General features: G+C 42.2%; 1 protein-coding gene across 1 annotated transcript; it reads left to right on the top strand.

Annotated features, from left to right (window-relative positions):
* The first annotated feature begins 10,217 nt into the window (after window positions 1–10,217).
* Window positions 10,218–85,894, top strand: LOC124796029 (carboxypeptidase B-like). The gene is made up of 7 exons (XM_047260114.1): window positions 10,218–10,304; window positions 19,753–20,058; window positions 36,411–36,498; window positions 38,487–38,632; window positions 58,983–59,039; window positions 59,124–59,208; window positions 85,704–85,894. The coding sequence occupies exons 1-7, from the start codon at window positions 10,218–10,220 to the stop codon at window positions 85,892–85,894; spliced, it is 960 nt and encodes a 319-aa protein (XP_047116070.1).
* The last annotated feature ends 42,800 nt before the right edge of the window (window positions 85,895–128,694 follow it).

The following is a 128,694-nucleotide window of genomic DNA, read 5'->3' as shown; positions in this document are numbered from 1 at the left end:
CACGACTCTGGACTGATCATTATCAGAACGCAACAACAAAACACCACGTCGAACAAAAAGTCTCTCCTTGTGAGCAAAAAATCGGCGAACCAACGGATCCTCGATCCGAGACTTTGACAAAGGCCATTGCGTAGCAACAAAACGTAAAACAGTAGCAAGGACAGGGTCAGCAGCTGTGGCTGTAGCGACACGACGAAAATCAATCGGAAACGATTCGACCACTTCATCGGTTTCCGAATCAATGAACATGCAAGCAAGTTCGGAAGAATCGAATGCTTTATCCTCAGCAACAGGCAAACGGGACAACGCATCGGCGTTTCCGTGCTTAGCAGTGGACCGATACAAGATATCGTAGCGGTACTGCGAGAGGAAAATAGACCAGCGAATGAATTTCTGCGCTGTACGTGGAGGTACAGGCTTGTTCGGATGAAAAAACGACGTCAAAGGTTTGTGGTCTGTGATGACGGTAAAGTGACGACCATACAAGAAATCATGGAACTTAGTAACACCAAACACGAGAGCCAAAGCTTCTTTCTCTATCTGTGAATAATTTCTTTGCGCAGACGAGAGCAATTTGGACGCAAAGGCAATAGGGCGATCATGGGAGCCAACTTTGTGCGCAAGCACAGCACCGATCCCGAAATCCGATGCATCTACCATCAACAAAAGGGGTTTCTGGGGATCGAATGGCGTAAGGCAAGTATTAGAAAGCAACGCCGATTTCAACTGGCGAAAGGCGCGTTCACATTCCGGCGTCCAGACGAACGGAACACCTTTACGGCGTAAGCGATGAAGCGGAGCTGAAATGGAAGAGGCATTGCGCACATATTTATGATAATAGTTAATGTTACCCAACACACTCTGTAGCTGTTTCAGATTTTGAGGGGAAGGCAAGTCTTGTATGGCACGGAGGTGCTCTGGACTCGGATGTATGCCTTGGGCATTAATGACATGTCCCAGGTATGGTAAGTCACGAGCAAAAAACACACATTTGTCCTTCCTCAAGCGAAGACCATTTTGCCGCAAGACCTGAAATAATGTTCGTAAATTCGCAAGATGATCTTCTTCTGTCTGTCCGGAGATCACTATATCGTCCAGATAGTTTGCTGCAGTAGGGACCGACGCACAAATAGTTTGTAAATATTGCTGAAACAAGGCAGGGGCGGATGCACACCCGAAAGGCAGTCTTTTGAAGCGGTACAATCCAAGATGCGTGTTAACCACCAATACGCGCTGGGATTCGTCGTCCACCGGTATTTGCAAGTACGCATCGGCTAGGTCCAACTTTGAAAAATATTTTCCGGGGCACAGTTTAGCAAAAAAGATCTTCCGGGCGGGGCAAAGGAAAAGTAGCAGTCACTAGCTGTGGATTCACTGTGGCCTTGAAGTCCACGCAAAGTCTCAATTTTCCGGAAGGTTTTGGCAAAATGACTAAGGGTGAGGCCCAGAGAGAAGCTTGCACACGTTCAATTACACCCTGCGATTCGAGATCGTGTAACGTTCGTGCGACCTCATCACGCAATGCGTGGGGAACATTGCGCGCCCTGAAAAATTTCGGTTGCGCGTTTACCTTCAGTTCTAAATGTGCTTCATAGTTTTTAGCGCAACCTAAGCCCGGTGCAAAAATGTCTGCAAATTCGTCACACAGCCGAGAAACACTGTCTGGAGGCACAGTCTGATTCACAGATAGGACCTGATTTACAATAGACATGTTAAACAACTTAAATAAATCTAGACCAAATAAGTTCACTGCAGAAGAAGAACGAAGAACGTAAAATGACACAAGTTTTGTTTGTCCCTTGAATGTTGCAAGAAGGCTGCACTGTCCTAACACAGGAATTTTCTGTCCGGAATATGTAGTTAGCTTAACATTTGCGGCACGCAACGGAGGTGCGCCCAGTTGTTTGTACGTGTCGTGATTGAGCAATGAAACTGCAGCTCCGGTATCGAGCTGGAATGGTATCACTTTGCCTTCAAAGTCTAAGTCCACAAAAAGTTTATTGTCCTGCTGACGACAAGAGCGACTGTTTTGTGCAATTGGAACAGACACTGGTACAGAATCACTTGCTAATTGACGTGATTTCCGGCGACGTCGACGCACAGTTTTTGTGGGACGAACACAGTTACTGTCAGAGAAAGTGTCACTGGACGAAGTGGAATTAACGACATGAATGTCCATAGGCGAAGGTCCACGAGCCTGAGTGTCCTTGGTTCGATTCCGGCGCGAAGCAAAGGGCCTGGAATGATTGTGATTGTCTGATCTGAGCTTTTTCTGGCAAACACTTTGAACATGTCCTTTCTTATTGCAGAAAAAGCAAATAGCTTGGCGTGACGGGCAATGTTCACGCGAATGTCTAGTAGCACACCGCGGGCATGATTTCACTACATTTGTGGGCTGGCGCGGCACACCTGGCTTAGCACGCGGCGGTCGCTGTGCGTCCGTGCGCGAGGCCCAGTTACCGGGCCGCGCAGCGCGTCCAGCGGGCCGGTGAATGTTACACACGGCTGGCGAAGTTTCAAAAGATTCCTGAGCACAGTCCAGTGTGTCCTGTCTATCCAATATGTCCATCACTTGTTGAAGGGAGGGATTAACTAGTTTCAAAATTTGCTCCCGTATGCGAACATCAGAAACGTTCTGTGCAATTGCATCCCGCACCATTGTATCTGAATAAGAAAGACCACAGTCACATTCAAAGGCACAGTCCCTAGTAAGTCCTTGCAATGTTGCGACCCACTCCCTATTAGTTTGACCGGCCGTACGTTTTGTACGAAAAAACGTATACCGTTTTGCAACCACATTAACTGTGTCTTTGAAATAGGCATCTAATGCAGACAAAATTTCCTCGTATGACAAAGTTGCTACGTCGCGGCGGGGAAACAATTTCACTATCACACGGTATGTGGACACACCGACACAAGAAAGCAAAAACGGCTGCCGCTCATTACCTTGAATTCTGTAGGCAGCGAGGTGGAAGGCAAACTGGCGGGACCACTCTTGCCAGGTCTCTTGGTTCGGGTCGTAGTGCCTAAAAGGCGGTGCAACGGCAGGTTGTGGCTGCGGTAGCGGTGAAGCGGCGGCGGCCGCATCGGTGTGCAGCGCACGTTGACCCTGGACGAGCTGTCCAAGGGCATCCAGTAACGCCTGCGTCTGCTGATTCTGCAAGCGATAAAATTCGGACAGTACATCTGGAGAATGTGGCGAAGCCATGACACAATTAAATGTAAGCAATCAGAAATAAATGTAAGCAAGCAGAAAAAAGGTCACTTTTCCCTCGTCGCCAATAATTGTAGTGTCGGTAGCTGGACCGACACCGTGATGTTGATTGCTGAAAAGGAATGCTAAACTAACGCTGTGGCCGATAGTGCACGAACGGCAATAAGCAGACGGGCGTGAAGTCTGGAACATAAAAACTTATGAATGAATAAGAAGAAAAGTATGTAGATGCTTTTTACTTAACTTTTAATGATTCCTTGGAATACATCTCTCTTGATTACTCGTAAGCTATAGGCACTGATACAAATGGCTCCTTGCTAGTTCTTAGCCATTAACTTAGCTGATGGCTATTATGTCTCTCGGCTAATGAGAGAGAAAGGCTTCGTACAACTGGGCGATAGCTAGGTTCGCGTACAACTGGGCGGTAGCTTGGTTCTCGTACAACTGGGGTCGAGTCCACTCTCGTATCACGAGACCTGCCTTGGTGGTGGCGCTAGGTCTGCGATCACAGTGGCGACACGCGGGTCCGACATGTACTACATGGACCGCGGCCGATTTAAACTACCACCTAGCAAGTGTGGTGTCTGGCGGTGACACCACACATCTGACATCAATACTTATTGGCTAATGGCGAATTCATTTCGTAATATTTACAACAGCTGTGAACCGTCAAGAGAGTGTCTCTTTCTTCAGACGTTCATGCACATCTGAAGGACATAATAATGTAATACATTCTACAAACGCAGGCATTGTATAAATCAGTGGTATGTATTCCACTAAGGGCTAAAATGACCATAATAAAAATTGCCTCTCCCTGTGTGGGAAACAAGGACTTTGAGCCTAGGGGATATAGAGAACATGACATAAGGAAGTTTGGGTCGGCCCAGGAGGCGTTCACAGCTAGCCGCAGTTGTTAAGGCGACCACTCGCGATAAACAATAAATCCGGGTTCGAGTCGTGGTCTGGCACAGATTTTCATGTGACTTGTGCAGCTGACGCCACTACGTATTATCAAATTGCGAATCCATTTCGTAACAGCATCAAAAGCAGCAGTTTGGGTCGCCAAGCTGAGAGGAAAGCCAGAAGCGACCCTAGTGCAAAATTTACACACAGGATGTACGGTAGTAGTGAAAACAACCCATTTTCAAGATCACTACATTTAGATATATTTTTAAAAGTTTTACCAAGATGGCAAGGAACGACAACCAGCGTCTGAATGAGGGAGGGAAAAGGGGGTGGGCGCCAAATGATACCCCGCTTGTGTGAGAAAAATCGAGGTGGAGGGGTTGCCAAAAAATATGTCGCTTGTGCTGCTTCTGAGGCAAGCTCAGCAACAACTGTTGTAACTCGTCCTTGTTATCCTCGGAGATGCCGTGTCCTGTCGCTCGTGCGCCGACTATAACACGACGTTCAACTCACTTAGATCTTGATAACCTGCCATTGTAGCAGCAGTAACCGATCTAACAACTGCGCTAGACACTTGTTGTCTTATGTAGGCGTTGCCGACGGCAGCGTTGTATTCTGCCTTTTTACATATTTCTGTATTTGAATGGGCAGTCCTATACCAGTTTCTTTGCCCTACAGTGTAAATCTGTTAAGTATGTTACAACGTATAGAAACCTAGGTACCTTCATTTTTACATGCATGTACAATTTAATATTGTCGAAGCACGACGTGTCTTAGGCACTACTCTCTGGTAAAATTTAAATGGTTGCATATAAAACTGTAAAATAATACGTGATCATCGTCAGGTGCCAATAAGATTCTCTAGTATTTATATGCACTGATTGTATTGAAATTTATACATCGATAGAATTGAGGAACACCTTAAGATAGTTCTTGCTCTAGTGAATAACTCTTAACGACACCATCTTACATCCAGTCTGGTCGTCACAGTAGTTATATCCAACTTACTGAGTACCAGGTTCCACATATTTAAATACAATAGTAGTTTTTTCGCATGCATATAGATCCAAAAAATATCTCTCGTAGTTCACATTTTCGAAACTGCAAATACGTTTGCATTAAACAACCGTTAGGTACACAGGGCACTATTTCTAATAAATGGTGCTAAAGATGGACAACTTGTGACGGGAAACATCTGTTACAAATCACAAATTGACGATGCTGTTCTAACGCACGTGCACGATAAAAACATTAGGCGCTGCAGCTGATATATTCAAACAAGCGGCGCTCGATCAGAAACATCATATCAAAGTATAATTTCTACAAGTGACAACTCAGATAACAATTGTCATTACACTGTGATAAATGTACTGGTTTTAAGAAATATTTTCGTCCCAATGTGTCCTGTATCATAGTAGTTGTCTAAAAGTTCTCTACAAGTCTATGAAGATCTTTAAACCACCAGAATCGATTTCACCGGAATATTCTCTAAAGTAAATAAATAACTGAAAAAAGCTTTGAAACTATACCTCCCACACATTTCTGATGATTGTTTTATTAATGGGCCTGTTTTTACACTTACTTTTATCAAGGGAAGAAAGAGATGAACGCAAAATGTTGTATTTGTACGTTCATTTCTTCACGCTCCTGGAATATTTGTAATGACTGAGCTGATGCACCTCCGTTGTGTTACTAAACACCCATGCTTTTTAATAACAGCTCAGGCATATACTAGGGTGACAAAAGTCATGCAATACCTCCTAATAAAGTGTCGGACTTCCTTTTGCAAGGCTTAGTGCAGCAGTTCGACGAAGCATGGACTCAACCAGGCATTCAAAGCCCCTGCAGAAATATTGACCTATGCTGCCTCTGTAGCCGTCCATAATTGCCGGTGCAGACATTTTGCGCACTAACTGATCTCTCGATTATGGCACATAAATGTTTGATGGAATTCATGTCGGGCGATCTGGGTTGCCAAATCATACGCTCGAACGGTCCAGAATGTTCTTCAAACTAGTCGCGAACAATTGAAGCCCGATGACATGACGCATTGATATCTACCAAAATTCCACCGTTGTCTGGGAACATGAGGTCCATGAATGGCTGAAAATGGTCTGTAAGTAGCCGAACATGTTAATTTCCAGTCAGCGATCGGTTCATTTGGACCGGAGGAAGCAGTCCTTTACATCTAAACACAGCCAACACCATTACGAAGCCAACACCATCTTGCACAGTGCCTTGTTGACAGCCTGAGTCCATGGCTTCGTGGGGTCTGCGCCACACTCGAACCCTACCATCCGTTCTTAGCAACTGAAATTGGGACTCATCTGACGATGCCACGGTTTTCCAGCCGCATAGGGTCCAACCGATATGGTCTCCAGCCTAGAAGATTCGCTGCAGGTGATGTCACGCTGTTAGCAAAGAAACTCTCGTCGGATGTCTGCTGCCATAGCCCATTAGTGCCAAACTTCGCTTCACTGTCCTAACGTTTACGTTCGTCGTACATCCCACATTGATTTCTGGAGTGTTACTTGTCTGTTAGCACTGACAACTCTATGCAAATGCTACTGTCGATTGTTAAGTGAAGGCCGTCGCCATAGCGTTGATGGTGGTGAGAGGTAATACCTGAAATTTGGTATTCTCGGCACACTATTACACTGTGTATCTCGGAATATTGAATTTCCTAACGGTTTACGAAATGGAATGTTCCACTCCGCGTTCAGAGTCTATTAATTCCCGTCGTGCGACCACAATCACGTAGGAGACCTTTTCAAACGAATCACCTGATTACAATGCACTGCCCTTTTATAGCTTCTGTACGCGATACTACCTCCATCTGTATATGAGCATATCTCTATTCCATCACTTTTGTCACTTCAGTGTATATGGGAGTTGATATACTCCTTCATTGCGTTAACAATTCCTCAGGGGTGTCGAAGCCAACAATGCGGTTATTTACCGGTACGCAAGCAACAACATGCGCTACCTAATATGGTCCAAGACGACGCGCATAGAAACAGGATTCTTCCGCCGCTCATAAGTTGGATTGTATTGTTGGTAGAAATGTAGAGTCCAGGGCTGTGGATAGTCCTTGTATACCTAATACAATAGTCTCAATGTCATTCTGCTTTAGTGCAGGGTCAAAAGTGGGTACTATCCGTTTCTTAGTGCTTAGGCGAATGGAGCTAATCAGTAAGCTCAGTTTGTATTTGTGTGGTCTATGGTGAGCCTTAAGAGGGTTATGGGGACACCAAAACGGAGCCTCATATTGCAAGATGACTATGCACAGCAGCGGCTCAAATTTTTACGATATATTCTTAAGACGTCGGGGTGGAACAGCATTTAAAATTTTCTTGATATATTTATTCGTTTCCGATATGCAGAGTGCAAATTTACCCTACTTCTATACGTAAAAAAAAAAAAAAAAAAAAAAAAAAACCAGCACGTAAAATCCAGTGTGAGGCGGAAACGTAGTTTGTAAAGTAACGTAGCACGAAGAAATATGCAGTAAATTGTTTCCATTACCATCAGAAGGGTTCTGGGAACCCCATGTTGAAGAACTGAAGCACAAGCAAAATTTTTGCTCCCGTAAAATTCGGTCTGACGTGTATAATTAGTTTTGCGTTACTTCAGTTTCACGTAAGTAAATTAACAAAATTTCACTGACTCACAAAGTTCTTTTCATATGAGTGACATGCCCTGCTGTGGTAGGCAAGAGAAGGAACCCCGAAGAAAAATGCTCCTGTCGGAGCACAAAAAAGGCGAATATGTTCCTGTTTAAAAGACTCTGACTGGAAAATCATTCTACCTTTCTCAGCATCTTTAAATATTTTCCCAAATATTTTTACAAGCGGACATATTCGCGCTTTCTATGCTGAGGGCGAAGGAGACACTGGCAATGGGATAGAGACGGAAACGTGATAAATAGGGGAAGATAGTAGACGGTGGTTGTGGTATAGAAAGAGAGAAGGAGATAATGACATTGAGAGGCAAAAGAAGGGATACAGTGGCAGTGGAACATAGTTGACAGTGACAGAACAGTGCTAGGAAAAGAGTGAAGGACACAGTGCCAGTGGGAGAGGAATAAAGAGACAGAGAAAGTGGAAGTGGGTGTGAGCCAGTGATAATGAGAAACAGTCTATGACAATGACAACGAGGAAGAGAGAGATAATAACAGTGAGAAGAGACAGCAGCAGTGGGTAGGAATGAATGAGTTGTAGCAACAAAAGAGAGCAAGAGGGACAGAGCTACAGTGGAAGGAGACAACAATAGTAGGACGTAATGAAGGAGACGTGTATGTGAGACGGGAGACAGTGACAGAGAGACGCAAAGAAATAATGACAATGAATTGGGGTGAATTAGTGAGTGAGAATGGGCATTTGGGAGTGGATGTGTATGAGCGACTTATAGTCATGGACTAGTATGTATGTGTGTGTGTGTGTGTGTGTGTGTGTGTGTGTGTGTGAGCGGCTTACAATTAGAGGAGCTTTTGCGAGTGAGAGGTGCTTTACATGCTAAAAAAAAAAGCGCTAATATGTTCGCACGCCAAAATGCTTGGGTAAATTTGTAAAGGTGTTGAGGAAGGTAGAGCGAGGCAGTTGGACCCCGGCTTTTCAGTCCGAGCCTTTTAGACAGGAGCATATCCGCCTTTTTGTGCTCCGATAGGAGAATTTTACCGCTGGTACTCTTTGGATTGTAGAATCGTTGTTGTTGTCTTCTTTATAACGTTTAACCACGTTGTAAAAGATTCTGTTCCCCCCTTACCTGAACTGCTTGTCGTCCACGTTTCAGTTCCGTACAAGGTTGCACTTCAGACCAACACCTTCAAAAAAGACTACGAAACACTTAAATTTGCATTCGGTGTGAACATATGTCTCTTTTTCAGCTTTCAACTTTTCTCGTTCTTGTAATCCTAGTTTTACGTCCTCTCTACATCTGCTATCATCACTTATTTTGCTGCTCAAGTAGCGAAACTCATCTACTACTTCTAGTGTCAGAGATTCTAATCTAATTCCCTCAACATCTCTTGATTTTATTTGACTACATTCTATTGCCCTTGATTTAGATCTTCCTCTACATCCATTCTCTGCAGCCGCTGTCAACTGCAAGGCAGAGGGTACTCCCATAGTACCACATATCAGAGCTACCTCCCGCTTCATTTACTTGTAGCGTGCACAAATGAATCTAACATTGTCCTTCCGATCCATATGGGAGCAATAGATAGAATTCATTCCGTTCAACTGGAATTATAATATATGAGAAAGGGCGATGTGAGTGTTGTGGACATTACAGGAAATATACACAAGTTACTGTATTAGATGCTGTATTATATTATCATAGCCGTAACGTATTTAAAGCAACTCATACACATATTCCAAGTTTCAAAATTTTTGCTCTAATCTAGATAATGATTTGAGCGCAAAAATCATGTTGTATCTTTAAGTACAGTTTGCTTCTCACCTATACAAATACTGCTTTAAACATGATGATTGAGTGACGTAACAAATTAAATAATTTGACACGACTTATGGATTACTAAACTGACAGGATTGCAAGCCGTAATTCCACAAACATAGCTATGTTCATGATTCGAGGAAACAGTAGTGTCTTTGGTAATTAGATTTAGCCGCTTTTTAGCATCCCAGGCCTATTCTTTTTCTGGAGGCTCGTATCTCGGTTGTCGACGTATTTTCGCCAGAAAACGCAGTTGTGTCCCAGATGACCAGTACGCGCATCGATGACGATCATTAAACTGAAATTCTGTTTGTGGAGCCTTGTGGAGCGAGGCGGGGTAATGCCGTTCATGCCGACTCGTGTGTCAGGTGCCGACTTCCCTTCAGAAAAATGACTCCTCAAAGTGCCGAATGGAATTTCAAGACTGGCGAAGATTGGGCACAGGAGTTTTTACCTGAAATTTTTTGCTTCAACTTCGGACGTGTGTGACCAATGTGGCTCTATGTAAAAATCGTTAATTAAGGGCTATGGCGTTTCTGTATTTTTATCGTAGTTATTAAATTAAATTATTATCATTGTATTTGTATCAAACCATTTCTGCTCTTTGAAAAATCTCTCGATGTCGCTTTGCAGGGTCTTCGAAATGGAACGACAATGGGCGCAGACAAGAGCAGTCTCCAAAAACCCCGAGTCTCGCATATCGTTCACCGAGTACCTTCGGTACGATGAGGTACGTTGCCACAAGGCGAAAGCGCAAATTCACAACCATAACATTTCACAGAGGTTGGTCACTACATTATCTTACGCAAGCTAAATACAGCTAAATACACTCCACGGCAAAAAAGTAATACAGCCAGAAAGGGAGGAAGAAACGAAAAGAAACTTTCCGGGCTGATGTTATTCAGTGATTAAGAAATCAAGTCAAATTTACAAACAATTTGGCAGAAAGAAACAACTTGTCAGCATGACGTTGCACCCTCTCTGCATGTGTGACACCGATTTGATTGGGAAAGCTGTTCAAATATCAAATGTGTGTGAAATCTTACACACTACTTAACATAAATTATCCCGAGGGAGGACTCGAAGCTCCGCCGGGATCAGCCGCACAGTCCATGACAGCAGCACCATAGACCGCTCGGCTAATCCCGCGCGGCAGGGAAAGCTGTCATGAAGCCGTTGCATCCCCTCCTGAGACAAGATGCCCTACAACACCTGTAACTGGTCTTAAATATCCTAAATACTGGCACTGTGACGGGGTTGATGTCCAAGATGCTCCCACACGATATATTGGAGACAGATCTGGGGATCTAGCTGGCCACAGTAGTACCTCAACATCAGCGAGACCGTTTATAGAGACACGTGCCAAGTGTGTACGATCCTAATCCTGCTGAAAAATGGCACCTCGATTCTGTCGCATGGGATGTAACACAAGAGGACACGTGAAGAACGTGGCGTACCGTTGTGCCACCATGATTCCGTCAATCACAACCTGCCTTTGCCTGAAGGCATACCAAATGGTTCTCTCTAACATGTCGCCAGGAATAACACCACTATACCTCTCCAAAACACTGGAGCAATGGAACCTCTCCCAGGTCGCCGCCGTACGCATCGACGATTGTCATCCGGATAGCGCCGAACCGCAGTTCATCACTGAACTCAATACGTTGCTATTCATTAGATTCCATGCTTCTCAGTCACTTCACCTCTCCAAATGCAGCCGTATGTGTTGTGTTAACGGCAACTTGCGTGTGGAACTGTAACTCCCAAGTCCGGCTGCAGCCGGAACGCAGGGCATCCATTATTTGTTCTTGGTAGGCAGGAACAGACGTGAAGGGGTTACGAAGTGCTTGGCGAACAATACGGCGGTACCACACTGTGGTGGTCAAAAATGTACGACTGAGATGTTGACCAAGAGTGTGTTTGCCCTTACTTTCCCACGCAGTCAAGCACAGTGTCAACGTCACATCCGAATGTCCCATAAATCTGGATACTGCATGATTCGACTATCTGGCCAATTGGAGAACCACGATAAGGCGGCTTTCAAACTCTTTCAAGTGCTGATAACGCTATCTCACACGAGTCTTCAGCTTCTTCGTGTTATTCAAAGCGATCACTCAAAATTCAATGCTGTTCGTGCCCCTTTTGTACCCTACGAGGCCTGGTAACAACACTAAACACGAGCAATACTAATGCACTCTGGTGGCCATTCTACATGTCACAGCGAATCACAACTCTAATCATTTACACACTCACGAAGGTGGGTACGTGTATGAAGTTACAATTACATCCGAACATGTCTTCTGTGTGCTTAATTTTTTTGTCAGTACAGATGTGTGTGTGTGTGTGTGTGTGTGTGTGTGTGTGTGTGGTGTGGTGTGGTGCGAAGGGGGGGAGATGTGATACGGTCTAATTCTGTCAAAAGCTTGTAATTAGATTTTTGAGGTTGTTTTGTTTACCTTTACGCTCTAGTGAACAGTGAATGGATGTTGAGTGAAATATTGAGTTGCAATGGACGCTTAGTACGGCAAACATGTGGTTGTGCAGTACCCGTACAGTAGAGGAAGCGGCTATTTGAATTGCAAGCAAGATTTCGGTGTCTTTCATTGCTCTCATCGACGCAAGCTATTTGTGAGTGAAAGCGAATCTTAAAGGAACCATGACAGCTTTGGAACATCGAGGTCAGCATTATGACTACATTCGCTGGAAGTACGAATGAAGGATTCTCATTTTGAAATTTCAGTGAATTACAAACATCAGCTGTGTACGGAACGTGATAGAATCAACAGGCAGGGTTGAAAATGTGTGCCCGACTGGAATTCGAACTCGGGAGCTCTAGCTTACTAGGCAGGCATTCTAACCCCTAAGCCACCGAGGACACAGGACCTCAGATGTTAAGTCCCATAGAGCTTAGAGCCATTTGAACCATTTGAATTTTGATTCTTGTCAGTGTTGTCCTCTCGTTTGTTTGGAGCTACGTATTTGGTATTCCAGATTATCCATCAAATGTCCGTTTCTGAACTACGGCTCCAGTATCTGGGAATATAACCGCGGGACTGACATTTTCTAACTGATCTAATACAGCCTTTACTGATGTACTATCTTGATGCCCAACGTGCGGTCAATACATCCCACTACACTGCTGGAATGAAAACTGTAGCATCACGAAGACAACAAACGTAATGCCATCTACATTCTGTGCGTAAGTAGACAATACACAACCGGATTCTTATTCAGAAACGGCATTTGAACGTCATTTGTTTGTCAGAGGATCGTGTTACGCTTCGTGTATGAAGGAGAAATTTCTGTTTTTAAGTGCCGGAATCCAACAGTGGCAGCAACATGGTAAATCGAAACTGTGCTTTGTCGTTCCGCGATGCTGTTGCTCACATCGTTCGGGATCCCACGACTGTCAGGTGAATATTGAATCGATTGGTTCAGGAGGGCCTCAGTCGACGCAATGCAGGGCCTCAATGGCCCCACGCAACTAGTGCCTGAAAGACAAGACATAGCTTTTGCTCTGCCGTGCAGGATGTTACAGTCAAGTCCTGTACATGGAACCAGGAAATAGGCTGGTTTCCAACAAGGATTTCCTGATCTTGACTCGACCATAGGTGTATTAGTAGTAAAGAACAAATGTATTAAAACCTCATGCATGATGCGGTATTATTTCAGGTATCTGAGTGTTTATCAAATCTCCTAATATATGTGTGGTACCATGATGTAATTGTGTAGTTGTATTCAACGGCATATGTGGATACCATCTACGAAATTTATTGTGAACAGAGTTAATGACACAGAAGCAATAAATTTGAAAGCCATACAATATGCGGCAGTTTTTTACGCATCTCATTGTTAATGACGCCATAGCTCCTGAACTGTGATAAGTTTATGGGTCTTACCCCGGCAGCGATTACTGCCTGACACTGAGGGATATGTGTAGCAAGTTTGGTTGAAGTCGGTCCTATAGGTTAGGGGGAAATGTGGAACACACACACACACACACACACACACACACACACACACACACACACACACACATATATATATATATATATATATATATATATATATATTTTTATAATATGCATGAATTATAGCACTGATGATAGCTGCAAGGTTACCTGACATCTAGATCTGCAATAAAAAAGACAGATGACATTACGACCGATGCTATCTTCTTCCTGTCCTGGATTACATCACGGTCGTCGGACACAGTCATTCCCATGTAATCAAACATATTGAATATTCTGATCCTTACTGCCTCTCTAACATTTCCAGCGTTTCTTGTGCAAAAGAAGTGCAGCCAAGGCATATAAAAACTCTTTTTCAGGTTAACATTATTTGGGAGTCTAAGGACACCATTCCATGCACTGTGTCCATTTCTTTATGCTAGTCTTCGGAGAAACAACCACTGTAGAATGTGCATTCACTGTCTTCGTCTTCAGACTGCACACCCAAAGCATTATCTCCAGTTATATTTGAATTAGACTACGAATGACTGGAAAACTGTCTTCTGTATTTTCCTTTTCTCCTTATTGATTTCGCTACGGCTTTCATCTCTTTTAATTGTTTCAAACATTCCCTGTACGCATACGATGTTAGCTACTTAACCGATTCAGAACATGCTGATATTACTAGATCAGATGGCTCTAGATTTGGCTTGCCGATTTTAGGAGCTGGCCTGATGAAAATTGGAATCACATTTGCTCCGTTGTTTGCATCTTGTGTGTCAGACTCCTGGTGTATTGAAAAGTCATTGTCTCTAAGTATACGCCTGTTAATTGGAAAGAATCACGCTTTCCAGAGACCGTTTTGGAGTATTTTACATTTTTACGGCTCTCAAGTATGCTTCTTACTGCTCTCACGTATGCCGCTCCAAATAATCTCGTAATCAAAAGCGATGTTGCTACTTGACCTGGGTTATTTGCACACCAGATTTCTACTTCTTGAAGATAACACGTTTTAAACAGTCCCGTGAATTCTACACATGAGGCTGTATTTTATGCGTGGATTGGGGTGATAACCAGATGTAGTGGACACTGTTTTCTCTTGCTTTGTCTCTCACACAAATGTGATATGATACCCCTCAAGTATTAGCGCTACAGGATTATCGCTAGATTGATCCAAAACGTTCGCAAATTTTTCAGACCACTTAGTAAAAATAACACTCTGAATCCATCTACTATGGTCGAAAGATAAAGACATTCTAATATGAGATACCATATTCTAATACGCAATACTGTCGCGTATTAGGATATCCATGGTATCGCATGTTAGGAATAAGCCATCTAACGCTAGAAACCTAGCCCTATAGTTACGCTGCCTGGCTTGAACAGTTCACTATAGCGAACGAAAGAGTACTTTATGAAGAATATGTTTTTGTTTCGTTGTTGTGGTATTCAGTCCAAAGACTGGTTTGACGCAGCTCTCCATGCTACTCTACCCTATGCAAGCCTCTTCATCTCAGAGTAACTACTGCAACCTAAATCATTCTGAGACTGCGTACTGTATTCATCTCTTGGTCTCCCTTTACGATTTTCGGGTAAAAGTGCAAAAGGACTGCTATTGAACTTGGTTCTTACTTTCGACAGCATAATTTGAAAAGTAAATAATTACCGTTTTGATTCGCACCAATGAACTGAATAGTCACTCGATTGGTTACCCTCTCCTGCATTTTAAAAACGAATTTCGTGAAAAATAAAATTTTGCTAAAAATATAACTAATCAAGAATCAATTTCTCATCGAGATAATAACATTCTCTCAGTCCCATAAAACGAACGCCCGTAACGTAAGTTGGATGAATTTTGTATAAAATTTTGTCAGTTTTTTGACATAGCTTTTTAACTTGTACTATAATAGTTCTTATATTATGAATGAAAACACACACAACACTGGTGTAAAATTCTACAATATTTATTATTTATTTCACAAACCGGTTTTCGACTGTTACGACATCATCACGTACAAAGGTAAAAGAGTATCTCCATTTCCAGAGATGAAAATAATAAGATTCAGGAATAAAAGGAGAGCAGTTATTTCAGTGTCAGTGTGATTTAAGATTATTTAACTAAGATGAAATATGTGACAAATAACTAATGAACTATACACAAATTACAGATGGTGCAGATGGCTCTATGCACTATGGGACTTAACATCTGAGGTCATCAGTCCCCTAGACTTAGAACTACCTAAACCTAACTAACCTAAGGACATCAGATACATTCAAGCCCGAGGCAGGATTCGAAGCTGCGACCTTAGCAGGAGCACTAATTCCGAACTGAAGCGCCTAGAACCGCTAGGCCACACCAGCTCATCTTGTCTAGTAAAGCAGTGCGGGTCTCCCGCATCGTTCCCCTACGCTCTGTAAAGAAGCATGGGACTTCATTTCATTTCACAAATTGAACAATAAACTTTGGTGAGATGGTCGTCTTACAGGAGTGAGAGAATACTATTATGTCGATGAATAGCAAAATAATCATGTCTTTAATAGATCTTAAAATACAAACAAATAAAATATACTAGTGAGATTAAGCAGGTAACCGAAGCAGCAGTGGTTGTGCGAACAATTTTTTTCAGCACGACAAGGTAAATAAAGGTAACTATAATAAAGGAAAAATGCGGCGTGTGAGTAAGAGGAGTAATTTATAACACGACCTGGATGATATTATGAAAGGGTACCAGCAGCTAGAAGCGGTGAGTAAGGGAACTGTGTTTCGTCATTCAGTACTAAGCTGGGGTAGATGGACATATCTTTATTAATTTCCACAACTTCAAGACAGTTCATCTTCCTTCCTTTATGGATGTAATATAATACTTGAGGTTGCACCTCATAAATATGTCCTTTAAGCAGATGGTCTGCAAAAGTAGGGTTTCCTCTTCTAAGTGTCCAACTTCTGCGATGTCCTTTCAAGCGGGTGCTTATTGCCGTGATAGACTGACCTATACAGAATTTGCCACAATTAAAAGTAATTTTACATGTTTCATGCTTTTGCACAGCTGGGATTACTAGTAATTTTATACGTTGTACTCTTTGCCAAGGCTGCAAAAAAATGACCTTGTATAACCACAGCTGCTTCAATTATCTGATTAATGTCACTAGTATAATTTACCTGTTTGTGTTTAGGAACTATTGAAGATGTAACACCCCACCTGTCACATATCTGGTTTTGGTGTGTGTTCACCCCAGGTAATTGACTAACAGATCAACAGAGAGTGCAAAACTGCCGCAATGTCGGATTACGCAAAGAAAGTAATAAGACCCTGTGACTCCTGATTGAATCTTTTAATTAAAAAGGGGTGCACATTGATGTTGTATTCAGCTATTGAACACCAGATGCAAATGTTGAACATAAAATTAATTAAGAAAGTGACTTGGGATTTCAACTACTTGATTGAAAATAGATTGCAGTCGATTAGCACAGATTTATTTTAACTCACGACCTTCAATCATCACATTACATGACTCTCCTAACAGGCAGTGGTAATAAATTGCGTTTGCGTGGAGTAAAGCGCGATAAATCAAAAGTAATCCCTATTGACTGACCCAGGCGTAATGCGAAGTGCGAGAAGAATTCTACAATACACGGCCCATGAAACCCTCTTGGAAACTTTGCCGACGTGATCCAACAAATTAATGAGTGGCCGGAGCGGGCGCAATATTACCGAATTCAGCGTGGCAGCACGGCGTCGTTATACGGGCATCAGCCGACCTCGTGGTGCTGCAAGGCTGCGCTCGTCTATTCACTTCTAGCTATCTTGCTCAGTACATAGCTGAACCAAAACTTTCTATCTCCAAGCTCAATCGTTCCGTTTGCTAAGTCCTAAACTGCAGAGATGCTCACTCTCTCTCAGGCAAGCTGAGTAAAGAACGCCATGTCCGCGCTCTAGGCAAGCTGGGAACTGAAAACCACTACGGAGACTCCTCCCAGTCTGCTCTTCGCCTCGGTTTCCCTTCCAGCAAAATCACTTACGCCAATTGCAGCGCAACTTGCGTTAATTACGCATTGCTTCCAGGCGCCGACCAGTGCCTGCTCTCGGAAGTGAACAAATTCCCACAAAATTTCCCTTCCTCTCAACTACTGCTATTTAGCTCCTTCCAGGCCACCCATCAAGGTCAGCATCTGCACAAAACACCAATTTTTCCGGAATTCTGGCTCCCAGGAGAGTACTTCAAATTCCTTGGTCCTATGTTCCCGTTAGAGGCCGGCATATTTCATTCTGTCGCTCCTCACCTGATTTACTTCAGACTCTGTGGACCGTGAATTCAGCGTGAAGTTACTATAGTCACGAACACGCATATTTTGGCCTCTGTTGAGCGCTCCACCACAGCTTTGTGCGGCTTTCTCGCATGTTTCACTGAAAACGGGATAAAGGACATTTATCAACAGGCGTACAAGTTCTCCGTCTGCTTCCCGGTACACCAGCATGGGGTTAACCACCCCCCCCCCCCCTCACTGTCACTCATCTTAAGGCAGCTGGAGGCCTCGCCCCACTACTGCTTTCTCAAGAGTTTGAGCGCCAAAAGCTGCCTATTGTCACTTCCCTTCACTGCTCCCCAGCCGTGCACTGTGGATAACTCGAATACTTCCCTGGGATAAACTAGCCTCCAGTAAATCGATGCGTTTCCACAAAGTTTTCATGTCGTGTCAATTACTTTAAAACCATCGCCCAGCATTAATTATTCCAATACGTCCATACTATACCCTCTACAAGGTGTATTGTGCCTTGTCAGTCATTTTTGTTCAGCCCTACTGTTCACTTAGCGTGAGTTAGGTGATCTTTAATGACTTCATGTAAGGGGCATAGTTCTTGCCATCTTACAAAGACAAGATTAGTTTGTTCAGCCACACCCTTGGTATACGTCATTGAGGTTTATTGTTTAGTATACTTTCTTCTATGAACAATTTTTGTAATTTGTATACAGTTCATTTCTTAATTGTCACATATTTTATCTTAGTTAAATAAACTTACGTTGCAAGTACAATGAAGTAATTTCTCTCGTTTTATTCCTAAATATGGCATTATTATTTTGATTTTTAGAAATGGAGAAATTCTGTAGATGCACTAGTTTAAAATCTATTGTGATGGCTATAAAGTTTATATGCTGGAAGTCAATAAAATAAAAAAGGTTGAAGATCTTTGATCCTACAAAATTTCACTGCAGCACATGTTTATCTTTGTAACTGATGATGGTGTAACAGCTGAAAACTGGTTTGTGAAACAAATAATAAATATTGTAGAATATTAGACCAATATTGCGTGTGTTTTCATTCATAATGCATAAAATATTCTACCAAGGATTGATGGAACAATCAAGGCAGTATAATAGTTCTCTTAAAGAGTACAAATAATACTACCTGTGTTGTATTCATCAAGACAAGAGAAGCTACCAAAAAAGGCCACTGACACCTACCATGATGGAGGCATAAAAAGTATTGGCCAGATGACCAAACCAAAGTCTGATTCAATGAGTGACGTCCAGGCGCCTTGACGTGAAGCTGCTTGCACAGTGATGCTAACACCTCCTTCGGACCACATCTAGCGCTAGCACTACATATATGCTGAAGCTGTCAACATTCAATACTTCCGTGTATAATGTTTCACTAATATTAATTTCCTTTGTTGTAGTTAATGTCTCCCTGCCATGATAATATTTTTCAGCTGTAGCCCAACATTGGCATTAATAGGGCGAAAGTGTTGCACCTGTTTGCGACATGTCTGTTCATGCCAAGAATGCCCGATGTGAGAGCAGTTTTGTCGACTGCTTGTTTTCTACATGAAGAGGGGGAAGTTTTCGTTCCCCTGTTTTTTTCTTGAAATAAGCGATATTCTCACATTGAGTCATCCCCTCCACGTAGGGTTCTTTGAAAATAGAGAGCTGAGGACGGAGAACCAAGTTTCATAACATTCATACAATGAGTGCCTTGGCTTTGATCTCCCGCCAGCCGTTTGGTGATGATGGATGCACGCTGTGCTGATTTTGGGAAAATGTATGTTTCACAAACTGCACTAGTACCATCCGTACTCTGAGCTAATTGTCTACCGAGGCAGCACTGGGGATGATACAGGCATATCCTTATACTGTTCACTTACTTATTACTAAACAACATCCCTTTTATCATGACAGTATGCTCTGACCTAGTGTTATATGGTCTGTGTTCTCCACCATGGTTTATAGATTCTGCAGTACCTGTCGGATCTGGCTTCAAACTACTCTGACACAGTGACGGTAGAGTCCATCGGGAACAGCTACGCAGGCCGCGATCTGGATATCATCAAGATATCCTCCGGAGGTGACGACACCAGGCCTGTTATACTGATCGACGCGGGCATCCACGCCAGGGAGTGGATCGCGCCTGCTGCTGCCCTCTATGTCATCAACCAGCTAGTCGAGAACCCTGCAGAAAGTGCGCTGACAGACAACGTCGATTGGCACATCGTCCCCGTGCTCAACCCTGATGGTTACGAGTACACCTTCAAAGAGGTAATGACAACAGGAACTACAGGAGAACTTATATTTATACACTCTAAGAAAAAAAAAGACGCTCCATCAAGGAATTATCCCAATGGGACAGAAATGACAGATGTGACAGATGTGATGTCCATGCACAGACAAACAAATGATTACAGTTTAACGAAAATTAGATGATTTATTCAAGAGAAAGAGCTCCACAAATTGAGCACGTTAGTAACACTATAGTATACTTCTAGCCCTTATGAAAGCAGTTATTCGGCTTGGCATTCATTGATAGAGATGGTGGATGTCGTGCCAAGTTCTGTCCAATTGGCGCTTTAAATAATCAAAATCACGAGCTGGATAGAGGGTTCTGCCCATAATGCTTCAAAAGTTCTCAATTGGGGAGAGATCCGGTGACCTTGCTGGCCAAGGACAACAAAACGGGGCGTAGAATATCATCGATGTACCACTGTGCTGTAAGGGTGCTGCGGATGACAACCAAAGGGGTCCTGCTACGAAAATAAATGGCTCTCGAGACCATCAGTCCTGACTGTCGGGCGTGTGGTGGGCGACACTCAGCTTTGTATCCATCCCTGTTCAGGCTGTCTCCAGACACGTTTCGGGCCTGAAATCTCGTCTGTAATAGAACTGTCTTCAGTGATGAGTCCCACTGTTAATTGAGCTCCAATCACCAGAAAAGAAACGTCTGATGACGCCTTGGACAGCAGTGGCACACCAACCTGACTCTCGCCCGCCGTACTGCCCGGTAACCAGGAGTGAGGGCCTGGGCTGCCATTTGTTTTCATAGCAGGACGCCATTTGTTGTCATCCGTGGTGCCTTTACAGTACAGTGGTACTCGATGATATTCTACGAATCGTTTTATCTTCCTTCATGGCAAGTCATCCTAGACTTACATTTAAGCAAGATAATACCCGCCCTTACAAGGCGAGAGTTTCTACAGCTTGTCTTCGTGTGTCCCAAAGCCTACCTTGTTCAGCAAGATCGTCAGATCTTTCCATAATGGAGAACGTTTAGAGTATTATGGGTAGGACCCTCCAACCACCTCCCTCTGGAGAGCATCCAACAACTCTGTCAATCAGTATCAAGCCAAATAACCTCTTGCATAAGGGGCAGTGTGTTCCATTGTTGTGATATTTAAACTTTTCCCAATATAATGACTATTCCTAAAAGAGTATTTCTGTAGATGATTATTTCTCTAGGAGATTCCATAACAATTACATGGGAGGGGAGGAGATAAAAACCACCTGCCAGCTCCTAGGCAGTCAGTTCATCAGCCTACCTGATGATGGCAAGGGTGGATACTTGCCGAAATATCGTGGCCATCGAACACTGACATTTTGTCATTTACCACGAACTATTCCGTAATCTAACCCTGTCCCCTGTAGGAGTGAGACGTAGGTGCTGAAGAATATTTACAAATTCTTCACATTAAAAAATACTGGTTCTTGATATATAACGTTGTAAGTGGCCTTTCACGGTATAATAGGCGTCTATCTTCAAGAGTTTGCAATTCATGTTTTTCAACATTTTCGTGATGCACTCCCGTAAGTCATACAATACTGTGGCTATTCGTGGCATCGTTCTTTTTTATAAAATATATGATCAGGCGAACATCCGAAACTGAGAAAGTTATTAGTAGAGTAAAACTTCCGCTTCAGTTGCCATTAATTTTTTATTTATTGCACTACCGGTTTCGAATCCTAAAGCATCGTCTTCAGGCGTCACGAACAGCGAACGAGGGAAGCTACTAGCATACAGGAATTACGAGGTTAACATTAAAAAATAAAGGTAAAGCCATTAAAAGTGATGTTCTTTTGAAACCATAAATCTGTGGCAGTCAGGCCAATCGGTCACGGGGAGGGGAGGCGGGCATACCCACGTCAAACAAACGCATAGGACTAGGACGAATACGCTAACATAGAGGGAGGGATCAGGACAAAAAAGACATCTATAGCAAATAAATAAATAACTGCACTCACACGTAGGACCAGAAACCACGTTGACCGCATCGACAGTACTACACAAAAGTGTGTAAAGCAGAGACGGACCAGATGCCAGCTGACAGCGGCAGCAGAAGCGACTGACACACTAGCCAATGAGGTGGGAACCACAGTAGATAGCTGAGAAACTACGGGACACAGGGGCTGATTCGTCTGCTCGCTTACGTAATGGTGGATCACAAGATCGATACAAAATATAACTACAAATGCAAGAATAATTATAATAATGATGAACACGAGTGTTGCGCAAAAATGCTTAATATATACTTGACAGAGTGCCCCAGGATAAAAACGTGAAAGATAAAAATACAACTAAAATAGAGGGCACAGATAGGGGCAAAAATGTTTCTAAAACTGAGCTATAAGACGACAGGTGAAGTATGGTAGGAGAATAATGTCAACATCGGTAGTCAAGTATGGACTCGTCTTAAGGTGCCAAAACAAAGTCTACAAAAAGATTAGGCTGGTTTAAAGAGATACACGCAACAGAAATAGCAATGTAGACATATAAAACGGCACGGTGCATCCCCACACTACCAATACGTAATAAACGTAAGCGAGAAGAAAAGGACTAACGAAAGCGAGTAAAGAAATTAAGCCTACATGTAGTGTACGAGAGCACTCTAATTCGGGTACAATAGGATTACGTTAAAATGGAGTAATACTAACTATTTTAAATATATGGAAGTATCACCGGTGAGACACTAAATAGAATAACATATAAACATAAGTGTTCAGCAAGAATCCCTAAAAGTCAACGCGACAAAAAACGCAACAATATAAAGATAAAAATACCAGTAAAATAGGGCCTACTGATAGTATAAAGAAATATACTAAAAATTAAGCAGTAATATGACGAGTTCATTTTTGTCCAAATTCCTCCCTCTATATCAACGTCTTTGTTTTAGTCCCATGCGTTTACTCGATGTGGATGTGACCGCTCCATTACTGACTGTCCCGACCACCTCACATTTATGTTTCCATAACTACACCACTTTTCGTGGCTTCACTTTTCACTTTCATATGTCAACTCCACAGTCCTTGTACGTTAGTAGCTCCTATTGTTCGCAGTTGGTGGCACCTGAAGATGAAGCTTTAGGCTTTGAAACCGGTGGTGCAGTACATAAGAAACTTATCTCAAATGAAGCAGATTTCTTCTTGCAGCGGGCCTCACACGTTTGAGAAGTATTCGAAGATGGGACGCACAGAAGATTTATAAGCAATATTTTTTGTAGACTGACGGCATTTACCCAGTATACCGCCAATGAACTGAAGTCTATCATCCCCTTATCAAGGACTGAGCTTAGGTGATCATTCCATTTCATATCACTACAAATCTTTACTCAAATATTTGCACGAGTTGACTGACTGAAAAACTCACTGTTTTATAAGAGACTATTTTTTCTGCGTATTGTGCAGTGCACAATTACACATTTACGATCATTTAAAACAATGTGCCAGTCTTTGCATGTTGAAATCGTGTCGAGATATGACTGGATATTTGTGACTGGGGGAGTAGTCCCGCCAAAGGATGCATCCGTGGTGGGCGTGCCAGGCCTATCGTCAGCCGTGGTCGGAATCCGATTCCTCTAGGATGGTTAGAGGAACCGGATGTCGATGCCAGCGGCGTGGAAGTGTAGTCCCAACGTGGCGTAACCCATGGACAGTGTCCCGCAGGGAATCCACTTTCTCATAGAGCCGCCGCGCTTTGTTGCGTGTGGTCGTCTATTTGATTGCAGATAACTGCATCATCTGCAGAACGTCTGAGGTTATTGTTCATATTGTCTGCCAGGTCATTAAGATGACAATATGAACAACAAGGGTCCGTTCACACTTACCTGGCGCACACCCAAAGTTACTTTAACTTCTCCTTACGATTCTCTATTCAGAACAACATGCTACGTACCCCCCCCCCCCCCATTTCCGAAAAATCCTCAATCCAATCACAAATTTTGTTAGTTACAGCATATAATCGTAATGCGACTCAAATGTTTTTCTGGAGTGAAAATATACTGCATCCATATGATTGACTTGATCCATGAATCTCAAGATGTCTTGCGTGAAAACGGCAAGTTGAGTTTCGCACGATCTATGTTTTCGAAATCCATGCTGGTGCGGTCATTCTGCTCGAGATACCACTCTGAAATAAGTTGGCATCTGTTATACTGTATCCAGTCGCGATTTGGCACATACAATCAGACTAAAGGACCTTAAAAATTTCTGCCTCGAACATAAATGATACAATCATTTTAAACAGCTAAGCAAGTCTGTGAAGTCGCGCGATTGGAGCTCTGCCTAACTTCTGATCAAGCAGAGTATTACTCTAGCAGAAAGGTCTTAGGCACTTTCAGGCTATTGGGACTGTATGATGAACGATTCCATAGAAACGAAATTACTGTTTGGTCTCGTAACAAGGGCGGATGGTTCGGATTACATATTATGTGGGAACTACCCGTCTCTCTGTTAAAATATGGGAGTGGTCGAGTTGGCACCAATCATTCTTCTATGCGACATATTCTTACCATAAAAATATTGTGGGTGTTGTAATGTTTGCTTTTGGTCTCCAGAAAGCACGCATTTGCTAACTAGGTGCATTTTGTCTCCCCGAGTGTCCTCTTCTATGTTCAGCGACACCAGTGAATTGTAATAGAGGCGGCGAAAGATGATCCCTGACAGCTGGCAGCGCTGTTGCCAGCTTTCAATTGCGAAGCTCAAATGGCTGCAGGAGAAAACAATATAGTCGCCTATACAGCTTTGACAATACTGACGTGTTGCCGCAGAGACGTACCAAAACGCAGTATGTTATTGATTTAGGTGGATGCCGCATGGAGCAACCACATGAAACCCACTGCAACTGTCAGGGAACTTCTTTCGCTGGTTTTACTATAAAACGTGGTGAACGAGCAATTTCGCTTGGTATCCCACGTTACTCTCCACAGAGTAATACCGGCAACCTACTACTATTAATGTGAGGCAAAGCACCTTCCGTCAGACCTAAAGTAACCTCCTCATCTACATGTTCGACCCAAACTACTTCACACCCCTACAAGTCTCCCAACATTCTCTTCATCGAGTTATTTACTATTGCTCTGCAAACTACGTTTCTGGAGAACGAAACTCTCCTCTATAAGAATAAACCTGGTTTCCTTACGCAGAGATGTTGCAAAACACATCTTGCTCTACATGTCCATGTGTGGTGTGCGTACTGTAAGACCTTCGGTACACACACCATCAGATTATTTGACTTGTCGCTCTAACGAAGTAGGCGAGTGTCAGCAATATGTCTCGTGGTCTTATCGTGGCGTGTTCATCTTCTGCCGTTAGGTCAGACGATAGAAATGCCACTTGCACGCTTAGAGTAGCAGATTGACGGTGACCAACTTTAAACAGAACTTGATTAATTTTCACACACATTTATTAAAATAATAAAAATCATAGAAATTACTTAACTTGATTCTGGATGCTGTTTACAATTGACCATCTGAAGTTCCTTTGGTCTTGGTACGTTAATCGTATTCTCACATATCTCTGATACTTGACGAAGTGTATTCATTTATCTTCATGGCTATGTACAGGAATATGATAATCTTATTAGGCGCAGACTGAAACATCACTATAGACTTACGCAGACTAATGCAGACTGACTAATCGGAGGTCTGTACACTCGTTATAATACCTCGAGCGTTCAGGTATCACTGCGTGAGGGTGATCCGCGAGGAGAAAAGGTTCTACGTTAGCAGCAATCTCATTGGCTGCGTTACATACTAATACGCGGATCGGCGGAAGCAGAATTTGGTCCGTCTCTAAGACAGCTCCATCTCGTAGTGCGGAGACGGACGAGCGCTGCGCCTGCGCTGTTGTGCTTAGCGGGGCGCGCTCTAGTGGGAAAGTTGTGTATGCGCTGACTACGCGGAACTATGTACACAACACCATGGAATCCAGAGCGCCGTACACAGAAATTCCCAGGTTGATACCGTGTTCTTTGAGTTCTAGAAGACATCTGATACAGTTCCATAGCGTTGTTTAATTAAGAAAATGCGAGCTTACGAAGTATCAGACGACATTTGCAACTCGATTCACAACTTCTTAACAGTTATAACTCAGTACGTAGTTCATAATGGCACCAATCTGATAAATTTAGAGGTAACGTCGGGAATGTCGGAGGCCACTAATGGTTATAATTTAAATGAGTGATGCAGTGGATTCAGTCGGAAGCTCTATGAGGCTGTTCCTAGACTATGCTGTTACCTACAACGAGGTTGCAAGCTCAGATGAGTGTAAAGAAATGCAATAACATGTTGAGTATCGACGATTGGTGCAGTCACTACCAGCTGACCCTCAACGTATTGTATATAAAGATGCGAAGACGCCCATTACTGTTCGATTACGCGATTGTCGATGAATCTCTGAAAACAAGACACTTTGGAGCTACCTGAAATGGAATAACCATCAAAACTGACAGCAGGGAAAGCAGGTGGCAGGCTGAAATTGATTGGCAGAATCGTAAGGAAATGTCGTTCAACAGTGAAACAAGAGGCTTACAAAACGCATGAAAGACCATGTTGGTTGTTTTTCACTAGTGTGGGACCCTTATCATGTTGCATTGTTACATAATGTAAAGAACATCCAAGGAATGTCACGTTTCGTCAACACATCGATTAATAAGTGCGAGAAATTCTGCTGAGATGCTCAACAAACTCCGGTGATAGACACTGCAAAACAACAATTATACATTACAGAGAGGTTTACTGTCGTATCATGACTCGGACAACACATTAGTTGCTCCCACATGCGTCTCGAGAAATGGCCAAGACGAGAGAATCAGAAAAATCAGAGGCCATACGGACGTTTATCGACAGTCTTCCTTCCCACTCACCAGCCGCGAATGCAAGAGGGAAGGAAAGTATTGATAGTGGTGCCGGAAGCACTTTCCGCCACCCACGACAAGGTGGCTTAGGGAGTGTAAATATAGATACCCACCCCTTACCACGTCTTCACATTCTCTAACAAGTCACACAGTATTAAACCTAAATTTCACCACCGCTTACTCCCGAAACCTACCCCCATTTTATTCCGCACAGGAGACAGAATCCTTACACATCTTGAGCGATCCGCAAACTTGATGTGATCCCTTACGTTTACCCGAATCCCCATAAAGCTTTCTAACAAGCTCCATCCAATTTAATACTTCCATTTCTCACACAGTTTCAATCTCCTTTCTCACGATTCTATTTCGTCTCGATAATGGAAACTTAGGCTTGTCGCCAAGCCTCAAGAGATCATTCCCATTTGACGTACGTCAGCAACACAACTTCAACGCCAGTATCAACAGGAAAAGATAATCACTATGCAAATCGCCACCTAAGTCAATACCGTGATACGCAAGTATGGTGATGACGAAAACACGCTTCTAACGTGCGTTCACCGCGATGTCGTCATCGCAGATGCGACCATCATGATGCTGTAAACAGAACCTGGATTCATCCGAAAAAATGACTTTTGCCATTCGTGCACCCAGGTTCGTCGCAGAGTACACCATCGCAGGCGCTCCTGTCTGTGATGCAGCGTCAGGGGTAACCGCAGCCATGGTCTCCGAGCTGATAGTCCATGCTGCTGCAAATGTCGTCGAACTGTTCGTGCAGAGTCGAACTGTTCGTGCAGATGGTTGTTGTCTTGCAAACGTCCCCACTGTTGACTGAGGGATCGAGATGTGGTTCCACGATCCGTTACAGCCATGCGTATAAGATGCCTCTCATCTCGACTGCTAGTGATACGAGGCCGTTGGGATCCAGCACGGCGTTCCGTATTACCCTCCTGAACCCACCGATTCCATATTCTGCTAACAGTCATTGGATCTCGAACAACGCTAGCAGCAATGCCGCGATACGATAAACCGCAATCGCGATAGGCTACAATCCGACCTTTATCAGAGTCGGAAACGTGATGGTACGCATTTCTCCTCCTTACATGAGGCATCATAAAACGTTTCACCAGGCAACACCGGTCAACTGCTCTGTTAACCACTTAAGGTCAATACGGCGATTCTTTCTTCGAAAATGCGCCGGCTGGTTTGCGTCTCCGTCATTGTACCGTTGTCGGGTGGACGTTAAACTCTAACCTTGCTTTGTTCCACAAGCACCATACTCGGTGCAGTACTGGATTTTGTCCTGGCGGCGAACAGCGGTAAAACGCTACACACTGTTTTTAAGAGGATCTCTTGCCGCTCTGCAATCCCGCTGAAACAGCTGTGAAGGGCACAACTTTTCCTCCAGTAACAACACTTTTTTCAGTCGTAGGGTGACTTTATACACTCCTGGAAATTGAAATAAGAACACCGTGAATTCATTGTCCCAGGAAGGGGAAACTTTATTGACATATTCCTGGGGTCAGATATATCACATGATCACACTGACAGAACCACAGGCACATAGACACAGGCAACAGAGCATGCACAATGTCGGCACTAGTACAGTGTATATCCACCTTTCGCAGCAATGCAGGCTGCTATTCTCCCATGGAGACGATCGTAGAGATGCTGGATGTAGTCCTGTGGAACGGCTTGCCATGCCATTCCCACCTGGTGCCTCAGTTGGACCAGCGTTCGTGCTGGACGTGCAGACCGCGTGAGACGACGCTTCATCCAGTCCCAAACATGCTCAATGGGGGACAGATCCGGAGATCTTGCTGGCCAGGGTAGTTGATTTACACCTTATAGAGCACGTTGGGTGGCACGGGATACATGCGGACGTGCATTGTCCTGTTGGAACAGCAAGTTCCCTTGCCGGTCTAGGAATGGTAGAACGATGGGTTCGATGACGGTTTGGATGTACCGTGCACTATTCAGTGTCCCCTCGACGATCACCAGTGGTGTACGGCCAGTGAAGGAGATCGCTCCCCACACCATGATGCCGGGTGTTGGCCCTGTGTGCCTCGGTCGTATGCAGTCCTGATTGTAGCGCCCACCTGCACGGCGCCAAACACGCATACGACCATCATTGGCACCAAGGCAGAAGCGACTCTCATCGCTGAAGACGACAAGTCTCCATTCGTCCCTCCATTCACGCCTGTCGCGACACCACTGGAAGCGGGCTGCACGATGTTGGGGCGTGAGCGGAAGACGGCCTAACGGTGTGCGGGACCGTAGCCCAGCTTCATGGAGACGGTTGCAAATGGTCCTCGCCGATACCCCAGGAGCAACAGTGTCCCTAATTTGCTGGGAAGTGGCGGTGCGTCCCCTACGGCACTGCGTAGGATCCTACGGTCTTGGCGTGCATCCGTGCGTCGCTGCGGTCCGGTCCCAGATCGACGGGCACGTGCACCTTCCGCCGACCACTGGCGACAACATCGATGTACTGTGGAGACCTCACGCCCCACGTGTTGAGCAATTCGGCGGTACGTCCACCCGGCCTCCCGCATGCCCACTATACGCCCTCGCTCAAAGTCCGTCAACTGCACATACGGTTCACGTCCACGCTGTCGCGGCATGCTACCAGTGTTAAAGACTGCGATGGAGCTCCGTATGCCACGGCAAACTAGCTGACACTGACGGCGGCGGTGCACAAATGCTGCGCAGCTAGCGCCATTCGACGGCCAACACTGCGGTTCCTGGTGTGTCCGCTGTGCCGTGCGTGTGATCATTGCTTGTACAGCCCTCTCGCAGTGTCCGGAGCAAGTATGGTGGGTCTGACACGCCGGTGTCAATGTGTTCTTTTTTCCATTTCCAGGAGTGTATTTGGTATTTCGAGTGGCACATTTCTGTTCCACTACCCTTCAGCAATCATAATAACTGACTTGACGCCTTGTAGCTGTCCTCTAAAAGGATTAGACAGTGTAGGTGGCAGTTCTGCCACTGATTTATTCCAGCAATGACAATTCACAGAGAGAATTCGCGTTCCACGACTAATCATTATTAACAAAAGTACAGTTGGGGCATGAAACAAATTTTTTACTCGGCTGGGGACATACACGTATTCAGGAAGGACGCAGCATGTTATCCCGGATGGAAAGTCATCGACGGAAGGAAGTAACTTTGGGCGTGACACAGAGAAGCATGTTGGGATCCTTGTTCCTCATACTGTATTTGAGTGGCCTGGCATCCAATATTATTACTTACCTCATTTATTTCGAAGATTTTGCAGTGATCTACAATGAATATCTAAAAAAGGTCTCTCAAATATTCAGGCAGATCGTGCTAAGATTTCAGAGTGATACAAAGAATGACAAATAGTTTTAAACACTCATAAATGTAATATTGCGTATTTCACAAAACGCAGAATTACGGTATCCTACGACCAAAATATTGTAGAGGCCCCAGGTTGCTGGCCTGAACAGTAGGTGATGGAGCTGGGTTGTCAAAGGTCAGGAAGCCAGTAGTTCACCTGAATGGGATAACGGTGGAGTGGCGAGTGCCTGGTTGTGGTTCGATGTTAAGTCAAGAAAACAGCATCGTTAAAAGATTAATTTATTGCTCAGCAAACTACAATAGTCGTGACAAAGTTCGGAGAAGCCGATGCCCCCATAATATAAGCTGTACACACTGTCCTGCAGTTAGTGAGTGGGCTATTGTCCCTGGCAGCCTTCAGCATCACTCAGCCAGTGAAGTGATGGAAGCAGCGACTCAGTAAGGTTGCTGACTTTGGCAGTGGCCAGCAGCAGGCTAGCAGCAGCAGGCTAGAGGCAGCCACGCGACTCAAGGCAGGGCGCGCAAAACCACGTTATGGACCCGTCGTGGAGGGGGCGACTCTCAGCAACACTGCTTGCGTACACAAGTGGAAATGGACAGCATAGAGTTTGACCACGCAAGCAGTGATGGTTGAGTGGTTGCACGTCCCCTTGCTCGAACTGTAGACCACCAGGGTAGGAGGTCGGTAGTGGCTGCAGTAAGTCTGCTGGTGGCCTTCGGTTGCAGGGCGCTAAGTCGGCAACATCAGGGTCAGTAAGACAGGGCAACAGCTAGCAGCGCCACGGTCCAGTGGTAGCAGCTTGCAGATTCATGTCAACTCAAAGAACAGCGTGGACCTCCCGTCAAAAGTGGCCGCAGTCAGACTGCCTACTTCTGTCAAGAAATGAGTTGTATTCATACGGGATCAGCCCATCCTTCTTATGCCAGACACCGAATCCTATCAAGCAAGCCACAACAGAGCCACAGCTTGGACACGACGGGTCATCCATGCCACAGTGGCTTTGCCTTCTGCTGTGTCGGTGATATTACAACTCTTGCCCTGCTGCTGGCTGGGGTATGTTGTACCAGCAGGTCGCTTCTGATGTAAGCGCCAGGCCACTACCGGTCCGACCCACTTTCTTGAGGCTCTTACGTTACCCCTGGCGGCATCTTTATTTTACCTAGCCGCGCCGAGTACACTACTTGCAGCACAACTATATAATTCAGACAACTCATACCAATACCTCGATGTAACATTTTGTATAGGCTAAATCATAGGTGAAGGACCTGCCAGTTTTCGATTTATTGTCAGGATACCGAAAGAATGCGACCGTTCTACAGAGGTATCTGCTTGGATATATCTTCCATGACCAATCTAAGAATATTCAAGTATGTGGGACCCCATACCATATGCCACTAACGGGAGACATTTATCGCTTGCACCTTTGTCCCGCATTTTGCGCAGGGTTGGCGTGGTTAAATCAGATTTGGCATGTTAATTTGAAGGGGTGGCCGGATGACCTTCCTGCCGCCATCTCGTACCCCCTGGCACGGAATCAGAGTACCCCATCTATCTGCGTCTAGTGGAAATCATGAAAAAGTGTGGATGTGTTACAAATGTCTGTGAGTCTTGTAACTGAGGTGGGACGTGGGGACCAGCCCAGTATTCACCTAGAGGGATGTGGAAAACCGCCTAAAACCACGTCCAGGCTGCCCGGCACACCGGCTTTTGTCGTTAATCCGGCAGGCGGATTCGATCCAGGGCCGGTGCGCCTACCCGAGTCCAGGAAGCAGCGCATTAGCGCTCTCGGCTAACCTGGCGGGTCCACTAACGGGAGAGATTGAACGTATACAAAGAAGGGCGACACGAAAGACCACAGGTTGGTTTGAATATCAGGAGAGCGTCGCACAAACTCTGAAAATTTGAATTGGCACACTCTTGAAGATAGAAGCAAATTCGCCTGCGGGAGCCAGTTTAAAAGGTTTAAAAAACAAATACTAAATGAAAAGTTTAGGTGTTCTCTTTATCCTCTTCGTATCGTTTCCGTGAAGACAAGATTACACTATTTGCAGTACACTCAAAGCCATGTAAGCAGTCGCTCTCCCCACGCTCAGAAGCGCGACTAGAACGGGAAGGAATCCTAACAATGCTCAGTACTGTCTGTCATTGACTTCACAGAAGTTTTCACGGTGCACGGAGGTGACAAAAGGCTGGTATTGTGCTATGCACATATAGAGATAGCGGTAGTATCGCGTACACTAGGTATAAAAGGGCAGAACACTGGTGGAGCCGTCATTCGTGCTTGGATGATTCATGTGAGAAGGTGAACGACGTGATTATGGCCGCACGACTGGAATTAACAGACTTTGAACGCGGAATGGTAGATCGAGCTAGACGCATGGGACACTTCATTTCAGAAATCGTTAGGGAATTCCATATTCCGAGTTTCACAGTGTCAAGAATGTACCGAGGGTACCAAATTTCAAGCACTACCTCTCATCGAGGAAAACGCAGTGGCCGACGCCCTCCACTTAACAGCAGCGCTAGCATTGAGTAGTTTGTGCTAACAGACAACATCACTGCGTGAAATAACAGCAGAAATCAATGTGGGACGTACGATAAACGTATCCGATATGAAAGTGCAGCGAAATATGGCGTCAATGGGCTACGGCAGCAGACGACCGACGCTAGTGGTTTTGCTAACAGCACGGCATCTCCTGCAGCGCCTTTCCTGAGCTCGTAACCATACGGTTTGAATCCAGGATGCTTTTTCTTCGATGGCTCACCTGAGGATGGCTGGCAATTGTCCAGTTGAAATATCGTGGATGGAAGCTAACGATGACTGGCTGTAAGCCGGAAATCTTTTTGAATATTCAGTTCGCAGGGAAAATTTTAAATTTCACTCCTAGATGGCTGTTAAAACTTGGCCTGGTCAGATGAGTCTCGATTTCAGTTGGTATGAGTTGAGGGTAGGGTTCGAGGGTGGCGCAGACCCACGAAGCCATAGACCCAAGTTGTCAACAAGGCACTGTGCAAGCTGATGATGGCTCCATAATGGTATGGTCAGTGTTCACGTGGATTGGACGCGTCCTATGGTCCAACTGAAACGGTCATTGACTGGAAATGGTTATGTTCGTCTACTTGGGGACCATTTTCAGCCATTCTTGGACTTTATGTCCCCAAATAACGATGTAATGTCACCGAGCCACCATTATTCGCAACTGGTTTGAAGAAAATTCTGGACAATTCGAGCGAATGATTTGGCCATGACATCGCATCACACAAATCCTGTCGATAATTTATGGGGCATAAGCGACAGGTGACTTCGTATACAAAGTCCTGCACTGACAGCACTTTCACAATTTTGAACGGCTATAGAGGTTCAGTATTTCTGTAGGGGACTTCAACGACTTGTTTATACCACGTCGGGTTGTCGTACTACGCCGGGCAAAAGAGGCCCGTCACGGTATTAGGAGGTATCGCATGACTTTTGTCGCCGCAGTATATGTATGTAAATGTAGATGTGGATGTGGATGTGGATGTTTATGACAGGGTGTAATTGCTGCGCGACTAGCTCTCTGTAGGCTGCATTTTTCGAAGTGGAGAAAGGAAGGCTGATAAGAGTTTAACGCACCGTCGTTAGCGCCGTCGTTAGAGAAGGAGCACAAGCTCCGGTTACCAAAGGATGAGGAAGGAAACCTGCCGTGCCCCTTCCTAAGCAACCATCCCGGAATTTGACTGGAGCGATTTAGGGAAATCACGAAAAACCTAAACCTGGTTGGGCGGACGGAGGTATGAAGTGTCGTCCTCCCAAATGCGAGTCCGTTGGCTGACTACTGAGCCACATCGCTCGGCTGCATTTTTCGATACGTGCTGTTTATGACTCTCCTTGCACGCCATGCGACACCATCTTAAATTGCAATGTGCGGAAAATAATGTATCGACAACAGAAACTAGCTCACCACACCTTGTCTGTTTCCCATAGGTCTCTGTCCACGGTGAAAAATTCATTATAGTTAAGATAACAAGGTGCACCTTTCCGCTGTTTTCCTCGAGCTACATCCTTCTGCATCATACGTTAAATGCATGTTTACAAATTTCTGTGACAAATGATGCTTCATTTTTGACAGCCAATCGCAAATGTAAATCTCCATCCCAGATTTCTACTTACTGTTTTACTAAATAGGACTACCAACGTCGATGACACGTAGAGGTTTTTGTTGTAAAATCACTCATTTTACATACTCGTGTGTCACAGGCATCGCTCATTCAAGACCTCAGTCCAACAGCAATATTAATTTCAGACTGTTGACTCCTAGTCTGAAAATACTCAGTTTAAGATGCTCTAGCGGCTATATAGTTTTAATCCAAATGCTGAGACACTGTTCTTAGCAATACTAATACTACAATCGTGTTGCACAAGGACTGTTTGTGCGGTTATATATATACATATGACGAATCGAAATGGAAAACATTCTACGTGTCATTAATAAAAAGAAAAAAGAAAAAGAAAACAAAACGCGTTCTCGGAACTCTGTTGCGTATTCATAGCTTTGATAGAGGTGGTAAAGCACGTATAAAGTGAAACTTCCAGGCAGATGAAAGCTGTGTGCCGGACCGAGACTCGAACTTGGAGTAGAGTCTCGGTCCGGCTCACAGTTCTACTCTGCCAGGAAGTTTCGTATCTCAGCTGCACAGTGAAAAATTTCATTCACGTAGAAAGTGTTTAAAACCTGCCTTAGAAGATGGCTCATTGTCTTTGACCCGAGCTGTGCTTGCCTTTGGTGTTTCAAAATTTAAGGAATATTAACAGTGGTTCTTATTCACTACAGTTCTACTTCTTAAAAACGTAAAGTATTATTTCTGTGCTTGTATTATCACAAATAAAACTTAGTGCCACAGTATTAATGGTATTTGGAAGAAAAACTTTCTTTTTATTTTGTTGAAACCACGTCTTTCACACCACTGCTATGTACAAAACACAAGTTCATTCTCTAAAACAAAACAGTAACCAATGAAAGTTAATAATGATTTCTAACTACATAAATAGCGCCATTTACGGTTTAGAAACGACAGGCCCGTCTTCACACGACTGTTTACTCTTATAGTACATTTATTGTTGGTTACATTAGCTGTTGGCCAGTTTTCTTCCAACGGGTAATGTAAACAACAGGAAATGTAATATGAAGATGAACAGCCGTCTTGAGATGAACTTGTCGGTTAGAAACCGGTAACGGCACTATTTATATAAATAAATAGCATTATTATCACTGGTTGTTTGCTGTTTTCTTCTTTGCAAAAATCAGCCTGTAAATTCTTTCTTGTACAGCAGCAAGAAACAGCATGGAGAAAAGCACAGCTCAAAAAGAAATGATGCACGTAACCCAAAACGGAGTGGTTGATACCCTTTTCTTCTCCGCACGCACCTTGTTAGAAAAATCTATACCACTTTCACGGAGATGCTCCTTGAAATGAAGCTAAGTCTTGCGACCGCTACGATGAACACTTGTGGGCGTAACCTAACGTCATACCAACTACGCGTCGGTATTGTGACGTATACCTACATCTATAGCAACATCCATACTGTGAAAAGCCCTATGGAATGCATGGCATAGGTAGCGTCTCACTTTCTCAGTCATTACTGATCTTTCCCCCTCCATTTGTGTGTGGTAAGTGGAAAATTCTTTGTGCACGCCTTATTTATTAAAAAATCCTATTACTGCATAAGCCAATCATTTGCTGTGGAGCAACATTTGTAATTGTACCTTTCTGTTAGTAATGCGTATCAATCTTTTGTAGGAGACATACTTATTTAAGAATTTTAGCATATTGCCGCTGCCAACCGATCGCGTGGTGAAGAGATGCCGGGGCTGGACTTCAGTTAAGTAGTTTTAATTCGACATGGTACCACGGTACTATAGGTTTTAATTTTAATGTTAACTGTGCCTTACTCTGCCATGTTATAGTAATTTTATGCTTCTGAAGAAGGCTAGATTAATTTAGTCGAAACCTGGTAAAGACTAGAAAATTTGCGCAACTGAGGCTGATTCTTCAAAATATTAAATATTAGAAATACGAGCATATGCTTAATGTTAATTTAAAAATTAAAATTTCCCCATCAGTAAGTGATTCTGCTTGTACCCACGCCTCGAATACTTATACACTTCTACTTACTTGTGTTTTTATATGTCACAGGACCGAATGTGGAGGAAGACCCGATCCACTGAAATTACAGGATGCGTTGGAGTGGATGGTAACAGGAACTTTAATTTTCACTGGAATGGTAAGAGGAATTGCATATAGCATATGGAATTTTTATTTTATTGCCTAAGACTCAAACACACATAATACTTATTCCACAGAGCACAGGGGTATAACCTGTGTTAGTGTCACAAATGAAAATCATAAAATTGTAGGTGATTTACAGTATTAAGTAATTTGGTTAACCAGTTTTCCTGTTACAAGACAGTCATCAGACTATAACAGAAGATCGTCATCAAACAAGATGTAGCGCTGGTTAACAACACTCCAAAAGACATTACACGTGGGGAACGAGAGACAAATACAAAGTAAATCTCATCTTTGACAATGCAATAGTAACATAACTGAAAATATTAAAGCCGAATAGTTTGTAAATGTAAAGGGAACACAGCAGGAAAATACTAAGACAAAACATAAAGAAAACATGAGCAAAGCATTACACTCAAAAGAAGAGAAGATGTACATGTGGTGAAACAGCCCAATAAACCTATACAACAATTTAAATGAATTTAATATTTAAGTAACACAAAATATGATAATATGAATCAAGATCACTTAGGAACAACTTGAAAAAGTTTTACATGTCGAAGGTGATTTAGAAAAAGATTGAAAGATATAACTGGAAATTGTAACAGGAAATACAAAACTAAACTATGTGTCAGTGTTTTGAATAATTAATCTCACTGCATGGAAAATGTACTTATAATCAAACAACAGAATACATGAAGCAGACGCACAGTCACAGTTAAATAAATAAATGTAGGGAAAATGGAGAAATAGGAAGTAACAGACTGTGTAGAAAGAATTGGTCTCATAAGAGGCTCGAATGAAGTTTAGGAGAGGGGAAGCATTAAGCGGTGTCTGGTCATTTATCGTTAGATGAGGACTGTGTGACAGATGTTTATCGATTTCCAGGAGGTTCCAAAAGATTCAGTTTTTACCCTCTTTTAGCTAAGTGACGGCCATGGGACTGTGACTGGTAGCTGTACCTTTCGTATAAAATTATATACTTAATTAGGTATAAACCGTTCTGTGTTGTCACCACAGTGTTTTTGGGGAAACTAAAATATTCAATTTGCGACTTGTTTCCAAAAACTGAAACGAGAAGAAATATATCGCTGAATAACTAATTAGAGTGGATTAGATACATTTTTGGTTCTATAGATCTACTGTGATATAGAATGTGTCATAAAAAAAACATATAATACGTAAGTACAAAAAAGAAAGAGAAATGTTGATGTCCCTTCCTCGGGTCCTAAGTGAAATGCCCCTCTCGGGAATCGCATGAGGCAAAAGCATTGTATAAATATTTTCATTAAATAAGTAATAACAAATGTGTTCAAAACATATAATTGTGCAATAAATCAAGTTGTAGATGAATAATTTTTAGCCTATTGTAGTAACGCTTCTTGTAACGGAAACTCAGTTTACAACACTTATAACTCTGATTACACTACTGCACTCGATTTATGCCAAAGTAAGGTTTTATGTAACATCCACATCTTTGGGTGTTATTAATGATATACACATAGGCCGGTTCTATTAAGAAACTCTCCAAAGGAGCGGAAGAAATTAGACACCAATAAATCATTATCCTTTAGGCCTTAGGTTTTTAGCTCTCTGAGTTTGTCTGAAGGAGCTGACGCATTTCTGCTGCCGAGGACAATGAATTACCGCCCCATATTCCACTTTACCAACGGTCTGCACCATTTTGTTTTGTCATTATAACAGCATGCCACAGTGGTGTGGGACAGGACTTTGTTGTGTACCAGATGTAGACTAGTACTTGCACACACGCTCACTTACACACACGCATACACACACACACACACACACACACACACACACACACACACACACATACACTCTCACTCACTTTGGAACGATATGTTGCCCTGTGTAAGACACTATTTTCACCAAAATATGTTTTGCAACATTTTGTTCATTTAGGCCTTGAATGATACTTGTATTATGTATTAATCTGCAAGCTGTACATTTCTGCTTTTTCAGAGACGGGCTCCAGCAACGACCCCTGTTCTGACACTTATGCTGGACCTATGGATTTCTCCGAGGTGGAGACCAGTTATCTGAGGAACCACATCAACAGGAACATCGATCGTATCAAGCTCTACCTTACGTTCCACAGCTACGGCCCTGTGAGTACTTAATGCACTATTTTCCAAAGTTATATAAAGTGCTACTTGGTAAACAATATATTATAACCTAATATAGAACGAATATGAAGTTTTGGTGCTTCATAAGTAAATGAAAAACAATTGACATGGGGAAAATTAACGTTTTTCAAATGAACAGTAGCATTTTGTTTGTGAGGAAATAACTTTATTTATAGAAAATCCAAGATCTGTGTAATTTACATTGTCGCTTAAGAACAATTATTTCAATCAAGTAACGACCATTATCTTGTATACAATTATCAATTCTCTGTTAGAACGTTACTCATAACTCGAGCAAACAGGCGCTGATCAATCGTACACTCCACTTTCTTAGTACACCTTTCAGTTCTGGTCAACTTTGGATTTTCTTACATAGACACACCAGTTCAAATGCCCTCACAAAGAAAAGCCACAAGTGGACAACTCTGATGTTCTGAGTGGCACGGCAAGTCATCAAAATGAGAAATGAAGTCTCCAGTGAAAATGTTCGACACAATTGACATGGTTGCAGTTTAGATGCGTGATGTTGCATAATCCTTTTGAAAACAAAACTTTCTCACGTGCATCAGTCGTATTCACAATTCTAGAAAAAATAATGCGTTGATTATGCGTATGTAACGTACGGAGCCCATCGCCATTGTTGGACAGTCCTCCTGCAAAACGTGAGGTGCAATTACGTCAGCAATTGCTGCAGTACACCGCACAGTCTCACGTGGAGGTCTAAGAGGCCTATCATGAACTGCACAAGGCTTTTCAGGGAACTAAAGAACGATAATTCAAGTGAAAATGGGCGCATCACTCGTAAGCACAGCGGCATTTGAATCTTCCTCAAAGATCTTTCTCCCATACGCAGCGATGATTTCTCATTATTGGAAGTCCCTGAATCTGTTGGACGGATGGTAACATTTTCGTATCTTACTCACAGTTTCTCATCCAAGAACAGCGTACATACTGGTGTACGAATCGTCTTCTGCTAATTGCTGCTCTCGTAATGGCTATGCTTCCATTGTTCTCGCTTTTTTCCAACAGGTCTTGGCGGCTTTGTTAACTGTTGCTCCTAAAAGCTGTAACCCACCATATGATCGTACTACGACTGGAAGTTGTGTGATTAAAAAAGCGACGAAATATTCGACACGTTACTGCACAGACTCAGTATTTAGCAATACGGTATGGAAACCAGACACGCGATGCTCTATAGCCGATTTTTTCATTGCAACTGAAATGGCAATCAGTCCGGAAGTGAATGACAGTGAAGTATGTGCCATCTCAAAAAAATGGTTCAAATGGCTCTGACCACTATGGGACTTAACTGTTGAGGTCGTTAGTACCCTAGAACTTAGAACTACTTAAACCTAACTAACCTAAGGACATCACAGACATCCATGCCCGAGTCAGGATTCAAACCTGCGACCGTAGCGGTCGAGCGGTTCCACACTGTAGCGCCTAGAACCGCTCGGCCACTCTGGCCGGCTGTGCCGTCTCCCTCCCACCACTGACAACTGTGTAGTAGCCAGTAGCCAGTCCTTTTCCCATACGTCACCCTGCATTTACTCTAGTTTTGAGTCCTGTCAAACTGATAAATTTTTACAGTGATTCAGTCAAGTACTCTTCCGTTATCTCACTCAACCTCAAAACACTGAGTTGACATATTGTGTTGATTTAGCAACTTCATTAAACTTATTTTATTATACTGAGTATTGTTTCTATAATTCCACTGAAGTAGATATGATTTGCCTGTTCTGCGTCACACCCCTTTGATCACAATTTTTAGCTAAAATCATTTAGTCAGCACAAATTAATTAAAGTAACATGGGCAAGAATAATCACGCAACCTCATCAGCGCACTGCACCACATGAAAGATAATATAGAATAGTTCAGTCCTACATAAGCACATAACAAATCTAAATCAGAAAATCGAAATCAAATCGTAAGTAAATAATGTACCCATACGTTTAAGAATAAAAATACAGACAAATGATCACCACCAAAAAAACAGCCGCCGGTTTGTACGAACCCGCAATTATGTGATAAGTTACAAAGGCCTGAAACCAAATAGAAATCAATACCCATACAAACTAAGGCATTGAAAAGTTAAACCCCGCACAAATGGCGGGTTTGAAATAGAAATGAAGTAAGAACAAAAACGAAAATCGTAAGTAAATACAACCACACATCGATATGAAGACAAAAACAGGTCTCTCTTTCTATAGTTATCAAAATCGAAATAAAGAAATCGTAAGTAAATCGGTTTCATAGATACAAGTTAAATCTAAATATCATAACAACTAATCAAGCAATCTTTCTGCTCCACTGTTCCATGTATACAATTAATGGTGGAAAATGAAGAAAAAGAAGAACATTTTGAAAAATCCATGGGGTGCTCCCTTTGATCCTCAGAAATGGCCGAAAATGATTAATTTATTTTTGGTGAAGATAAAAATTGAAAGGCCATAAATAAGTTTTCTTATACAATAAATAAGATGTATAATAATATAAGTGAAGAAAGTAATAATGGTATGAGTGAGAGAATGAATGAGAGTGTGAATAGAACAGCCAATAATATTCGTGGCTATAGTACTCGCAACAGAAACAAACTAATTCAACAACTAACACAATATCACATTTATTAAGCCCACAGCACGAGATCGACTTAATGTAGCGATGAAAGATAAGGCATTCACTGAAAAAATTAAAAGCAGACTTGAAACATGGACGTTTGAACAACCGCACATCAAAACAAAAAAGGATCCAGTGGTTTCATTCATAAACAGAATAACTAAAGCTCTAACTAAGAAAATCGAAAGTGAACTACCTAAGCACAACGTTATAAAGTTAATGTACAACAAACATGTGATTACATTAAAGGCAGAGAGGTGCAAGAGTTCAATTTAAAAACCCCAAACGATAAGATTTTAGAATCAACCAACCTAAGAGCGTACATGCGCTCTATTAAAGACAAACTCTTAAGAGAAATGAGTGAATTTCAAGGTTGAGGATCAGGTTGGTCATTACACAAAATTAAAACATTTGAACTAAGAATTAATCAGTATACACCATATTCAGGAGCAACTTACTCTTATTTACCATATCACATCAGGTCCAAACAGGTGGTACTAAACATAATGAATAAAGATGATAAGTGCTTTCTGTATTGTTTGAAGGCTCACTTGAATCCATTACATCGTTTATCAAATCCAACAAGTGTACATCAACATTACAACTGATATCGACGAAGCATTAAAAGACATTGAATTTCCTGTAGCACTTAAAGATATACCAAAGATTGAGAAAATATTAGGATTACAAATCAGTGTGTTTGGTTATGATGAAAAACATATAATTTATCCACTATACCCACACAAACGAAGAATACCAGCTGAAAATCCTGTAGATCTATTAATAGCAACTGAAGATGAACAAAAACACTATTGCTTAATTCATAACCTATCACGTTTAGTTTCATCTCAAGTAAATAAAAACGAACACAAGAAACATATATGTAGAAGTTGTATGCTGTGCTTTAATGATGAATCTAAATACAAAACTCATATGCAGGACTATTGTAATAATGAAACTGTTAAGATTGTAATGCCAGATAAAACAAGCCAAATCTTCTTTAAGAACATTCAAAACACAGTCAGTGTACCATATGTTATTTATGATGACTTCGAATGTTTAATCCCTAAGATTGATCCCAACACACAAGACGCCGCCAAGAAAAGTAGATGTGACCAAAAGCATGAACCATGTAGTTATGCATACTGTATGATTAGGAATGGCATATTTAGAAAGTTTAAGCGTTACAGAGGTCTGGAGGCAACAAAGAAGTTTATTGAAAGCCTAACAGAATAAACCAAGAAGATTCATCAAGTGTATAAAAAAGTTGTACCACTAGAAATGACTGAAGAAAATGAAACACAATATGAATGTTCTGAGAACTGTACATACTGCAATTGTGAATACACAGAAAAGAATATTAAAGTTCGTTATCATGATCATATTACTGGTAAATTCATAGCACCCGCATGTAACGAATGTAATTTAAAACTGAAAGCACCAAATTTTGTTCCTGTCTTTATGCATAATCTTAGTGGTTATGATTCTCGTCTGTTTGTTAAAGAACTAGGATGCACAAATGAAGACATAGAAGTTACTCCAAATAATGAAGAAAAATAGATATCATTTAGCAAGAATGCTAAAGAAGGTGTGAAGTTAAGGTTTGATGACTCATTTAGGTTTATGCCTAAATCCCTTGCATCACTCATTAAGAATCTGAAACCTGAATAAATGGCTATTACAAAACGGTTTTTCGATGATGGGGCATTAAAACTTGTAACTAGATATGACTATATGAACTCTTGGGACAAGTTTAAAGAAATACAACTTCCAACTGTAGAAGCCAATTACAATAGCATTGAACAAGAAGACGTATCAAATGATGATTATTAACATGCAGTAAATGTTTGGAATCACTTTAATTTACAGAATATGGACGAATATCACGAATTATATTTAAAGACTGATGTGTTACTGCTTGCTGATGTGTTTGAATGTTTTAGAGCTACTTGTATGAAAGCTTATGATCTCACTCCAGCACAATATTACACAAGTCCAGGTTTAGCATGGGATGCAATGTTGAAAATGACTAAAATAAAATTAGACAGATTATGATATGATTCTAATGATTGAAAAAGGAATAAGAGGTGGTACATCACAATGCTGCCAAAGATATGCTCAAGCAAATAACAAGTGAACAACTATGATCCAACACAAGAAAGTACATACATCGCATATTTAGATGCTAACAACTTATATGGTTGGGCAATGAATAAATATTTGCCATACAAAGATTTCAAATGGTTAACGAGAGAATAAATAAAACAACTTGACATCAAACATATACCAAGGAACAACGACACAGGTCAAATCTTAGAAGTTGGTTTAGAATATCCATAAGAAATGCACGATCAACATAAAGACATTCCTTTAGATTTAGAGAACATGTGCTCCCAATTCAAAACAGCCAAAACTGCGTGGATCATTATACAACAAAGTTAAATACGTTATACACTATAGAAATTTACAACAGTGTATAAAATTTGGACTGAAACTTAAAGAGATACACAGAGTTCTTAGCTTCAAACAGTCTGATTGGTTAAGCAAGTATATAGATCTAAATGCACAGATGAGAACCAAAGCAACAAATGAGTTTGAAAAGGACTTCTATAAATTGATGAACAACAGCGTTATTGGTAAGACAATGGAGAACATACATAATCGAGTTGACATACGACTAATAGCCGATGGAAGGAAGTGTGCCAAGCTTATATCAAAACTAAACTTTATAGATCAAACTATATTAACCGAAGATTTAGTTCTTCTGCACATGAATAAGACCAAAGTGCTCTTTAACAGGCCTATATAAGCAGGGATGAGTATTCTAGAACCGTCTAAAGAGCTTATGTATGACCTCCATTATACCACAATGAAGCCTAAATATAGAGAAAACATAACTATTTGCTACAAAGGTACAGACAGTCTGATCTACCATATAAAGACACAAGATTTTTACCAGGACATGAAAAATATGATGAACCACTTTGATACAAGCGTCTACGCCAAAGATAATCCGTACAACATACCACAAGTTAACAAGAAGGTCTTAGGCAAGATGAAAGACGAGTTAGCAGGAAAGCCTTTGACTGAGTTTGTTGGTCTGCGATCAAAGATGTATGCTATGGAGTAAGATGACAAAGAGACTAAGAAGGCTAAAGGTGTTAAGGCAAGCACAGGAAGGAAAAAATCTTGATATTACAGACTACAAAACATACCTACTACAACAGACCGAAATGAATAGAAGTATGAAACTTATTCGAAGCAAACGACATGAAGTCTACACAATTGGATTGAACAAGCCAGCACTGAGTCACAAAGATGATAAGTGATTCATACTACTAAATGGACTAAACACATTGCCTTGGGGACACTATGAAATTGTGAACCAATTAAATCAACAATGAACGTCCATATCTAAATCTTCCCTTTATGTTAATTGCCATTTCTCTCTCTCTCTCTGTGTGTGTGTGTGTGTGTATGTGTGTGTTTGTGTGTGTGTGTGTGTGTGTGTGTGTGTGTGTGTGTGTGTGTGTGTGTGTGTGTGTGTGTGTGTGTGTTTTAGTATTAGCGCTTTTATAGGCAGTGATGCTCAAAAATGACCAAAAATTAAATTAAAAATCATTTTTAAGCTTATGATTAAGGAACTTAAAACGAATGATAAAACTCTGAGGAAACTTAAGAAAGACAACCTCATTGCATTGGTACAGAGTAAACAAAACGCCATTGATAAACCCTTAATGACTATGCCCAATGACAAACTAGTTAAAAGTGATGCTGAAGAAATAAGACATGATGTAACGAAAACACTTAGAAGTAACAACATTAAATGGAAAAAAGTGTCAACATACCCTAACCTTTCAGAAGACTTCATGAGAGAATTTGAAAATGAATTAGATTGGTCTGAAATGTCATACAGTCAAAAGTTCACAAAAACCTTTATAAGAGAATTCAGTCATAGTCAATTGGCATGGTATTGGCTGTTCACAAAAACTAAGTGAAGATTTCATTAGAGAATTTCAAGATAAAGAATTCAATTGGTTATATTTCATTACTCATCAAAAAGTGTCAGAAGATTTCATTAGAGAGATTGCATATAAATATAAGTCCCGGAGCTGTTGGCGAATAATTCTAGTGTGCAGAAAATTTTTTTCAGAACAGTTTTTAAGAGATTTCAGTAGCAAGTATGATAACGAATTGTGGCATGTAGTTTGTCAAAATCAAAAGTTAAGTGAACAGTTCATCAGAGTCTTTAAAGATCAAGTTGACTGAACAGCTGTTAGCTACAAACAAGAGCTTTAAGATGAATTCATTACAGAGTTTGCAGATAAAATTAACTGGCATGCTTTAATAAGTAAGAACAAGGTATCGAGTGTTGAAATCGAGCAACTCAACCACAGTATGTATGTAAACGTTGGGAAAAATAGAGAACCTTGTAGTGTATGTTTGTTCATTAATGGTCATTCTAATGAAGTAGAAAGAGTTTGCAATCATTTTTTCTGTGAATTATGTTTAGAAACCTAGTTACAAAATAACAGTACCTGCCCATTGTGTAGACGCATTTTAAGATATGGGTCTTAGACACAAACACCTGAAGAGAATGAAATTATTGTTAACAGGATGCTTTTGATACTGATGATTAATTTGATTTTGATAATCCAACTATTTGTGATGATGAATATGATATTCATTAAGAAGAAGCGGTTTCACATTGAACATCACAAAAACAAAAATGAAATTAAAAAATATTTTTACTCTTACAATAAATAGGATCATGGAATCTGTTATCACTAAACTCAATGAAATAGTTAAACCAAATATCCCATTCAAAAGCCTAAATGAACTTTCACTAAACAAAACACTATTAATCAAAAAGACTGAACTACTCAAAACTAAAGTTGGTGCTAAGATCGTTGTTTACATAGACAACTATAAGGTGTTTTTACCTGATCGTTACATCAAAGTGTTTGATAAAAAAAAACAGAAAAGAAATTAACGATGGTAAAGAACAATTATATCTTGTCTATGGAGGTAAAATCAATTTGAGTGACAGTAGAGGTTTTCACAAGATTGAATTTACAGAAAAATCAAACAAAAAACAATCAGAACTAGAAATTAGCGATAGTGAGTAACTGCTTTTTTAGTTTTAAATTTGTATATGCTTTTATGGTATTAACCATTAAAGCTCAAGCTTAACTGTGTTTATGTAAAACCTAACCTTTCACAACTGTCTTTCAAGCGCAGCCTCAAGCTGTTTTTGTAATAAGATGTTTTTGTGTTTAAGCCTTTCCATTTCTATTTCCGTTTTTAGTTTGCCTATTGTTATGTTTTTCAGTTTAAGTTGTGATTCAAGCTGGTCTCGTTCGTTTACTAATTTTTGAAGGTCGAAGCCATACTTCTCGTTTAATTCTTCATAATGTTCTATTATCCTTTTGAGTTGTTTCTCATTAAGCACAATTAGCTCTTTGAAGTTTCAATAATCAATCTTTGCACCTAATGTGTTAAAGTGTTTAGAGATGGAACTTTCTGCATTTGTTACATACAGCAGATCGATATAAGAAAAACATTTAAGAGTTAATACTACATTATAATGTGGTCTTTTGTTCTTTCTTCTAAGTCTTTCGTTTTACCATATTTACACACAATGCAGTTATCAGCAATAACACCATTAATGCAAAACTCCTTGCGAAGGTCTTTAATGGTACCCAACGAAAACAAATAAACACAAGAAACAGAATTAGTTGCTGTCTTTAAAACAGCTATAATATGCGCTGGGGTAGCTTCTTTTGATCTTAGTTGTTTGTTCTCTCATTATAGTTGTTTAATTCTATTTTCTAGTTGGTATTGACTCGTCTTTCTTACTGATGGTAAAACTTTCTCGTAAACCCAATCTTGTTAATTTTCTGCTTCTGTCATGTTAGACTTCATAAGTAAAGAATACAGACCATGTTCATTGATAAAGATAGAGTGAGGTTGAATATTTAAATGGGATAACGATTCGTTACCCCTTTGCGTCCGTCTATTTAAAGGGGGTAACGAATCACTACCCCTTAATTGTGTATATGTTTTTAGGTATTTAGATTTGATGCGATCTTTAATTGCTTTGTTTGTGTTTGTATATTCGAAAATCTCTACCACATCTTTGTCATTAAACCATATCTTAACATCATGGTCTTCATTAACTTTTGTTTGTTCATTTAAAGGGGGAGCAAATCGATTCTCCCTTAGTTCGAATGTTTTTTGATATTTAAGTTTGACATGACATCTAATTGCTTCACGCGTAGTAGATCTTTACATCATCATCGTTTTCTTCAATAATAAAACTCACAGTTTTGGTTTTAAAAGTAAGTAAGTTATTCTGTAAATCAATCAACTATCTGTTTATTATGTAATGAATTAAAAACTTTGTTTGTGCTTTTATGGAACAAGAAGCCAGAAGCAGAAAAGTTTCAAGATTCCATTACGTTTACTTTTTTTCGTGTAACATCTATGTTACGTTTACCTTATGTTTACGTTTTTTCACGTTGCATTTACGTTACGTTTACGTTGTGATTAGGTTTTCTCGCATTACATTTACGTTGTATTTACGTTTTATTTTGTAGAATAAATGGTTAGTAAAATGAAGAATCCTTATGATGTAAATAAAGCACTAGAAGCAATTAAAATGAGAGAATATTTAAGGGATAGTTTTAGAGGATTTACAAACAAAAGAGTTGATGAATATGACAAATACAAAAAACAGGAACAACCTGTGATTGATGCAATTGGTAACCTTGGTGAACGACTTGAAAGCAAACAGGATGAAGCTCTTGAGAATAAAAGTAAAGACCTTATTCCATTTCAATTTAATACAAGTGAAGATTTGGGAATCAATAGAACACTAAACGAATCGGAAGTAGATAATGTGCTTTGTGATTATGATGAAGAAACTAAGAAAAGAGAAAAGAAATACATAGCAAGTCAAATGGCTTATGATTATCAACATGATGAACCAGAAGGACTAGCAACTCCAAAACCAAAACAAAACCAACTTTTATAGGAACACGTTTACTGAGATACCTGAACAAATGTATAGACGAAATTTTCGGTTTAAAATCAATTGGTGCTGAAAAATATATTGGTGATGAACCTGTAAAATTTAACACATTAACTGTTGAAGGAAGACATTACGATTATTTAACTGTACAAAGAAAAGAATATCAATCCACTGACGGTTTAATGAATCTTCTTACTCAAAAGTATATTACTTTGGATGATCTTGATGGTAAATTTGCTCAAGAGGATTTACAAAATTACGCAGAAATCTTACTTGAATCAAACGCAATTTTTTGTAATAGGAAGCTTAGATCGAGTAGAGGGGCAAAATACAAATCAATAATTGAGCACATTCTAGGAAAACACTGTAGAAATGATAGTAGCTCAGAATCAAGATTTGAAACTAGTACTCCAAGACCAAAGAGAGGTAAAGGTTTTGTTAAAGAATATAATGAGCTACCAATCGAATACATTTGGATGAACGATGTTAGGGACTTAATTGACTGTCTGGCTGTTATTGACGGTGAAGAGAGAAAGCAGGAAACGATAATTTTCGAAATGCGAAAGTTGCAATAATGAAAATGTTGACGTGAAAGTTTAACGATTTTGTGATTAATAGCCCTAAAGGTACATCATACGTTATAAAATTCTTAAACATGTTACCACTATCATTCTGGGAAAATAAGAAATACGGCAAAGGAATAGTTAATTGGGCTTTGAATAATTTTAAAATGCCTGAGCTTCACATTCCTGGTTATAACTACTGTGGTCCGTTTACAAAACTGGAAGAACGATTAAACAGAGGAGATGAAGGAATTAATAGGTTAGATGAAGCTTGTAAAGAACACGGTATAGCTTCTGATGAGAATAAAGATTTAAGTAAGAGACATGAGGCAGATAAAGTCCTACAAGATAAAGCGTTGGCTAATGTTATTGGTAAAGATTCTGATTGGGATGAAAAGTTAGCATCGGCTGGTATCGCAAGTGTCATGTACACGAAAAGGAAAATGGGCTGGGGTTTGTAAATAATTGTTTGTTAAGCTTAGTTTACGATGTTTTTATGAGCGAATCCATAAAAGCCGGTTTTAATTAGAGGCACTACAACGTTCTGCTGCGTAATCGGTAAGAGGAAACGATAGCTATCAACCTTGGCGTGCTTTTTGCGCTGTGCGTGATGCACCCAGCTAGTGACCTTGTTAGCCTCGCTATCTCTCACAGCTGCACGGCGCTGATTCATACACTGCGATACGTACCAGCTTTGAGCTTCCGTCAACAGATGGCTCTGATCTTTGTTCCGTTTGAGGCAATAAGAAAACATTTTTCACTTTAAACACAAATTAATTATTTTTAAAGCGGTTTTCAGTATTCATACTAACATTTGCACAGAGCTTACATGTCGTCTCTTCAAATGAAATACAATAATGTGAAGGAAATCATATATTTATGTCCAGAATATGCTGATGAACGTAGCGCTTTTTGAATATACTTTATCACTAGAATACCAACTGTATATACTAACTGCAAAGGACTACTTGTCCTCCCGGTTGCCCCAGGCCGGAAGTTGATCTGGCCACACAAGCTATGGGGATCATCGTTGGTCAAGACGCTGCTGTCTGGAGCTCTGCCCCCTCAATTGAAGATGATGGGTGACGGAAGCGGAAGGGCAGCTACCATCAAGTCGCTGGAAGAAGAATTTGGACTATGAGAAAACTTCGAAAAAAAAAAGAGAAGTTGGAATAATTCCCTCCGGGGTTTCATTCAATGGCGCCGAAGGTTTTTGCCGTTTTTGAGAATGATTTTCAGATTTGATTTATTTTAATTTCATTATTGCACTGCAAACTTGTTCATTTCGTTTTAACCCCGTCGTTTTGGCGGGTTTGAATTGTTTACAGTTGTTCTTTTTGAAGGCTGCTCTCTGTTTAGAAAGAGAACCGTGTTTCAAAGCATATGGTTTATCTGCTTCTTTCATATTAGCTTTATAACTAAAGAATACAAGCCGGGTTCATTGATAAAAATAGCATGAGGTTGATTATTGGAAGGGAGTCTATAGTATAGACACCTTGAACTAGAAGGGAGTCTACAGTATAGACTCTTTAATGCTTCAAATGTTTTCCGATTTTTTTGCCTTTTGTTGTTTCTTTATTTGAAGAGAGTAGCGAATTGCTACCTTTTGTTGTATGTTTATTTGAAGAGAGTAGCGAATTGCTACCCTTTATTGTTTGTTTATTTGAAGAGAGGAACGATTCGTTGTCCTTTATTTGTGTATATGTTTTTTGGTATTTAGATTTAACGTGATCTCTAATCTGTACATAACCGTCTTAAACAACAATAATGAAGTGCACATTTTTCGATTTTGTTGGGGTGGTTTAATTCATTCATTAGTTTTAAATTAGAGAATATAAGCCAACTCGTTCGTAAAAATTGTTCTTCTTTCGTTAAAATTATACTTGTCATTTTTGGCTGGATAGACCTGTCGTTTTGACTGCGTAGACCAGGCGTTTCACCAGGTCTCACTTGTTCGTGTGTTTTATTATTTTCTATGTCTACATGTTTCCTAATTGCTTCATCTGTATCTGTTTATTAAAGTATATCAGTCATATCTTTACCATGGAGTGTGCAAGTGTCTGTTCTATTTGGTTTCAGGCCATTGTGACTTATCACATGATTGCGGGTTCATAGTAATGGGTGCCTGCCTTTTTTTTTTTTTTTTTGGTGGTGATGATTTGGCTGTATTTTTATTCTTAAATCTATGGGAACATTATTTACTTACGATTTGATTTCGATTTTTTGATTTAGATTTGTTATGTGCTTATATAGGACTGAACTCTTCTATATTATCTTTCATGCAGTGCAGTGCGCTGATGAGGTCGCGTAATTATTCTTGCCCATGTTACTTTAATTAATTAGTGCTGACTAAATGATTTTGGCTAAAAATTGTGATCAAAGGCAGGTGACGCAGAACCGACAAATCATATCCACTCACTGAATTTACAAAGCCTGCAGTTAAGACGAAAATAATGAAGCAGTTCACTACACCCTGTCAGTCTAAAAAGTTTTGATGCTGGATTAATAAAAATAGAAAAAAGGTTAAGTTTGTGATTTTGACGCTTCGGGGTTTCTAGATAGTCTCCACTCACTTGAGTACAACGTACTGAACGTTCATACAACCATGTGAAATGTTACATAACACGTTCTTTGGGATGTTGTTCAACTCGCTTGTCACATTGGGTCGAACACTGTTGTCAAAGAATTGACTTTTCATGTGAGTTTCTGCATTTTGTCCTTTTGTGGTAGGCTCACGTTGATATGACCAAAGAGTTGTCCGCATTTGCCATTTCAGTCAAGTCGTGGAAGGTGTACATATCATTGCCTGTCGGTTGGGGAAGTTAAGCTAGGCTGTTCCCTTGGTGCTCTTCAAGAGTAGTAGCCTTTGTGTCGGCACCAGGTTTCAACCTCCCCCATCTCTTATCATCTTTAGTGCGAACACGACGTTACCTTCTGCGCACATACACCACAGTTACCTACACTCAACGGAAACACTTCAACATACAGCTCTCATACTTCGCGAAGGAAAGGTATCTGCGGCCGCGAAGGATAGGAAGAAACCGTTCCAATTTTGGCGCTGAATCTGCACTTCCGTGTTTCCTATCCATTCATGCCATACGAATTTACTTTTATTTTATTGTTTTCGTCTGGGTGTCGAGGTTTGTAGGGCAAAGTTTGAACACACTTTTCTCCTCTTCAAAACATTCTGGAAAATGTCTTGGACATTCGATTTAGAGATGATGTCTGGGAGACTAGGTGTGAATGACAGAGTCTGGACGCACTTTTATGTTCTTCATAACATTTTGGACAATGTCTTGAACACTTGACTTGCAAATCTTCAGTTCGTTGCTCCATCGCGATTTGTGATGCAAGACAGCTGACAAATTATAGTGGCACATTCACTACGTAACATTGTCTGCTCACAAGTCTGTTATTTACAGTTGTTAGTTCAAGCTGTCGCCGTAGTTACTCCGCTGATGACGCGTACATGGCAGAGCAAAACCAGCTCCGCAACTTTTTGACGTATGGTGTATACAGCACCTCCTGAAAGCACATCACAATGTTCAACATATTATGATCATGTAACTTATGCTTATGGTACCCTTACTTTCAACTTGTTATGTTGCACCTTTCTGTAAAAGACTTAACTCTGAAGCGAATGATGGTAATATCATTTGAATAGTTTGCTTCTAATGAACTTTTCGACTCTGTATGTACAGAACAGGGAATCAGTGATCATAAGGCCGTTGCAGCATCCCTGAATACGGAAGTTAATAGGAATATAAAAAAAAAGGGAGGAAGGTTTATCTGTTTAGCAAGAGTAATAGAAGGCAGATTTCAGACTACCTAACAGATCAAAACGAAAATTTCTGTTCCGATACTGACAATGTTGAGTGTTTATGGAAAAAGTTCAAGGCAATCGTAAAATGCGTTTTAGACAGGTACGTGCCGAGTAAAACTGTGAGGGACGGGAAAAACCCACCGTGGTACAACAACAAAGTTAGGAAAGTACTGCGAAAGCAAAGAGAGCTCCACTCCAAGTTTAAACGCAGCCAAAACCACTCAGACAAACAGAAGCTAAACGATGTCAAAGTTAGCGTAAGGAGGGCTATGCGTGAAGCGTTCAGTGAATTCGAAAGTAAAATTCTATGTACCGACTTGACAGAAAATCCTAGGAAGTTCTGGTCTTACGTTAAATCAGTAAGTGGCTCGAAACAGCATATCCAGACACTACGGGATGATGATGGCATTGAAACAGAGGATGACACGCGTAAAGCTGAAATACTGAACACCTTTTTCCAAAGCTGTTTCACAGAGGAAGACCGCACTGCAGTTCCTTCTCTAAATCCTCGCACAAATGAAAAAATGGCTGACATCGAAATAAGTGTCCAAGGAATAGAAAAGCAACTGGAATCACTCAATAGAGGAAAGTCCACTGGACCTGACGGGATACGAATTCGATTCTACACAGAGTACGCGAAAGAACTTGCCCCTCTTCTAACAGCCGTGTACCGCAAGTCTCTAGAGGAACGGAGGATTCCAATTGATTGGAAAAGAGCACAGGTAGTCCCAGTCTTCAAGAAGGGTCGTCGAGCAGATGCGCAAAACTATAGACCTATATCTCTGACGTCGATCTGTTGTAGAATTTTAGAACATGTTTTTTGCTCGAGTATCATGTCGTTTTTGGAAACCCAGAATCTACTATGTAGGAATCAACATGGATTCCGGAAACAGCGATCGTGTGAGACCCAACTCGCTTTATTTGTTCATGAGACCCAGAAAATATTAGATACAGGCTCCCAGGTAGATGCTATTTTTCTTGACTTCCGGAAGGCGTTCGATACAGTTCCGCACTGTCGCCTGATAAACAAAGTAAGAGCCTACGGAATATCAGACAAGCTGTGTGGCTGGATTGAAGAGTTTTTGGCAAACAGAACACAGCATGTTGTTATCAATGGAGAGACGTCTACAGACGTTAAAGTAACCTCTGGCGTGCCACAGGGGAGTGTTATGGGACCATTGCTTTTCACAATATATATAAATGACCTAGTAGATAGTGTCGGAAGTTCCATGCGGCTTTTCGCGGATGATGCTGTAGTATACAGAGAAGTTGCAGCATTAGAAAATTGTAGCGAAATGCAGGAAGATCTGCAGCGGATAGGCACTTGGTGCAGGGAGTGGCAACTGACCCTTAACATAGACAAATGTAATGTATTGCGAATACATAGAAAGAAGGATCCTTTATTGTATGATTATATGACAGCGGAACAAACACTGGTAGCAGTTACTTCTGTAAAATATCTGGGAGTATGCGTGCGGAACGATTTGAAGTGGAATGATCATATAAAATTAATTGTTGGTAAGGCGGGTACCAGGTTGAGATTCATTGGGAGAGTGCTTAGAAAATGTAGTCCATCAACAAAGGAGGTGGCTTACAAAACACTCGTTCGACCTATACTTGAGTATTGCTCATCAGTGTGGGATCCGTACCAGATCGGTCTGACAGAGGAGATAGAGAAGATCCAAAGAAGAGCGGCGCGTTTCGTTACAGGGTTATTTGGTAACCGTGATAGCGTTACGAAGATGTTTAATAAACTCAAGTGGCAGACTCTGCAAGAGAGGCGCTCTGCATCGCGGTGTAGCTTGCTCGCCAGGTTTCGAGAGGGTGCGTTTCTGGATGAGGTATCGAATATATTGCTTCCCCCTACTTATACCTCCCGAGGAGATCACGAATGTCAAATTAGAGAGATTAGAGCGCGCACGGAGGCTTTCAGACAGTCGTTCTTCCCGCGAACCATACGCGACTGGAACAGGAAAGGGAGGTAATGACAGTGGCACGTAAAGTGCCCTCCGCCACACACCGTTGGGTGGCTTGCGGAGTATAAATGTAGATGCAGATGTAGATGTAGATATAAGTCTCAAGAAGATTAAAACCGTGTTTTGGGCTGATTCTCAAATTTCGCTCTCAGTATCTCAAAATTTTGTTCAATCGATTATGCAGACACCACTCGTAAAGCTTTTTCCATGAAAGGCAAAGCTCTGTGATTGATCCTGGTTTAACGAATATATGAGGTGTATTCGAAAAGTTAGCATCTTTCGGTCAAGACAAAAAATTCATTCATTAGAAAAAGATTTTATTTGAGATTTCAGTTAGCTACAAATCGTTTTAAAGTATCCGCGCATCACTTATCGTAAGGTTTCAATATCTTCTTCAGTCCCACGGCACAGAAGGCGCTCGTCATTTCAAAACCATTGTTTAACGTGCAACAAGATCTAATATTTGCTGGGTGCGAGGTCGGGGCTATAGCGCGGGCGTACGAAAAGTTTATAACAAAAATCCTGAACTGTCGTTAGTATGGCCAGTCGTCTAGTATCACACGTCGTATTTGGACAGCCAGTTGCTGTGGCCGAGCGGTTCTAGGCGCTTCAGTCTGGAACCGTGCGACTGCTACGGTCGCAGGTTGGAATCCTGCCTCGGGCATGGATGTGTGTGATGTCCTTATGTTAGTTAGGTTTAAGTAGCTCTAAGTTCTAGGGCACTGATGACCTCAAATGTTATGTCTCATAGTGCTCAGAGCCATTTGAACCATTTTCGTATTTGGATATGTCCTTATACACACAAACATCGAATTGTAGCACACATTTTCAAAGTCAGTATTGGACATTTATCTGACCTTTCTTCATTTAAATACATCGCCTGACTAAGAAAGTGAACCATCCAGAAGGGAAGGAGGAATTTTACTGCTTGAGTGGAAATGTAATGATATTTCGGTGTTTCTCTATTGTGGGAGCTTTAGGATATGTTATGTCACAGTATGACATTATGTAGAGAACTGGAAAACAGTATGCTCCTTGGTATTTCATTTTGGTATATACTATCGTGCCCTGTGAGGCAGTTAGAAAGACACGCGCAAAGAGCGACAGGGAGACTTACCTCGTTCGAAGAGATCGATGAGGAACGGTTTGTGGACCGGGCTGAAAGTAGACTACTGAGTGGTGTAGAGCACGGAACTCGGTAGGATTCGCTCGGGAACTGGATGTAAATCATGTACTGGTAGGAAGGAATACACTCCGTGGAAGTGCCTCCTGTGACATTCCCTATGTATAAGGGACTATTTACAAGTATGCAGAAATGCTTGTATTAGATTGTACTACTATTGTCTTCAAAGTACAAGTTCTACTATGGCGGAGGCTAGTGAATCTTTCTAAGTACTGCCTGTTCCAAATAATACAAGTCCAGCCCTTGACCCCGAGCGACACGGAGGTGGTGCCCCAAACAACTGTCGATCTGTTCTCCCCTCCAGTCGGTGGTTGGCCTATTTATAAGGAGCCGTTGCACACTGCACCAACCTTCTGGAGTGTCCCATGATGACTGTGTCGATTGCGATCGTCATGCGGCAACCGCATGACGTCCGCCGTACTTTCCCGTCGTATTTTTGTCGACGCTGGTGCCTGTACCGCTGAAGGGTCAAGTTGCTTAGCTCACCAGTTGCCTCGTAACGCTCCAATATCGCTTCTTGTTAGCTGATCAGACACTGGATAGCGGCACCTACCTCGTCACACAAATATTTCACTTTCTCTCTCCAAGAATCGATTTCCCAACTTTCCTACTAACTTAAACTGAATACTTTACTATTGAATATTTTACCCATCCAGACAATAAGCTTATTTCAGCTTTACTGCCTTCATCAGTACATGCACTGACGTTGTAGATAGACGTATGTCAACTCTGAGTAAACCATTATTGCTGTCTGTAGTTGTTGGTTGTAATAATATTATTCTCAGCAACGTTTTAAAGCTGTTCAATAATGTGCTGTAGCATGTGTACTACAATCCGTTTTTTACTATCTGACAGCTATAGAATTCAAAGTTGACACTAGCTGTTCTCCCAAAGACTGAATAAATTTAACATACTGTGCACAAATATGCGAAGAAATCCACTACTGTTCTGTTACACTATTGGCGAGAGATCACTGATAAACGCGAGGAACTGCCAAATGGAAATCTGTGGTGTGTGCATGAAGTACCTAGAGAAAAACCAATGGCCACACGTAAGGAATAGAAAATTGAAAGTAAAGCATAAATCACAACCATATCTTTGTAAATAGTTAGATACTTTAAATGTGCCGCCAGGAAACACTACAGATCTCCTAACAGAACAAGCATAATTAAATAATTTTCTTTGTGTTACAGACCACTGGTGCATGGGACGAATAGACAAATTTTTCTTATCCACATGATAAACATAATAATTACCAACTAGTTACCAAAGCAAACAATTCGAGCTCTTTCCTGATCAATCACTGATAGGCAATGTAGTAATGGAGAAATAAGCAAATGTGAGTATTTATTAATAAAAGGTATCATCTTCTGAACAGAAGTGACAAATATTAATCTCACTGCAAAAAGTTGGCATCATTATGTACAATATGTTTAATTGTAAAACATATAAAAAGCAATACTATCTGTGTCAGATTAATTTTTTAAACTTATTTATTTTACAAAATTTGTTTGAAAAGAATGGTAGCAGTTATAATGTGATCTTCGTTTACTTTTTGACTCCACATGTGTTTAGCACAAACATAAACATCACTGAATGTGATGAAAAAGCCGCTTATAACTGTCCACGCAAAAGAACGCCTGGTAAATAGAATACTGCCTTGTGAAGTGTTCGATCTTATGCTTTATCAATGGTCATTGCCAAAGCTACTTCTGTGGTGAATTGTTGTCTTATCATAAGGAAAGGCATGGCTGGATCATGAGGTGTGAGGATAATGTGGAGTATGAGCACAGTTTATCGGAGTCAATTAGTTTGACAGTCATGAGGTACTTGCATATGTGAGTTACCACTAATCTTACAACATTAGTAAATGTCAGATTAGCGTTAAGAATTCAATTTAACAAAATAGCAGTATTTTTCTTTCAAAGCAGACGATAAGGTGATAAATCGGACGAACTGAAAGAGTTCAAAAATTCTGTGTGGTACAAATGAACATTATTTATTTCTTCGAGTAGGACGGAATCAGAACTGAGGTAAGCCATTGTCGCTCAAGGTAACGAGTTGGAAACGACATATACATTATATGTTGTACAATCATAATTTTTTGACGTAGAATTCCATTGGATCCAATCTCGAAACATTTTGATCATTGATTTCTGTAGATTTGAATACAGTGGTAAAAAACTATCGTGACTACAGTAAAAGTATTTCGCAATTTTGATACGGATTAATGGTATTGAGGTTAGGAGACGTGTTACATAATGTTGCAGACCATATAAAGTAATGAAGAATTAAGTTATAAAAATAAATATGTAGATTAATGGTACAGAGATCAGGATACGTGTAACGTGACGTTGCAAACGCTGTAAATGAATGAAGAAATAGAAAATAATATTTAAGGTATAAAGGCAAGCGGTGCTTACCTGTGTTGGTGAACGCTGATTTCACTTTAAGTGAGCAGTACGCATTGCTTGCTTAAAGAAAGTAAACAACTCCAGTCACTGTTGTGCATAAAAGTAAAATTGGATTGTCAATAGATGGCACCTTCTACATTGGCTTTATAAAATAAGCCTTCTCAATAAAGTTTGTCAACGAAAACAATAACATCAAACTATGTAGTTTTCGTTATTAGTGGTGAACAAGACCTTGAAAATGATGTCGCAGTCATTAATTCTGTTACCTTACGCTCCATTTGTGTTTTTTTTTCAGTTCACTCTTCTAAACTTCGTAAGAAGAAAAAATACTCTAGTTTCACGTATTCTGCACTCAGCACAGTGTTTTCATTTATTCATTTGGTTTCTGTGTAGGTTGTATTGTCAACTTTGTGAGAGTAACTTTTTTTTAAATTTAGTAGTCGTGTGTATGTGAGAGAGAGTATAAGTTACAGAAGATATATTAGGTGTTATTAGTGACTGCCGTCGTTATATGTGGGACGAGACCGCATGCTAATAACTGGCTTTAGATTCACACGATGTTCATCTTCAGGCTCCTCAGACGAAACTAAATGTTGTGTATAAAAAAATGTCATGCATTTGATTGTATCTTGCATACTACTTTTGTTTTAAAGTAGTTTACGAGTCTTAATACACTCTGTGTTTTCAGTGGAGATAAATAATGAATGTGTAATTTCTTTGCAGTACATGCTTTACCCCTGGGGCTACACTAGCGAATTGCCTGGCGACTGGGAAACTCTGGTAAGCTGAACTGAACATTCCCTTCAAGTACTAACTGCTTTAATGTATTGTAAGTTGAGATGATAAATTCCTTTCCTTGTATAGGACGCCTTGGGACAAGAAGCAATTGAAGCCCAGCAGGCAGCGGGAGGGCCTAACTACACCATTGGCAGCATCTACAACGTCATGTGTGAGTTGTCCTGCTGCTCTCATTTTTAAAGAGCATTGTTTTGAGGAAACTGGAGCTACTTGCGAGACAGTATTATTCCTTGTATCGTTTCTCTCGGTATTTCGCTACTTCTTTCAGGTTGAAACTCCGTGCACGACTAGCTCGTGTGAAGTCGTGTACTACACGGACCTGGCATATTATCTTAGCAAAACGTAGTGAATGTCTTGTAAGTCTTTTAAGTTACATTTTTAGCCGCAGCTCACATTGCAGATTTCGACTTATTGCCAAGACACTATCAGATTATATGAACAGGTGACATCGGAACTGTGCCTCTTAGTTTTAGGTGCTTTGTCCCGTGTACAAGATGATACCACGACGATGTTACGAACCATCATGGGTGATGGAGAAGGATAAATGTACAAATTTCAAAGTGAAACTGGTCTGGAAACGAATGAGTTGAATGTAAGCGTAGGCTTCCGCGGCCGTTGTCTTCTTCAATAAAATTCTTCAGGGTATCAGACCGCATCGTCATAATTTAAAATGCGCCAACGTTTCGGCCAGCGTTGCAGCTAGCCTTCATCAGGGCCTTACGTTAACGAACACACTTGATTCCTTAAATAGCTGCATGAGAAAACCGTGTCGTTACTTGATTGGCTGTAATAGGAGGAGGAGGAGGAGGGGTGAAAGGTGATGTGTTGGTAAATGTGCCAACACCTTGTAGATAGAGGAGGCCGAAATGGAAGCTATCTAACGCAGACGGGCGTGAATTCTGGAACAGGATAAGTATTGAATGCTAATAAGAAAAGTATGCAGCTCCTCGAATATTAACTTTTATTTATCCTTGTTGTGAATACAGCATTCCGGATGAGACATTTCATACTATAACTATCAAACTATCACTTGCTATGTAAGGCTAATGGCGCCTTGCTAGGTCGCAGCCATGGACTTAGCTGAAGGCTATTCTAACTGTCTCTCGGCAAATGAGAGAAAGGCTTCGTCAGTGTAGTCGCTAGCAAAGTCGTCGTACAACTGGGGCGAGTGCTATCCCGTATCTCGAGACCTGCCTTGTGGTGGCGCTCGGTCTGCGATCACACAGTGGCGACACGCGGGTCCGACATGTACTAAATGGACCGCGGCCGATTTAAGCTACCACCTAGCAAGTGTGGTGTCTGGCGGTGACACCACATTCCTCCCCCGCAAATCGGCGAACGGTCGTGTTATAAGGCTTCCGCCCGCCGTGGGGAGGACCCCATGTTGACGTATGCGAGGAGGTGGGGAGCCTAACAACAGGCGAGGCTGTGCCACCCGCACCCGGCCATTCGGTCCGAGGGGAGCTAGGAAACGCCTGAAAACCTAGTCCAGGGTGCACGTCAACATGCGGTGTATGCGCCCGTAAGGAGACAGGAGGGGCCGAAGGGTCGACCTCCATTGCGTCGGGGTACCCGACGCGCGATGACATCATGTGGTCCGGAGCGGGCAAGAGTTCCATGGCTGAGGACGGCTGGTCACGGGAAGCGATCGGCGGCGCGTGACCCAGGGAGGCGCTTGGCGGCTGCAGCGAAGCGGCGTATGCGGGCGGCGCCGGCGGGAGAACAGGCGGCGGCGGCGGCGGCTGCGGCGGCGCGTCACCATGGGGCAAAATGGAAGGCATCGTCGGTAACACCTGGGGATGAGGCGAGCCAGTAGATGGGTCCCCAGGGCGCTGACCGGACGGCACCGTCGCTGAAAGCAGACGGGGAGCGGCAGAACCCGTGCGACGATAGAGGCGCAGCTGATTGAGATGCCGACGCACCTCACCAGAGGCCCCCAAAACCAAATAAATCGAGCGGCCGAGGCAGCGAGGAATGCGCCCTGCGAGCCAACGCCGTGAACCTCGATAGTTGCGATGGAATACAACGTCGCCTGGAGCAAAAGCAGGAGTCTGTCGCTGTACAGGGACCTGATGCAGCGGGTGCAGCAAAGACATCAAGGTTCGATGAGGACGACCGTGGAGCAACTCAGCCGGCGAGCGACCATCTCGGGGCTGCGAGCGATACGAAGACAAAAAGAGCAACAACGTGTCCTCCCGAGAATGCGATTCTTTCAACTGCAACATCTGTGACTTGAAAGTCCGGACCAATCGTTCAGTGGCACCGTTTGACTGAGGCGAAAACGGCGCGGATGTCAGATGTTGAATACCATTGGCCTGGCAGAATGACTGAAATTCTGCCGACATGAATTGTGGGCCATTGTCGGAAACAATAGTCTGCGGAAGACCTTCAATGCAAAAGATAGCAGACAACGCTTGGATGGTGGCAGAGGACGTCGTGGAAGACATCCGGACAAAAAAAGGAAAATTACTGAAGGCATCTACCAGAACCAACCATCGAGCATTCCAGAATGGACCAGCAAAATCGATGTGCAAGCGTTGCCAAGGGGAAGTGGCTTTTGGCCATGCAAAGACTTTCCGCGGCGGTGCGGATTGTTGTTCGGCACACGCCATGCAAGAAGAACACATATTCGTAATCGCAGCATCGATTCCGAACCAAGTACAGTGCTGACGAGCAAGTTGTTTCGTTCGCACTATACCCAAATGTCCTTGGTGAAGAAGCCGTAAGACAGAGGACTGTAACGAACGTGGGACCACGACTCTGGACTGATCATTATCAGAACGCAACAACAAAACACCACGTCGAACAAAAAGTCTCTCCTTATGAGCAAAAAATCGGCGAACCAACGGATCCTCGATCCGTGACTTTGACAAAGGCCATTGCGTAGCAACAAAACGCAAAACGGTAGCAAGGACCGGGTCAGCAGCTGTGGCTGTAGCTACACGACGAAAATGAATCGGAAACGATTCGACCACTTCATCGGTTTCCGCATCAATGAACATGCAAGCAAGTTCGGAAGAATCGAATGCTTTATCCTCAGCAACAGGCAAACGGGACAATGCATCGGCGTTTCCGTGCTTAGCAGTGGACCGATACAAGATATCGTAGCGGTACTGCGAGAGGAAAATAGACCAGCGAATGAATTTCTGCGCTGTACGTGGAGGTACAGGCTTGTTCGGATGAAAAAGCGACGTCAAAGGTTTGTGGTCTGTGATGATGGTAAAGTGACGACCATACAAGAAATCATGGAACTTAGTAACACCAAACACGAGAGCCAAAGCTTCTTTCTCTATCTGGGAATAATTTCTTTGCGCAGACGAGAGCAATTTGGACGCAAAGGCAATAGGGCGATCATGCGAGCCAACTTTGTGCGCAAGCACAGCACCGATCCCGAAATCCGATGCATCTACCATCAACAAAAGGGGTTTCTGGGGATCGAATGGCGTAAGGCAAGTATGAGAAAGCAACGCCGATTGCAACTGGCGAAAGGCGCGTTCGCATTCCGTCGTCCAGACGAACGGAACACCTGTACGGCGTAAGCGATGAAGCGGAGCTGAAAGGGAAGAGGCATTGCGCACATTCACTCACACCTTGTGATTCTAAATCCTTTAACGGTCGTGCGACCGCATCACGCAATGCGTGGGGAACATTGCGCGCTCGGAAAAATTTCGGTTGCGCGTGGACTTTCAGTTCCAAATGTGCTTCATAGTTCTTAGCGCAACCAAGGTCCGGTGCAAAAATGTCTGCAAATTCTTTACACAGACGAGAAACACTGTCTGAAGGCACAGTCTGATTCACTGATAGGACCTGATTTACAATAGACATGTTAAACAATTGAAATAAATCTAAACCAAACAAGTTCACTGCAGTAGAAGAATGAAGAACGTAAAATGACACAAGTTTTGTTTGTCCCTTGTATGTTGCAAGAAGGCTGCACTGTCCTAACACAGGGATCTGCTGTCCTGAATAACGTTTTAACTGAACATTTGCGGCACGCAACGGAGGTTTGCCCAGTTGTTTGTACGTGTCATGATTGAGCAATGAAACTGCAGCTCCGGTATCGAGCTGGAATGGTATCACTTTGCCATTAAAGTCCAAATCTACAAAAAGTTTATTGTCCTGCTGACGACAAGAGCGACTGTTTTGTGCAATTTGAACAGACACTGGTACAGAATCACTTGCCAATTGACGTGATTTCCGGCGACGTCGACGCACACTTTTTGTGGGACGAACACAGTCACTGTTAGAGAAAGAGGCACTGGGCGGAGTGGAATTAACTACATGAATGTCCATGGGCGAAGGTCCACGAGCCTGAGTATTCTTGGTTTGATTCCGGCGCGAAGCAAAGGGCCTGGAATGATTAAGAGTGTCTGATCTGAGCTTTTTCTGGCAAACAGTTTGAACATGTCCTTTCTTATTACAGAAAAAGCAAATAGCTTGGCGTGATGGGCAATTTTCACGCGAATGTCTAGTAGCACACCGCGGGCATGATTTCACTGCATTTGTATGCTGGCGCGGCACACCTGGTTTAGAGCGTGGCGGCAGCTGCGTTGGTGTGCGCGAGGGCAGTTGACCGGGCCGTGCAGCGCGCCCGGCAGGCTGGTTAATGTTACACACGGCTGGCGAAGTTGCAAATGAGTCCTGAGCACAGTCAAGTGTGTCTTGCCTATCCAATATGTCTATCACTTGCTGAAGGGAGGGATTAACTAGTTTCAAAATCTGTTCCCGTATGCGAACATCAGAAACGTTCTGTGCAATTGCATCGCGTACCGTAGTATCTGAATAAGGAAGGCCACAGTCACATTCAAACGCACAATCCCTAGTAAGGCCTTGCAAAGTTGCAACCCACCCCCTATTAGTTTGACCGGCCGTACGTTTTGTACAAAAGAGCGTATACCTTTTTGCAAGTACATTAACTGTTTCTTTGAAATAGGCGTCCAATGCCAACAAAATTTCTTCGTAGGACAGAGTTGCTACGTCGCGTCGGGGAAACAATTTCACTATCACACGGTAGGTGGACACACCGACACATGACAATAAGTGAGGCTGCCGCTCGTTACCTTGAATTCTGTAGGCGGCGAGATGAAATCCAAACTGGCGTGACCACTCGGTCCAGGTCTCGTGCTGTGCATCAAAATTGCGAAACTGCGGTGCAACTGCACGTTGTGGCTGCGGGAGCGATGAAGCAGCGGCCGCCGCATCGGTTTGAATGGCACGTTGACCCTGGACGAGCTGTCCAAGGGCATCCAATAACGCCTGCGTCTGCTGATTCTGCAAGCGATAAAATTCGGACAGTACATCGGGAGATTGTGGCGAAGCCATGACACAAATAAATCAGAGCAAGTTACTATCAAAATGACTGCAACGTGGGCGCGTCACCAATACTCGGCGCCAATGATGTGTTGGTAAATGTGCCAACACCTTGCAGATAGAGGAGGCCGAAATGGAAGCTATCTAACGCAGACGGGCGTGAATTCTGGAACAGGATAAGTATTGAATGCTAATAAGAAAAGTATGCAGCTCCTCGAATACTTAACTTTTATTTATCCTTGTTGTGAATACAGCATTCCGGATGAGACATTTCATACTATAACTATCAAACTATCACTTGCTATGTAAGGCTAATGGCGCCTTGCTAGGTCGTAGCCATGGACTTAGCTGAAGGCTATTCTAACTGTCTCTCGGCAAATGAGAGAAAGGCTTCGTCAGTGTAGTCGCTAGCAAAGTCGTCGTACAACTGGGGCGAGTGCTATCCCGTATCTCGAGACCTGCCTTGTGGTGGCGCTCGGTCTGCGATCACACAGTGGCGACACGCGGGTCCGACATGTACTAAATGGACCGCGGCCGATTTAAGCTACCACCTAGCAAGTGTGGTGTCTGGGGTGACACCACAAAAGGTATGCTTTATTGGTGTTTCCTTTATTATCTGTCATTGGCTGAAATAGCTGTTTTCTATTGGTCTTTATATTAATCCACCCCATTGGAGGAGACGGACGAATAGCGAACAGGTGATGGCTGTGACGTCACACTGTTTCCATGCTGTCCAGAAGCCGGCTGCGGCGTGCCATTGCTTTGTGTGCTCGCGACCACTACTGCGGCTCTCCGCGTGTCTGCATGGGCCGCCACGGCTCTGCCGCCGCTCCGTAGCCCTGCTTTTGCAGGCAGCCAAGACCTCGGAAGCTTATACCCGTCCTCTCTATTCATGTTGGCGGGTCTTTTGGCTATTTCTATTGCCTCTATAATCTTTCTTTTGAAAGTGAGAGGCGAGTGCGGGAAACCAATATTTTTTCAAGAAGCCCGCGTCCTGTCGAAACAGCCTCTCACTTTCAAAAGAAAGATTAGAGAGGCAATAGAAATAGCCAAAAGACCCTCCAACATGAATAGAGAGGACGGGTATAAGCTTCCGAGGTCTTGGCTGCCTGCAATAGCAGGGCTACGGAGCGGCGGCAGAGCCGTGGCGGCCCTTGCAGACACGCGGAGAGCCGCAGTAGTGGTCGCGAGCACACAAAGCAATGGCACGCCGCAGCCGGCTTCTGGACAGCATGGAAACAGTGTGACGTCACAGCCATCACCTGTTCGCTATTCGTCCGTCTCCTCCAATGGCGTGGATTAATATAAAGACCAATAGAAAACAGCTATTTCAGCCAATGACAGATAATAAAGGAAACACCAATAAACCATACCTTTCACCCCTCCTCCTCCTCCTATTACAGCCAATCAAGTAACGACACGGTTTTCTCATCCAGCTATTTAAGGAACCAAGTGTGTTCGTTTAGCAGTTAACGTAAGGCCCTGATGAAGGCTAGCTGCAACGCTGGCCGAAACGTTGGCGCATTTTAAATTATGACGATGCGGTCTGATACCCTGATGAATTTTATTGAAGAATGAGTTGAATGTTATAAGAGAAAATCGTTCGCATATCTCTGACTGTGGATTGCATTTGCCGGTACTGTTGTTACTAATATTGTAGGGTGGCAACTTTCACAGGTGGCTCCAAGGGACCAAAACAAGAAACAAGTGGCCAGTAAACATGATCTCTAAAATGCATACCTTTTGAGCTATGAGCACTTGTTCATCTTCGCTACTATAAAACATCTCATCTATTGAAATACTTCCAAAAAATGTTTATTTACGACATAGGGCTACCTACAAGTATCAAAACAAATAAAATATATTCGTCACAATGGACAAACTTTTGGTTATAAGGATCAGCAGACTGAAAACCAATCCGTAGGTTTTGATAAATTTACTAGAATTCAACAAAGACTTCTGCAACACTTCTGGTACTAAAGAGTAAAAGATGGCTAAGATTTAAAAGCGGTAAGCACGTCTATGAAGCAGATAGTTAAACAGTAAATGCCATATAATTTTCAAAAGTAAGAAAGAGCGCTATTCTGTGATGCAGACGCAGCAGTTTGTTCAAAATTTATCAAGGCATATGAGTGAAACCATTAATGTACAAAATTTGAAAATAACAAGAAATTAGACACGTCTCTGAAGCAGGCAGAGCAGAATGTTGCTAAAAATATTTTAGAGAAAAATAAGTTATTGAAACGTCCCTCATCGTCAGTTTCCGTAGCGTCTGGTGAAGCTCAGAAGCAGCCGTGTCCACAGTATTGCTCCGTAGACTCCCTCCCACACCTTTGTCGGCGGGTCTGTATAATTTTAGGTCCTGTTACACCTACGCTATAAAGCCACATTAGGGTCCTCAGTCTCGCTTAGACCCAATAGACAGGGGTAAAACGCTCTCTTCCTCTATACCACCATTCAATCCTCTGAATCCATCTGACTACCTTCAAAAGCACACACGTCCGACCACTAGACTGGACAACGAGCACTGAAATCCGTCACCACACCGTCACCAGTTGGGTTCTCCCGTCTCTTCTGCAAACAACACAGGAATACAGTCTGTAGTCACAATGGGTTAGTACGTACACGAGAACATCCACACTTCTAATTTTTATTGAAGAAAATCTCAATTTATTCTTCTTCTGATAACCCTCGCTTTGTTCGATACATTATGCCTGCAGCCAACCAGTTGCTCCACACTCTTTTAGACAACCTATTCGTAAAAAGTCTGTGTACGGTCGCTACCATCAACATCCACCGCCAAAACAGTCAATAGACTGAGATGTTTCCCACGCCCGCGCAAGGGAACATACTTCACAACACTTTAGGAACCTTCCATACACTGAAAAAAACCTTACTGACTTTTGACTACGAACTTCCGTAATACAACTTCACACCACCTCTGGCCAGAGGTCGCAATTCGCCTCCTACACTCTATCAGAGCCACCGAAAGACTCCGATTTTTCGTGAGCTTTTTATAGCCCACCCCATGAACCATGGACCTTGCCGTTGGTGGGGAGGCTTGCGTGCCTCAACGATATAGATAGCCGTACCGTAGGTGCAACCACAACGGAGGGGTATCTGTTGAGAGGCCAGACAAACGTGTGGTTCCTGAAGAGGGACAGCAGCCTTTTCAGTAGTTGCAGGGGCAACAGTCTGGATGATTGACTGATCTGGCCCTGTAACATTAACCAAGACGGCCTTGCTGTTTTGGTACTGCGAACGGATGAAAGCAAGGGGAAGCTAAGGCCGTAAAATTTCCCGAGGGTATGCAGCTTTACTGTATAATTAAATGATGATGGCGTCCTCTTAGGTAAAATATTCCGGAAGTAAAATAGTCCCCCATTCGGATCTCCGGGCGGGGACTACTCAAGAGGACGTCGTTATCAAGAGAAAGAAAACTGGCGTTCTACGGATCGGAGCGTGGAATGTCAGATCCCTTAATCGGGCAGGTAGGTTAGAAAATTTAAAAAGGGAAATGGATGGGTTAAAGTTAGATATAGTGGGAATTAGTGAAGTTCGGTGGCAGGAGGAACAAGACTTTTGGTCAGGCGAATACAGGATCATAAATACAAAATCAAATAGGGGTAATGTAGGAGTAGCTTTAATAATGAATAGGAAAATAGGAGTGCGGGTAACCTACTACAAACAGCATAGTGAACGCATTATTGTGGCCAAGATAGACACGAAGCCCAGTCCTACTACAGTAGACAAAGTTTATATGCCAACTAGCTCTGCAGATGATGAAGAAATTGAGGAAATGTATGATGAGATAAAAGAAATTATTCAGGTAGTGAAGGGCGACGAAAATTTAATAGTCATGGGTGACTGGAATTCGACAGTAGGAAAAGGAAGAGAGGGAAACGTAGTAGGTGAATATGGATTGGGGCTAAGAAATGAAAGAGGAAGCCGCCTGATAGAATTTTGCACAGAGCATAACTTAATCATAGGTAACACTTGGTTCAAGAATCATGAAAGCAGGTTGTATACATGGAAGAACCCTGGAGATTCTAAAAGGTTTCAGATAGATTATATAATGGTAAGACAGAGATTTAGGAACCAGATTTTAAATTGTAAGACATTTTCAGGGTCAGTTGTGGACTCTGACCACAATCTATTGGTTATGAACTGTAGATTAAAACTGAAGAAACTGCAAAAAGGTGGGAATTTAAGGAGATGGGACCTGGATAAACTGAAAGAACCAGAGATTGTACAGAGTTTCAGGGAAAGCATAAGGGAACAATTGACAGGAATGGGGGAAAGAAATACAGTAGAAGAAGAATAGGTAGCTTTGAGGAATGAAATAGTGAAGGCAGCAAAGGATCAAGTAGGTAAAAAGACGAGGGCTAGTAGAAATCTTTGGGTAACAGAAGAGATACTGAATTTACTTGATGAAAGGAGAAAATACAAAAATGCGGTATGTGAAGCAGGCAAAAAGGAATACAAACGTCTCAAAAATGAGATCGACAGGAAGTGCAAAATGGCTAAGAAGGGATGGCTAGAGGACAAATGTAAGGATGTAGAGGCTTATCTCACTAGGGGTAAGATAGATACTGCCTACAGGAAAATTAAAGAGACCTTTGGAGAAAAGAGAACCACTTGCATGAATATCAAGAGCTCAGACGGAAACCCAGTTCTAAGCAAAGAAGGGAAAGCAGAAAGGTGGAAGGAGTATATAGAGCGTCTATACAGGGGCGATGTTCTTGAAGACATTATTATGGAAATGGAAGAGGAGGTAGATGAAAATGAAATGGGAGAAATGATACTGCGTGAAGAGTTTGACAGAGCACTGAAAGACCTAAGTCGAAACATTCCATTAGAACTACTGACAGCCTTGGGGGAGCCAGACCTAACAAAACTCTACCATCTGGTGAGTAAGATTTATGAGACAGGCGAAATTCCCTCAGACTTCAAGAAGAATGTAGTAATTCCAATCCCAAAGAAAGCAGGTGTTGACAGATGTGACAATTACCGAACTATCAGTTTAATAAGTCACAGCTGCAAAATACTAACACGAATTCTTTACAGGCGACTGGAAAAACTGGTAGAAGCTGGCCTCGGGGAAGATCAGTTTGGATTCCGTAGAAATGTTGGAACACGTGAGGCAATACTGACCCTACGACTTATCTTGGAAGCTAGATTAAGGAAAGGCAAACCTACGTTCCTAGCATTTGCAGACTTAGAGAAAGCGTTTGATAATGTTGACTGGAAAACTCTCTTTCAAATTCTGAAGGTGGCAGGGGTAAAATACAGGGAGCGAAAGGATATTTACAATTTGTACAGAAACCTGATGGCAGTTATAAGAGTTCTTTCTTCTTCTCCCACTCTTATTATTCCCTCTTGGTTATTGTACATATTGTATATTACTTGTCTTTCTCTGTAGCTTACCCCTATTTTTCTGAGACTTTCGAACATCTTGCACCATTTTACATCACGGTTGCTATTTTCACGTCGACAGATACTATGAACGTGACTTGATTTTTCTTCAGCCTTGCTTCCATTATCAACCACAGCGTCAGAAGTCAGAACTGCCCCTCTGGTGGCTTTGCCTTTCCTAAAGCCAAACTGTTCATTATGTAACACATCCTCAGTTTTCTTTACCGTTCTTATGTATATTATTCTTGTCGCCAGCTTGGATACGTGAACTGTTAAGCTGATTGTGTGACGCTTCTCGCACTTATCGGCTCTTGCAGTCTTTGGAATTGGGTAGATGATGTTTCTCCGACATTCTGAGTCTAATACCGAATCCCCCATTTTTTCTGTGCCGACTCCTTCCGGAGTACAAGATACTTAAATTTACTAATACAAGCACCAACAGTGCAAAGTGAGATTTACAATCAAATGGGCGTTAGGCCTAATGACATTCAGGATGCTAAACCCCCTCAATGCTTTGGCCAGTATACGATCTGTAGAATGAGAGGTAAGGACGTCAAATGATTGATGGTGACAGTACATAAGTCAGGTCAGTACCGCGTGCAATCACGAACACATGGTTCGTTATCTGACGATGAGACATCTGTGCTTGCCAAGGGAGGAAATTTTGCTGTTAGTCCGCGTTTTGTGCCCATGGAAGAAATTATAGCCAGTGTAGAAGCAGGAATTCGCAGTGTGGATTCTGTAACAGCTGAAGAAATCCGTATAGAAACAGTAAGAATATTAGCCAATGCAAAACCGCCGAAAAGTAATATAACTGTGGGTGAGAGAAGAGCTTTAAAACTCCTGAATGACGACGATAGTATTTTGGTTCTCCCAGCTGACAAAGGAAGCGCAACGGTGGTTATGGATGTGGCCGACTATCGGAGTAAAATTACTGATCTACTGGATCCGCAAGCATATAGGAAGCTGAATAAGGACCCCACTAACAGCGTTCTCAGAACTGTGTCGCGGTTAATAAAAAAGTCCTCCATTGAAGAGAGTGTACAGAAAGGTCTCTGCAGTTCAGTTGCGCTACCACCAAGGCTTTATGGATTGCCCAAAATTCATAAAGAAAATGTGCCGTTAAGACCGATACTAAGTGCCATTGGTTCGCCCACCTACTCGTTAGCCAAGTTTTTGACTACGCTGCTAAAACCACATGTGGGCCGTTCGGACTCTTATATAAAGAATTCGACACATTTCATCAGCAGATTGAATGGCATAGCGGTCCAGCCGGAGGACATGTTGGTCAGCTTCGATGTGGTATCGCTGTTTACCATGGTTCCACTTAATGATGTGTTGGAACAGTTGGATCGAATTTTTCGTGCCGATATTTCAGAACTGTTTAAGTGTTGTTTGACGATCACATACTTCAAGTGGAATGAACAGTTTTATGAGCAAACGGATGGCGTGGCTATGGGAAGCCCCCTAAGTCCCGTAATTGCAAACTTCTTTATGGAGAAATTCGAAGAACAGGCCTTAGGTACTGCCAGCAAAAAACCAAATGTATGGTTCCGATACGTGGATGACACGTTTGTGCTGTGGAGACATGGTAGGGAGAAACTAAGCCGGTTCCACGAACATCTGAACAGTATAAACTCGAGAATTCAGTTTACAATGGAGGAGGAGGAGGTAGACGGCAAATTACATTTCCTCGATGTGCTTGTTTTTAGAAGCGAAAATGGTAGTTTGGGCCACTCAGTATACCGCAAACCCACGCACACGGTCCGTTATTTGCACCGGGATTCGAACCACCACCCACAACAGAAGCGGGGTGTTATCAAGACGTTAGCGGACAGAGCTAGAAATATTTGTGAACCTGAGTTGCTCGACGCTGAGATGGAACATCTCCACAATGCACTAATGAACAACGGATATTCGTCCGCCGAAATAAAACGTGCGTTGAGGCAGCCACGCAGAAATCATACTGACGTACAGGCTACTGCAAAATCTAAGGTTTTCCTGCCGTTTGTTAAAAATGTAACGGAAAGAATAGGGAGGATCTTGACGAAGCGGAATATTACCGTAATTTACAAGCCCACCAGGAAGATACAGGAATACCTTAAGCCTGCCAAGGACGCTCGCAAACCACTGGAAAAAACTGGAGTGTATAGGATCCCATGCAGCTGTGGTGATGTTTATGTGGGTACCACTAAAAGAACTGTTTCTAAACGTTTGGAAGCGCATAAGGGAAATTGTAGAAGAGGAGAAACGGAACGATCAGCTGTTGCGGAACATGCTTTCCAGCCAGGGAACTACAATATTCGTTTCGAGGAGACGCAAGTACTAGCGACCACAAGCGGATATTACGAAAGGCTCTACAGGGAGGCAATCGAAATTGCTAAACACCCAAATAACTTTAACCGGTGTGAAATTAAACGGTATATGGATGCCGATGTTAAAGAAGATGTGTACCACCCGTCCACTACTGGGTGATGGCAACGGCCATCGACGGCGACGGACAGCGGCCAATTGCACTGACGTTTTCAAAACACGTGACGTCACGCCGCGGCGTGCGAGCGCGCGGACACGGAATTTAGCGGCAGTCAGTAGCGAGCCGGTGTGTTGGACCTTCCATTAAGCTACGGACCCTCTTGAAGATGTCTCCCGCAGTCGGAGACGAAACGTTGGGAATCGACACAGAATTCATCAACCGACCATGGCATAACAGCCCGGATAATTATAATGGACATAATCCTCCGTGTCAGCATCCCTCCATGAAGACAATACTGAGGGCAGAAAGGGGAGAGTGTCATGTGAAGTTACAGACGTTTGATTGTCGTTATTATCATTTATTTATGTTACGATATTTACCAAGACCGTGCTCTGCGTCGTACGACTAGCCGTACACTTTATAGAACGTATTTCTTAACACGTACAGGTAACATTTTAAATGAGGATGTTCAGTAATACCTTTAATCAATTTTGGCAATTTATTCCACAGTTTTATTTCGTGGCAGAAAGAGTCTTATGTGTATTCTCTCTAGTAAAATGTAAGTTTGGTCTGGATCTTGTTCCATAGCCATCCACAAAGCTGTTTGTGCAATAATTGTCAATGTTATTTTGACGTGCACAACTGAGTGGTAAATTTACTCGCATGTATGGGTGTTCAAAAAAATGGCTCTGAGCACTATGGGATTTAAGAGCTGTGGTCATCAGTCCCCTAGAACTTAGAACTACTTAAACATAACTAACCGAAGGACATCACACACATCCATGCCCGAGGCAGGATTCGAACCTGCGACCGTAGCGGTCGCACGGTTCCGGACTGCGCGCCCAGAACCGCGATGTATGGGTGTTGTTAACAACCTACAGTGTTTTGAACAGATCTTCGCTATCTGCTCGACTACCAGTTCTGGTTATTATTATTATGGCCCTTTTTCTTTGTCTGAAAACAGTGTTCGTATTTCGCGCATTTGCTCTCCAAAAAAGAATTCCATAGCGAAGAACTGAGCATATATGTGAGCAGTGTGCAACTAAAAGCCGCTGCCTCTTACACACTGATGAGAGAATTCTAAGGGCGTATCATGTTGATGACATTCTGTTAGCAAATATCTCACATAACTTCAACTGAGAATAAATGTTCTCTCCTACAAGTTTTGTCTTTGTTACACACTCTATAGATTTGCCATTACGTTTAATTTAACAGTCTCATTTTCTTTCTTAAAAATGAATTTCATGGCATTTATTTGCCTTTTGTTCAATGTCACTTCGGTGTGCATTGACAAATTGTAAACTCCCTAGAATTTTCCACTTGCTTTCGCTACGAGGGCTTCTCTTATTTTCTCAGTGCTAATTTTATTGCTGTCATCAGGAAATAGAATTTTCACCTTGACTGGCAGTATTGGGAAAGTCGTTGCTGTACATTAATAACAGTATTTCTTCTAATATGCTAACCTGAGGAACTCATATTAACGTATTTTGCTTCTGTTAAGTCTTTTACTAAAGGTTTAGCTTATTTTAAGTATGTGTTATTTCTACTTTATGTATGTGACTGGTAGCTATGGTCGGTACCACTCGTTAGCTACACCTCTTAGTTCTAATGGTTTCTTTAATAGAATCTTGTGTTTAACAGTATCAAAAGCCACAAGAATATCGAGAAATATGCCTGTGACTCACTTATCTTTGAGAAGAGTATCAAGTACCGCTTTAGTGAATTCTATTTCAGTTGGTGCTATACTTGTATCACTTTCGTAACCACACTGTTATTAATGTAGAACGTTGTATTTATTCGAGTAATTAAATAATCTCTTTTATAAATGAGCATTATTTTCAAGAATGATCACATCAGAGGAATTGATCGGTAGTTTTCTAAGTCTTCAGCATTAGCATGCTTTAGCAGAAGCTCAGTTCTCGCCTGTTTTAAATACTCTGAAAATTTTTGCGTGGTGCTAATGACTCATTGACCATTTTTGTTAAAAGAGCTTATAGACTCTGCTTGCAGCATACATACTCGTACTTCATCAAAGTCCACAAATTTTGCAACAACTGCTCGAAATTAACGTGGTCCTACAATAGCGTAAAACTTCTCTGATTTATTTTATGAGAATAATATGGGGTTATACGAGCAATGATGTACAGAGCATAATTTTCTACTAAAAATCACCCATAAAATACTTGAAAATGGCCTCAGACCGAAATTGTACAATCGCACATGAAATAAAGAGAGTGGTAGCTGAAGGCATCATGAAATCGTTCAAAAAATTCGTCGCAGCTTCAGATTCTGTCGCATTGAAAATTAAGTCTAAAGACTTTATTTTTTAGGTTTTCTACAGCTTTACTCACTTCGTGTGCTGTGACTGACCGCTGCTCTTAATTCTCAATTATTTATAGGGCTTATAATAGTTTTTCGGAATTTTTGTTATTCATTTGGTGTAATACTTAAAATACACATTCACACAGTTTACTAGATGGCGGGTATTATTTCTTACTTTATCTCCCTCTCTTATTATGTAGCTGAGAGTGGGCCAAAACCTGCCTGTTAACTTATATCTCATGAAAATCTGACTTCTTCTATTTTTTTTTGTAGAATGAGATTTTTAATATTATGTGCATGTTAAAAATGTGTGATACTCATGTATAATGTGTTTATAAGTGGTTTAATTTTTGTGATTTTTTTCCTGTCGTTTACCCCACAGATGGGGTAAAACAGAAACCCATAAGATTTAAATATAAAAAGTAAGTTCCAAAATTTTACCAAAAAAAAACCTGTACAAATGAAATTTTAAAAAGTGACGAGACATTTATCAATATGAAATAAGAAATTAACACTACATGAGGTTATATTTAAGTTTTAAGGACACAAGTTACAAACGAAATTTTAATCTTCTTCGACACAATTTGTACAAGCCTCGTGGGCCCATTCCTTACAGTTCAACCGCTGAATTCACCCTCCCTGTCCTTTGAGCTACAATATAATTCACTGAAGAACATGCAGGCCTCTTCTTCATTCAAGTCGTCGTCATCTTTATCGACGTTAATTTTCACTTTCTTTTCTTTTACCTTGCTATTTTCAGATTTTGTTTGGAGCTTAGACTGAAAATAAGGCTTTCTCTTTGGATATCTTTTACTTTTAGTATCTTTTTCCAGTGCTCCATTGTTTTTAGCTTTCATTCTTACTTCTTTAATTTTCCATTGCTCTTCTTTTTTCTTCTCCTCTGTCTCCAGTTTTGATTTTTAAGGTGAGGATGTGAGGATGACTGTCTTTCCTTTTTTCCTTCCATTGTTCTTGTGAACCCTCCTATTCTTGTGGGGGTGCCATTAGTAATTTGGATGATATTAGAAATTCTCCTGTTTCTTCCAATGGTATTTTTCGTAGGCCCGGATGAAGTATGTGGTGAACGTGCTGCTCCAGAAATGAAGGCTGGTTCCCTTCTTCATTTCATGCTTCAGAAGTTGAATACCGAAATCATGTAGCATTAGGTATCACAGATGTAAATGGCTGAAGACGATTGTCATCAGGTATTCCAGAATCCAGACTCAGGAAGATTGCAGAGCCCTGGGACTGTGCAGAACCTAGTGCAGTGTTCGATGATTTAAGATAGAATTTACAAAATTTTTAGGTGTGTCCATTGATGAGAGGTTAAACTGGAAGCAACACATTGATGGTCTGCTGAAACGTCTGAGTTCAGCTACGTATGCTATTAGGGTTATAGCAAATTTTAGTGATAAGAATCTCCGTAAATTAGCTTATTATGCCTACTTTCATTCACTGCTTTCGTATGGCATCATATTCTGGGGTAATTCATCGTTGAGTAGAAAAGTATTCATTGCTCAAAAACGTGTAATCAGAATAATTGCTGGAGCCCACCCACGGTCATCCTGCAGACATCTATTTAAGGATCTAGGGATCCTCACAGTAACCTCACAGTATATATATTCACTTATGAAATTTGTTGGTAATAATCCAACCCAGTTCAAAAGTAATAGCAGTGTGCATAGCTATAACACCAGGAGAAAGGATGATCTTCACTATGCAGGGTTAAATCTGACTTTGGCACAGAAAGGGGTAAATTATGCCGCCACAAAAGTCTTTGGTCACCTACCAAACAGCATCAAAAGCCTGACAGATAGCAAACTAACATTTAAAAATAAATTAAAAGAATTTCTAGATGATAACTCCTTCTACTCATTGGCTGAATTTTTAGATAAAAATTAAGGAAAAAAAAACACATGCAATATTTTGTATAATGTAATATCTTGTACAGACATCTTTTATTAACCTGACACGTTCCACATCATTACGAAGTATCGTATTCATGATCTATGGAACAAGTATTAATCTAATCTAATCTAATCTAATGTAATCTGTTGATGTAAATGGCTGACAGTTTGTAGAATCCAATTCTTCTGGCCTATAAGTAGTTTCACATTGAACATACAGGTAATCAGGGAACACGTTTGTATTGAATGGCTGTATTCCGGTCTTCTCGAAGCCGTTTATGGGAATCTGTATTAGAGCAGCTCTTGTAAAAGCCCTATTCACAATGTTAATGATTTGGTAGATGGTGATGCAACGTCCAGGATTCCCAATTAACCACTGCCTAGCTTCTTGCTCCGTACTATGCATTCAAAGGGGCCATCTATGGGTTGAACGAGGTGTGTGATTCATGTCCGTCAAAATTATCAAAACTGATTTTTCCAGTGAAGGGTTAGGATATTCGACGAATTTCTTAAGCCGGATTTGAAAAGTGTCCTTATTGATTCACCCCAAGTCATGATAACAAGCGAACCATCATGGAGGAGCATCATTCGTTAACAGCGGACTTTCCTTCATCCTGGGAAATACAAACATTGGCGGCATATGCTTCCCAGATAAATCATACATGTTCCTGAAGCAACAAGTACACCACGTTTTGCAGAAGATAAACATCCACCTTGTTTTTTTTTTTTTTTTTCTCGGAAGGCTAACACCTTTCAAGGTTTGTTTGGGACTGTGAGAATCCCTGTCTCATCCGCATTGTACGCATCGTTTGGTTTAATTTTGGACTTCGTATAAATTGACTCCAAAAGATCAAAAAATTTCCCGATGTCAGCTCAATTAAAACCTTTAACTCAAGCTAAGTAACCTTAGTTTTAATTCAGTATGTCTGTTAACGAAACCGCAGTAACAGTCTTTACCTTCCATTTTTTCGACTCTGTTAAAGGTATGATTTATGATATTTTTCTATGCTAAATCAAATGCCAGTTGGCGTAGATTAGAAATTGTAAGGCCAAACAGTCTCTCTCATAAATAATACGTACTCAACTATTTCCTTTTCTTGAGCTTCGGAAAACACAGTATCATAGCGACCTAATCGCTTTTCAGATGCCAGGTCGGACCTCATTTCATTATTTTACGCTTTTTTCACCCGGAAAATCATGGTTGTTCTAGGTATGTTGAAGGATTCACATGGTGCAATGTATCCCATCAATCCTTCAAGGACTGCATTCACTGCCTTCTTCATTTCTTGTTGTGACAAACTCTGCCGAGTTGTTCCTCAGCGAGTAGTTCCTCACCATATCTGAAATGAAATTGCAGGTGCGTTAGATTTAGGAACATAAAAATTCCACAACAGTATTTGCCGTGAGTATTAAAAAATTGAAGAAGTTGCTTTGTTAATTTGAAGAGAACTTTCTACTTGCGTTAGGCCCTACTAAAAACACCAATTTCCTGCGGCTTTAACCTTTTTGTGTAACAAGTAAAACAGTTTTGTGTTAAATAAAAAGTAAAAATTTGGGCAAAGCCTTTTTATTTCGTGTTAACTTCCATCCCCATTTAGAGTAAATTTAATGAAACACTTAAGATTACTAATTCAGAGTTTTAATTATTTTATAAAGTCGTATAATAGAACACTGAATTGAGTGGTATTACACTGTACGGCAAAACCGATCTTCGATCTACGGATTTGCCCCACAGTACACAACGAAACAAATATGGCGATTTAAAGTTATTGAGCAACAGTTGGTAGGCTATCTTTACTTTTTTTTTTTGGTCATCAGTCTACTGGCTGGTTTGATGCGGCCCGCCACGAATTCCTTTCCATTGCTAACCTCTTCATCTCAGAGTAGCACTTGCAACCTACGTCCTCAATTATTTGCTTGCTTTATTTGCTGGTACCATGGAAGTCATTCCCTCATGTCTTAGCAGATGTCCTATCATCCTGTCCCTTCTCCTTATCAGTGTTTTCCACATATTCCTTTCCTCTCCGGTTCTGCGTAGAACCTCCTCATTCCTTACCTTATCAGTCCACCTAATTTTCAACATTCGTCTATAGCACCACATCTCAAATGGTTCGATTCTCTTCTGTTCCGGTTTTCCCACAGTCCATGTTTCACTACCATACAATGCAGTACTCCAGACGTACATCCTCAGAAATTTCTTCCTCAAATTAAGGCCGGTATTTGATATTAGTAGACTTCTCTTGGCCAGAAATGCCATTTTTGGCATAGCGAGTCTGCTTTTGATGTCCTCCTTGCTCCGTCCGTCATTGGTTATTTTACTGCCTAGGTAGCAGAATTCCTTAACTTCATTGACTTCGTGACCATCAATCCTGATGTTAAATTTCTCACTGTTCTCATTTCTACTACTTATCATTACCTTCGTCTTTCTCCGATTTACTCTCAAACCATACTGTGTACCCATTAGACTGTTCATTCCGTTCAGCAGATCATTTAATTCTTCTTCACTTTCACTCAGGATAGCAATGTCTTCAGCGAATCGTATCGTTGATATCCTTTCACCTTGTATTTTAATTCCACTCCTGAACCTTTCCTTTATTTCCGTCATTGCTTCCTCGATGTACAGATTGAAGATTAGGGGCGAAAGGCTACAGCCTTGTCTTACACCCTTCTTAATACGAGCACTTCGTTCTTGATCGTCCACTCTTATTATTCCCTCTTGGTTGTTGTACATATTGTATATGACCCGTCTCTCCCTATAGCTTACCCCTACTTTTTTCAGAATCTCGAACAGCTTGCACCATTTTATATTGTCGAACGCTTTTTCCAGGTCGACAAATCCTATGAAAGTGTCTTGATTTTTCTTTAGCCTTGCTTCCATTATTAGCCGTAACGTCAGAATTGCCTCTCTCGTCCCTTTACTTTTCCTAAAGCCAAACTGATCGTCACCTAGCGCATTCTCAAGTTTCTTTTCCATTCTTCTGTATATTATTCTTGTAAGCAGCTTCGATGCATGAGCTGTTAAGCTGATTGTGCGATAATTTTCGCACTTGTCAGCTCTTGCCGTCATCGGAATTGTGTGGATGACGCTTTTCCGAAAGTCAGATGGTATATCGCCGGATTCATATATTCTACACACCAACGTGAATAGTCGTTTTGTTGCCACTTCCCCCAATGATTTTAGAAATTCTGATGGAATGTTATCTATCCCTTCTGCCTTATTTGACCGTAAGTCCTCCAAAGCTCTTTTAAATTCCGATTCTAATACTGGATCCCCTATCCCTTCTAAATCGACTCCTGTTTCTTCTTGTATCACATCAGACAAATCTTCACCCTCATAGAGGCTTTCAATGTATTCTTTCCACCTATCTGCTCTCTCCTCTGCATTTAACAGTGGAATTCCCGTTGCACTCTTAATGTTACCACCGTTGCTTTTAATGTCACCAAAGGTTGTTTTGACTTTCCTGTATGCTGAGTCTGTCCTTCCGGCAATCATATCTTTTTCGATGTATTCACATTTTTCCTGCAGCCATTTCGTCTTAGCTCCCCTGCACTTCCTATTTATTTCATTCCTCAGCGACTTGTATTTCTGTATTCCTGATTTTCCCGGAACCTGTTTGTACTTCCTCCTTTCATCAATCAGCTGAAGTATTTCTTCTGTTACCCATGGTTTCTTCGCAGCTACCTTCTTTGTACCTATGTTTTCCTTCCAAACTTCTGTGATGCCCCTTTTTAGAGATGTTCATTCCTCTTCAACTGTACTGCCTACTGCGCTATTCCTTATTGCTGTATCTATAGCGTCAGAGAACTTCAAACGTATCTCGTCATTCCTTAGTACTTCCGTATCCCACTTCTTTGCGTATTGATTCTTCCTGACTAATGTATTGAACTTCAGCCTACTCTTCATCACTACTATATTGTGATCTGAGTCTATATCTGCTCCTGAGTACGCCTTACAATCCAGTATCTGATTTCGGAATCTCTGTCTGACCATGATGTAATCTAATTGAAATCTTCCCGTATCTCCCGGCCTTTTCCAAGTATACCTCCTCCTCTTGTGATTCTTGAACAGGGTATTCGCTATTACTAGCTGAAACTTGTTACAGAACTCAATTAGTCTTTCTCCTCTTTCATTCCTTGTCCCAAGCCCATATTCTCCTGTAACCTTTTCTTCTACTCCTTCCCCTACAACTGCGTTCCAGTCGCCCATGACTATTAGATTTTCGTCCCCCTTTACATACTGCATCACCCTTTCAATATCCTCATACACTTTCTCTATCTGTTCATCTTCAGCTTGCGACGTCGGCATGTATACCCGAACTATCGTTGTCTGTGTTGGTCTGCTGTCGATTCTGGTTAGAACAACCCGGTCACTGAACTGTTCACAGTAACACACCCTCTGCCCTACCTTCCTATTCATAACGAACCCTACACCTGTTATACCATTTTCTGCTACTGTTGATATTACCCGATACTCATCTGACCAGAAATCCTTGTCTTCCTTCCACTTCACTTCACTGACCCCTACTATATCTAGATTGAGCCTTTGCATTTCCCTTTTCAGATTTACTAGTTTCCCTACCACGTTCAAGCTTCTGACATTACACGCCCCGACTCGTAGAACGTTATCCTTTCGTTGATTATTCAATCTTTTTCTCATGGTAACCTCCCCCTTGGCAGTCCCCTCCCGGAGATCCGAATGGGGGACTATTCCAGAATCTTTTGCCAATGGAGAGATCATCATGACACTTCTTCGATTACAGGCCACATGGCCTGTGGATACACGTTACGTGTCTTTAATCCAGTGGTTTCCATTGCCTTCTGCATCCTCATGTCGTTGATCATTGCTGATTCTTCCGCCTTTAGGGGCAATTTCCCACCCCTAGGACAAGAGAGTGCCCTGAACCTCTATCCTCCACCCTCTTTGACAAGGCCGTTGGCAGAATGAGGCTGACTTCTTATGCCGGAAGTCTTCGGCCGCCAATGCTGATTATTTATAAAAATTTAGGCTGTGGTGGGGATCGAACCCGGGACCGAAGACGTTTTGATTATGAATCAAAGACGCTACCCCTACACCACGGGTCCACATCTTTACTACAAAAACATAACTAAACTCACTGAATAAAAATACTTTCTTGCCGAGCTAGGTGACGCTGTGGTTAACACACTGGACTGTCATGCGGGAGGACGACTGTTCAAACCCGTGTCCAGCCATCCTGATTTAGATTTTCCGTGATTTCCCTAAATCTCTTCAGACAAATGCCGGGATGAATGCTTTGAAAGGGCACAGCTTTCCGATGGAAACGATGACCTCGCTGCTTGGCCCGCTCCTCCCAAATCCCAAATCAACCAACCAACCATACTTATTCCCTAATAGTAAATCAGATTGGCGTATTAATTCTCAAAACCATAGACAAAGTTTGTGCAACTTGGAAAAGAAATTGTCTAAAACTCAAAAAATTCACACAATCCAAACAATGGCCAGTATGCAAACGAAACCAATTTCGAACTTCTCATAATCGCTGACTTCAGTGCTTCATAATGTTGTCGCCCGATAGCTGCACCTGACAGGTAATCTTCTAGGGGTCGGTTTGGTCTGCTCAGTCAGTATTGTCCCACTCTCCCCTGTTTATCACTCTCTGTTTCCTGTTTCATGACATCACAGACCGCTTTGCATTTGATGTTTGCAGTGTATATGATTTCATCATCAAATAACTTTTTTTACAGCAATCAGCATCTTATACATATTTTTGTACCTATGATAGAAATTTAAGAACTCTGGTTCATTGCGGCGACTTTTATGGAACTAAGGTACTTAAGGGTTGTGAGGACTTCCTAATATCTGCCATTATCAAATGGTTCAAATGGCTCTGAGCACTATGGGACTCAACTGCTGAGGTCATTAGTCCCCTAGAACTTAGAACTAGTTAAACCCAACTAACCTAAGGACATCACAAACATCCATGCCCGAGGCAGGATTCGAACCTGCGACCGTAGCGGTCTTGCGGTTCCAGACTGCAGCGCCTTTAACCGCACGGCCACTTCGGCCGGCTCTGCCATTATCAATTTGCTTTTTAATATACTGGTAGTGACTTCACAATTACATTAGTTTTTTTGTATAATTTACCCCATCTTTGGTTTGATAGTTCTCTTTAAAAACCTTAATTTTGATTTCTGAGAAACATCTTTTGGAAGTCTATAGTTGGGGATATTTCTCCATATCCTATTTTACTGTATTTGCAGTGTATATGATTTCATCATTCATGGTCTGAGAGTCCAAGATCTTTTCCAGCTACATCTCACTCTTCCCTGCCGATATTTGTGGTCACATTGTCGATAACGGATGCAGTCATTGTGACATACCTTATCGCACTATTGACCAAAAGGGACATGGTCTACCATGCTGCCACCATATCTGCTAATGACAACACGGGGTGGGACTAGAGGTATCCAGTGGCGTGCGCAGCATTTGGCTACGGAGCGTATTTAAACTGTTTAGTCAACTAGGTACTCACAACAGTGCTGCAGTGCAAGTGGTGTTGACACAAAGCAGAGTAATGGCAACCATAAACAAAGCAAACAATTGCATTATATCTACAACAACAGTTACGAAGTTGAAATTTCGTCAGAAATGAAGCCAAGGAATTTCGCAGAGTGAGAAAGAAGTGACAGATGCAATATTAGCGTTTCTGTAAGATGAGTCAGTGGAATGTGGTGTCTCCTATACGGTCGATTGTGCGGACAGTGTAATGAGGAATACAGCGATGACAGTACGAGTATGTGCTTAACAAGTGAAAGTGGTATGGAAACAGGTGAAAGGTAAAAAGAAGCATCGCTGTCCAAGGAGCGGGAACTAAACATAATTACCTACATGGAACATCATCCGCAGCGCGGTAAAAAAAGGAAAAGGAAAAAAAAAACATTATACATAGATTTTGAATAATTACGCAGAAATGTGACTGTGTAGCGCATAAGGAAAACTACGGATATTGAAGGAAGCCATGGGAGACTTGTTACAAAAATTGGTGTTTGTGCTTTTCAAGGATGCTCCATATAATTTATAAAATGTTCCTGATAGTCACCTATTACGTTATGCACTCAAACTGTGCATGATATTAGTTGCAGTGTATGGCTGCGTAACTTCAAACAGTGCCACAGAATTGGAAGACGTAAGATAACCAAATTTCAAACAAAGCGTCAACTTGACGATGTACCGCAAACAGCGGAATCGGCCCGAAAATTTGTAGATGAGATAAACAAAGGTATTCCATCGTTCAGTAAGGAATTTGTTTTCAGCTCCACCCATTCCGGATCTGAAGAGCAAATGCATATGAGAGGAACCCTGGAAATCACGGGTACAAAGAGAGTTGTATAAACACCAACTAACATTAGTGTCTTAACGCATTCGTGTACAATTATGCCGACTGTTAATCTCGATGGTAAGTTGGCTGGAACGTTGTTTCTGTGCTGCGTGAAGTTGGAAGTACTATGCCCCCTGCTGCCCTTTTAAGTGTGCGAGGTATAGGAAGGGCAGTAAGAGAACTACAGCAACGGTATGAGCAGCGCGTTTGGCCAATAGCTGGTCAAAATACTTGCTTTTTCTTGATTCCTGGTCTGCGTATAAAAATTATGTCGCTGTAGAGGAAACTATCACTTCTGCAAGGCGTTTGGCACTGCAATTCATGTCATCTGGAATGACCGGACAAATTCAGACTCTGGATGGTTGCTTTTTCCGTGCCTGTAACATATTACCACACTATCTGCAGCTACGCCCTAAATGATAGCCTAAAGGATAGCCAGTTTCTGCCGGCCAGGGTGGCCGAGCGGTTCTAGGCGGTTCAGTCTGGAACCGCGCGTCTACTACGGTCGCAGGTTCGAATCCTGCCTCGGGCATGGATGTGTGTGATGTCCTTAGGTTAGTTAGGTTTAAGTAGTTCTATGTTCTAGTGCTCAGAGCCATTTGAAACATTTTTGATAGCCAGTTTCACAATAACCTCTACGACAAACAGTTTCGCATTCCATCAGTTTTCATCGCCCCGTTACACCAATACGATTCTATGTGCATTGTTTGAGAGTGGATACCCAGCTGACCACCCAGCACAGTTTGTAAACTGCCAAGAAGTTCGCCTTCGATCTTGATGGTGCGAGCCTTTGTCATCACGTTGGCGCGCCATTTTTCATTCGGTGTTGATGGTCCAAGTTAATGGTTTGTTTTGAACATTTCTTGACTGTCGACGATGTCCCTTTTGTTAAGTGTAACGCATACATCTCATAGAAAGCTGATCTCTGCACCTCCCGGACACTCATTTTCTGTCACCCTCCTGATGCACATGGTAAGTCATCAGCAGCTAATAGTTTTCCTGTCATAATTGTTCACGTAACAATTTCAATTGAGCCTTACTAATGATTGCGCTGAAGGGGTTCATTGTCAGCTGAAGTGTGCTGCACATTTCCTGCTCCAAGTCCTACCTGAGACTCCTTTCCACTTATCTGTGGCAGTGGTTGATACATGTCTTTAGTGTTGGTCATAAAACTATCATACTGAGTTCTCTTTCTCCCTGACTGCCAACTACAGACAATCCTCCTCTCCTCCGTCTCCCTTGATCCTGATGAATTCTCTCCTTGCTTCCTCTAAATATGCCTGAAGGCAGCAGATTTTACCAGCCAGTCACGCAATCAAAATGTTCCTCCTGCGTACTCCCACCAGCTCAGCATGGATTGTTGTAGTGTTGTTCCATCTGTAATGTAGAAACGAATTGCAACGATAATACACTTTATCAAAGCCCTGTGCCATTTTGTTTTGCAGCTCTAGCGGTATGCTATAGCACTAAGGCGCGGGAATTTCAAAGTGTACCATGAGTACAGACATGTACTTTCAAATAAAAAGAAAATGCAACTTTATTTTTTGGAAGCGATAATTAAACTTTATGCCTACCTTTGTGTTGATGCTCTCTGTTTGCGAGTGAAAAAAATTACTAATAGTATGCAGTGGCTTACGGAATATGTATATAGGCGTAGATCAAGAAGCAGTTGTGAATGAAGGCCGATTTATCACTTAATTGTCGAACCTGACAATCCCAAGAGGCTTCTAATCTTTAAGAATTTGTTGTTTTTTTCTTAATTTCTAAGATTTCGTTCTCTGTTCTTGTAGACTGACGTATATGTGTGGATAATAAGAAAGATGTGTGTTTCTAACCGTTTGGACGACCCCTGTTTTCACAGACGCAGCGTCTGGCGTGAGCAACGACTGGGTGAAAGGTGTGCCCGGAGTGAACCTCTCCTTCGGCATTGAACTGCCTGGTGGCGGAGACACAGGTTTCGACCCTCCAGCATCCGACATCCTCAGCATTGTGACACCATTCTTTGAAGCAATTCGTGTTTTCGGACAATATGTTGCTGACAACTACGGATAAAAAAAGACTGCGTGCTGAAGCAGCGTCTATAACTGAGACTTGATGCTTTATAATAAATACTATTTCGTGAATCATATTCTCATAGTCATTGTAAGGGTAAATAATAAAACCATTCGTACCTTTCGTCACCTCGCCCACAGTTTAATACATTCTTTGAGGCGCCATAGTAAGCAAACTACGTAAATTTATATGAACATCATTTATCTCATGGGCCTAAGATTGTGGTTGCTAAGTTAACTGCTATATCTATTCGCCATACAACACACACTAACGCTATATTAACACCCACCTACGTATTTCGTGAGCTACGTCATCATTATCTGTCTGACAATACTTAATCAGTCAGAACTATTTGTAATTAGTGGACAAATAATCGTCAAATAAGCGGATTTAAAGATTCGAGGTATTGTCTTTAGTACACAAAATTAGATGTTGGAACAAACTTCAAAATATTTAGGCATTTCTGTGGTACAAACTAACGAACATGAAAACTTAAATTAGAAAGGGAAAACCTATTCAAACCGCACAAAGATTTTGTTCTTCCTTTATTGTTGTATGAATTGCAAAAGCTGGAGTCTAACTTTTGACGAAAGAAGACAAACTAAGGAGACTGAAATGAGATTTCTCCTATAAGTAGCGGGGTAATCGCACCCAGATCAAAAGAAAATCAAAATTAGACGAGGAACACTTACAGTAAATTTCCATTGTATTTATTATTCTTAAAATTATTAATTAATTTTCTGAGGCACAAAACACTGGCAACGCCTTCAGTTCATACACGGAGTATTTAACTTTCAGAGTGGAAAAACCGCGAAACGTCTAAACCACAGGCCGCCAACTAGTTGGATGTTCTTGATATGTGATAGCGGCAACCCTAAGCATAGATGTGTCCATTTCCACAATAAATTCTTTCCCAAATTGGGCATCGTCAGTACAGGATCGCTTTCCAGGGCCCCTTTCAGTGCTTCAAATGATCAAATGGTGCCTGCTGGGACGGACCTCACTCAGATTTTCTCCTTTTTTCTCAGCTCATTAACCGGAGAAACTCTTGAAAAAAAAAAAAAAAAAAAAAAAAAGATCGTCATCGCCATGCCTGTGAAGCGTGCCACAATCTTAAGCGATGAGCCGGCACGATTTTCTTCCTTCCGTGCCTGGTCGATGCTAACTACCTCAGTTGGAACTAAGTGGCTAAAAAGGAAACCTCGGGCTGAGCGAATTTCACGTTAGTTGGCTTAATAGCAGATCCTGATTCTTGCAAACGTTCAAGTAACACCCTGATATTGCCAGATGCTCTTGAAACTTTTGACTAACATAACAATAGCACCTGAATAGCTACATGCAATGCTAAACTTTCTATCTGAAACGACATTATCCGAAATATGAGGTGGTGGACAGGCCAAAAGAAACCTGGTTGTATTCGAAAGGATTCTAATCAGTCACAAAAGCAGTTACTGGTTTTAATTCCTCAGCCAAGGACAGTTGAAAATAAGTTTGATTGTGATCAAAGGTAACGGACGCTTTTGCCTTCTGAAACCCTGAAATATATGGGTGCAAATCAGGCAAGAGTAAAGAATGTGGAAGAATCTTAGTATTGGGGGTGCGGTAGTCCGTAAGAGGTTGCACCCCCATCCTCTCTGGTTTTGGGACCAGAAAAGTAGGGAGGAATGCGGAAAAGTGGTGGGCCTCATAACTCCCTCTCGCAGCATCTCATTCTCTGAGACGCTTATTTGCTTGATTTACGGAGGAAACAGATGATAAGGAGGATGCCTGACCATAATAGTGTCTGTTAGTTCGATTTTACACTCTTCGCACCTTGCAAGTCCGAAATGGTTAGTGAGAACATCTCTAATTTCTTATTTCTTCATACAAATTCTCCAAATTTTCACGCTGCTCCGCGTTCAAATGTCTGCACTCATAAGGAGACGTCTCCCGAGTACGATTTTCAGCAACCGCGGAATGCACGCCCAAGTGAACTACAAACCTGCAAAATTCAGTGACAGTTTGAGGAGCAAAACGAAAGAAAAAACTATTCTCGGGCCAATTAGGAATTAACCCAACAGGACGACGATCAGTGGAACTCACAACCTACGAATGACCCGGACCTTAAACCGCCATATGACGTTATGTATACACAATCTAACAACCAGAACACATAAAAAGTGCATTTCGATGGAATTGGTCACCTTGCACGATTCACATCGACCGCATAATGCCATAAATATATTCTTGTGTAACAAATAAAAACCCTGACTGATTAAGGTAGGAGAACGGCCCGTATCGAGCAGTGCACATACCGGTTCTCTATTAACACTAGCTCATACAAAACAAACCCGAGAAGCAACAATCCCATATCACCTTTCCACTCTTTACAACACTTGTTTTCTCCACCGTCATCTACTGACACATCCACCTCTATGCGGAGAGTTCTGGCTAAAATGACCATCACGGCGACACCTAAAACATCTAACGTTTTCCCAGATGCGTTCCCTGGCCAGAGGCCCCCGATCCTACTCCAGCACTAACGCTGAGCTGCTCCCTTCTCGTCTCTTACCATCAGATTCCCATACGTCCTCAGCTAGCTGATTCAGTTGCTCCAGTTGTATAAAATTTCCTAGACGAGTACTAGATGTTATTCGTGTGCTCTGCACTGAACATATTCCCTCCAGCATGTTGTTAACAACTTATTCCTCAGAAAAGGAAAGAGACGTACACTCAGTACTCTGTTTAATTCTATTAACATAGTCCTTCGTGGGTCTCTGGAACACTGCACCCCGAAGTACAGTTTTTCCACCAATTCATGTTATCCTGCAGTTCGAGGAGGAATGTAATTGTATGTCCAATGTCTTCACTACTCCAAATTGACAAAACATCTCATTCACATAATAACGCTACCAAGTGGTTAGGCAGCCTAGTAAGTAATTCAGACACACCATCAAGGTATCTGAAAATCACTGCTTCAGTATATCCTTACTTGTTCCTGGTAAAGTTTTCACTGTCTGTAACAAGTTCCGTTATCTTACTCAAAAGTGGCTGTGTATGCTCTCTTACCATTTCACTTGATCCTGCACCAAGGTGATAGGTTTCCTAACGTCTTCTATCCCATTGGCGCTGTGCATACCTCCATGTCTGTTCATACTAGAGGAGCTGATTAAGTAATGCAACACATTTTTTTCTGAAAGCAGGTTGGCTTTATACAGTATTCCAATACACCATATTGTTACTCACTCTTTTGACTACAAAACGTATGTTTCAACATAATTTACGTTCAACGCGACGGCCTTATGCCACCTTCTGGGACGGACTGTATGCTCACGAGGTACCACTTTACTGGTCAACGTCTCAGCCAGTGTCTTGCTAGATCAATAACCTCGGCATCATCGACATATTGCTTCCCGTGGAGTGCATCTTCCATTGGACCAAACTGATGGAAGTCGGGAGGTGCGAGATCAGACCACACACCTTTGAGTACTCCAACTGGTGGACGAGTGTACCAGCACTACCAACAGAAGTGTTTGATTGTGATCCGTCGATCACCTTGAATGAGAGTCTTCGCATGTTCCGACGTTGCAGGAGTGACAGCTGCTGACAGCTTGAAGATAGTCGTACTGTTATCAGTCGCAATATCAGAAATAGAAATACGGGAGGCATTCAATAACTAATGCAACACATTTCCTTGCTCAAACCAATTACGGTTTATTCAGGATTCAATACACCATATTTTTCCCAACTCTTTTGGCTTCAGAACCATATTTTTCAACATATGTGACAGCCGGCCGCGGTGGCCGTGCGGTTCTAGGCGCTCCAGTCCGGAGCCGCGCTGCTGCTACGGTTGCAGGTTCGAATCCTGCCTCGGGCATGGATGTGTGTGATGTCCTTAGATTAGTTAGGTTTAAGTAGTTCTAAGTTCTAGGGGACTGATGACCACAGCAGTTGAGTCCCATAGTGCTCAGTGCCACTTGAACCAATCAACATATGTCACGGCCTTGCGCCACCTTATGGTAGGTCTGTATGCCCTCTTGGTACCACTCTATTCATCGACGTCAGAGCCAACGTCTTGCTACATCAACAATTTTGCCACCATCCACGTAATGCTTCCTGCAGAGTGCATCATTTATTGGCCTAAGACAGAAAAGTCGGAACGTGCGAGATTAAGGGCTGCCGGGTGGATGAGGAAGAACAATCCAATGAAGTTTTGTGCGTTCTTCTCGGGTTAGCAGACTCATGTGAGGCCTTGCGTTGTCATGGAGAAGGAGAAGTTCGTTTGCATTTTTGTGGCGACGAACTCGCTGGACTCACCTCGAATGAGAGTGTTCGCAAGTTCCAACTCTGCGGGAGTCACAGCTATGTGCGGCCGGCCGGCACGAGGGAGGTTCGACTGGTTAGCGGGACCTTTGAGATAATGACAGACCCCTCGCCCAGCGACTCAACGTGCTTTTGTTCACTGCCACGTTCAAATGGTTCAAATCGCTCTGAGTACTATGGGACTTAACATCTTAGCTCATCAGTCCCCTAGAACTTAGAACTACTTAAACCTAACTAACCTAAGGGCAGCACACACATCCATGCCTGAGGCAGGATTCGAACCTGTGACCATAGCGGTCGCGCGGTTCCAGACTGAAGTGCCTAGAATCGCTCGGCCACTCCAGCCGGCTCACTGCCAGGTCTCCCTAGACATTCTGGAAGGGTCCTGTGTACATCCGCGACGTTTTAGTTTTCCGTTAAAAGAAACACAATGCAGTTCTCAGTTTGGACCACACCTCAGTTATAGAAGCTATTTTGAAGGCTATGTATAGCGCCGCCACCTACTGGAACTTCATGAACCTAATGGGACTGAGGCGATGCCCCACAACAAATTCTGCATTTTGTTCGACAATTCCTCTGTAGGTTTCCGGAGGTATATAACACCAGACGTCTACACGCTGGTCAAACAATTACCGTAAATCAGGAAGGGGTTGGCGGCTGCGGAGCTGGCGCCCTACAGTGCCCCAGATGTACTGCATCTGGGCCAGACCAGGCACATTTGGTGGCCGAGACATCACTGTCGTGCTCCTGAAACCGCTCTACCAGCATTCTGGTCTAGTGACATGGACAATTATACTGCTGAAAGACTCCATCGCTATCAGGGAGCTAAGTATGAAGCGCAGCAAGTGATCTGCAGTGATGTTCATGTAGCCCATAGCTGTTGAAAATGGCTTAGATTCCTACAACTAGTCCGATGGAAGTCCAAGTGAATGTCCCCACAGCATAATTTTGCCGAAACCGGCCCGCGTTTCGAGCACCCGTTTACGTAGATTACGGCGTATTCGGACACAATCGTCGACCTGATGCAACGAGACACGCTTCTATTGATCCACGGTCCAATGCCGATGATCCCGTGCCCACTGCAGTTGTAATCTGCTGCAGCACCTTAAGCCATAGGCACACTGACCGTGCATTTGAACTTCAGTGTTGAGCATGCCGAGTTTCTGACCTCATAGCGCAGAAAAAGCATGTTGGGGTGTTTTCTCAAGTTGTAGAGCAACATCAAGTATATCGTTAGAAAGTTCTTTTCAACATAGGCCAATGAAATGGAATAACGCCATGACGTCACACGCGCACCGTCTTCAGAGGCTTTCAGTTGGCGCCCATATATGGTGGCTTTTATACACACATCAAAAAAAGTTTTTCATCACCCCGGTTCCCAGAACTCCTTAAGATAGACGTTGACTGTGGATATTGTATCACAGACACAGCCCCTTTGACTGTTCAGAGATGTCACTAAATCCGCCCAAAGATGTCAACAGCCATGCATGAGCAGCGCTTATTAGACGGAGGGGGTCCGACTGCCGATCAGTTCCAGTCATTCCACCACGAAGGAGGTACACGGCGAGTGTTGTCTGTAGTTCAACCATGCCTAGACGGTCAATACCACGGTTCGATCACGTCCGCATTGTTACTTTGTGCCGGGAAGGGCTCTCACAAGGGAAGTGTCCAGGCATCTCGGAGTGAACCAAAGCGATGTCGTTCGGACATGGAGGAGATAAAGAGGAACTGTCGATGACATACTTCGCTCTGGCCGCCCAAGGGCTACTACTGCAGTGGATGACCGCTACCTACGGATTATGGCTCGGAGGAACCCTGACAGCAACGCCACCATGTTGAATAATGCTTTTCGTGCAGCCACAGGACGTCGTGTTACGGCTCAAACTGTGCGCAATAGACTGCATGATGTGCAGCTTCACTCCCGACGTCTATGACGAGGTCCATCTTTACAACCACGACACCATGAAGCGCAATACGGATGGGCCCAACAACATTGCCGAATGGACCGCTCAGGATTGGCATCACTTCTCTTCACCGATGAATGTCACCTAGCAGACAATCGTCGGAGACGTGTTTGGGGGCAACCCGGTCAGTCTGAACGCCTTAGACACACTGCCCAGTGAGTGCAGCAAGGTGGTGGTTCCCTGCTGTGTTGGGGCGGCATTATGTGGGACGACGTATGCCGCTGGTAGTCATGGAAGGCGCCGTAAAGGCTGTACGATACGTGAATGCCATCCTCCGACCGATAGTACAACCATATCGGCAGCATATTGGCGAGGCATTCGTCTTCACGGACAATTTCGCGCTCCCATTGTGCACATCTTGTGAATAACTTCCTTCAGGATTCGGAAAGAGGTGCTGGCTCGGATGAAGTATTGTTTGTGGTATTTCGATGAAATGAGTTTTCTTCTTGACCAGATGTAGTGAACTCAGCAACAGACTGGAATCTGTAGATGGCCTGGAAGAACCACTCCTGTGAAATACACATCAGTTGTTGATATTAAATATGTCAGATTTTAAAATACGTATGCCCGCTTATCAAAATACATTGACGATACTAACATGGTTTATCCTCCGAATGTACTTTAGCCTCATTATTGAAGTAACATATGAAAAAAGAAAAGTTGTTTGGGCTTTCATTTCAGCGTCATTCTAATTACTGATAAGCTTTACTGCAGGTCAATGAAACAGAGGCTGCAGGTTGCGCATTGTCTCCAGTCAAAAGAAATTAGAAGTTGTCAGGAGGAGATCCTAACTTCAGCCCGTCAGTGCCTGCCTACCAAAGGAAGCGACACGATGCCAATTGTCAAAGCTTGGGCTGTGAAGCTGCAAAGAATGACTCCAGAACAACACATACATACCAAGAAAGAAATTTCATATAGAGATGAACCCACCTCCCACAACCACAGCTTTGTTCTCTTCATCTACTTCTATCTCAACAGCACTGAGTCTACAGGAGACTATAACAATCCACACAGCAGATGCAGCGCAGTTTTTTTCGCAGTTTGAGTCGTTCGTTCACGTTATTCTCGTCGAAATACCATAAAGTACGTTCCAATACTTCATCAGAGCCTGCACTATTTTCAATGGAATTTTTTATTCTTTTTCACTTTTTTTGTGGTTCATGGTGTGGGTTCCTGTAGTCATGTCCTAGTTCATGAACCACGGGCAACGTATGAGTGGCCAAGTAAGTGGTCCCGACAGTCGGGATACCAGTTACTTTGGAATAAGGCTGGGCATCTCGGACATATTCTGAGTCGTGGTCTCCTTTGTGCTCATACAGCAAAGACTACCAAATCCACCGGTTAGTCCCTCAGCCGTTAGGGGTAAAACCCAATGGGACTCGGGGCAAGTAAGGCTAGCAACCTGCTTCCCTGGTGCTTTAAATATGATGCTGGCAACAATCAGAGCAAAATGCCTCGGAACTTTGGAGGTGACGGAGTCCCACCTCTAACTGACAAACCAGGGACTCCTAAGATACGACTTGGCAAACAAATGGTAATGAGATGGGGAGCTATTAATATCAATGGGGGCTACTCTGGGAAGAAGGTAGAGCTGGCAGAGGCTGCAAGTAAGATGAGGCTGGATGTTTTAGCTGTTAGTGACATTCGGGTAAGGGGTGAGAAAGAAGAGGTAGTGGGAGAATACAAGGTCTACCTGTCAGGAGTCAAAGCAGGAATAGCACAATGGGGTGTAGGGCTTTACATCAGGAAAGAAATGGAACCCAGTGTAGTTGCAATAAGGTATGTAAACGAACGACTGATGTGGATAGATTTGACAGTGTCTAGCAAGAAACTTAGGATTGTGTCAGTATATTCGCATTGTGAAGGCACAGATCAAGATAAGATGGATAGTTTTTATGAGGCACTCAGTGATGTAGTTGTTAGAGTAAAGGACAAGGACAGTGTTCTGCTCATGGGTGACTTTAACGCCAGGATTGGAAATCGAACAGAAGGGTATGAAAAGGTTATGGGTAAATTTGGAGAGGATATGGAGGCCAACAGGAACGGGAAACAACTCTTGGATTTCTGTGCCAGTATGGGCTTAGTAATCACAAACTCCTTTTTTAAACATAAGAACATTCACCGGTATACTTGGGAAGGCAGGGGAACCAGATCTGTCATTGACTATATAATAACAGATCAGGAATTCAGGAAGGCTGTGAGGGACACACGTGTATTCAGGGGATTCTTTGATGACACTGATCATTATTTAATTTGCAGTGAAATTGGGATTGTGAGGCCGAAAGTGCAGGAGGTCAGGTCCATATGTAGGAGGATAAGAGTGGAGAAACTTCAGGATAAGGAAATCAGGCACAAGTACATAACAGCGATCTCAGAAAGGTACCAGTTAGTTGAGTGTAGTCAATTACAGTCATTGGAAAAGGAATGGACAAGGTACAAGGACACAGTACTAGAAGTGGCTAAAGAATGTCTTGGAACAGTAGTGTGTAAAAGTAGGATGAAGCAAACAGCTTGGTGGAATGATACAGTCAAGGCAGCCTGTAAAAGGAAAAAGAAGGCGTATCAAAAATGGCTACATACCAGAACCCAGGTAGACAGAGAAAGTTATGTTGAAGAAAGAAACAAAGCCAAACAGATAATTGCAGCATCAAAGAAGAAATCATGGGAAGACTTTGGAAACAGGTTGGAGACTATGGGTCAAGCTGCTGGAAAACCATTCTGGAGTGTAATTAGCAGTCTTCGAAAGGGAGGTAAGAAGGAAATGACAAGTATTTTGGACAGGTCAGGAAAACTGCTGGTGAATCCTGTGGATGCCTTGGGCAGATGGAGGGAATATTGTGAAGAGTTGCTCAATGTAGGTGAAAATGCGATCAGTAATGTTTCAGATTTCGAGGTAGAATGGGATAGGAATGATGATGGAAATAGGATCACATTTGAGGAAGTGGAAAAAATGGTCAATAGATTGCAGTGCAATAAAGCGGCTGGGGTGGATGAAATTAAGTCGGAACTCATCATATACAGTGGAATGTCAGGTCTTAAATGGCTACACAGGATAATTGAAATGGCCTGGGAGTCGGGACAGATTCCATCAGACTGGACAAAAGCAGTAATCACACCAATCTTTAAACATGGAAACAGAAAAGATTATAACAACTACAGAGGTATCTCTTTAATCAGCGTTGTGGGTAAAATCTTCTCAGGTATTGTTGAAAGGAAAGTGCGAGTATTAGTTGAGGACCAATTGGATGAAAATCAGTGTGGGTTTAGGCCTCTTAGAGGATGTCAGGACCAGATCTTTAGCTTACGGCAAATAATGGAGAAGTGTTATGAGTGGAACAGGGAATGGTATCTATGATTTATAGATCTAGAAAAGGCATATGACCGGGTTCCTAGGAGGAAGTTATTGTCTGTTCTACAAGATTATGGAATAGAAGGCAAACTTTTGCAAGCAATTAAAGGTCTTTACATGGATAGTCAGGCAGCAGTTAGAGTTGACGGTAAATTGAGTTCATGGTTCAGAGTAGTTTCAGGGGTAAGACAAGGATGCAACCTGTCTCCACTGTTGTTCATATTGTTTATGGATCATATGTTGAAAACAATAGACTGGCTGGGTGAGATTAAGATATGTGAACACAAAATAAGCAGTCTTGCATATGCAGATGACTTAGTTGTGATGGCAGATTCGATTGAAAGTTTGCAAAGTAATATTTCAGAGCTAGATCAGAAATGTAAGGACTATGGTATGAAGATTAGCATCTTCAAACGAAAGTAATGTCAGTGGGAAAGAAATATAAACGGATTGAGTGCCAAATAGGAGGAACAAAGTTAGAACAGGTGGACGGTTTCAAGTACTTAGGATGCATATTCTCACAGGATGGCAACATAGTGAAGGAAGTGGAAGCGAGGTGTAGCAAAGCTAATGCAGTGAGCGCTCAGCTACGATCTACTCTCTTCTGCAAGAAGGAAGTCAGTACCAAGACTAAGTTATCTGTGCACCGTTCAATCTTTCGACCAACTTTGTTGTTTGGGAGCGAAAGCTGGGTGGATTCAGGTTACCTTATCAACAAGGTTGAGGTTACGGATATGAAAGTAGCTAGGATGATTGCAGGTGCAAGTAGATGGGAACAATGGCAGGAGGGTGTCCACAATGAGGAAATCAAAGAAAAACTGGGAATGAACTCTATAGATGTAGCAGTCAGGGCGAACAGGCATAGATGGTGGGGTCATGTTACACGCATGGGAGAAGCAAGGTTACCCAAGAGACTCATGGATTCAGCAGTAGAGGGTAAGAGGAGTCGGGGCAGACCAAGGAGAAGGTACCTGGATTCGGTTAAGAATGATTTTGAAGTAATAGGTTTAACATCAGAAGAGGCACCAATGTTAGCACTGAATAGGGGATCATGGAGGAACTGTATAAGGGGGCTATGCCCCAGGTTGAACGCTGAAAGGCATAATCAGTCTTAAATGATGATGATGATGATTTCACTTTTTTATGATTATTTGTCCTTAAAGAATTATTTTCTTTAGCACATTATCCTTTGTGGCTGGGTGATAATTTTCTCTGTGTTATATTAGTAAAGCATTATAGTAATCTTTCTTTACGTTTGTTTTTGTAACAACGCAAAGTTTGCACGTTCTCAAACAATTTCATAGAAAAATATGCAAATAATTAATAAAGGTCATATGGTTTTCCTACCTTAGGCTTTCTGCACCGTCATAACTGCACCAAGTGGACTACTCCTGTCATTGTAGGCTAAGCGTTTTGCGTCCACAGTTCAACATTAACGGTTGTTCTTGCCACATGTACCATCGAAAAACATTCTTCTCCTAGTAGCAATAATTATTAGTCTGCAAATGAAGTAAATTCTGATACAGTGTTGTCCAGTGCATTGTTCTCAGCCACCATTAAAATATCTGCAATTGTACCCCTTATATATATATATATATATATATATATATATATATATATATATATATATATATATGCTGTTGGATGCCATGTTTCCACAACTATTTCTGCAATACTGTGTTGTGTTGCTATTGTGTAATGTCGTGAGAGTCTGGAATGAGTGGTAAAAAGGGAGAGAGCCTTTTTATTAGAATGACATCATTTCTAGCAATGTGGCATGTGAGGGGAGAGCTTAACAAAAGTAATTGTGTAAATATTTTTGTAGTCGACTTCTTCAGGGCGTGAAAGTCGTGCCAGTCCCCAGCACGAATCCCTCTGGCGGATTAGCGTCTAGGTCCAGTGTGCTGGCCAGTGTGTGGATGGTTTTAAAGGCGGTTTTCCAACTGCCTCGGCGAATGCGGGCTGGTTCCCCTTATTCCGCCTCAGTTACACTATGTCGGTGATTGCTGTGCAAAAACTACCTCCATGTACGTGTACACCATAATTACTCTTCCATGCAAACATTTGGAGGGGGGGAGGGGGTGTCACTGGGGGCCGAACCGCACAATAACCCTGGTTTCGGTATTGTGTGGCTGGGGGAGGGGGGGGGGGGGGGGCTGGACTACTGTAGTCTGTTGTGAGGTTGTGTACTGCCGAGGGCTACGGCGGGGACGAAGCCTCTCCGTCGTTTCTAGGTCCCCGATTCCATAGAATACAATACAAGACAATCGACTTCTTATATTCATATGAAACGCACAACAATAAATGACTACTTATTATTTACAAAATAATAAATATTGGGTGCACATGAGAACTGGATAATACATGCCAGGTTATCATAATCCTTTCAAACACAACTAACAAACTTTACCTTGTCCAAATACTTTATCCTCGGTATTGAGGTAATTACGGACAGTGTGGTTGTTGTCGTCTTCAGTCCTGCGACTGGTTTGATGCAGCTCTCCATGCAACTCTATCCTGTGCAAGCTTCTTCATCTCCCAGTACCTACTGCAACCTACATCCTTCTGAATTTGCTTTGTGTATTCATCTCTTGGTCCCCCTCTACGATTTTTACCCTCCACGCTGCCCTCCGATACTAAATTCGTGATTCCTTGATGCATCAGAACATGTCCTACCAATCGATCCCTTCTTCTAATCAAGTTGTGCCACAAACTCCTCTTCTCCCTATTTTATTCAATACCTCCTCGTTTATGTGATCTACCCATCTAATCTTCAGCATTCTTCTGTAGCACCACATTTCGAAAGCTTCTATTTTCTTCTTGTCTAAACTATTTACTCTCCATGTTTCACTTCCATACAGGTCTACAGTACATACAAATACTTTCAGAAACGACTTTCTGACACTTAAATCTATACTCGACGTTAACAAATTTTTCTTCTTAGGAAACGCTTTTCTTGCCATTGCCAGACTACATTTTATATACTCTCTACTTCGACCATCATCAGTTATTTTGCTCGCCAAATAGCAAAACTCCTTTACTACTTTAAGTGTCTCATTTCCTAATCTAATTCCCTCAGCATCACCCGACTTAATTTTACTACATTCCATTATCCTCGTTTTGCTTTTGTTGATGTTCATCTTATATCCTCCTTTCAAGACACCATCCATTCCATTCAACCGCTCTTCCAGGTCCTTTGCTGTCTCTGACAGAATTACAATGTCATCGGCAAACCTCAAACTTTTTATTTCTTCTCCATGGATTTTAATTCCTACTCCAAATTTTTCTTTTGTTTCGTTTACTGCATGCTCAATATACAGATTGAATAACATCGGGGATAGGCTGCAACCCTGTCTCACTCTCTTCCCAACCACTGCTTCCCTTTCATGTGGCTCGACTCTTGTAACTGCATTCTGGTTTCTGTACAAATTGTACATAGCCTTTCGCTCCCTGTATTTCACCCCTGCCACCTTTAGAATTTGAAAGAGAGTATTCCAGTCAACATTGTCAAAAGCTTTCTCTAAGTCTACAGATTCTAGAAACATAGGTTTGCCTTTCCTTAATCTATCTTTCAAGATAAGTCGTAGGGTCATTACTGCCTCACGTGTTCCAACATTTCTACGGAATCCAAACTAATCTTCCCCGAGGTCTTCTTCTACCAGTTTTTCCATTCGTCTGTAAAGAATTCGCGTTAGTATTTTGCAGCCGTGACTTATTAAACTGATAGTTCGATAATTTTCACATCTGTCAACACCTGCTTTCTTTGGGATTGGAATTATTATATTGTTCTTGAAGTCTGAGGGTATTTCGCCTGTCTCATACATCTTGCTCACTAGATGGTTGAGTTTTGTCAGGAATGGCTCTCCCAAGGCTGTCCGTAGTTATAATGGAATGTTGTCTACTCCCGGGTCTTTTTTTCGACTCTGGTTTTTCAGTGCTCTGTCAAACTCTTCACGCAGTATTACATCTCCCATGTTATCTCCATCTACATCCTCTTCCATTTCCATAATATGGTCCTCAAGTAAATCACCCTTGGATAGACCCTCTATATGCTCCATCCACCTTTCTGCTTTCCATTTTTTGCTTAGAACACGGTTTCCATCTGAGCTCTTGATATTCATGCAAGTGGTTCTCGTTTCTCCAAAGGTCTCTTTAATTTTCCTGTAGGCAGTATCTATCTTACCCCTAGTGATATACGCCTCTAGATCCTTACATTTGTCCTCTAGCCATCTCTGCTCAGCCATTTTGCATTTGCTGTCGATCTCATTTCGAGACGTTTGTATTCCTTTTTGCCTGTTTTATTTACTGCATTTTTATATTTTCTCCTTTCATTAACTAAATTCAGTATTTCTTCCGTTACCCAAGGATTTCTACTAGCCTCCGTCTTTTTACCTACTTGATCCTCTGCTGCCTTCACTACTTCACCCCTCGAAGCTACCCATTCTTCTTCTAATGTATTATGGACAGTACCTCTGATTATTTTGATACTCTGTCACGGATTTTTTTGCGTATGCGGCCTGAAAACAAACTAAATCGCCTTTTTTTCTCTCCATGATCTTGGTATCGTACGTCTCTCCTCTATGTCACTGTCTGTCTGACCTGTGTGGCAGTAAGATACATATTTCCTCCTCCTCAAGCAGTTGCTGCAGGAAAAGAAGGGGCACGACCGGTTTCCTTCCCCATCCTTGACGTAATCCGAGGTTGTGCTCCGTCTCTAATGACCTCTATGTCAGTGGAACGTTAAACCCAATCTTCTTATACGACTGAGACGGTAGTTGGAAATTCTTTGTTGCATAGTCAGTCCTGTCTGACTGTATGGTTTCAATGAATTATCTGTCATTGCAAATGCCTTATCTCCGGCAAATACAAACGAATGGGAGATGACACTCATTGGTAGGGCTTCTTCTGGTAGGGTGCTACGTTTGTTCGATCTAAGCAAGTCTCCAGACTTCGAATAACAAAGAACACCGCTATGTGATGCAAGACCATTCGCTCAGACATTCAGCATTAACAACTCGTAATTGGCATTTACAACTCCCAGAATAACTGTGCTGAAAAAGTGTTTGTGGTACTGGTAAAGGGACCCAGTGGCCAGGTGGTGTTTTGATGGATACATGTTTCCAGCCCATCCTCTTGGGATTCAGTGATCAAGAAAGCTGGGGAAATAGAATTAGCAGACAATGCGCTGAACAGAGCCGAGTGTTCCAGCCGGACAGATCATGGAAACCACACTTGTCACTTCTACGTCCTCGAAGGAGTTATTGTTCTAAGTCTTCACTGCCTGGCACTCCGGCGCGTGACATTTATTTTGATAATCAACCACTTAATTCTGATGTACTGTAAATCTGCTTCCTTTGTTTTACTCTTAGATACATGAAGTTTTATCTGTGACGGAAGATCCTATTGCCGACAAAGTTATCTCTGACGCACGCGCGTTTGCTCCATAGTACTGCGCCGACTAGTTTAAATTCTGCCACCGACTCATCTTGAAGATGGTCGTATTGTTATCAGTCGCAAAATCAGAAAAAGAAATACGAAAGGCATTCAGTAAATAATGCAACACATTTTCTTGCTGAAACCAATTTCTGTTTATTCAGGATTCAATACACCATATTTTTCCCAACTCTTCTGGGTTCAGAACCGTATTTTTCAACACATGTGACGGCCTTGCGCCACCTTATGGCAGGCCTGTATGCCCTCTTGCTACCACTCTAGTCATCGTCGTCAGAGCCAACGTCTTGCTACATCAATAACCATGCCAGCATTCACCTAATGCTTCCTGCACAGTGCGTCATTCAAAATGGTTCAAATGGCTCTGAGCACTATGGGACTTAACTTCTGAGGTCATCAGTCCTCTAGAACTTAGAGCTACATAAACGTAACTAACCTAAGGACATCAGACACATCCATGCCCGAGGCAGGATTCGAACATGCGACCGTAGCAGTCCCGCGTTCCCAGACTGTAGCACCTAGAACCACTCGGTCAACCCGGTCGGCAGTGCGTCATTCAGTGGTCTAAGAGAGAGAAGTCGGAAGGTGCGAAATTAAGAGCTGCAGAGTGGTTGAAGAAGAACAATCCAATGAAGTTTTGTGCGTTCTTCTCGGGTGCGCAGACTAATGTGAGGCCTTGCGTTGCCATGGAGAGGGAGAAGTTCGTTTGCATCTTTGTATTAACGAACTCTCTGAACTCAGCTCGATTAAGAATGTTCGCAAGTTCCAAGTCTGCAGGAGTCACAGCTGTGTGCGGCCGACCGGCCCGCAGGAGGTTCGACAGGTTAGCACGACCTTGTTCAGATGATGACAGATGCCTCGCCCAGCGATTCAACGTGCTTTTATTTACTGCCAGGTCTCCCTAGACATTCTGGAAGGGCCTATAAACATCTGCGACGTTTTAGTTTTCCATCCAAAGAACTCAAGGCAGTTCTCAGTTTGGACCGTACCTCCGTTTCAGACGCTATTTTGAAGGTTACGTATAGCGCCGCCACCTAATGGAACTTCATGAACCTAATGGGACTGAGACGATGTCCCACAACAAATTCCGCATTTTGTTCTATATTTCCTCTGTAGGCTTCCAGAGGTGTATAACACCAGACGTCTACACGCTGCTCACACAATTACCGTAAATAACGAGCTGGTGGTTGGCGGCTGCGGGGCTGGCGCCCTACAATGTCCTAGATGTACTCCATCGCGTCCAGACCAGGCACATTTAGTGGCCGAGACATCACTGTTATGCTCCAAAAACCCCTCTAGCACCTTTCTGGCCTAGTGACATGGACGGTTATACTGCTGAAAGACTCCATCACCATCATGGAGTGGAGCGCTGTAGATGTTCAGCAGTGATGTTCGCGTAGTCCACAGCTGCTGAAAGTGGCTTCGATTCCTACCACAAGTCCGACGGAGGTCCAAGTGAATGTCCCCACAGCATAATTCTGCCACAACCGGTCTGATTTCGAGCACCCGTTCACGTGGATCGCAATCGTCGGCCTGGAGTAACGAGACACTCTTCCATTGATCCACGACCCAAAGCCGATGATCCCATGCCCACTGCAGTTGTAATCTGCTGCAGAACCTTAAGCCATCGGCAAGCTGACCGTGCATTTGAACTTAAATGTTGAGGATGCCGAGTTTCTGACCTCATGGCGCGGAAAAAGCACATTGGGGTGTTTTCTCAGGGTAAAATGTAAATGTCGGGTGACTAGGGCCTCCCGTCGGGTAGACCGTTTGCCGGGTGCAAGTATTTCAATTTGACGCCACTTCGGTGACTTGCGCGTCGATGGGGATGAAATGATGATCATTAGAACGACGCCCACTCCCTGAGCGAAGAAAATCTCCGACAGCCGGGAATCGAACCCGGGTCCTTAGGATTGACACTCTGTCACGCTGACCACTGAGCGGACTATTTCTCAAGGTGTAGACCAATATCAAGCAGATATTCTGAAAGTTCTTTTCAACATAGGCCAATGAAATGGAATAACGCCATGACGTCACACGCACACCGTCTTCAGAGATAGGAGGCGCCATGTTGGCTTTTAGTTGACGCCCATATATGGTGGGTTTTATACACACATCAAAAAAAGTTTTGCATAACCTCGGTTCCAGAACTCCCGAAGATAGATGTTGACTGTGGATATTGTATCACAGACACAGTCCTTTTGACTGTTCAGAGATGTCACTAAACCCGCCCAAAGATGTAAACAACCATGTATGAGCAGCGCCAATTAGACGGAGGGGGTCCGGCACCCGATCAGTTCCAGTCATTCCACCAGCAAGGAGGTACACGACTCGTGTTGTCTGTAGTTCAACCATGCCTAGACTGTCAATACCGCGGTTCGATGCCATGCCGTCCGCATTGTTACTTTGTGCCAGGAAGGGTTCTCAACAAGGGAAGTGTCCAGGCGTCTCGGAGTGAACCAAAGCGATGTTGTTTGGACATGGAGGAGATAGCGAGAGACAGGAACTGTCGATGACATCCTCGCTCAGGCCGCCCAAGGGCTACTACTTCAGTGGATGACCGCTACCTACGGATTATGGCTGGGAGGAACCCTGACAGCAACTCCATTATGTTGAATAATGCTTTTCGTGCAGCCACAGGACGTCGTGTTACGGCTCAAACTGTGCGCAATAGACTGCATGATGCGCAACTTCACTCCCGACGTCTATGGCGGGGTCCATCTTTGCAACCACGACACCATGCAGGGAGGTACAGATGGGCCCAACGACATAGCCGAATGTACCGCTCAGGATTGGCATCACGTTCTCTTCATTGATGAGTGTCGCATATCCCTTCAACCAGTCAACCGTCGGAGACGTGTTTGAAGGCAACCCGGTCAGGCTGAACGCACTAGACACACTGTCCATTGAGTGCAGAGAGGTGGAGGTTCCCTGCTGTTTTTGGGTGGCATTATGTGGGGCCGATGTAAACCGCTGGTAGTCATGGAAGACGCCTTAACGTTTGTACGACACGTGAATGCCATCCTCCGATCGATAGTGCAAACGTATCAGCAGCATATTGGCGAGGCATTCGTCTTCATGGACAATTCGCGTCCCCATCGTGCACATCTTCTAAATGACTGCGTTTAGGATAAGGACACCGCTCGACTAGAGGGCAATAAAAAGAGGGCAATGATGTTTATGTTGATCTCTATTCGAATTTTCTGTACAGGTTCCGGAACTCTCGGAACCGAGGTGATGCTAAACTTTATTTGATATGTGTAGAATAACTTACTTCTTGTGATCTCTCAAAAACCTGTTGTGTATTGGTACGACTGCTTGTGATAAAATGATGGGAAATGTCGTATTGGAGGTTGAAGGATTTTCGAATAGTAACTCGCGTGTTGTGAAACCACGTCGTTTCAAAGCAGAGCCATCAAAAATGCATTTTTCTTGCCACGTTGCGTAAAAATTAAGGTTCATTTATGACATACCTGCGACTGAAGCCTTAAGAAGAGAGTAACATACAAAATAAAGTCACATGGTACGGAAGTTCAGCGTATCGTAATGGATAGAGGCGCTGAATTACAATGTGATGTGTGACAAGTTGCAGGTTTACATTTCACAAAATCTGAATTGTTTTTACTCACCTTTGCGATTTCTTACAGGTTCTGATACTTTATTATTAATGTATTAAAAGTTTATTCTACAATATTCGTTGTTATGTATACACACACACACACACACACACACACACACACACACACAGGAGCGGTTGTTAGATTGGCTATATCTGCAAGAGAGCTTGCAGTACTTACAGCGAGATATATAGCCCTTTTTTTATTAAAATATCGTGTATTTCACATGTCCTAAAGATCCTGTTGCTGAATAGAAACAGTGATGAAATACGAATGACCTTAGAGTTTTACTGAAAAGTGAGAATGGCGAAGTAATAAAAATCTACGTGGAAGACTATCGTAAATTTGTGTAGCATCTTTTATGATGGAACATTGAAAACCTGATGTCCTTACTGACTGTATGTGGAAACTTCCATTTTTTTACCTTACAACATGTTCATGGATATTGAAGTTTTCATCCATGTATGACATATCAACATGACTGGAATATGTACAAGGGAGGATATGTGCTTTTAATGAAGTTGATATAGGTACTTTACGCTTTTCCATGTCGTAAAGAAACTGTGTGATTTGCGAGCCTGATAGAGCGGACAACCGCCGCTAGAGTGCACTGCAATCGCGTGTACCACGTTGAGACACGCGAGCCGCACAGTTCTGTTCATTCAGCAGCATGTTGGAAGGGGCACGCTCAACTTTGACGTTAGAATGCACGGTCCGTGTGCCGACGACTTCATGTTCTTCAGTGTGCGCTAAGCGGCGTGCTCCGGAACATTTGGCATCTGTACCAGTATTGTATTACATCGTCAGTTACTCAGATCGATGCGTATCATGCCCTACAGAGAGAGAGAGAGAGTCTTTGACTTCCTTGTTTTGTGATGAGCCGTGGACGTCCACCACCTTGTCGCCCACTCGTGTTTTCGTCGTCCTTTTCCGTCCACAGCAGCAGCACACAAACAGCCGATGAGTTTCGCAGCTCCTCAGATGCACCCGGCCATAAAATTCTGCCCTTTGTCAAAGTCGCTTATGACAGCAAATTTCCACAGTCGGGACCCGTATTGTCGCTAGACTTGATCCACCGTTCGCCTTTCTCCGCTTGTGAACTTTCCTGACAGTATAGCGTACCCGCAGTGTCAGCAGCCGGCTTTCAGTGTCAAGATGGACTGTGTGCAGGGTAAATTTCGTTTAACTAATTATCATCATTCACATTATGCTGCAAAGGAATATCGAGAAGAAAGTTGTAACTTTTTTCGTTGTCCAAAGAATTTCGACCATATAGGAAGACAAGGAGTTTGTTGTCACCGTATGTACTACTATTATTATACAGGGTTATTCAGTTGCTCCTACTGCTGGGTTTTTGCATCTGGCAACACATTCAAATACAAGTGCAAGATTTTCATATTCTCTCGCTCGATATGCGTAAACTATTAGTCCTAAAAATGAACAGGACCCTTTTGTAGGAAATTTAATATAGTTTCGTTTTGTACTGGGATGCATTTTCGCTAGAGGGCGTGGTTTTCGAATTACTCAAGAAAAACTTAAACTGACATTCGAACGCGTTTTGCTTGAACAACTCTAAGACTGTGGCCTCCAGTGAACACGTAACCCCGTACAAAAATAACTACAGTAAATTTCCTACAAAAGGGTCTTGTTAGTTTTTGTTAGGACTGAGAGTATGCACATATCGAGCGAAAGATCATGAATATCTTGAGCGTGGTATTTGAAGGTGTTGTGAGCTCCATAAAACCTTGAGGTTTAGGCTGAATCACGCTGCATATGGCAAAAATCAAGCAATATCAGGGAAATATTATTCAATGCTCAGGTCAAACGAATTCAGTACGTTACTTTGTGATTGTAATTAGCCTATATGTTTCGTTCAAAAGTGATTTTGTAGAACTCATGAAACATTCTGTAAGGAATGTGAATTACGAAGGTGAGTCCTACAAGCATTCGACGGAAAAATTCCCTCGACTGAGCGAATCAAAAGTCGAAGATGGAATATCTTTGTTGAACCACAAATTTGAGAGATTTTCATAGACAGGATACTTGATGTTTTTCAATGTCAATAAACTTCACCGACAGCCTTATAACTTGAGATATTTTATTTTATTCTGAAAGCAACCAGTTTCGGCAATTCATTTTGCCGTCTTCAGGCCCCATATGCTTTTATCCAAATAACGAACGTATCGTGTAGCGCTATAAACACTTGACATCGTGAATCCCAATTGTTATACAAATACTTCATACGAAGACGTTGACAGCAAGTGAGTTGCTGTCATGTCTTCGTATGAAGTATTTGTATAAGCTACTTGGTCGGATCATGACGCTGCTGCTCTTATTAGGGAATTTACAGTGGCCATCAAGCAACACGTTCTCTCAAGCGTGCACAAATACATTCAAGTTGACCGTGGGATATTTGAACACTTATTGTGAACTGTACAACTGCTGTAATATGACGTGCATAATATGTTTTGAGGTGAATGTGTTAAAAACATGTATTTTCAATTAACACTTTGTAAAATGTATGTTGCAATGTTTATTAACTGTTGTATAAGTACATGTGCAAACCTAAAAATGCTCTGAATAAGACATTAAACTATTCGGAATACGGCATATGTCCATATGAAGTTTTTTGTTTCAAATCATAGTTAAGCGTACACAGAGAGTCTGAAAGTTTACCAACACGATAATTCTAAGATAAAAATAAAATCCCCCATCGCTGTTTCCTTAAGGAATCGCAGTTCCAAGTATGAATCAGTTTAAAACATGTCATTAGTGTACAAATGTGTTACATTTTTGACGTTGAGCATGTAGCGGGAGAAAGTTTAGAAAACGTCTGAAGTTACGTTTATTGGAAGCTGCTAAGTGCCCTTATTATCAAACACTGGAAGAGTACATTCTGGGTAATTTTCGCTCCGTTTTAAACAAATGTCAGTATTTTATCCATCACTTGTGAGGTCATATCTCCTGAGCTATGTGTCGCACAATGATAAAGTTTTTCAGGTATATTCAGCTGTATATCTGGATACCTGCGAATAGAATTAGCAGTAAAGAAGTAATAAATTGAAACGTCGTTCCTAATGCTGAAGATTTTTTGCGTGAACAGTGAAAATCAGTAAGCGATAAATCTTTTCCTTTCATTATTTTGTGGTAGGTGTCAAAGAGAAAAAGTTTCGTAAAGGTTTGAAATTAGGTGTAATATTTGTTGGGTCGCTTAGTTCTCTCACTCTCAAATACTGGATAAATATAGTCCGGGTATTTGCACGCCATGAGCTACGCTCGCTCAAGACATGTTTTACTGTGTCAAACCTTTGACGTCAGATTATACCTTTTAATAAGTAGACTGTGACAGCATTTTAAATTTTCAAATTCGGTCAGTTGTTATACGGAGTAATGAAAATCAAATTTTTGTTGCTCCTGGACTCCGGCCGTTGCATAGCCACATACAACCGAATCGGGTTAGCCGCTTAATAATATAGACAATTAAGTTTTTTGGTGTCTCTGATGGAAAAAAAGGACAAATGCGAGTAGAACACACGCTCTACGAGTTCCGTACAAGCTCAGTTATCTATATGCACAGTTCATCTATAGGTTTTGATCAGCGAGTTCACGTGTATCAAACTATGTAACATAAATAACCGTATCTTTTGATTACACTGGCTTAGAAGATTACATTGTTTACACCGTCAAGGGACCGTAGACCTTCGTAAATGAAGTAAATATTCAACTTTATACCTGAGAAATGGAGTATTTACAGGTGGACAGACAGACGGATAACAAACTGATCCTATAAGGGTTCCGTTTTTTACCGATAAAAGTACGAAGGCCTGAAAGGAAAGCTCTTACAATGTAATGACAACATCACAAACTACTGCATCAGCTTACTGCTAGAGACTCCATTGTGATTAAAATTAGTACTCGTCGTTTCATAGCAAAAATTGAATTTCATTCTATTTGAAGGAAATGCACTGTCTGCTATTAAACATTTTCTTTATCGCTATAGGGACCAATATATAAATTAAGTTGGTAGTGTCTATGTCTACTTTCACTCTGTGGAAATAGGATGTTAGTCGTATATTTCAACATTTGGAATTTCGCGGTGGATGTTTTGTGTTATTCTCCTGATATGTGACAAGTAGGCTAACACTTATCGCAATAGTTGGTAATAGATGAAGGCCTGTCCTACTGGAAGATGGAGGAACCAGCGACAAGGAAGTTTTTGAAATTTATTTAATTAAAGTTTAAGAACGCACGTCTGTTTTCAGTGATTTCGTACTGAACATCTCCTGATAACTGTGACCGTAGAGCCACCAATGTAGAATAGCCACTATAACCTGATGGTGATGAGTACTTGAACGAATCCAATGATAAAAAAATAAGTGCGAAAATAGTCTGCAATAGCAGGAAGTTCATAACGACGTACGCTCTACTCACCTCTAATGATCGACTAGCCTGCTAGTACTACATTACGAGGAACAGTGCACAACCCGAGTCAAAGGCCAGAAAAAAAAAATAATAAAAAAAATAAAAGGAATAGCAAATATAGGAAATGAACACTTGAAGATGTATAGAAATGAAAAATACGGTATTTGATAAGAAATTAATTCAATAGTGCGAGGTACAAGTGGCACTTCTTACAAAATGTGCTGTTGTAGTTGTGCCGGATTTCAATATCGCCAACTGACGGTATCAGTAAACTATGCTGAGTGCTTGGGTAATGTCGGTTGCGTAAATGGCCTCGAAACTTTTTTACTAGAAAGATCAAATCACAAAATCATGAATGATCTTCTAAGATATAAGTAAGTTATCTCTAAAGGTTTACGCATGAGCTTGGCAATCAGACAAGAACGGACTATCGGCGTAAATATCTGTAAAACACTTGATAAGCCCAAAATACACAGCTGGACTCTAACAACTGCGACGCCGTGAAGACAACCTGCAAAAAATTTCAAATTGGCATTAAGTGTAGTACATGTTTGGATGTGCAAATGGTTAGCATTTCACTGTAAGCGCACAGAACTACACTGATCAGCTAGATCATTACGGCTACCTATCTAATAGGCGGTATGTCCACTTTTGGCACGGATAACAACGGCGACGCGCCGGGGAATGGAAGCAATGAGGCGTTGATGGGTCGCTGGAGGGAATTGGCACCACATCTGTACACACAAGTCACCTAATTCCCGTAAATACCGTGGAGGAGGGTGATCAGCTTTGAAGCCACGTTCACTCACATCACAGATCGGTTTGATCGGATTCAGATCTGGCGAGTTGGGGGCCAGCAATTTCAATTGGAATATCAATAGGCTTGGGAGACTGGTAAAACAGGACAGGCGGTGAGGTGCGGCGAAACTAACATCATACTTTAATGTTGGCAGACTGCAAATGTGTCTGAACGTAGAGTGCGCCGAACAGTCCTAAAGATGGGTCTCTGCAGCTAACCACCCATGCATGTAGCAATGTTAAAACCACAACATCGGCAACTACAACTGCAATGGGACCATCGGTACTGGGTGTCGGCGCAATGGCAAAGCGCTGCATGGTCTGATGATTCGCGATACCTCCTTCATCATGCCGATGGGAGGGCGCGAATTCGTCGTCTTCAAGGCGAACAGCTCCTTGAGACCTGCACTACGGTACTGAGACAAGCTGCCGGCGGCTCCATTATTCTCGGGAAACATTCACGTGAGCATCCATGGGTTCAGTGGAGCTCGTGCAGTGCAACGTGACGGCAAAGGAGTGTCGTTGCAGACCACGTACTCCCCTTCACGACGATCATGTTTCCCGCCGGCACTGGCATTTTCCAACACACTAATGCGCCATGTCACAAGGCCAGCAGTGTGATGGAGTAGTCCGAGGATTATAATTACAGGATGTTTCAAAATTCATGTTACTCACCTCTGCAGGACTTAGATCACGTTTTATATAGGAACCCATGTCCGGAAACGGTTTGTGTTTATGTTATTAGAAGAACAACAGCTACTCAATCGCTCGCTGTATGTTACTTATTCAGATCGCCTGTTATGATAAGCCACCCGCATTCATGAACAGTAGGATGTAGCAATATCACGTGATGTCCTCTGTTTCCACCAGCCTTGTTTTCATGCTTCCTTGTGATGCGTCAGTTTACATTACGGCGACTAGTACTGCAGTAACAGAGTGCCTGAGTACATGTTCGCAGATTACATCGATATGTCGTTAATTTACGGTGAACCTCGCTGTAAAGGACGTCTCTATGACGTCTCTGTGACGGGTACTTTCTAAACCGTGTGTCTCCATCTCATCCCTTGTTTACCAGAATGGAGCAACGGCTGCGGGAAAGTAGGAAATTCACAAGTGCTAGAGCAAACTGTGATGGTCCAAGAAGGTAGCGCAGTGTACTACTGGAACAGGAAGTGCTTCACCAAGCCGAAGATCACCCATCGACGAGTACTCGAGACATTTCACGTGACTTGCATGTGTTTCAGTCGTCTGTCTGGCGTGTTCTTCATGAACAGTAACTCCACTCATACCGTTCTCAGAAAGTACACTCGACAGCAAGAAAAGTAGGTCACGCCTGAATTCCAATGTGTAGGCTGCACCTGAATGTATGCAACCAACATAGCATAGCTGTGTTACACATCGTCGCAACCCTACACAGTACAGTCGTTGTAAGATACACAATGGGTACCGCTGGAGACTACTAGAGAACACCGGTCTTTATGACAGTCCGTCCAGATGTAAAGTAACACCACGATAGTACAGAAGAGATCAGACAGTCCTTAATTACAATAAGTGACTATTCAAACTTTATGGGACAATTAATTTTGTCACATAAATCGTTCAGTAATCCTTAGGCCCAATTAAATATTTGAGGCAGTATATGGTTTTATAAAGTTGTATGGCAACTGGAAACAAGTTCTTTGCTGTCCAAAAGTTTTACCAAACACATCCTGAACGTCGTTCAACGTTCAACGGGGAGTGGTTTCCCATCAACTTTATGTAATACTAAGCAGTTAAAAGAAAACGTGCTTAACGGCGGCAAGCACTCTACGGAAATCCCAACATTAACAGCGAATCACAAGTAATATCATTGTTCACATTACTCATCAACAGTTATTTGTACACAAAGCTGTACTTTAAGTGACATGACCAACGTCTTCGTTCTGGATCCGGATGCAAACCCAGATCGTAAAGCCATTGTTAACCAAGCAAACCTTTGTGCCTTATCGAGAATCGATCACTAAGCAGAAAGAGACGTCAAATATTGACGTTTGTACCAGTATCAGTTATCAATTCTCAACTTGAACGTAAATGACAATAACGTTTGTACGAAACCAGGAACCCTAACATGACAATTACCTTCTTGGTAATTAACCTCCAAAGACGTTGTATATTGTTGCATTGTCAAGGAACAAAAGATGCATATGTTTAAAATTGAAATGCCATCATGTAATGCTGGTGACAAGGATGCGAACCCAGCACCTATTCGGATTGTTGAATAAGTACGTAAAATCATAATGTAGATACCACATTTTGTCACCAGTAGTGAGGTTGGAACCTTAAATGACGACTGAAGTTGTATTGCCTCATCGGGATTCGAACCCGGCGCCTACCGCCGTCGTTGTCTAGCCAGGAACAGACGAGAAATGTCCAATGTTGGTCCACCATTAGCGAGATGTGCGCACATTTAACTAGAAATAAGGCGACAAAAACGTCTATGCTGACTGAGAGTCGAACGCCGCACACATGGTTATGAAGACACGTTAATAATCAAATTCTTATTCAGTAGCAGCTAGGAGTAGCATCTTTAGTTGCAAACCTTAAGGCCTTTCTCATCACTAGTAAAGTGTTGCCTAATATCTGCGATGTCATGGTGTTAATTTACAAGTGGACTGACTGCCGTAAAGAGCAATGTTCACTAGTAGTCGTGTATCATTGAGATGTAAATGAAGTGCCTCAGCAGAAAGTAATGTCCGTCGTGCAGCACGTATTGCTTCAGAGACACTGAGTATAAGTTACAAGTACACAAAATGTTTATTATATACTACGTATATACTATTATTTGGAGAAGCTGCCACCAAACCTGTTTACTTTTACATTCCGCTTAGTTGTCGTGGTTGAATACACGTTTTCTTAAGGCTACATCTAATGCACAGCGCTTACAAGAAAGAATAGTTTCCTGCGTCATGCTATTGCTAGCTAGGTGAAATATTTTGTGGTAGCTATGTTTAAAATGAATGTATTTTTGAAAGTACTGTTCGTCAAATATTTGAATAAATCGTCAACTGTAGGTGTGCCTGCACATGTTATAGCATAATAGCTGTAGCTGCGTTAGTTTTTACTACGGACTTGGGTAGGTTAGGTGTAAGTTTTGATCCTTAAAGGGGGGATCGCGGCCCGGGTCTGTACTAGCCACGGCTCGCGAGCTACTGGCCAGCCAGGCTGGACGAGGCGAGACGGAAGTGAGCGAGATGGCGGTGGCGTTGTGGGCCAACAGCCCGGGCCGAGCCAGCACGGCTACGCCGCATGCCTCTGCCTCTGCCGCTCCTTTTGACGTAAATATTTTTACCTCTCCTGGCATCAGTATGAGAGCGGCAAGCAGAAATACACATCACGCTGTCTGCCGTAATGGCTCACTGGGAGAAGTCTATTCGAAATAGAGTCGTCGCTCTTATTGAAGAAGGAGGATGTTCCATCAGAGAAGCTGGCAGACGGTATTGTGTACCACATACCACTGCAACGAGGTGGTGGAGGATCTGCCTTGAAAGAGGCACCACCAACAGGGCTCCTGGATCAGGGAGGAAGAGTGTGAGCTCACAGCAGGAAGACAGGGACCTAGTGTCTAGGAGCAGAGAAAATCGCTCTCTGAATGCGAAGCAGTTGCAGCGAGAGACCAACTTCCCCGGCTCCAGTGACACGATTCGCCGAAGGTTGAGGGACGCTAGACTGCATGCACGACGATCGGCCGTGAAACAAGAGCTCAGCGAAGACAACGTTTTATACCGGCTAGCATTTGCGGAGCTTCATCTGAGGGCGTCGTCGGACAACGTCATTTTCACTGATGAGAAGGTGTTTTCCACCAGTAACGACGGTCCACGAATCGTTTGCAGGCCGCAAAGGACTCGCCATCGACGCGAATATGTAACCACGACGATAAGAAGTGGCCAACTGTCTGTTACCTGCTGGGGTTGGATTTCTGCGAGAGGGGCGGGAATTCTTCACAGGACAGAAGGAACTCTGGACAGCGTGCAGTATGCCCACATATTGGAAAATGTGATGCTTCCGTCAGTGCGAATTCTGTACGCAAAAGACGACTATTCTCTCATTCACAAGTCTGCATTTGTTCAGCAGCGGCTCTCCACGTTTGGCGTCAACGTCATGGACTGGCCGCCACGGGCTGCTGATATGAACCCCATGCCGGCCTGAGTGGCCGTGCGGTTCTAGGGGCAACAGTCTGGAACCGAGAGACCGCTACGGTCGCAGGTTCGAATCCTACCTCGGACATGGATGTCTGTGATGTCCTTAGGTTAGTTAGGTTTAATTAGTTCTAAGTTCTATGCGACTGATGACCTCAGAAGCTAAGTCGCATAGTGCTCAGAGCCATTTTATGAACCCCATGGAGAACATGTGGGCTGAGGTCGCCCGAACATTAACAGAGAACTGGCCACGAAACCAACCAACTACTGCGGACGCTCTTTGAGACTGCGTCCTGGAAGCCTGGGAGGAAGTTGCTTCTTCAGGCTGTTACGTCCGACGGCTTATACATTCTATGCCAAGACGCATGATAAGAGTACAAAATAATGAAGGAGTCTGCATAAAATATTAGAGTCCTTAAAATGTTTTGTTATGTCTTCTTTTTCGTCATTTTTCACATTGGGAGCTGGTGGAAGATCGCGTGGCAACAGAAAAGATACAATATGGGTTGGTTTTCCTTTGAGTTGCCTTTTTAATTCAAGTGGGTTTCTTTTGAATATACAGTTTGTTAAATATTCTATTTTGATTTCATTTATACCCTGTCTAGATACTTACAAACTATTCAGCGTAGATGGACTCTGTCACAGTAGTTTTGTTGTTTCAAATACATCTCTCTCTTCCCCTCCATCCATGAATACACATTCCGTCCTCCACACAATACGCAAAAGATTTCGTATAATGTTTACTCGTTGTTAATATCCCCTCTATTCTCTCTCACACACTCTCTCTCTGACACTATCGCCGCAAGTGCCCTTCTATCCCATTCCCCCAAAACTTTATAAACAAATCTAGCGGTTTCCACTGACGCTACATTTTCTCTTTTAATTGCTGCTGTGTTTACTCTCTATCATTTCTCTCAACACCTATGAAACCGTATTCTAAGATCTCCACTACCCTATAACCCATTCTTCGTTCTGAAAACACTCCTTCTTTTCTCTAGGTCCTAAGATAAAACGAACTGTGGCACACATCTAAGTAAGCAATACTTTGCAAGCATTTCACACTTATATTTTGCACTTCTGCACTTCTATCCATTCCCAGATCCCGCCCTCCTTCCTTTTACCTGTCCCTTGACATCTGCATCTGCATCTGCATCTAAATGAATACTCTGCAATTCATAATTATGTGCTTGGCAGGGGGTTCTGTGGTCTAGTGGATTAATCTTGTATTGATGTGTAAAACTTGTAGGTTCACATCTCAAGTCAGGGGTAGATTTTTAACACACACAAGTAACTCTCCTTCATCCCTAGTAAAGCCAAGTGCAGAACGCCGGTAAGCTCCGTACTTCAATATCCGCAGTAAAGATAACATCCTTTCGATGCCGACTGGGGCAGAGCGGCATTCGTTTGAGCTGTGACGGATGGAGAAACCCTGGTAGGCAGAGACTCTGTCACCTGCAAGCCCTAGTAAACAAGAAAACGTATTTCATTCAATGAACCAATGGTCATGTAAGTTCACAAGGCTCTTACTTTATTTGAAACTGAGACGTTGAAAATTGTGGCGCTGGACTGCGATTAGAAATCGATTTCACTGTGTTCCCCAAGATTGCACTCTTCTAGGCCTCCTCGAAAGGCACCTATCTGGTTTCGAATCCTGATCAGCACAAAATATTCATTATTTCATTTCAAGCCCTAGCATGTGCACTCCGAACTACTAGTGAAAAATAGTTGCATTTTCAACGTCTTTTCGAGCCTTGTCAGCTGTAACGTGCTCGTTTCAACTCACAGCCACACGATGAGCTTTTTATCACAACATTACAAGATCAAACGTTTCCTCACATCTTTTCAAGTTCTAACATTCCTCTCCATCCTACCGGCGAAAATGGATTTGGGTTTGACGTTGTGTTCGCCGTGATCACCAACGACGATATTTTGTGGATACAACTTCTAGCCAGCAGAGTATTTTCCATCATATCATTGAAAGTGCAAACATGCCACTCCTAGCTATTATTGGAAAAGAATTTGATAGTTAAAGTGTCTTCATGACCACGTGTGCGGGGTTTGAATTCCATTCAGCACAGAACTTTTCGTCGCCTGATGTCTAGCTAAACATGCGCACATCTCTCTACTGGTGAACCAACAATAGCTATTTATCGTCTGTTCCTGGCTAGAAAACGACGGCGCTAGATGCTGGGTTCGAATCCCAGTCAAGCAAAAACAATTCTATCGTCATTTAAGGTTCCAACATCTCGCTATTGGTGGAAACAATTCATATTTAACTTCTGATTTTACGTACTTCGTTAACAATCCGATTAGGTACTAGGTTCGCATCCCTGTCACAAGCTTTACATGATGGCATTTCAATTTTAAACATGAGTATACCTTGTTCCTTGTGAATGACACCATATTAAACGTCGTTGGGGTAGTTCCCAGGAAGGTAACTGTTATGACAGGATTCCCAGTTCAGTGGAAACTTTTTCGTCATTTATTTTCAGGATCTGGATTGATAACTGATGCTGGTGCAAACGTCTATACTTCATGTCTCTTTATGCCTAGTGATCGGGTCTCAATAAGGCACAAACAAAGCTTAACTTAGTTAGCAATGGCTATAGGTGCTGGGTTTGAATCCAGGTCCAGAACGACGACGTGGGTCATGTCATTTAAAGTTCAAATTTATGTACACGTAGCTGTTGATGTGTTATGAGAACAATGATAGTACTGGTGATTTGCTGTTAATTTTGAGATTCCCGTAGAGTGATTGTTGCTGTTAATCTCGTTTTTTTACTGGTTCTTCCAATATCCAGTTTCCAGAGCCACTCGCCGTTGAGCGGTGTTCAACATGTGGATGGAAAACCCTTTCGAGAGCGAAAAACGTTTTTCCAATTGCCACACAGCTTTGTAACTCCATATATTGTCTCAGGTATTTAATTTTGACTAACAGTTGCAGTATGATACATGTAAAATAATCCGTTTTCTCAGAACTTTTGGAATGTCACTTGTTGCAATTAAGGTTAGTTTATGAGTGTTATTGGGTGTCTCATCACTAAGAACGTGTTTTCTAATATGTTTTGTATGACAATATTAGTTGATGCTTAGACTGACTGCCATACAGACCTTTGGTCTCTAGTGGTCTCTTGCGGTACCCATTGTGTGTAGTCAAACGACTGTACCCCACAGGGGTTTCGTGTTTAGAGGACCTGCAACACAGCTACATTATGTTGGTTGTACTCGGCAGTGGCCCACTTTTTTTGCTGTCAAGTGTGCATGTCATGCTCCTAGTGGAATTTGTGTCGCGTGTCACTTTCTGTATTTGGTTTTTACACCGTTGTGTGGACTTTCCTCAATTTCCAAGGCGAATTTTGTTCACTGACCAAGCGCCTTTCAACAGACAGGGTGTTTTGAACACTCAAAATAGCCACGTTTGGGATCAAGAAAATCCCAAACCCACATGTACACAAAGATTTGAGCACACCTTCGGCATCAATGTCTGGCCAGGTATCTCCGATGGTTTTGTGATAGGGCCACACATCCTTCCTCCCCACCTAACGGTTATGAGGTACTTGATGTTCCTGCAAGAAGTGTTGAAGGACTTTTTGGAAAATGTGCCGTTGGACATTCGGCACGAATTTTCGTTCCAGCATGATGGCGCGTCAGTACATTTTGCAGTTCGCATCTGAATCCATCTGAATATAGTTTATCGGGGCAGGTATGTCGATGGAGTGGGACCACAAACCTGGCCACGAAGATCCCCACATGTAACTGCTTTGGACTTTTTATTGTGGAGCAACATGAGGAATATTGAAACTTCCTGGCAGATTAAAACTGTGTGCCGGACCGAGACTCGAACTCGGGACCTTTGCCTTTCGCGGGCAAATGCTCTACCCAAGCATGAATCACGCCCCGTCCTCACAGCTTTACTTCTGCCAGTACCTCATTCCTACCTTCTTGTTTACGAGACCCCTGTTCAGTCAGAGAAAGATATGATTACATGGATCATTACTGCAACGGAAGTGCTTAACCATATATCATGCGTGTTGGACAGAGTTGATGCAAACTTACTGAGCAGTAGATACACTGTGTGCACCGAACTTTGTAGTCGTCATATCGAACAGTTCTTGTAATATCACAGAAACAGGAGCAAAATATGTTCAATTTATTTTCCTTGTAAGACGACTCACGGAACATGATTGCCACTCCAAGGTCTAAGACGCTGCAGTCATGGACTGTGCGGCTGATCCCGGCCATGGGTGTGTGTGTTTGTCCTTAGGATAATTTAGGTTAAGTAGTGTGTAAGCTTAGGGACTGATGACCTTAGCAGTTAAGTCCCATCAGATATCACACAAACATTTGAACTTTTGATACTCCAAGGAAACAGTTTATGGGGAGTCCCCCTCGATTAATTTGCGAGAAGACAGCTCGGAAGCTTCTGATGGCGGTAGTAGCATCCAGTAAAAAAAAAAAAAAGAAAACAAATAAATTTGTTCAAATAAAGCTCTCTTGATCCTGTAAGACCCCTTTCCTCCTTGGCTCCGGGAGGGCCTAGGATGCCGACCCTTGCCTTTTTTGCCCCCGACATTCCTCTCGGTCGTCTACATATTAAAAAAAATTAAAACGATTGGTAGTGTACTTGCCTGGGGAAAAGAAAGTCGGTAGAACACTTGCCCGTGACAGGCAAAGGTCTCGGAATGTTTCATATCAGCGCACACTCCGCTGCAGACTAAAAATTTCATTCTGGAAACATCCCTTTGTCTAAGTGGTGCCTCCGCATTATCCTTTCTTTCAGAGGGGCTAGTCTCGCATGTTTCGTAGGGGAGCTTCTGTGAAATTAGAATTAACTACAGCAATCTGATATTGGTATTACTACGTATTTGACCAGGCAGTGAATAACGCTGCTTGAAGCGGAACACGCAAAACCAATTTTGCTACCGTGTTTTCGTCATCTGGAATCGAGGAACATCGCTTAGTGGATTAGCGGTGTGGCCGAGCGGTTCTGGGCGCTTCAGTTTGGAATCGCGCGACCGCTACGGTCGCAGGTTCGAATCCCGCCTCGGCCATGGATGTGTGTGATGTCCTTAGGTTAGTTAGGTTTAAGTAGTTCTAAGTTATAGGGGACTTATGACCTCAGATGTTGAGTCCCATAGTGCTCAGAGCCATTTTTTGAATTAGCGAACTAGGGAGCGATCCCCTAACGAAAATGAAACGAACTGGCAACTTACAACTGATGACAAGGTAAACTTTTAATTGTTGTTGTTGTGGTCCTCAGTCCAGAGACTGGTTTGATGCAGCTCTCCATGCTACTCTATCCTCTGTAAGCCTCTTCATCTCCCATTACCTACTGGAACCTACATCATTTTGAATCTGCTTAGTGCATTAATCTCTTGGTCTCCCTCAATGATTTTTACCCTCCGTGCTGCTCTCCAATACTAAATTGGTGATCCCTTGACGCCTCAGAATATGCCCTACCCACCGATCCCTTCTTCTAGTCAAGTTGTGCCACAAATTTCTCTTCTCCCCAATTCTATTCAATACCTCCTCATTAGTTATGTGATCAACCCATCTATTTTTCAGCATCCTTCTGTAGCACCTCATTTCGAAAGCTTCTATTCTCTTTTTGTCTAAACTATTAATTGTCCACGTTTCACTTCCATACATGGCTACACTCCATACAAATACTTTCAGAAACGACTTACTGATACTCAATGTTAACAAATTTCTCTTCTTCAGGAACGCTTTCCTTGCCATTGCCAGTCTACATTTTATATCCTCTCTACTTCGATCATCATCAGTTATTTTGCTCCCCAAACAGCAAAACTCATTTACTACTTTAAGCGTCTCATTTCCTAATCTAATTCCCGCAGCATCACCCGATTTAATTCGACTACATTCCATTATCCTCGTTTTGCTTTTGTAGATGTTCATCTTATATCCTCCTTTCAAGGCACTGTTCATTCCGTTCAGCTGCTCTTCCAGGTCCTTTGCTGTCTCTGACAAAATTACAATGTCATCTGCTTTTATTTCTTCTCTATGTATTTTAATTCCTACTCCGAATTTTTCTTTTGTTTCCTTTACTGCCTGCTCAGTATACAGATTGAATAACGTCGGGGATAGGCTACAACCCAGGCTCACTCCCTTAACAACCACTGCTTCCCTTTCATGCCCCTCGACTCTTATAACTGCCATGTGGTTTCTGTACAAATTGTAAATTGCCCTTCGCTTCCTGTATTTGGCCCCTGCCAGTCAACATTATCAAAAGCTTTCTCTAAGTCTACAGATGCTAGAGACGTAGGTTTGTCTTTCCTTAATCTATTTTTCTAAGATAAGTCGTAGGGTCAGTATTGCCTCACGTGTTCCAACATTCCTACGGAATCCAAACTGATCTTCCCCGAGGTCGGCTTTTACCAGTTTTACCATTCGTCTATACAGAATTCGTGTTACTATTTTGCAGCCGTGGCTTATTAATCTGATAGTTCGGTAATTTTCACATCTATCAACACCTGCTTTCTTTGGGATTGGAATTATTATATTCTTCTTGAAGTCTGAGGGTATTTCGCCTGTCTCATCCATCTTGCTCACCAGGTGGTAGAGTTTTGTCAGGGCTGGCTCTCCCAAGGCTGTCAGTAGTTCTAATGGAATGTTGTCTACTTCCGGGGCCTTGTTTCGACTTAGGTCCTTTAAATGTTCAAATGGGTGAAATCTTATGGGACTTAAATGCTAAGGTCATCAGTCCCCAAGGTTACACACTACTTAACCTAAATTGTCCTAAGGACAAACACATACACCCATGCCCGATGGAGGACTCGAATCCCCGCCGGGACCAGCCGCACAGTCCACGACTGTCGCGCCTAGACCGCTCGGCTAATCCCGCGCGGCTTTGGGTCCTTCAGTGCTCTGTCAAACTCTTCATGCAGTATCATATCTCCCATTTCACTTTCATCTACTTTCTCTTCCATTTCCATAATATTGTCCTCAAGAACATCGCCCTTGTATAGACCCTCTATATATTCCTTCCACCGAGCGAGGTGGCGCAGTGGTTAGCACACTGGACTCGCATTCGGGAGGACGACGGTTCGATCCCGTCTCCAGCCATCCTGATTTAGGTTTTCCGTGATTTCCCTAAATCGTTTCAGGCAAATGCCGGGATGGTTCCATTGAAATGGCGCGGCCGATTTCCTTCCCCATCCTTCCCTAACCCGAGCTTGTGCTCCTTCTCTAATGACCTCGTTGTCGACGGGACGTTAAAAAACACTAACCTAACCTAACCTATTCCTTCCACCTTTCTGCTTTCACTTCTTTGCTGAGAACTGGGTGTCCATCTGAGCTCTTGATATTCATGCAAGTAGCTCTCTTTTCTCAAAAGGTCGCTTTAATTTTCCTGTAGGCAGTATCTATTTTACCCCTAGTGAGATAAGCCTCTACATCCTTACATTTGTCATCTAGCCAACCCTGCTTAGTCATTTTGCACTTCCTGTCGATCTCATTTTTCATACGTTTGTATTCCTTTTTGACTGTGTCATTTACTGCATTTTTGTATTTTCTCGTTTCATCAATTAAATTCAGTATCTCTTCTGTTACCCAAAGATTTCTATTAGCCCTCACCTTTTTACCTACTTGATCCTCTGCTGCCTTCGCTACTTCGTCCCTCAAAGCTACCCATTCTTCTTCTACTGTATTTATTTCCCCCATTCTTGTCAATCGTTCCCTAATGCTCTCCCTGAAACTCTCTACGACCTCTGGTCTTGTCAGTTTATCCAGGTCCCATCTCCTTAAATTCCCACCTTTTTGCAGTTTCTTTAGTTTTAATGTACAGTTCATAACCAATAGATTGTGGTCAGAATCCACATCTGCCCCTAGAAATGTCTTACAATTTAAAATCTTGTTCCTAAATCTCTGTATTACCATTATATAACCAATCTGAGACCTTCCAGTATCTCCAGGCTTCTTCCATGTACACAACCTTCTTTTATAATTCTTGAACCAAGTTGATTAAGTTATGCTCTGTGCAAAATTCTACCAGGCGGCTTCCTCTTTCATTCCTTGCCCCCATTCCGTATTCACGTACCACGTTTCCTTCTCTTCTTTTTCCTACTATCGAATTCCAGTCACCCATGACTATAATCTTTTCGTCTCCCTTCACTATCTGAATAATTTCTTTTATCTCATCATACATTTCATCAATCTCTTCGTCACTTTTATTATCGATGCCTAAGTCAAAATTCACCTTACCTTTATATATTCGTTAATGTAGAAGTCATAGTCTCGTGAGATCACGTGAATATTTTTGAAACACATTGTGTAGGAGGGATGACGGAAACCGACCGGTTAAAACAGATATCGGTTTTTTGGTTCTGAATAACTGGTAGTTTTCGGTATTTGTTTGTCCTCGGTTATAATAGGTGTTTTTTTATTTTTTATTAATAACCGTGTAAAAAACCCGTAGTAGCAGTGCCAAAATTTTCGTTTTTAAATAAACATTTTTTAAAACAAGGAGTAATTTCCATTCGTAAAGTTTGCATTGGTTTGAAATTTTGCGTATAGAAAATGGGAAAAGCGATGTGTGCTATTTTAAAAGCAATGTCGACGAAACGAGCAACAGACACGTGGCGTAAGAATTGGTATAGCACTGCGGTGACGGTAATGTCCCTGTTGTCCTGTGTTGTAACTAAGGGTTTGCGTGTACGTGCAGTTTGCAAGATTTACCCCCACGTGGTCTATGCTGCAGTTTGCTGCTGTCGTTACCGAAATATTTTTACAAACTACAGTGCCTCCTTTGCTTTAACAGATTAAAGATTTATCTCTCATTTCTATGAAATAATAAAAAAAGTAGGAAACTATGGTGGGAGTAATAAATTAAAAACTTAACAGCAAATCATCAATAGTGTACATAATATGCATTTAAACACTTGAGAACGGACATATTAACACGAAAACTAGACTTCTTCAACTGCAGTTTTCACCCTCCAGCAATGATTTAATAATGCTCAAATAGTGGTATGATCCTTGATTACAACATTATTTTTGAGCAGAGCTTTAAAACATTACGAGCAGTAGGAAAATATTGATGGTTCAACCACTTAATCACTCTTCGAGAAAATCAGCAGACGGTGGACTAAGTTTTCTTTTATTTTCCTCTATAATTTAATATTTTGATTCTACTTATCTTGAAGCTCAGAGAGTCAAAATTTTTTAATCATTGTTCGATTTCTATGTTTATTACAGGAAATTAGAGGATCAAAAGAACAGAAAATAAGTTATTTCAGAAATCGGTTATTTTGATCGGTTTTAACAGTGAGGTTAAACTGGCGTCAGAAAAAAACGATATAACAGGAAACGGGTTGTTTCAGCGATAACCGCCAACCCTTCTGTACAGCATGCATAATACGAGGGCGTGCTGAAAAGCAGTGCCTCCTATTTTTTATATGAAAACTCTTGGAGACTTTTAAATGAAACAAACGTTATTAACATTGTACATCTATCTTATCCAACTCTACACATTTGCAGCCCTCTGCCGCTAGAGAGCTCCGAACTATAGCATGGCGATGTGTATCGTAACTATGTCACTTCGTAAGAAGCAGCGTGCTGTAATCGAGTTTAGAATTCGAAGTGTTCGTCCACACATGGAGCACCCTCCCCTTCACCATGACAATGCTAGAACACATACATGCGTTGCGACATTTGTAACAATACGACGCTTTGGGTCCACTGCCACCGATCATTGTCCACACAGTCCCGACTTGGCACCATTCTATTTTCATCTGTATCGTAAACTGAAATAACACCTTCGAGAACTTCACTTTGATACTGATGAACCGATGCAAACAGAGTTGAGGTTGTGGATCAGTCAACAAAGTTCAACATTCTACATGACGGTATGAACAAATTCGTCTCTCGTTCGGAGAAAAGTTCGTTTCCAGGCTGACTATGTTGAGAAATAAATATGTATACATGAAGTAGAAGGGTGTAGAATTTTAATAACGTTTCTTCTATTTAAAATACTTTAAGAGGTTTCTCATAAAAAAATTTGGATGCATTACTTTTCAGCACGTTCTTAGCCTACATGGAAGTCATCGGATTATGATAAATCAATCACTGAAATAAAGTGACTATTGAAGCTTATAAAACGGGTGGAGTGAAGTACAACTAAAAATATATCGGGGTCCATAGAGAAAATGATGGATAGATCTAGTAACTAATGAAGAGGTTCTGAACCGAAATGGGAAGAAAAGAGTTTCGTGTCATAACTTGACAAGTCTCAGTTATAAAAATTGCAGATCGTGGCAAAGGCTTGAAAATACACTGCTGCCCATTAAAATTGCTACACCAAGAAGAAATTCAGGTGACAAACGGGTATTCATTGGACAAATATATCATACTAGAACTGACATATGATTACATTTTCACGCAATTTGGGTGGATAGATCCTGAGAAATCAGTACCCAGAACAACCACCTGTGGCAGTAATAGCGGCCTTGATACGCCTGGGCATTGAGTCAAACAGAGCTTGGATGGCGTGTACAGGTACAGCTGCCCATGCAGCTTCAATACGATACCACAGTTCATCAAGAGTAGTGACTGGCGTATTGTGACGAGCCAGTTGCTCGGCCACCATTGACCAAACGTTTTCAATTGGTGAGCGATCTGGATAACGTGCTGGCCAGGGCAGCAGTCGATCATTTTCTGTATCCAGAAAGCCCCGTACAGAACCTGCAGGTAGTGCATTATCTTGCTGAAATGTAGGGTTTCGCAGGGATCGAATGAAGGGTAGAGCCACGGGTCGTAACACATCTGAAACGTAACGTCCACTGTTCAAAGAGCCGTCAATGCGAACAAGAGGTGACCGAGACGTGTAACCAATGGCACCCCATACCATCACGAGGGGTGATACGCCAGTATGGCGACGACGAATACACGCTTCCAATGTGCGTTCACCGAGATGTCACCAAACACGGATGCGACCATCATGATGCTGTAAACAGAACCTGGATTCATCCGAAAAAATCACGTTTTGCCATTCGTGCACCCAGGTACCACGCTGAGTACACCATCGCAGGCCCTCCTGTCTGTGATGCAGCTTCAAGGCTAACCGCAGCCATGGTCTCCGAGCTGATAGTCCATGCTGCTGCAAACGCCGTCTAACTGTTCGTGCAGATGGTTGTTGTCTTGCAATCGTCCCCATCTGTTGGCTCAGGGATCGAGACGTGGCTGCACGATCCGTTACAGCCATGCGGATGTCTGTCATCTCGACTGCTAGTGATACGAGGTCGTTGGGATCCAGCACGGCGTTCCGTATTACCCTCCTGAACCCACCGATTCCATATTCTGCTAACAGTCATTGGATATCGACCAACGCGAGCAGCAATGTCGCGATACGATAAACCTCAATCGCGATAGGCTACAATCCGACTTTTATCAAAGTCGGAAACGTGATGGTACGCATTTCTGCTCTTTACACGAGGCATCACAACAACGTTTCACCAGGCAACGCCGGTCAGCTGCTGTTTGTGTATGAGAAATCGGTTGGAAACTTTTCTCGTGTCAGTACGTTGTAGGTGTCGCCACCGGCGCCAACCTTGTGTGAATGCTCTGAAAAGCTAATCATTTCCATATCACAGCATCTTCTTCCTGTCGGCTAAATTTCGAGGCTGTAGCACGTCATCTTAGTGCTGTAGCAATTTTAGTGGCCAGTAGTGTAATTCATAGGGTTAAATGTATGATGGGCGCAGTAGTAGTGGTTTTTTCCGACGGCGTAGTGTGACTTAGTTCAATAACTGGAGAAATTTCAGTGAGTTACTCTGTGTGTGTATTTCGCCAGTTTGTGTCATCAGTTGCTGTGCAGTTATTTTGCTGCCCAGAGGTCGGCTGCGGTACAGAGTAAGGCATGGCTTTGTTGCCACGCGTCGGCCACTGCTGCGGCTGACTGTTTCTATTTATGTTCGGCACAGGGCCTTGTGATGGTGAATTGTCATTCACTCGGCATTGAAATTACCCCCGTTGTTTTGGAAATTTCCTTTAAATCGTTTGTTTTTTCCGTTTACGTTACCATACTCGTTACCTCTGGGTATGTAATTTTGCTGTTGTGTATACCAACTTTGTTGTGTGTTTAAATCACGTTTTGCTGACTGATTTACATAATTATGTTGTTGTTGTACCTCATTTACTGATGCTCTACTCGATAGAGGTCTTTCCTCATAGATTAATTCGATAGAATCAAGTACTGACAAAAAATATTCAGTGTCATGCTCTGGCGTTGTGACTAATTTCTCTCTAATAGCCAATGGTAAACGACTCTTCAAAGTTTTTAACACATCTACCTGTGATATTGGGTCCGTCCAGTAGCGTGTCCTGTTCAAGTATTTTTCAAAGTATCCTCGTAGACTACCGTATTTCTCATTGAATGGAGCGGGTTTGAAACCTCGCGTACGAGTCTTTCTTGCACTGCCTCAGACCAGTATTTGTAGAGGAAAGCTCTTTCAAATTGGATTTAAATGCTGCAACGTTCGGCCACTTCAGTTTCCCATAAAAGCACATCACCTTGCGTACATCTCACGACAAATCTGATTTTCTGTGCTTCCTTCCAGTTACGTGGAAATACATGACGAAAAGCACTAATTAATACTACGGGATTTATTCTTTTACCCTCGGTAGTGAATGTTGGAAATTGTCGATATTCAGCGAACCTTCTTCTGCAAAAATAGTTGATAGGCTCGTGGCAGTTTCGGTCGTATTTATGTTGTTGTCGTAGTGACCTGTAATTACGGTTGGTAATTGTTCAGGTATTGGAGTTGTGGGTATTTTTACATTTTTCAATCTGCGACTGTCACTGGTACCTGCTGTGGGATTCGTGACAATTTGTCAATAGATACCAACAGGTTATGGTTTGTCCACTCTAGCCTGTGTATTATTTACATGCATGTTTCGATATCCGGTTATATATCCTTCTAAAAGATTGCGGATCCTATTTTCCACGGCTTGTAGGTTAATACTTATCTTGTTCACGATTTCATTTTCTTTTTTCTGAATAGCCTTTTCTACTACAACTCTGTGTATAGCTTGCAATCGATTACTAACTTCTCTGCAACGGTATTAGCATTATCTAATGTACCTGCCTGAGCTTGGTTAATGATATGACTCAGATTTTCATTAATCTTCTCTCTCTCCTTCTTAGCACGTGCTGAGTCAACTTCTAATGGCTCTGAGCACTACGGGACTTAACATCTGAGGTCATCAGTCCCCTAGAACTTAGAACTACTTAAACCTAACTAACGTAAGGACATCACATACATCCATGCCCGAGGCAGGATTCGAACCTGCGACCGTAGCGGTCGCGCGGTGCCAGACTGACGCGCCTAGAACCGCTCGGCCACTTCGGCCGGCCAACTTCTAATGTTGCTACCCTGAACGTAAGCTCGTCTTCATAGTCTCTGTTTAGTCTGTTAACAGTGGTTTCCGTTTTTACTGTGGAAATCAATTGATTTTGTGTGGCTTCAATGTTTGTGTTTGCATCTGTGATTTTCTTTATCTGCTGTTCTAGTCGATCGTGATGGTCATGAAAAAATCTACCTTCTGTTTTAACTCCGTGATGTTACTGTTAACTTCAGAAAGTACTTCATGCTTTGCTTGTATTTTCATATCATTCAGTTTTTCGTCGATTTCAGTGCGAAAATTTTTGGATAAGTCATCGAATTTCTGTGAGATCATGTCTTGCAAATCCTTGACTACTTGTTTTTGTTCTCGCTTCATTGCATTTAGATCTTGTGTAACAGTGTTCTGTTGCTGTTTTACCGTGTTCATATCTTGTGTCAAATTATCAATTCTGGTATTCATATCTTGTTTCATATCGCTGAGATTGGTGGTTATGTTGTATAATAACTGCCATAGCATTACGTCAGTTTTAATACCGTGGTTGCTGTCCGCTGTACTTCCCAAGTTAATGTTTGTGAGCAAGTGGTGTTTCTAACGTGTTGTAAAGATTAATATTTAGATCGCTCTCCGACGTTTCATTCTTGAGCGGTATCTCGCTCTGGAAGATACGTGACATTGTCTCGTCAATTGTAAACATTCTGACGCCAAGGTTACTCTGTTGCGGAGCGTCGCTATCATTTTTCACTTTTGCGACACTCGTCTCTGATCTACTTAAACCTTCTGCAGTAGGCGTCTGAACTTGAATTGTTCGATCTCGCAATTCTACGCCATCTTGGCTGATTGCGTTTTCGCTTTCGCTATCAGCAATGGGGACATATTTTTCGGCCATGATATACAAATATGCAAAAAATAGAAAGTGCACAAAAATTTTAAAATTTCATACGCTAATTACTACACTTGATAAATGTAATGTACGTTATGTCAAAGCCTGATTTTTGTCTATTATGATGTGCAAACTATTGTGTCACAATTCTTTATGTTTTACTGACAATGTGCATCACACTGAAAAATTTCTGTAAATTTTTCGCAAATAAATTTCAAGGAAGGGAATAATGAGGTAAAGGTTTCTATCTACTTCTAAAGAGGCGCTACCAAGCGTAACCATGCAGCCAACTTGCGTAGCCGTCCTACCTTTGCTGCGCTGAACAAAACAGCTTACTATGGAAAATTTTACGTGACCCAGGTCAAACTCATATTCCTTTCAAAAATTTTGTCCTCAATTTTGCCTTTTTGCGTACTTGCCCCCCGTAGTGATGCATGTAAACAGAAAATACAGGCAATTAGTTTTTACAATTCATAACAATAT

This window comes from Schistocerca piceifrons, chromosome 4, assembly GCF_021461385.2.
Source record: "Schistocerca piceifrons isolate TAMUIC-IGC-003096 chromosome 4, iqSchPice1.1, whole genome shotgun sequence".
NCBI classification, from domain to species: Eukaryota; Metazoa; Arthropoda; class Insecta; order Orthoptera; family Acrididae; genus Schistocerca; species Schistocerca piceifrons.
Note: the sequence above shows the minus strand (reverse complement) of the source record. Positions and strands in the feature narration are given on the sequence as shown.

Coding starts and splice junctions, on each gene's coding strand:
- LOC124796029 (XM_047260114.1), top strand. CDS start 10,218: ATGGAACGACAATGGGCGCAGACAAGAGCAGTCTCCAAAAACCCCGAG. Junction 36,499..38,486: donor CTTTAATTTTCACTGGAATG/GTAAGAGGAATT, acceptor CTGCTTTTTCAG/AGACGGGCTCCAGCAACGAC. Junction 38,633..58,982: donor CGTTCCACAGCTACGGCCCT/GTGAGTACTTAA, acceptor ATTTCTTTGCAG/TACATGCTTTACCCCTGGGG.